This window comes from Chaetodon auriga, chromosome 6, assembly GCF_051107435.1.
Source record: "Chaetodon auriga isolate fChaAug3 chromosome 6, fChaAug3.hap1, whole genome shotgun sequence".
NCBI classification, from domain to species: Eukaryota; Metazoa; Chordata; class Actinopteri; order Chaetodontiformes; family Chaetodontidae; genus Chaetodon; species Chaetodon auriga.
In genome coordinates, this window is record NC_135079.1 from 17,722,220 (window position 1) to 17,844,115 (window position 121,896).

Sequence of the window (121,896 nt, forward strand, 5' to 3'; positions counted from 1 at the left end):
TTGTTTGGCATTTAAAATCTTGTTGTTTCAGGATTTTTCTTGAACTGCATGTTTCCATCATGTATCAATATGTTGCTTAGGTGATGTATTAAAATAAACTCAGCTAAATGAGTCATTTTTCTACACTTAATCTAACAATAAAAAATATATATATATAACTGACATGAAAAGTAACAATTGACCTTAAGGTGGACAGTTTTGCAGTTTTATCATTGTTCCTCCGTAGTAATAGATGTATGATGAAACTACATATAATTCTCATCATTATATGTACAAGCTAATTTAAGAAATTAAAGCGGGATAAGGATTACATCAGACAGGAGAGGGGTTATACTCTACTGGCCATTGTCTGTTAAACTGAGGTTGTTCCTGCCTTCAATTTTGCATTTTCAGTTAGAGTTCATACATGGCCTGAAGCTAGGCAGCAAGAGAAAGCTAAAAGGTCAGAGATGTAAAGAAGACGACACTGTTATCTGTCATATTTCCGCACTGATGCATATTTCACCTTGAGAAATGTTTGGTGGGAAAGTACAAGAACAACTGCCCACAGGGTCACCTAATTTCCCCCTAACGCTGTGCCCTTTGGATATTATCATAGAGATCTTACAATTAAAGCCTGTGTGATTTGATGTAAATCCAGTTTTTCTATAAAGCCTTTTGACACGTGGCTTCACAAAGGAAAACTGTGAGAGGCAAAAGAAAGAAATGTTTGCTTAATTATTAGCTGTGTTTCCATCTACGTCATTGTCGAGGGAATTTGCAGTGAACTGTTGAAATGACTCAAAAAGAAAAGAAAGAAAATGCAAATTAGACACATTTTCATCAGCTGGTTTGCAGTGAAAACACTATGCAAAGCTTTGTTTACCACCATCTCCAAGAGAGAAATGGAGGGAGGTCTTCAGGATTTTTTTCAGTTGGATAAGTTGTAATTATTCTTTCTTTCAGTCATATATGTAGTAGAATATATAATATAGCTGCTTCTTCTTCTTCTTCTTCTTCTTCTTTACTGGGAGCAGAAACAGCTGATCAGTCATGTGACTTAAATTTTCGTGAAATCAGAACTTACTTGGAAAAGGTGTTTACATCTCCCGTTATATTCAATGATTCTTAATGTGTGTGTGTGTGTGTGTGTGTGTGTGTGTGTGTGTGTGTGTGTGTGAGTGGGTGTGTGTGTTTGTCACTTTGTCTCTGCTTGACAGGTACAGGGAGAGAGAGCAACTCCTTCCCTCTTAACAGACTTCACAAATAAAAAAAAGCACATAGAAATGCACCATACTATGCATACAGGTTATACATACATATATATATATATGTATAGTGCGTACAATATGTATGCGTGTATGTGCATGTATACTATCAATATGAAATAGTGCATGCTTTGGGCTATCTTTTTCTATTGACTTAGACTGTTACTTGACTCCACCTGCCCACTGATTCATTTTAATATGTGTGGGAAAAAAAGAGAAAGAGAGAGAAATAAAGAGTTATTGAATTAATAATTACTAAAAGATTTTTGGATGATTTGGAAAAAAAAACTGCTTGCACTTACATATGTGCATAAACGATGCATGTGTGTGTCTACACTCTTTCCAGTGCGTGAACAAGCTGAGGGTACAAAGCAGCATCAGGGACACCCAGCAGCCATTTCTTGTGCTTGACGGAGCTGTCAGAATGCATCGGCTCGTCCCCTCTCTTTCAGGAGCGCAGGGCATGCATTCTTCCATCAGAGAATGGAAGGATGAGACCTGGGAGGTGTCTTCATCCATAAGGACAGACGGACTCACAAAGAAAGGTACGGTGGACTTGTAAACATACAGAAACTGACAGTGCGAGTCAGCGGAGTGGGACACGGTGTGAGGTCCCTGTGAGCCATCCCTCATGTTGGTCACGCTAAGGCACCTCAGCATCGGACACAAGGACAGAACTCGGTGTCCACAACCGGGCGTTTTCCTTTACAGAGCAAATGTAAACAGACTGAAGTCTGGACGAGCTCTGGGAGTCATCGTAAAAAAATGACAGTAAAAACATAGTTCATGCCTTATGTTCCCCCCTCAGCTTTCTGCTGACACTGACACACATGCTCACAGAGTCAAATCCATCCTTGCTCCAGGCCACTTTCATTCTCTGCTGTGTGCTGAGACGTGAGCAGACCTGCCCGCCACATCCCAAGCCAAATTATTGCAAGAGAATGCCCTTAACCACCAACTGACTTCTAATATGTTTTCATGTGTATGTGAACATATAGTACAGAATATGAGTGAATATTGTTGGCTAAGTTGACCAGTGTGTGTTTTATATAGCGTACATAAACAGCTTTTTATGGCCTTCACTCCTATAAGCTGCTAACACATTATATAACTGCACGTGAACCCATTGCCAAGGGTCAAGTTCATAAATCATGCCTCTACACTATCATAATACATTCCTTGAAGTTCAATCATTTTCCATAACTGTGACATATAAAACTCATAACTCATACCAATGACTGTGACACATTTGATTCAAAGCCAACAACAGAATTTGGAGATTTTGATCCCAAGAAAAGCAGCATTTGGTTCAATTTTGAGTTCCAGCAAGTTGAAGAGAGCTGATAAGAATCTCCCCTGTTCTCCTCAGTCTGGATGTTACGGAACAATAAACTAGAGTCGTTGCTGAAATCTAGTTTAGTCACCAGGCTGGAATCATCACAGCAACATCGCACCGGTATCTGAGTCCTTCTTCATGCTTTGTGTAAACATAAACACTGGCAGGGGCTGCCTTTACAGCTCCAGTATTGTGCGTGTGTGTGTGTGTGTGTGTGTGTGTGTGTGTGTGTGTGTGTGTTTGGAACCTTCACACACAGAGGGATGGAGCGGTTGGCCTCCACTTGGATTGTCTGCTGCCAACGCCTTGTCTGTTTGTTTACTGTACAGTGAGATAAGCGAAACCCAAAACATAGTAAATGCTCAGCTTGCTCCAACGCTCATCCTTTTCTCTGGAATGCCACTCGGCCTCTCCAAAGGCAGTCACTTCCCTGATGGGGGGAACAGCGCAGCATTGTTTGATATACTGTACATTTTGTCAAGATGATGTCATTGAAGCCAGATTTTCACTGGATGAGTGCTGAACATCAAATGGAAAAATCTTGATGTGATGTCCTTTGTTTTATCCACATTTGTCTGACATATTTCAGAGAAGCTATGTAACCTTGGCTAGAATATAAAGTAGAATAACTCTTTTCACGGAGCAGGTGCTTGCCAAAAGATCCATCTGAGAGTCTGTGGGGACTGAAGAGGTGAAAAGCTCTATCATACCATCATTTTAAATCCATTCATCTCAATGGAACTGCTGCAAGTTGATTCACTTGTGGGGCAAATTAAATCAATGCAAACATTTTGCATCTTGTCTGACTTTGGTGAACTTGTGTGTTAGCGCCATTAGCCACCTAGCTAAGTCAGGAATGACTGAGCTGTCAAGGTGCTGGTAGGTGGACTTTGTCAGTCGAGTGGTTTCCTGTTTCCCGTCTTTAAGAGAGGCTAAGCAGCTGCTAGTTATAGTGTAATGTTTAATGCAGTTTCACTGTCAAACTATTGCTCCAATAGCTATGTCACCACTTTAAAACCCTTCAAAAAAAATGTGTGACCGGCCTTTAAACTGTACAGGGATGTAGGCGACAGTTACAGAAAGGCACCTGAAATCATCTTTTGATTTAATATAGAATAACTACCAGCCTCAATTCAACCCTCCTTGGACCTGGATGACTGAGAATCTTCAGCGACACCGGCTATGTCAATTTACATCAGTGGTTATGATGATCACTGCTCAGGGGTAATAGATGAACAACTTTTTGATTTCCACATCAATCTCTATATGGAGCGACGAGAGGTGGAGAAGCCTCATCTAAATAATTCCACCGTAGGCTAAGCGCACATACACACACCCACATGTATCCAAATCCATACACACAAATACACATGTTTGAGCACATACTCTCACATAAATGCACAGCCCAATCCTGTATCTCTCTTCTTTTTTTTTTTTTTAAATTGTGCATTCCTGCATCTCGCCTGGTGTATTTACAGAAAGCGTAACAAGGCCATTGGAGCCAATTATACAAAGAACGGTCTCCAAACCCATCGTCCAGGCGGAGGAATCACAGAAATATTTATCCTGTTTAAAAGTTTAGGAAGGAGAGAAAGGGCCTTGGCACTAAACCCTTTAGTGAGGCAAGAGGAATGAAAACCTCCAGTGTAAAAGGACCTATTAGTCTCAGGACATGGACATTAGCATGATAGTAGACTTAGCCTTGAGGCTGAAGGAGAGGGACGCTGTCTCTACCCTTTCAGCTAGCGGGAGAAGGGGGGGTCCTATACATACACACACACACACACACACATACAAGCTCTCTGATAGGCAGGGAAATGCAAAGTGGGGCCCTATACAGAGCATGAGGCACACCAACGACCCAGTAAATAAGGAGGAGGAGGAGGCGGGTAGGAGAGAGGGCGGGGCGGGCAGTGAAGGAGGGTGATGAAGGGAGAGGAGAATTAAGCTCGCTCACAACAGACCAAGAAGAGGAGAACCATTACAAGATGTAAGGAGCAATTTGTAAAACTGCAAGTGACAACAATGCTTTGCAAGCATGGAAAAGGGAGTTTATACCTTCTTTTTGTACATAACAGTCACTCTATTAAAGCTGCTGTTCTGCTCTGCTCCAGTGTGCAGTGATGAGCAGGTGAACTGTATGCCAAGGCAGAATCCAACAATGTGTATCATAACAAAAACGCATACTTTGAGATGGTGAGTGAGTCCTGATGATTTCTACTTCTTCATGCACAGTTGAGAAAGCGGCAAGGAAGGATGCTTCAAAAGGATGGGCGGGGTTAACCTGTGCAGAACAAGTTGACCAACACTTCACGCCACGTTTGGAGAGAAAGAGTCCACACAGGAAACATCACGACGCCAAACAAACACCCAGTGTACATTCAATCGTAAATAAAAACACAGTCGTGTGGTTATAAGAACATGCAAATGTGTGTGTGTGTGTGTGTGTGTGTGTGTGTGTGTGTGTGTGTGTGTGTGTGGGTGGCAGATGAAGGGAGTAGCCTCAGTCTGGGGTCAGAGAGGGCAGTTATGTACAAAGCGTGTGTTGATGTAGTGTAAAGATGGAGGACACACAAGCAACTCATGGAGGGAGAGGGCAACAAGTGGAGAGAATGAACCTCATTGTATGTCCGTTTGGGAGATGCCGAGCATGGAGGGGCAGTGGTGGAGGTTTCAGTAGGAGGGGGTGTCTAAAACTAAACAACACAACTGAAAGTGCGCACTGGCATTGAACTGTGCATTGACAGAACAATCAGCAGGCGGCGGAAGGAAGGAGGGGAGGTTACACAGAGAAGACACCACCACTGAGACCCTGAAGATATGATAAATGGGCTGTTTAATGTCAGCATTCATACTTTGGAGACAGCGCAAGACGTTGAGGGATTAGGCTGTAAGAGTCAATATTAGTGTTGGTGGCATTAGGAAAGCCCTGTCTGGTTAAACAGAGCAGGGAATAAAGCGTTTCCAGCTGATGTCAATGTTTGAACAATGATTCTAATCATTAGCACAGAGATGAGGTCTGCCTTGGTTTATCTAATAGATCAGGAGCTGGTGTGGGACTGATAGAGAGACTTGGATAGTAAACGGAGGCAGAGTGGTCTTCTGAATAGAGCGATGGGGGTAGAAAGTGTTGAAAACAAACCGCTAATGGCAAGATATAAACTCCAGTGATTTAGCTGGAATTTTGCTCTAAGGTGTCATATTCATGCAGTTCTTCTCACAAAATAACCACAAGTGCAATGATCAGCAAGTGGAATTGATCAATGGTAGTCACTCCACTGTTGTGGTAAATGGCTGCTGAGTTTTAATTATCTTTACAGAGGAAGAACTGGCCCAGTTCTATGTATGAATCCTCCAAGCCTCCAACAGTCTTTGAACTACCCACAGTGCTAAGCTCTCGGTTTAATGTTCCAAAACCCGAATGAACATTGTGTGAGGAGCTTTGGACTTGTGGTGCATAGCCTGTTTTGTCAGCTTATACAGGGATCTAGTTATAAGATATAAGTATTAAATTTTATGTGTATGAGGTATCATTCGACCACATCTGAAGGCAAAAGTGTTTATACCTGTTCTGAACAGCCATCACACTGCCTCCCCGCTCTTTGTATCTTTTGCATGTCTTTGTAGATAGTCTCAATGCAATTAATACTACAAATGTGGATAACAGAGCACATGTTCAGACAGTATCTCCCCAAAGGCACTCACGATGCTGCACTGCACACTGAGGCTGAGAACCTGCTGCCTCCAGTGTGGAAAAATGACAGCAGTTCTGCAAGGAAAGATAGAGAGCGTGGCCACTGGCTCTCACAAAACTACACTAAAGAACACTACAGGGACCTGATTTCCAGGTAAATTATTTGCCAGCTCTTCACTAATCTAATAAGATATCAGTTTAGAAATAAGTGACAGTGAGTAAGTAAGTAACATCCACACCCACACCATTCCTTCAGTTTTAAGCAACATCTCAAAGGAAAAGATATAATGAAGAGATGATACAACAGAGTTCAAACCTGGAACACTAACAACACAGAGTCAGTCTGACAGAGTTAAGTTTATATTTATACCAAACATTGTTATGATATGCAACCTCAGGTCTTATTATCTGAAAGTAGTTATTTATTGTACTTTATATGCACTATAATTCTTATAAGGAAATGCTAATGTTTTTGTAAATCCCTGTAGCTATCAATGACTGCCACCAGACACAGCCATTGTTTACAGATAGCTGATATGGTAGATGTCTATATCTGTCATAATAGATATTTTATTTGGATATAGAGTACAACCAGTCACACAAGGTGCATGAGGTCGTTGGGTCAACACCCACACGTCTGACTGATTAGACCTCTGCTCAGCTGAACTTCACCATCAAATAAGAATGAAAAGGGTGTAAATTCCACTGCTACTACAAGGAAGATGAGAGAGCAGTTACAGCAGACATGTTGACTTTCATGGTAGGAAAAGAATAGGTATTATTGATAACATTAAAATAGCTGTATTCTATTCATGTGGCCCACTAAGCTGTGATAATGTTACTGTGAGCCAGCATGCACAATATCAGGAGAGTGAAACTGAAGCAGCTACATGGAATTCAGCCGTCATTCATTTTATTATTTACACATGTGCTTTTGCTACTGTGACATGAACACGTCTCGTATGAAAATGGCCTATAATTAGCTGAAATAAGTGATATATAATATAGATATAGGTGGGTCATTGACGCTGGGATGTGACTCTCACCTTCAACCCTGATTCCAAAAAAGTTAAGATGCCAACCGAACCAAAAATTAGATCATGGGTATGAAATGTTAAACAAACCAAAGAGGGGGTAACTGAATGAAGCAGGGAATAAACAATGACCTGTGTTCCATCTTGGAAATGGAAAATTATTTTGGTACTTGGAAATCTTGACTTGCCAGCACAACAACACAAAATCCCAAAATGCTCGAGGAAAGACAATACTCTGTGTGTGTGTGTGTGTGTGTGTGTGTGTGTGTGTGTGTGTGTGTGCGCGCGCGCGCTGTGTAAAATATAAATAAAACAATGTGAAAACTTGCTAATCCTTTTGACATATGCTCAACTGGAAACAGCACAAAGACAATACATTTAATGTTTGACCTCATCAAGTTCATTGATTTTTGTAAATATCTGCTTATTCTGAATTTGATGCAACATGTTTCAAACAAGTTGGGACAGGAGCAGCTAAAGACTGGGAAAGTTGTGGAATGATCCAAAAACACCTGTTTGGATCATTCCACAGGTAAACAGGTTGATTGGTAACAGGTGATAGCATCATGATTGGATATGAAAGGAGCATCCTGGAAAGGCTCAGTCGTTCACAAGCAAGGATGGAGCGAGGTTCACCGTTCTGTGGGCAGGAGCACTTTGTAAAACTCCTCTCAGTAAACACAATTTGTTTGCAAATGCCTGCATTCTGTTTTTATTGGAATCAGAGTTGTATGTAAATATGCAGTTATTCTTCACTTTGTATACTGTCTGTTGATGCTTCACATTTTGTGTGTCACTATCCAAAAATTAAAAGGTCACATGATGATTTAATCTGAGATTCGGGAAAAAGAAACGTGTTGGATTGAGCAACTTTTCGCTTGTTAACACAGCTGATTATGTATGAACCTGAGCTTTAACACCTCTGCATGCTTGCAAGGGTTTGTTCAAGTAATAGCAGGATTGGCCTCTTTGAGAGGAGCCAGTCTGTGTGTACAATTCTAAATGTGGCAAATACAACAGAACAATGACACCTCATAATTTAGTGTTACCCAAAACTCATGCGTGCATAAATTCTCCTTGTCTTGTAATTGTATCTTTGCAGTCCAGCATACAGCAGCTGTGAATTCAAGACTGTAACAAAAAAAAAAGAAGTGAAATCAAATAAAACAGGTGCAACAACATGCATGCTAAAACCCTCCTTTGTCAAAAAAAAAAAAAAAAGTCCTTGTTTTTCAGGGAATATTTTGCATCTCATGTTTCACCAGTTTGTACTGATCCAGATGATTTATATTCATCCAACAAGAGCCCAAGGTTGTAACTGGGAATTCAAACTGACTGGCAGTGCAGTTCCTGCTGCGCTGTGTCAGGTAAATGAGGCAGGATGGCGGCTCAGATATGACAGATAACATGCAAATGAAACCACGGTCAAGATTTCACTGATAATTCATCAGTATTTCATAGAGGTAACGCTGGTGACTCACATTCATGCCCCTTCGAATAACTGTTCTACATGTGTTCGCACACACACACCATTTACAGGAGCCATACTGTTATACATGGGGTTGGTCTGTGTGTGTGTGTGTGTGTGTGTTTGTGTGTGTGTGTGTGCGTTTGAGAGTATGTGTGGTGTGTGTAGAGGTATCCCTATAAGACAGGGGGAATATGCTTGGCCCGCCTACAGCTGTGATGAATGGGTCTGAGGCTTTGTACCACAATGCCCCTCACTTCATTACTGTCACATGGAACAGATGGTGCCTTTCACCGTAGCATCACATGTACACACACACGCACTCACACACACACACACACTCTCACTTTCTTTCCGGGGATGCCGTCGTTCTGTGATGTGCACACACACACACGCAGGGGACAAGGAGGCTTAATGAATTCTACACCACATGCAGCTTCTGCGCTCAGCTGAGGCATTAATTTACAGATCTGAAGAGCAACCAAACAAAAAATTAGATCACGGGTATGAAATGTTAAACAAACCAAAGAGGGGGTAATTGAATGAAGCAGGGAATAAACAAAGACCTGTGTTCCATCTTCCAAATGGAAAATTGTTTTGGTACTTGGGAATCTTGATTTGCCAGCACAGCAACACAAAATCCCAAGATGCTCGAGGAAAAACAATACTGTGTGTCTGTGTGTGCGTGTCTGTGTGTGCGCGTGTGTGTCGATGCCTTGGGGACAGCGGGTTTCACACTCTTCTGTGCACTTCAACTGGTGTTCAGCATATGACAAACACACAAAGTGCAAAGTTTGAGCAAGTGCTTTTCTTTATTATGCATGCAAACACATTTACTAGATCAAACACGAGATATGCCAAGAATCACAAACAGAATCAAACATTGCACTTGCTTTCACAGTGAAAGAGCATCAGATGTGCACAGATCAAATAAGAATAAAAATCTTTCTCCTCTTCTTCTCCTCTCAGGCCCCAAACTCCTGAGCCTGTGGGTGTGTGTCACATTTGTGAAGGCCCACTGCTCGAACAACTTTCTGCTCCCTGCAGCCTCAAACCAAATTTCCCCACCAAACCCGACCGTGATCTCTTGCCTTCCACATGGGTCACAAACTAACAAGTCCCCGCTCACTCAGCCGCACAGGAGAATCCCCAAAGCCAGAGTGCTGAAGCAAATGTGGAGGGTAAATGGAGCGCGAGCCGGGGGGGGGGGGCTGAGCTGTGGGGTGGAGAGGTGTGAGGAAGCGGGGTGGTGTGTGGGGAGGTCACCTCTGGAGAGATGTTGGCGCAGTAATCATGGCCAGAACGATTTTTTTTTTCCCAATTATTTAAATGTTTGATATCTCTCTCACAACGTGCTTTCACACTCTTCAGTATGATCGCCGTCGGTGTCTCCCTCCCTCTCTTTCTATTTCTCAGTCCACACTGTGTCTCACCTGCCCTGCAGAAAGAAAAAAGAAGTGACGAGCGCTTTTCAACAAACACTCGCGAGTCTAAGGAGCAAAGTTCACAGGGCGACACGCTTTGCTTTAAAGTTACACCTGCCAATAAGTGGGTGCTGTAAACACTATCTTTAACTTAGCATACACACACACACACACACACACACACACGCTTTGGTCCCACTATCTAACTGAAAATCAGAGCCACTGATACAGAGACCACACGCCAAACAGTGCCCAGTCCAGACTCTATCTCTGAATGGAGTGAGTCCAGACTCCACGGTCCCTGGACTATCTTATTGGTTTAACATTAAGCAAACTGTGGCAGCACACCAGACCCCCAGTTATTGGTTCCTCTTTGCTTTATCATGTTCTTATTTGCTCTCCTTTCCTTCAGCTATCTTGAAGGGAGCTATTAAAGGTGCATCTTTCTTATTTACAAGCAAGCCGAGACTGGGTGTGTGTGTGTGTGTGTGTGTGTGTGTGTCTGTGTGTGACCATGTGTGTTTTGGTACTTTTACTCAAATGAGATCAGAGAAGGAGAAACCCAGGGTAAATATTGAGATGAATTGTCTTTTATTATGTTTTTTTGTCATGTTCGCCATGGATATAAAGTGATGACAAGACACCAATGATATCATAAGTAAAAGGAAAAAAAGTCTCCCTCCATATACAGGTAAATAGCTTATTTAAAAATGTGTAAATAAGGTCACATATGAGCTATTACTTAACTTCAAATACAACTATACTCCCAGTTTCTGACTTTAGCAGCCAGAAACCGTCTCTTTATCTCATGACAAGAAACACCATGTGCATACTGTATGTTAACAGTGTGCCACAATATACAAACAATGACTGATTGGACTGACTTTTTTTTTAGACTATTAGTGGAGTAACTGGTCCCAGTGGGCAGCAGATGCAGGACAACCTCCCCACCATGTAACAATAGCTCCCAGTCCATGCTGTCCATCCATCTGTATTTGTCCAATACAGTAAAGAATCCCTGCAGGAAAACCAACTGGCATTCTTCTGTTGTCTATTGTGATGAAACTATCACAGGAATGGATCACTAGGAAGACAATCCAACCTAATTCTCTCATCCCACACCAAAAAGAAGGCCAGGGATGGGGCTTTGATTGATCAGGGAACAAATGGACCAGATTCTCCCTGCCTGCAGACTAGCATCTGAATAGCTAACTTAGTTAATTTCCTGTCAAAGGCTGACGGAGTAGCTGGTTTCAGTAGGTGGCTCGTAATGACTGGGGGTTCATACATACATGCCACTGCTGCTGCTGCTGCTGCTGTAGGTCCTCGCTGCTGTCTCTGAGGTGAGTGAATGTGGACCCCCCAGTAGATGTGAAAGCACGTCCAACATTCCTGCGTTTACAAGGAGATTGCTTATCACTGCAGTGACACTGGACGCCTGTGGGTCAAACTAAGCCATGTTTGCATCAACCTCATGAGTAGTACACCTGTCCCATGAAGTGACCTGCTGCATTGATTTTTATAAATCGCTTCAAAAAGACTTAAACTTCCTCAGCAGTCAGCCCTGAATAATGCACCACCTCAGCATTTAGTAGTTTAAAATAATAAAAGCCACGTGATTGTAGCTGAGTGATCTATAGCTTCTGAGTTGGAGCTTGTCACAGCATGAAGAACAGTATAGGTGCTTCTGAGCTACTGTGAGGTGTCAGCCTCGCTCAGCACTCAATGCCTCCACAAGTTTTATGAGCTCATCAGGAGGAAAATTGTATCAAATAGGTAGATTTTACAAGCATAGAGAGGCCGCAGTTAGAGGTAATGTATGGTTTCATAATTTATTTAATGACGTGTAGATATGGAGCAATACATCTGTATTGTATTATTAAGGTGTTTTTATGCGCATTTTGAAATGTCCCATTCAAAAAGCTTGATGGAAACAGCAAAATTCAAAAAAACACTCAATTGAGGTGATTTTTCCCTTTTTCAGAAAGGTGTTAATGTGATAAATGGGAGATGGAGATACCTTTGCCAAATAAGTCACAACGGAGCGAACATTACTCACATGACTGATCAGCTGTTTCTGCTACAAAACCCAAAGAAGAAGAAGCTGTTTTCACTGTTGTCATCTTCCAGGATATTCCCACAATGCTCTTAGTCTTCATAATCTTCATCTCCAGACAGCATGAAACATGGCCAATATTAGCTGACATGACAGGACAACTACAACTTGGCCAAACAAATGACTTCCTCCAGACCTCTCGCCATTTTTCTGTCAGGTGGCTAAGGCGACTCCTTCTTCTTCTTCTTCTACTACTACTCTGTGTTACGTAACTTACACTGCCAATTTCTGACAAAACCAAGCTTTGTGTAGCCTACTTTAATCGCTCCAAACCAGTTTTTGGAAATGTGTCAAATTCACATTTTTCTTTTCTGCAACATTTCAAACTTTCGCTTAAAATTGGCTCGACAATAGATGTGCCAGTGAGCCTTGGAGAGCGGATCTCTGCCCCGTTCAGAGCAGCTCGCACTGCTAGAGTTTGAGTATTGATGTTCTGTGTGTGTGCAGGGATTAGCTCACAGTTCTACCTGGTGTTGTCTTTCCACTAAGGAAAAAAGACAAACAAAACAACTACTTACTGATACACTTCAACATCTGCCAGAACTCCGACATGGACATATTTTGTTTTCTGCAGCCTACTGCACAAATACTGTAGAATAAGTAATACTACATATAATGGCCTGTGTATCCTTCACAGATAATAATTATATATCCAAGCAGCCAAACAGGTTGTGCAAGTTACCAAGAATCCTGCAAAAACAGAATTTTATCATAGTGTGGAGGCTGATTTGAATGCGTTAGTGAGTGTATCGACCACAGGCTGGTGTGCTCTCTGCCCCTCTGCAGGGTGGTAAAGCCCCAGCCTGGACGCAGCCCAGAGGAGAGGTTTGGCTGGAGGGATGAAGGGAAGAAGGGCTTCAACCTTTATTGCCCATAAAGACCCAGGAGTGGAGTCACCGGTGTGCAGTAAAAAGCGCTCGACACCTGCCGGGATGTTGACTCAAAATCTTTATCACCAATATCTAATCGCTCGCCTTCTCCCCCTGATAAATGGGCTCATGTCGGAATTTTCCCTCCCTAACTAAAAGACATGCTAAATGCAGGTCTGTGTGTGTTCAACAGTTAGAGAGGATATGCGAGGACCTGTGCATTTATTCACTTATGGTTGATGTGGTTAATGCTTAAGCAGGTGTAGGTGTGTGTATTGATGCCTGTGTGTTTACCTGTGGATCCTCTGTACCCGAGGAGGCCATGAACCTGGACAAGCCACAAAGGGGAGAGAGAGAATGGGGTTGTTACCTAAGAAACTGTGATTAATGGTGAACAGAGCCGACCTGCTGCCACACGCCATCGAAATTAACTGAAAGCCCAACACACACACACCAAAACTCAAAGAGAAATAGGCTGTTTATGCTTATTATGAGGCGGATAATTAAATTGAATGAATGTGATGAGTCACTGCTTTATTTTTCTTTCTGTCTTTCTTTCTTTGAAACTCTCCAAGAAATGCCCCTACATTCCTGTCAACGACTAAAAAAGGAGAAAAGAAAAACAAGTGGCGTTGAAAGCCAAAAGCAGGCTGACGGTTTCTTTAGATCAAAAACAATGATAGGTCTTTTCGGGTGCTCTGTGTGATGTGAGAGACTGAGATCTTACACACTTCAAAGTGTCAGGATTACGCTCTTTGCTTCTGTTAATCCCAGGAGTCATATGACAGGAGCTGCCTGTCCTGTTTGCATGGGACGGCACGGGCCAAAATCTGTTACCGCCGGCAACAGAAACACAGGGGGGAGAAAGTGAAGTGCTCCCTGCCTGAGTATGAATACTGGTCCTTTATAGTCTGTCACTGCGTCCAGTTTTTCTTGACAACAACAAGGCGATTCAAGATGAAAGCACTGTACTTCAGCCATTACAAAAGCACAAACCAGAAACGGTTCAATCTGTGAATGCTGTTAAAGCTCATTTTTTACTCACTGATGAATGTTCAGGGTGTCTAAAGCACCGTGCCATAGGACCAAACATCACCCAGGAACTCTTCAGAGACCTCCACGTGCAGATACAGGCCGTAAATTGGTCAGGTTTGACGACTGACAGTAATTGTGATGTGCTGTGTCGGTACCACAGGGACATGACAACACAGTGTGGTTCAAGGACTCCGGGGTGACCTGAAGGTCTGGCTTGTGTCTGTGTGTGTGTCTGTGTGTGTCATAGATCTGCACATGTAAAAAGTGACAATGTCAGTAGAACTAAAATCTCGCCACACCCAGAGGTGCATGTTATAATGGTCCAAATACAATGTGAACAGACTCTCTCTCTCTCTCTCTCTCTCTCTCTCTCTCTCTCTCTCTCACACACACACACACACACACACACACACATACACACACACACACACACACACACACACACACACACCTCAAAAGGCAAACTGCAAAGTCCCAGTTCAGTGGTTGAATAGGAAATTGTATTTACAGTATTTGTGTACTATTTCTGAAGCATGTGTACTTGAGTCCATTTTATGTTTCTTTCTTCATCACATTCAAGAGGAAAAACTGCACTTTCTACTCAGCTACATTCATTTGACAGCTGCACATAGGAGTTGCTTGTGAATTAACCCTTTACATACAAACATAAGATGACAGTATAAATGCAATGTATAGATTAAAATAGCCAATAGTATCTAAAGCACTTAAAATCAGCTAAGTCTCTGACTACATCAGCAAATTGGTACATGTACTGAATGCACACAAAACAATCAAATAGCAATGTATATTAATACCATATTTACATATTCACATTCTTCTTACCTTTCTGTCCATGCCCACTCAATCATTCATTTTATGACAGGCCTGCCTAAAACAAATCACTCTTTCTGAAAGTCTGGCAGAAATTACAGTTTTACAGTATTGGAATGAAATGTCTCTTTAACAGCTTTACATGGCCTCTGCCCCCAGAATGTACTTATTTACTTATCCACAAGTCATACAATGAAAGTGAGTCTACAAATGAAAGTGAAAAGTAAAATGTCTAAAATATGAGTCAGCCCACCTACAGTGCAGGTGAGTACACACACACACGCACACACATCTCAAAACGGTCAGCAGATAGGAGCCGTCGCTGAACAATAGAAGCAGCGCTGAGGCCCAGCCAGCGCTGCGACTGCAGGGGGACGCAGACACATACTGATAGCGGATGACCTGATAAAAAGAGCGAGTGAGAGAAGGAAGACCTCCTACCAACAAGGCCACACAGGATCAGCCCCATTTCACTAATTTATCTGACCCCCAGTCAGTTTGCATTTGTTTGTTTGCTGGGGAGGTAACGCAGCTAAATGCCAGCGATAGCGGTGAACTGGCACGCTGCGCTCTATTAGAACTTTGCCTGGTTTCATTTGTTTGACATCCTGGGCACATACATTGTTCAGTCCCCTGGCATCAGTGAATAAAGCTGAAATGGGATTACACAGTGACTTGTCTTCATCTCGGTCCTCACCCTTTTTTTGTGTGTGTTTTTTGAGTCCTTCTCTGGACCCAGCCCTTCTCTCAGGTCTATAAAGCCACGCTGATGAGCCTGACTGGCCCGAGCTCTTAGGGCCAGTAATAATCTCTCTTTAGGAGGCTGAGAGGGTGAAGTGAGCCATAAGAACCCTCTCTGTCAGCTTTAACCGGCCAACAGAAAGAAAAAGTCATAATTATAGTACTCTCCCTGGCTGGATTTAAATAAAGCTTCCTGGCTGGGCCCCTATAGACACACACTCTCTTACTCACACACATGCACACGCACTTCAATAAAGAGGCACTAATCAATCAGGGGTTCCCCTGCCACGGCTTCATTGGAGCCCCCGTCTGAAAGAAGGACTGACAGCCCTCAACCTCCCAGCATTGTCAGACGAGACTGATTAGGCTTCTGACTGGCTACCTCAGCCACCAGCTAGCAAAGCATGGAGGTTAAAGGGTCTCCATTTGAAATCGACGAGCGCTGAAAAGTTCTGGACACCTGCTTTTTAAAGTGATGCTTGTCTCTGCAGCTCTATCCTCCTTTTTTGTTATTTGCAATTTGAGGGCAGCACAGGGGGAGAGGGAGAGAGTTGTTTGAGAGACTAAAAAGGGGTGAGTGGTGTACTCTGTGTGTGTGTGTGTGTGTGTGTGTGTGTGTGTGTGTGTGTGTGTGGCTTAAGTTTTGAAGGGGGAGCTTGGCTATGGGCCCAAGGCTGGAACAAAGAGGGGACACTCTTTACATGCATAGCCAGACAGAGTAAACTGGCCAGCAGCGCTGCCAGCAAATACAAGGCACAAAAACAGACTTAGAGAGAACGGAAAGAAGGAGAAAAAAAAAAGGTGGAATATTAGACTAACTCAACCATCAGCTTGCTCCACCTCATTGACTTTTCGTCCTCCGCGTTTGGTTAAAACGAGAAATGTATTGGTGGCATGCTTATAAGGCATTAAATAGCACAAGCTGCTTAGATTTTATTGTGTTTGCGTTGAATATGGAGCTGCGTGGCCATGGGTAAACGGAAGCTATCCCTTCGCAAACACTCACAGGATGAACAAATACAGGCAATTAGTGCAGCACAGCAACAGAGAGACAGGTGGACTGAGAGGGGAGAGGGGATGAGAGGAGAGGAGAGGAGCTATTTTTGTATTACCTGCTACATGAATAAAAATAGAATTGTGTCTCCGTAGCTTTACTTTGAAATTGTCAAAAGAAAATGAACATAATGACAAGATGTGATCGTCATAAACTCACCTGAAAGTCTCTTATCAGGTAAATATGTGTTTTTATTGTCAACTTGTTTTGTACCATCAGTTGTGTGTCCGCTCTTTGGTATTGATGAAACACAACAACATTTGGACGTAACCGCCATCCCAAAACTGTATCTGTAACCTCTGAATGGCACTATAGCAACTGCACAATTCCTCAGTGCCATGACACTTCAGATGAATGATTTCTAAAGACCAGCTTTTTTTTTTCCATCACTGTTATTTTTAAGAATGAGGTGCAGTGGATTCTCTTTCCTTTATTCTCTCTCTTTTTGCCACTGGAATCAGCTTAAAGCTCTGCAACCATTTCGCCCTTAAAAAGGAGAGCCACTCCATCAATGAGGGACAATAGTATATTCTGACAAAAAGTCTGAGGGCGTTACGCCACCCTGCCGTCACCAGGTTCCCTTCCACACGGCCTCTGCCGGTGACTGGTAAATGCCACTTTCAATCTTTCTCTTTTCTCTCCTCCTTCCTTTTCACTCCTCTTATTCCTTGGCTTCAATGGGTGTGTTAAGTATTGTGCGTTCTGATGGGGGCGGTGAGTCAGTCAGGATCATTAAAAGCAGGCCGAGCCTTTGGCCAGATCAAAATAATTAACTGGAGAGGTCACAAGCTAATGAAATGAAATGGGGGCTGAAAGGAGCCCCTAAATGGTGCTCACTAATCCTCCCTTTACCTTGTTTTAGGGAGGGGGCAGGCCTGTGTAAGCCAGGGCATCTCTGCTGATAATAGGTTGTGGGGTGCAGGGGGACCTGGGACTATGGATTTGTGTGTGTATGTATATGTGTGTGTGTAAGAGAGAGAGAGAGAGAGAGAGGTAGAGAGAGTACTGCAAATAGCATCCATCCCAACATCTCATTTAATCACAAAAACCTATTTTTCTAAAATCAAGTGAAACAGTTGCAGGAAGGAGTGATATTTTCAGTTGCTCTAATGCAAATCATCTTATATAATCAGGGGTTATTTAGGAGTGGAGCACAGTGGGGAGTCCCCGTCTTAATACACTGACATTTATTTCTTTGAAATCCCCGACAGAGCACAAGTTCAGCAAAAAAGAGAATAATAAGAAGACGATGCCACATTGGAAAAAGTATGATGATGTTACTTAGTAAAAGTATTGAACTATTGTCAGCAAAACATATTTACTCTAGTATTCAAATAAAGTCATTTTGCATGCAGAATGGCCAGATCATTGTTACAGGTTATATCATACTGTTTCTTGTACTATTGGATTGCTGTTTCTGGTGCATAAGTAACATTTAAGGAGCTAATTTTAACTATCTTATGGGTAGTTTGATAGACAGAAATACATATTTTTATAAGTTGATCCTGTGATTTGTATACAGAAACTGAATCTGCAAAGTAACCAGGAGCTATAGCCGTCAAACAGAAGCTGTGCATGAACTGTAGCACTGCAGAGTAGAAGTCTCATGTAGAATATAATTGAAAAGTTATTATGTCAAAATTGTAATTAAGTACAGAACATAAATATCTGCCATTCTTAGTTATGTTCTTCCAAAAAGATACATATATGTACATATATTAATTGATTTTTTATTTAGTATTTTTTTATTCCCTTCTACATCTCCTTTTTATTCCTGCTTGCTGTCTGTAACACCCTTATCTCATCTTATCTTATCAAATGAGATCAAGGATAGCGATATTATAGGAATCAAAATATAAAAATATGCACATGTAGATCTATGAATAATATCAGACGAAACTTAACTGTGGTTTAACAGTACTGAGCCACTTTTACTTGATTTCTTTTTTATCCTAATCCTGCATGTGCTGTCATGTTCCCATTCAGACTCCTTAACCACAAACCTTTCATGAACAGAAGCAAGTGAACACTGAGCTTTGATATCACGAAGAAGGCACTTCTATTGTGTCATGCAGAGATATTCACAAGACATATAAAAGAAAATATCGAAGAGTGCTTGCTACTGTCTGTCTGAATGGAACAATGGAAGAATGAAGCATGTGATCTGAAGCTGAGGACGATGCGTGTCAGAGGCTGATGAGGCCATGGTGTGTCACAGCGAACAGGTTCTTCAGGGGCAGGCTCCAACCTGCTATGGACCCCAGGACATGACTCTGTGTGTGTGTGTGTGTGTGTGTGTGTGTGTGTGTGTGTGTGTGTGTGTGTGTGTGTGTGTGTGTACAGAGGGACAGGGCTTGTTTGAGTAAAAAAAAAAAAGAGAGTGGAAATGTGGTTTTCAGGGTTAGAGGTGTGACCTCTGACATGCAGACAATCATAAGATGTACACACCAGCCCACGCATACACAAACTTGAAGACATTACAACACATTGTTGAGTGAAGGAATGCACCTGACCTCAACAGAGGCACTGGCTGAAAGCTATTTAAACACACACACACAAAAAGACAAAAGCGCGCGCACACAAACAGCAAGCCCACACATAACATGTTTCTAGTAAGACAGTTGAAGGGAGTTACCGTTTTTTTCTTTGATGACTGAACATCTCATGTCAACACATACATACACACAAGTGAAGGCAGAACGAGACAGTGTGGGTGAGTTTTTAATACTGAAAGGAAAAACTGGCGTGACTCTTCTGCTGACAGCATAAAAGAAAAGATTCAAGCATACACAGAGTGTCATATGTTAGAGGCAGTTCTGTTGTTGTAGAGTTTGAGTCAAGCTGGAGATTAGCATTCAAGCTAATATGAAAGCGTCTTCAGATTCAGTTCCTATGATGGCCACAAAACGCTGGCCCAAAGAAAACTTGGATGGTGTTGGGAAAAAGCTGAAATCCTGTCTAGCAATGAAAAGACAACAAGTTTGGTCTCAACAAAGTCTTTGCCTCAATACTAAATGTCTTCTATAATGTGAGCCTGTGCTGATGTTATTAACTGTTGTCCCATTAAAGGTCTATTCTATAACGTTTCAGCTGTGATGGTTGCTCCTTGCTTATACCACCACAGCTCTGCCAAGGCTTCTCAAATTTGGGTTTTATGGCTCCCATGGCTGACAGACACCTGCAGTATGAATGACATCACAGAGGCTACATCTGCCGTCAAGAGATCTCTAAAAATATTCACTATTAATCAGTATGTGGAATCTGAATAATAGATATATTTGAAGATCAGCACAACATGAACCCTGCATTCTTCTCCAGCCCATCACGAACCATTGTTTCAATCACTTGGATTTTAATCACTCCACTTTGTGTCTTTCTCACCTGCCTGGGGTTACATTGCTCTAAGTCCAACATGCACTTGAAGGCATCGCTCTTTGCCACTGTTTTAGTAGCAGCTCCAGCTTATGGTGCAATCATTGTGCCCATCATCCTCTCTCCTACACCTAACCTTCAGACACCAGCTCCGGCTCTGCTCCTCTTCCTCCCCAGTCAGCCAACACAAGTTAAAAAAAAATAATAATAAAAACATCTCCCTCTCCAGCTCTGGACAAGCAGCCCACTCCAGGCTGCAGTCTCTCTGAACCATCATTACAGTCATTAGGCAAGAATAAGCTCTGTATCACAGGAGTCCACCAGCATCCAGTTTAACCCAGCACAATTAGCACATCCGTTGGAGTAGAATTACCCTGTAAAACGAGAATGCTCTGGACAAAAGAGGCAGGAGAGTTGGAGTTGAAAAAAGAGGGTAAGTGTGAAGGAAAGGGGGAGAGAGGAGGAATAAGGGAGGACAGGGAGAGATTAAAATTGTTTGAATTGAGTCCACGCTCGCCCCATTCATTTGGTATTCTGCTCAAATCAGGGCTTTTGTTCAGCCTGGCGTAAAGTAGTGTCAATCATCTCGACCCGGTTTTGTAGAATGGGGAAATTTATTATGAATTTGCTCCTGCAAATAATGAGGACTACCCCCTGCCTGCTCTCCCTTCTCCCTCCTCCTTCTCCCCCTCCGAGCCACCTCTCCTCTCCCCTCCCTTGCCACCACCCCCATATCAATGCTGCAAAATAGGCAATAGAGAGTGAAGTTAGCAATCTCAGGGCCACTCGCACTCTGGACCCACATCAAAGTGACAGAGACGTCCAATCAGATTTGTCTTACAGGCATTACATGATGAATATGGTGCGGCCGTAGCACAAAAGCGCCTTTGTGTCTCCTCCGAGCAGAGACTATTCACAGCCCGCCACAGCCAGCCAGAGTGGAAGTAAATGGCCAAAAGGGCCCAGGCCAAAAAAAAGCACCCAAACTTGTGCAGCACAATGGCCCATGCAAATCACAGCCCCCGCCACCTCCACCCCACCACACATCCCCACCTCTTCCATCCCTCCACCCGTCAGGCCTGAGCTCGGTTCCTCCTCTGCTGGGTCGTCTGAAGTTTAGGGCCTATTCACACACATACAGAGGTGTCAGTTAAAAGTGCTGAGCTGCACGCATTCAAACATTCATTTGAAAAGAGAAAGATTTCGTTTTTTAGAAAGATAGAAGAAAAACACGAGTAGAATGACTGACTTTTTTGTCAGAAAGTAAGAGTGACTTGGAGGCTGTGAGCAAGGCTCCTATTTAGTAAGACTTTTGGGGTGGGGAAGAGGATTTCCAGCACACTGGAGTCGCCCTTTAATATTTACTGGCATTGAAAGAAATTATAGAATGAAATGTGAAGGGCCCATTTGCACAAAGAAATTACTTATATTGATCCAGGTATCTATTTCTTCAATACAGATGAACGATATAACTCAGTGCATCACTCTAACTGTAGATTTCATTTCACTCTGGGAATGAACTCTGAATTTGAATCCCAGAAGCTAAACTATCGAGACTAAACTGAACTTAGTAAGTAGAAAAGAGACTTGAAGCTTTGCATCTAAAAGCACGTCAGTGAGGACATATGGCTCAGAGCCAATGTGACCTGTAGTGACTGACCATAACTTCTATCAGTACATAAAAAAAAGGAGTAGCTGCTGCATTGATTGGTGCCAACTACTAGCACATCCATAGTGCTTCTACACCCACGACCTTACTTAACGACTAGTCAAGGGGTCAACAGATTTGTCTCTGAACCAGCTGCACAGCCCTGTGTCTATGTGTGTTTTAATGAGTCTACTCCAACGTTTTTTCTATGTTAAATATAAACATGTCTGCGCCTCTGCTTAAACATTAACACCTCTGTAAGCATTGCTCAAGGTTGTGCACCAGCTCCCCACTCACCTGAATCACTGCGGTCTCAGGTCGTCACTCCCCTGTCTGAAGCTCATTTGTCATAGTTTCATCTTCAGAGCTGCGGCTCTGATGCAGAGTGTTTCACAGAGCACCTTTAGGTTTTCTGTGTTTTTTATATTACTTGCATCCATTGAAAATCTCTCCGAGCAACTGCAGTCAAGTTCACTGTTAATTTAAAGGATTCAGGTTGTTTTCTCTGTCAAAAGCTACTTGTTATGAGGTGCATGGCTTTAGATTGACTCTGTTAAGCATAGAAAAGAGATAAAATATTTGTTTGATTTGTGATAACTGTGAATTACTAAAGAATCAGAGACAGGTGATTGTGAGACAAAGTCTGGTCTCTCGGTGTTATAAGGACACCCTGATGCACCTGTTGCTCACTCTGCAGGCTGATGTGGCTCTGAGCTGTGATTGGAGGAGCCACTGACTCTTGGTGGGCTAAGTTTTTTTTTTTTCTTTTTACTATCATTTCAAAACAGTAAAGCATTATTATTAATTTAACAACTTACTTTTTAGTTTCAAATTATGTCAAGGTATACTGCTCTGTGGTTATCAGAATTAGAATCATTTCAGGGTTTATAATCGAGAATTTACAGCTTATGTGACTTGAAATGAGTCAAATGAATTTCCTGCTAAGCGTTCGTGAAACGCATCAAAGTTTATCAAGATATGTAAGCTTAGAGGGAGTCAAAACACAAAAGCAATGAGGTTTCTCACACCAAAACTAGTCCAGCGATGAGCGATTTAGGCGCACGCGAGAATGAGTGGCGTCCTGTTCATGCAAAATGGCTTAAAAATCCACCAAGCACACTGATGACTGAATTCACAGCAACAGATGACCCCGCACCACCCCACTCTCGGCCTATTCAGCCCTGCGTTATAGTCTAGATATGTGCGCATTTGGCGTTTCCATGGTTTACGCATACATCATGGCTTTGCGCAGGAAAACGCATGCATAAATGAGCTGCATGTGACTGATTATTCACCACTGGATTACGCCAAAATTAACATCGCCTTTACGTATTGTCAAAGTGAAAATGACCCACGGACAAAATGACATGAATAAATCTGTTCTCGCCCCTGCTCCTCCCCATATCGCCGTGGAGAAAATTGCATATCCATCTTAGAGGACAAGAGACAAGCGCTTATTTTCACTTTGTGCCCTGGCCTATGCCTCACACTGAAGGACATCAGAAGCACCGTTTCAACCATATAATAATGGAGCAGCGGGGTATTTGCGCCCAACATTGATTTGTCTTTTTGAGTGCTGCTGACGTAGGAGGTTATAAAGCAGAGCGTAATTAATGTCATTTATCACTTGTTTGATTTTGTCACTGCCGCCACCGACAGGGCTCACATACGCGAGCCATTAACCAATGGGAGCGCGAGAGCATTTGTCACCTAGTACAGGCACGTGGCTTACACCTGCAGGCTGCTCTTTGTGTGTGTGTGTGTGTGTGTGTGTGTGTGTGTGTGTGTGTGTGTGTGCGTGCGTGTGTGTGTGTGTGTGTGTGTGTGTGTGTGTGTGTGTGTGTGTGTGTGTGTGTGTGTGAAAGAGAAAGAGAAAGGGAGATGGAGCGTGCATATGCGTGGCACACTTTCAGGTCCAGGATGAAAACATCCCACACGTCTGTCAGTGTGTAACTATTTGGTGAGCTCTCACAAAGTTCAGAAGTGAAGGTTTTGCTGTTTTGATCCACCACTAGCGCTCACATTTACTTTCACCTTTTATTGAATTAATGTAGTCCTGGAGGTAAAATGTCTTTCGGTTTTTTCAATTTATTATAAAATACTGAAAGACCAGCTTCAATCAGCCTCTCTTGTTCCCAATTTTCCACTCCCACAGAGAGCACCAGGTGAAATTAAACTCGTTATTTCTCGTTCTGCCTCGCTGAATTTGGCATCAGTGTTTAATTACAATAGAAGATCTTTCATAATTGGCATAATGAGGCGCAAAGGCGCACACAATGGTGCTCACAATGTGGTGTTGCGCTCCCCATTTCGCAGGAGATGGGCTTTTTGATTGGGTTGTGTGCGCCATGAAAAACACAGTTGGGGATACAACTAGTCCACTACCCCAGGTTTTATTTAGATTGATCTCAATCGGGCAATAAGAATTTTGACCCGTCTCATTGTCTAGCTGACTTTCCCCAGGCCGTATTTCAAAGTGTCTATACCCTTTGAGAGGAGTGAATTACACCCCTCCTCCCCCTCCCTCTCTCCCTCCGCTGCAGGCCCTGTGGGCTACTGGGTAAAGGCAGAGTATGCAAAAGAAACAATGCAATGCATGAAACGTAATATTAATCTCCCCGTCCTGAATGCAGACAAAGCGCTGTAGAAGGTGCGCGTCTATAATGGTTATTGAGTGCTCAACAGCTGCGCGATTTTCCCCCGTGTGCCCAACCAAGTCGGGAAAAGGTCACACGGGGGCTTTGAATAGAAGAGAAGCTCCCTCGTTTGCTCAATTACCGTCACCAACACACGCACAAACAGACACACATCTGAGCAGGAAAGTGTGCGATATCAACTGAAGAACCAAACCACTGCAAAGGCATATAATATAAATAGATTCATCTTTATTTATAAAACTTGTTTTACACAAAATATATCTGTTAAAATCGAATATTTACATTTTAGGCTACGGGAAACGGAGAACAAGTGCATACATTGATAAAAGTCTCCTTACCACCTATTAAAAAATAACAGAACAACTACAATCTGTCACAGGTAGTAGCCTTGATATTGCTGTCCAGTCACACACCTCATACATGCCAACTCACGGCCTCACTGACAGCTGGTTCTCAAAACACTGTCAGGGAAAGTGGCAGTGACTCAAGTTCAGGAACATTGTTTGTTTGACTCAATGTACAAAAATATGTCTTCATGTTAAAACAATTCGTCGTATGATACAATTTTGTTATGAAATGGGGGGAGGGGTGTACATCACGAAAAAGTCTGTTGACGCATCATCTGTGTTGTGTTGTGTGTTCCAACAGACGTGGCGGCTGGGGATGGCAGCCCTGCTCGGATCACACACTCATCAAACAAGTCCTCCGGAACTGCAGCGCCGTCCCTGCAGAACCTGCCGTGTCACGTATTAATTGCACTTATTCAAACATAACATCAACAGTTCTTTACTTCCACGGCTCAACGTGACACCGAGTCCAACTCCCTCCTCCTGGTGGGGACTTCAGGGCGACTATTCATGCAACAAGAGGCTCCCTCTCTCACACACACTCTCTCTCTCTCTTTCTCACTATTGCTTTGCTCCTGCAGAAGCAGCCCGGGTGAGAGGGGGAGGCAACAGATCACTTTCCAAGCACGGAGGGCAAGACCGATCTGACGCCTTTATCAAGTCTTTGTCAGCATTTCAGCCGCTTTTACGCACAGACGCTGCTGTGTGCTTTGGATGCTGTCAGCCTCAGTACCTGTCGAACCAGGTTGTAAAGTCCAACAGCTCCTGTTCCTCGGAGCTCAGAGGCTCATAACCACCTTCATCTGATGAGTAGGTGGAGTGAGGCGACTCCGGGTCGGCGGAGTAGCTGTTGGAAAGTGTCGGGGATGGCAACCCGCACTGGAAAGCGGCCGACACGGCGTCATGTTCGTCCAGAAGTTGCTGTAAAGCCCTGATGTACTCCACCGCTGAGCGCAGGGTCTCCACTTTGCTCATCTTCTTGTTGGCGGCGCCGTTTGGCACATGCTGACGCAGCGTCTGGAAGCCCATGTTGACTTGTTTGACCCGGTTCCTCTCTCTTTCGTTCCGCCTGGCCACGGCCACGGGCTGCTGCTGAGGGATGGAGTAACCGAGGCCGTTGAAGCTCAGGCGCCGCTTGCAGCGCAGGAGCTCCGGCGAGCTGGAGCGCTGTCTCTTCAGCACCTTGGTTTTGCTCTGGAAGCCGGCAGCGCTGGCAGTGTTGGGGTGCGCGGCGGGGACCGTGCAGTCCTGCGCCGGGGCGTGCAGGCTGAGGCTGGCGCGTCTTTCAGTAAGTCCAAAGGTGAATGCAGTCTGCGTGGTGGTGATGGTCGTTGTTTCCATCTCGCTGACAGTTGGTCTGAAGTGATGGATGCAGGGGCGCGAGCGCAGTGGGACGAGGAAGAGGAATCAGAGCGTAAAGGGCTGGCAGTGTACAGCTCTCGTGTCCTTCGCGTGGGGACCGTGTGGCTAACTCTAGTCCAAGTCTCTCTTGACTGCTTACTCCACGAGCCGATCTGACCCAAACTTTGGCAGCACTCCTCTTTTTCAACACGCGCCCCAACACACACCCCACCCACCCCTTTCTGGAGACGCACGCTTCGTCGCGAGGCCCCGCCCCCGCTGTGTGATTCTTCTGCACGCCCTCCCCCGGGCCAGGCGCGTGGCTCCGGGAGCTCAATAAACAATCCCGAGCTTTCACTGCGCCGGGAGCACGCGCTGGGCTCATTTACATTCCAATGTCTCTAACTTGAAGGCCCATTGGTCGATTCAAACGGTCTGCAACCGTGCGAAAAGAAAGAAAGGAGGGGAAAAAAAGACAGCGAAAGAAGAAAAAAAAGACGAGAGAATAAAAAAGTGAATGGTTTGGTTCTTTGAAATGCCTTTTGAATTTGACAATGTACCCCTGGCAAGTCTTCAAATTATCAGTCTTCCCCCCTCGACCATCTTTCTCCTCCAGCTCTTTACAATCACAAATACCAAGGACTCTCTCTCCTGTATCCAGGCTACAGCTTTACAGAGCAAAATAAATTGAAAGCGTGTCTCTGAGCACAATAATTGGCAATTATAAAGCTCGCGCAGGGACGAGATTAATTTCAAAGTAAACATCATGTTTATGACACGCAGGCGTCCGAGAGAGCTTATTACAGTTACCTCTGAACCCAGTGATCCGCAGGTCCAGTTTGCTGGCGCCTGCCTGACAGATTATCAGGAAAGTCTTGTTCAGCTCCTACGTGAATGCAAACACTGTCTTTAGTGTTAGCTTTGAGCTCTTTTCCTCTCATGGGGACCGCACAGCCCAGTCAAAACCAAACCCAACTCAGTGTGCAGATGCATGGATGCAGCACTTCAGCACCACATCTGACTGGACAGTTGAACAGAACAGCGTCGTCATCCTCCACTTCTGCCCTTTTTTCCGACAGAAGTCGCACTAGGTTTTGTTTAATTCATGTGTAGTTCCATTGGGTATTGCCAAAAGGCCTTCCAAATATGTTTTGTTTCTGGAAAAGTCTTTCCGGCAACTTGTGGCTGTGAGACAATCTGTGCAGAAACGTGGACCATCGCCCAATAAAAATGGGACACTTGCGGCCTCTGGTGGCAATATATGGCAACTACCTCCCTCTACTCCACTTAGTTGGCCTGAATCATGGTGAGGGGGATTCCACGAGAGCTGGCAGTCAAACATCTCCTCCTCTGTGCGGAGGAAAAGAGGGGGACGAAAGGGACAGCAGGACAAAATGAGGGGAAAAGAAAGAGTGAGAGAGAGAGAGAGAGACGTGTAACTGTCAGTTACTTTTTACTTGACTTGTATTGTATTTTACTGGCTGAAATTGTTGTGTTTCTGTTGGATAAGGGACGATCGATGTGTGTCCAAAGGTCGTCAGTTCGATTCCCACATACACAGGATCTGAAGCTTACTGGTGAGTTTAGAGAGTTGTGTTTACGCCTCAGAAAGAAACATTGTCCACCGCCGTGTTTTTGTACGTAACGATGTTGTTTTCATTTACTTAGATATTTTTAAGAATATTTTTAGTAATCCTTAGTTAGTTTGGTATGTATTTAGCTGCCTATTAAGGCGAATATGTGATCAACAGTGTCTGACAGGTAAAGCCAAGCATTTTCTAAGGTTTTTCTGCTTCAGATGTACATACGAATGGTCACTAACACGGAAGCATAAAGGCAAGGTTAGGCTCAGCAGTTCAGGGTTTTATTTGTAGACTTGACTTTTTTGGATGATATTGAAATCAAAGACCTCCGAGGTTTGTAAAACTGAATTTAAGACAGTTACTTTTTCATCCTGCAGACATCCTTATTTTACTAGTGAACAACTAGTTTCTTTATAAAGTGTGCTGGGATAAACACGTATGTCATCTGTAACAAAACCAGACACCATATTCAAGTAAAAACGAATAAAGCAAAATACTTTCTGTGCTGGTAGAGAGTGTAGAAAGGTTTGATGGAGGTGCAGGGATAGGGAGACTTGTTGAAGAGGCCATAATAAACTGTCAGATGAGGGGGTACAGTGCTGGGCATTGTAAGAGAAGCATAAGGCAACAGCTCTGGACATGAGGAAGTGGTTGAATGCTGCTGCCGAGGGCCTGAGACACCACAAATTAATTTAAAAAAGTCCAAAAATAACACAGTCTGATCATCAGACCTTCATTGTTCACAGCAAAATCCACAAATCATTGGCAAAAACATTACTGTGGAGAAACCAGTGTAAATACCAATTCAACAGTCCCTCTTGAGATAATCTAACGTCACCACACAGTAACAGAATTTCTTTTTCAAGCTTCTCTCAGCGGTTGTGCTTTTTGTGGCAATTCCCACTTTCCACCTCGTAGATTTCCCCTTTCACGCCGACCTCTGCCGGGCTTTCCCCTACCAACAGCAGAGGGCGCTCAAGCAAATAAAAACCAGTTCATTCATCTGGTGTGCTTTTAAGGAGTATCTAGATCCTCAAACGGCATCTTCCTTAGTGCTACATCCAGACCAGTGTCTGAAAAAGCTGTAAATGCCACAACATGCACTATGATAAGGCTTACAGTACACACCGTGAGATACTACAGTGTTGTGCTTTTATATGACACAACATGGAGAAGTGTCAAACCACGAGTCACGCAGGAATTTTTGACTGTATCAGAGGAAAATGTTTCCATTCAAGCATTTGTTGGGACCCGCAGTGCACTTTATTTATTTATTTATTTATTTATTTTTGCGCTAAAGATTCACTTCCTGCTGTACCTGATGTAGTACTGATTAGGGATATCATGCATCCATCCATTATCTAGAACCACTTATCTTTTGGTGGTTGCATGATGCTGCAGCTGATCTCAGCTGACACTGGGCGAGAGGCATGTTCATCACAGGGCTGACACATAGAGCAAGTGTGTGTGTATGTATAATGTTAAACCATAATAACTATTAAAAAAATGTAAACATCATACCTTAAAGGTGAGATTACATTTGCCACTAAGGTCAAATTCTTATGACTAAAACATCACATCTTACATTTATTTACATTGTTTTTCTCTTAGTCTCGCCAACAAGCCGACATGAAAAACACAGACACATGCGTCAATAAGCCAACGCCTGCCAAAGTCTTGTTCATAGGTCAGGGTGTGGCTGTTTATGAGAATCATGTCAGGTTAATTTTACACTAAGTGAAACTCCAGTGCCACAACACCCAGCACTTCTAAAGTTTTTTAATACCATGCCTCAAGTCAACAGTGCTTCATATGTGATTTAAGGGAGTGAGAGCGAGGTGGGGGTGTCCTCTGTGTGCGGGTGTTGTGAAGATAGAGAGATTAAGAGGGAGATATGAATGAGGAAGGAGAGCCTGGAATCTGCCTAGAATTCCCAGTGAAAATCCCCTTTTAAAGACATCAAATGTTCAGCCGTAAGTGTTACAGTTCAATACAAGTTTGTCCTCCAGTGACTCGTGTATGTGTTTGTGCAGGCAGAGCTGAGGGCCCATTATCTCACCCGCAGTCCTTTGTTTTTCTGCAGGCAACACGTGGAGATTGGACAATGTACCCAGAGCACAACAGCGGACGTTTCTGTGTCACAAGTAAGAATGATCTGCTCCATCAACGTATTCTATATTACCACTTGGCTATACGCACAAGCTGACATGACTGATATTACCTTTGCATTGTGAATGAACGTGTGTATGAACAGGATGTGAACCTTCCATGTGGCCTTTTAATAACCATACTACATCCTTCACCAGTGGCTGTGATGGAGCATGTGTTGTCTGCAGGGGTCTACAAGGACTGCGCAGTACAGTGTGCAGGAAAAGGGAAGTGCTCCATTAGAGTGTGTATCGCTTCCCTATTCCTGACACATCCGTGCTGGGCTGTAGGCCTACATGAGCCATGTTTCTCCAATAGTGGCAGACTAATGCACAAGCCTTATGATGCTTTATCTTATTTGTAACGCAGTCTGTGGTGAGCACATGATCAGGCTGAGCATTCACCCAACGCAACAGAGTAGCTGAGCTTTTGTGTTGAGATTGAGAAAGAAGTTTGGATAAGACCTGGTGATGGTGAAAAGAGGAAGTAAAGCTACATTTGGAGGAAGCTGAGTGGTGGTATTTAGAAAGACAGACTAAAATTCAAGTCATGGAAAGAAGGGCATCCCCACTGCTTATAAATACACTGTGTCATTCAAACACATGACACAGCCGCACATCTGCTGGATTCTGACTCTGAAAGTCCCCGGACCACTGGAACACACTGCAAATGTACTACAAACTACGGTACATTCACTGGTGGATTCATTTTTCCAGATTCACTGGAACTGGGTGGTTTCATGGGACGCTATTTTGGTGAGCAAACCCTCTCCAAAAGTACATCAGCTAAAGGCCTCTGCCTCTTAACCCACAGAGACACCAGTTGTCATCAGATGGCCTCAAATCTTATCATCAGTGTAAGTGGGCTATTTCACAGTGGACATGCAGTCCCATGTTGTGATGAGACCCAGAATCTTAATGAGATAAAGCAGCTGTTTAAAAAATATTTTGACATTTTAAAGGAACATGATCAAGTTCTCCTGACTGCACCCCAACATGCACTTCATACGTTCAGTATTGTTGCCTGATGGCCTCCTTCACATCATATGTTCTATCATTTATGTTCAGCATCATATATAAGTATATGGTCTGCAAAAAAAAGATCAGATCCTTTGCACTCTGAATTTAAAGTTCTTTCATACTAATGTGGCTGGTTTGACTGGTTTTGACATGCAAACATACAGTAGGATCACGCTTGACAAAGTTAAGATTGATCCACAAGCAGCTTCATGTATGATAACGCAACACCATCATAAAATCGCCTACAGCAAGGCTCCTCTGAATACCGGTAAACTGTTTTATTGTGAAAGCACCAGCCAAAGGCTTGGCTTCACTTAGCGCAAACATCTGGGGATGAGTGACGTGCTGATGCAAGAAAACCGAGTACATGCAACCACCAAGCCGCTTTCAGTTTCTCAAGGTGATTTAACTGACGGAGAAATTCCAGTTCCAACATGCAACTCTGGGGGGGGTGTCTTCCATTTACGCAGCGCGAGCAGCTCGAGCGCACGTTTTGATGGCCCCGCGTGCGGCTGAAACGCCTCGCTTGTCTCCGCAAATCGAACTTACCCCTTCGTCGGAAATGCCTCAAGAAGCTGCACCCTCCCACCGCGGGGAGGGGAGATCGAGACCTCACATGATGTCACCGGTTCGTATAAATCCAGCTAAGGTGCCGCGAGGGTCCATATGCGAGAGCTCGTATGAAGGAAACGCCTCAGCCGAGACATGCAAAGGTAAATAAAAACACATCTGTATCTTTCTCTCCCTTCCTCATTTAGGGTTTTATCAGCATGCGCGTTTTGTTTTGTCTTGTTTTTCTTGTGAATGCATTACACCTACTGTGAACGGGTTAGTTCCACGTCAGACTTGCTGTGTATGCAGATTCCTTCAGATCTTTTGTTATAATGTGCTGAACAAGTCCAGTAAAGTGTGCATGCTGCTGGATGTCGTTTGGCCAAAGCATGTTTGGGTTTATACAGTATTTTCTGTCGTTCTGCATCTCAAAGCAAAAACTCTTTTGCTGGCTGTAGCTTTCACCACAGAACTGCATACTTGTCTCACTCTGCCCTTTAGATGTTCCATTGAAGAACAACACTGATCTGTCATGTTTCCTCTCAGCCCCCCCAAGCCTCAGTTTGCCAGCTGGCTCATAGAGCAGGTGGAGACGGGCCAGTACACGGGCCTGTGTTATGTGGGCCCAAACAAGTTCAGAGTCCCCTGGAAGCACAACTCCAGGAAGGACTGCAACGACGAGGACAGCAAAATATTCAGGGTAGGTGAATTTGTCACTGCAGTGCGAGTGTTATCTGACACCATGTGATTAGATAAAAATGCTGATGGCTTTGTTGACATCGGTCTGGCACAATTACAGTACTCCTGTATGATACTGTACCACAAACACTCCTCATAGCAGAGACTATGAACAATGACGCTGATGGCTCATTAGAGGTTCCTTCATTTCATAAGTGTCAGGGTGTAGATGCATGGCAGGTGTTGGCAGGTACAATTATAGCATACCAACACCAGCAGTGCATGCACTTCTGCTTTCCTTGAGTCAAAGCAAGCAATGCTGAAGTAGGTAGTACCCCAACTTTCCCTTATGTAACTGCAGGAAATACTTAAATACAGCTGTAAGTCATTTTGTTTGAACATACTGTCTATAACCTAGAAACTGGGGGTGCTTTCCTGTGTGTGAGTTATACATTTACAATGCAACATCATAATTTGTGTCTGTCAAGTGATCATAATTCACTTTATTGAAAGATTCACCATTCAGTTTGAGAATGATAGGTGCAAGCAGTGGTTCGTTGTTGTCCCGACGAAGCTGAATCTGACATCTTCATCATGTAAAATCTCTTTCTGCCTCTGGTTAATACAGCGGCTGTGATCAGGTTTAAATTTCTCTCGTGTGGTTGACAGGCGTGGGCAGTTGCAAGTGGTAAAATCAACGAGTTCCCCAATGACAAGGCCAGGTGGAAAACCAACTTCCGATGTGCTCTGAACAACCTCTCCGTGCGCTTCAAGATGACACAGGATAATTCCAAGAATTCAGACGACCCTCACAAAATCTATGAGATTATCAACACAGAGTGTAAGTGCAACTCAATCCAAGCCTTCCACTGTGGAACCGTTTAGAGTCTGCATGCAAATGAAAGTGGGGATGTTTTTTTGTTTTTTTTTTTATCTGCAGACACTGAAAGTCTGCCAACACAAGACTCCCATGAGGACTCTGACATGACTCCGGATATTTACAGCTGTCCCACAGAGTGCTTCCCCTCAGGCACTGAGGTGCAGTACTGCCTGGAGTGCACTTTCACTTCTCTCTGTTAAGAATTTCTTTGCAATATTTGCTTCCCTTCTGATACTTAGTAAATAACACGATGCCTTTTCCCTCCAAACAGCACAATCTGCTCTATGAAATGCAAAACAATTTCATGACCCTGGATCTTGGGAACCATCCACCAGGTACGAGACTCTTAATGGAAAGGGAAATACTAAGTCATATGAGTTAATAACATCCCATCCACCTGTTTATAAGGAAGGCTTAATCTGCTTTTTATTGTCTTTAATAGAGGAGCAGCCGTGGGCGGAGAACTATGGTCAGCACCATCCAGCTGTCCTTGGAAGCTATCCAGCCGAGGTCCACCCACAGATGCTACCAGAACAGCAGCCTTATTACGAGCGTATGTTCAGCTAAATAAATCACAGTTCCTTCATTCAGATGAAATACTATCTTAATACTTAATGTTCAATGTTTTCTTTTTTTCTTACAGCAAATCCTGCACCTGTCCCCAGTTCATCTCTGCAGCCAAGTATATACGACCTGGAGATCTCCATCCACTACAGGAGGAAAGAAATGATTAAGACCACGGTGACCACTGCCCGTCTCCAGCTCCACTATCACCACGAGGCCCCTGAGCTCAACGCCCATCATATCTGCTTCCCCTCCACTGACAGTCTGCTGGACCACAAGCAGGTACCTGACCACATCAGTTGTGACTTAATGAAGGAAAAATCCAGTAAGTGCTTTTTGATAAGCGTTGAAAGAGGGCTGTAAATTGTTTGGAGTTTGCGCCTCCACAAGAACTTTGATTTCACATTTTTCAAAAACAGTGACCGCTAGAGTGCAGTGGACATCCACAAATGTAAAGGTGGAGTTTCCCCTTCAGTTTATACACAATCAATCCTCAATTTGTGTCTTTCTAATCCTCTTTACACCAGATCGATTACACCAACCGCATCCTGAACAGCATCCAGAAGGGCCTGCTTCTGGAGGTGCGGGAGACTGGTATCTATGCCTGGAGGCAGGACAGGTGCCATGTGTTTGCCAGCACCAGTGACCCCAGTGTGGCTCACCCAGACCCAAGAAAGCTGCCCCAGAACACCATGGTGGAGCTCCTCAGCTTTGAGAAGTATGTGAATGGTAGGTGTTGATCTCTTGCTCATACAACTTATTACTTGTGTTGCATTTTCTATGAAGCCAGTTTGCACTGTGAAATAAATGGTTCCACCTGTGTGTGTTCAGAGCTCAAACAGTTTAAAGAGAACAACGGTGGCTCTCCGCAATACACCATCAACATGTGCTTCGGAGAGAAGTTTCCTGATGGGAAAGCTTTGGAGAAGAAGCTCATCGTCGTCAAGGTAACACTCCTCATCTCATTTCGTCTGAGCTTCACCTCGAAGATTTGAGTTTAGCTCCCTTCACTGATGCAGTTTTTGCCTCTGTGCCCCTGTAGGTGGTCCCCCTGATCTGTCGACACTTTCACGAGATAGCCCACATGGAGGGGGCTTCGTCTCTTCACAGCGCCAATGTCAGCCTACAGATCTCGCACAACAGCCTCTATGATCTCATCAGCTCTGTCTTTGGTCTGCCAACAGCTGAGCCAGAGCCAGCTCGGCCTGCTGAGCCTTTTCTACCTCAGATCTGAATTCTTTTTCTTACACTTGGCCCCAGTAGGGACCGCTTCAGCTACCCATGGGACCACGATGCACCACATCCTGCTCCGACCCAAAGCTTCGCTAAAAAAACATCAACAAACTGGTGATCTGTTGAATGTGTCACAGGAGATGAAACAGGAACAAGTGAAATTGCGTATAGCATAATGGGCCTTTATTAATCAACTGTAGCTCCATCCTGCTGCTTTGCATTATCTATTGTTCACTTCATGGTCACATTAAGTCACAAACTATCGCCAAAAACTGAGATTTGTATCACTACACAAGTAGAAATGGATTCCTCCACTGCCAGACTGTTATTTAACTCAGAGGCCAGTGGCCTCGCCTTGGAATAAACCTTCATATGAGTATTGTAAATGTTAAATTACAATACATCATTGATGGTTCCAAAAAAAGGTGGGACGTGTTTTTGATTTGTACTATTTGTACTGTAAGATTTAGTATTTAATGTTTTACCCCCTCAACTCCATTGATTTTTGTTTTTTAAGTTGGGACAGGAGCAACAACAGACTGGGAAAGTGGTGGAATGCTCCAAAATCTGAAGACTACCGTCGTCTGTAGAGGCTTCATTTACAAAAGACTTCATTCTGTTTTCATTCTGTCTTTTTTGGAATCAGGGTTGCATATGTATGGAGCAACCACACGATGCCTTACATGATGGTAAATCCCTTGTACCATGTAAATGTTTTTGATCATGTATTTATGAGCTTGTAAACCGGAGCTGAAGGTGAAGTTAAATCATGTATGTATAGTTTTTTTGAGTGTCATACAGCCAGTGAAGACAGTATATTTGTCTGTCTTTTGTGAATGTTTTGCACTTCAGAATTTTTTAACTGCTGGTCATCTTGCACTTTTGTACTACTTAAAGCTAACAGGCACTATATGGATTATAAATAAATGGTTAAACCTTGAATAAAGTCTCATTCATTTATTACCACTTATAATAGATCTGCTTTCTGAGAGGCCTTTCTCCAAAGAGAAGTTGGGCTTTGAAAACCTGGTGTAAGTCCCTGTAGGAGACTGAAACTTCAGGTTGGTCCATGATCAATCCTTAATATTGAAATATGACAACAGGACACAATAAAACCAAGTACTTAAATGAAACTGAGACAAAGTCCTTTTTATCATCAGTGATTTATTATCATGTGTTTTCTCTTAGAAACACCTGGCCTGTTCGATCAAGTAAATGCAGAAAGAAAAGTAAAATACATTCAGATAAACATGAGCACCTGTTTGATGAGATTCTTTCTAAACGTTGGCTTCACAAAGCCAAATTAAATGTGACAACAAAGCACAAGGCATGTCCAACCAACTACATCGTCAGTGTTTACAGGAGGCAGACCAAATATTATAGACAACAAAATGAACAAATATTTTCAAATACAAAACATAAACCAATCAAGTCTACAAACTACAACTCACTCTATTTGTCAATCATTCACAACAGGCAACACAGATGAAAGGAACAGATAAGTGGATATATCAAATCTATATTATTTACAACAAATCTAAAATTGTTTAATTACTCTACTGATAAATTTTCTACAAAAATTGCATAACAGTGTCTTTCCTTAATATGACAAAGGTCTTTAATATGCATATTCTGCATACTCATACGGGCTCATGACAAACAAAATGAGTGTTTCCTCTGATAAATACCCCCTCCCTCCCACAAAACCTAACAGAAAAAGAAAAAACTCAAGGCCCACGCTGCATCCTCCCAGTGACACGCCTGTGGGAGAAGCTACCTGACTTATCATTTCATGGAAGGGTTTTTTGAGATATGCCTCTTTAAGGCACAACCTCAAGGTCTCCTATTCAGTCTCTGAGCTGCTCTACACAAAAACACTGGCTCTTGGCAGTGACGGTCCAAGCACAAGACACCAACAGGTGCTGTTCAAGTGATCAACAAAGTAAGTTTGTCCTCTAAACTCAGTTAAGACAGAAAGCTCGATGTTAGAAAAAAATGTTCCATCTTGAAGCTGTGAACAAATCCTACTTAATCTTTTATGACAGAGAGATCAAACCCTGCAGTAGGCTACAAAGTAAAACAACCTGTTGCGTCATACATGAATGAGTGTTTGCAATGGGAGTGGCTATCCTCGCCTGTAGTTCACGCCTCCTCATGGGCTGTCGGAGGTTTTCATGGCCTCGGTCTGAACCTCCTGTGCCTTCCCTGAGTCATCTCCTTTCTTGTGTTTCCTAGCATGTTTGTATTTTTCCACGTACGCCTTTACCAGGTTGCCCACCTTCACTGGGTTGATCTCGCCGCTCTTGCTGTGGCACACCTGATGACCAGGAACACAAGATAACTACATGTACACTGTCAGGGAAAAACTACTTCAACTGATGACCCGAGTAACTGAGAAGTGAGTTTATAACTTAAAAGCTATTGGGGCTCTAAGTTGTTGGTCACTGACAAACTTTTGAGTATCTTGGAAAAATGCTGAACCCACCTTCTGGACGGCTTTGCGTAGAATCTCCTTGTATTCATCCTTGTTGATGTCTCTCCTCTGGTAGAAAGGCTTGATAGCGAGCTTCACCTCTTCTATAGCTCTCTCCTGCATGTGCAGCTTCTTCAAGTACTAGTGGCAGGAGTTAAAAAAAAAAAAAAAAAAAAAACATCACCAATGATGCTATTTCTATACAAATATCCTCAAAGTAGGGAGGAGTCATACTAATTATTCAAAAACCACTGACGACATGAGACTACTTGAGATGTTCTGTTCAAAGCTAAAAGATTCAGAAGCCAGACTCACCTTGTCTTTCCTGGACAAATCCCCATCCTCTGCCTCTCCTTGTCCAGTGGTTGATAAGCCCTCAGCATGTACACCATCAGATCGAGAGGAGCTACTGAGAAGACCAACAGCATCTTTCTTGGCGGGGTCACTGACAGCTGCAGCGATGTCCTGAGAAAGACCAGGGAGATCACAAACTGAAAGGTTAGACTAAGTCTAAAAGCAGATAGAAAGATAGATTCAATAAACCAGGACTGTCATGTATCTGATGTAGACTTTTAAATTACTGGTCTATGTCTGTAGAAGATAGTGATTTAGTTTGGAATTTCTGATCATATTAGATGTGTAGTCAACAGTTTTGATTTCCCGAGTATGGCTTTTAATTTCATTTCATCTGAAAATGCTTCAGTATCAGTTTCAGTTTCACCCACGTGACCTTACCCTGACAATACTTTTGTTCCATTTAGCTAAACACTGCCACCCTCTGGTCATTTAACCACATTAACTGCTTCATGCATTTCTTAACATTTGGTTACCTCCGCAGTGATAAATGACTCTGTCCTACCTGACTGGATGTCTGTCCTGTCGAAGACGGTCTGCGAGCTCCTTCCTGCTTCAGCCTCAATTTGTACAGAGCCAGCTCTGAAAGAGTGAGAAAGATTTCAGAAAACATGTAGCTGAGAGCCAGATGCAGAACAGCTTTGATCTTGGTTACAACCAAAACAGGTGACTGTGTGTCAAACTCCATCTAGATTCACTTTGTGCATCTTGATTCCCTTTTTTCCTTTTTGAATTAGCCACATCACACATCACACATTAGCACTGAATGTCTGCGAGCAACTAGTGTGGAACCATCTAGCAGCAACACTTACTGCTTGCTGATTTCTCTGGTTGAGGCCCCTCAGGCTCCTGTATATTCCAAGTAACCCTCTTGACTTGAGTCTTGGACTTGACTCCCACTGCAGTCGATTCATTCTTCCCCTCCTCTCCCTCCTTCTCTTGCTTTACCGATGCACCGCTTCCTTCTGTGTGCTCAGACTTCATGTAGTCCAGATTGTCTAGCATCACATCGACGTTGAAGTCATCATCAGAGTCTGAGGGGAGCTCAACCTCCTGCTTTACAGGGACAGTCAATCCAACAGCGTGTGACTGTTCAGCAGAAGACGCTGACACTGGGTGAGACTGAGAGACTGTATCCTGGAGGCTGTCTGCTGGAACAGGTGTGGTCAGCGTAGAAAACGAGGTGACAGGGGGGAAGTGGCATAATTCTGGGGAACTTGGCTCAGATTTAATTATGGGGATTTCATAAGTCTCCGTCTTGATGGGGTCTTCTTTGTTTCCCTCATTGAAGCCTTCAACTCCCACCAAAGCATCGACGACAGTTTCTTCTTTCTTAATTGGTTTAGTAATCGCAGAATCTTTAAATATATCAACAAACGGTTGTTTTTCTTCCTTAATTTCTTTCTTTGTCTCTCTGACTATTTCTGGTTTTGAGGTCTGTCTGTCTATCCTGAGGTCTTTGCTTTCCTGTTTAACTTTAGGGGCAGTGTAGGAGGGAGTGTCATGTTTATTCACCTTTTCTTCTTTCAGTGAGCTTTGAGTGGTGTCCTTCTCTTTTTTCTTGGCCTGTGATTGTTTTGTGTCTTTGGAGGAGGAAACACAGGAGGCTGAGGTTTTCTGTGATCTCCTGGAAGATGATCCCTCTTCTTTCCGTCTCTCTCTTGAGCTGGATCTGGACCTGCGTCTCCTATTGTCTTTTGACAGCGACTTCCCCTTCTCTCTGGAGGGGAGAGACGATTGTTGCGGTCGTGTGTGGTCTTTCCTCCTTTCCCTGGATCTGGATCTGGATCTGGACCGTGATTTCGAGCAAGACCGACCACGTTTACGGTCTTTCGATCTAGATCTGGACCTGGAACGAGATTTTGAGCGAGACCGACCCTGTCTCTTGTCCTTTGACACCCGTCTCCTCTCACAGTCCCCTTCTCTGCCATCATTTCTCTCCTTGCTCCTGTGTTCATGTGTCTTCTTACGCGAGCGCTCTCTGCTGCTGGAGCTGGAACCAGACCTGAATTCAGTAAAGACAGAAAAAACCCTGACCTGAAGAAAACCTGAACATGAAACATGAAACAGATGGTTGCTAAATAGTTGACACCAGGAAAATGGGACGAAGTATTACATTACCTTGATGGCCTCCTGTCTTTGGATCGTGACCGGGACCGCTGTCTCTTCCTGCGAGTCCTGTCAGGGGAAGTGGACTGAGAGCTATCTGAGGTTGAGCGTGGCCTCCTCCTCTCTCTTGACCTTGAGCGCCTGGAACTCCTTTCTCTGTCCTTGTCCTTGTCTTTCTGCCGGCCTCCCTGGCCTGAGGCATGATGGTCTCTCCTCCTGCCTCTGTCTGTCTCCGGACTGCTAGAGCGTCGCTCCTTCGAAGCTTGGAAGGTTTTCTTCCTCTGACCCAAATCTCTTGATGGGGACTCGGAGCAGGATTTGGATTCTGATTTAGTGTCTGCCTTTTGTTTCTTCTTGGTGGGAGCAGAGCTGGATGCTGATAAATCATTCTTACAGTTAGGGGGAGCCCTGCTGGGAGTTCCGGCACTCTCCTCTTCTAAAGCCTCTTTCTCAGCCTTTAAATGATCCAGGCTGTGATGAATAGGTGGTGTAGTGTCTGCTGTCCCTGAATTCACACTCTTTACACTGTCATGGAACCTTTTAGCATCCTCCATAACATCTGACCCTGGCTCTTCCTTGACTTTAGTGTCACGTAATGTTGTGCGTTTCTCAGCCTCAGTGTCTACTCGCCTTGATTCTTTTTCAACCTTGACATATTCCTCTGAACATCTGAGCTCCTGTGATATGGTTTCCTGAGTTCTAGCTCTCCTTGGTTGTTCCTCTGAGATCTCAAACTCCTGTGTTTCAGTTTTCACATGAACCTGCTTGCTTTGCACTAAACCCTCCTTTTTTCCTAAACTAGGAGCCTTCCCCTCATGTGTGGCACATCGCGAGCTGCCATCCAGGCTTGTGCTCTCAGCTTCATCGTCTGAGCTGCTCGAGTCTGACAGAGTGGGATTAAAGGGGTCGTAGATATTATTACTGTCTTGTTCTTTACTGACCGGCGGACGTGATGCCAGGAGCATCTGTTTATCCCTGTGCAGCTGTCTCCTTCTTGCTTCATCTTGCTTTTCTCTCTTGGGTTCCTGCACACTGCCTCCGCTGGCAGAGGATGACCCGCTGCTCATCCGCCTTGACTGCCACGAGTTCCCACTGGAGTTAATGCGGAAGCTCACTGCGGTTGAAGACGAGGAAGATGAGGAGTAACGTTGTTGGCTGGCAGAAGAGCCAGTGGAGGAGGAGGAAGAAGAGGAGAAGGAGTTGGAGAAGCCTGACCCGTCAGGCCTCTGCCTCTGCGTCTGACCGTCATTCCTGCCCTTTTGCCGGTCGACACTTTGCTGCCTTCCTTTGTCTCCAGAGAGGCTGTTCACGCCTGTTTCTGGCACGCTGTAACCATTACTACTGGTGGTAGAATTACTGCTATTTCCCCTACTGCTACTGCTTCTATTACTGCCATCATTTGTGATGCTACCACTCTCCCTTTTTATTTTTGGTATCCTAGGAAGCACTGACACGTCTACCCACACGGGCTTTGTAGGCGCTTTTTTAGGTTGGGAATGTGAAGGTGCTATTCCCTTGCTCTTGGAGCTGGAGTCTAGGGAAGGGTGGGCGGATGAGGAGGGGCTGGGGGCTCTGACTCCATTGGTTCCCCTGTGACCAGGAAGGTGGGTGGGTCTGACTGAACGAGGTGGCTGCAAACTCGGACGACCTCGGGGTAGTAAATCAGAACGTGCTGATGGCTGGACGTGGCTGGCTGCGGAGGGCATGTGGGCGGGTAAGCGAGAGGAGCTCTGGGAGAAAGGCCTGTTCATGGAACTATGGGAGGATCCTGGTAGGTCTCCGTTGTAGTGGGGAGACTGAGAACTGTCTCCTTGGTTGGGTGACATCACTGGGTTGATTTGGGTGCTGCCATCTCCAGAGCTACTGCTGCAACCTGGCTTTAATGCTGATGGCATCACTGTAACAGAAAAAAATGTACAAATGATCAGCACATATAAAGAGTGGAAAAATGATGTTATTTTGCTTCACTCTGCAGATAGCTCTGACTGGTAATTATTTTGAGTGGAACAGTGTTGAAGAAAACCATAAAACGGGAAATGGCTCAGTCAGTCACAATCAGCTGAGAATGAATGAGGAACAACTCACAGCCAGCTCAACTTTGATATTCCCCGACTGGACACGAATAAAACAGTTAAGCTGAAGTAAATTTTTAAGTTGTTTTATATTCAACAGCTGGACTTTATGAAAATAGCATTAGTTTTTTTTCCAACGACCAACCTCTAATCAAACAGCTACAACACATTTCATCAAATCTCACTGTTGAGATTTGGTGCTTGAGAATGCGCCACACACACTTACTTGGCTTTGCAGCTTTAAGGGAACCATCTCGATTAATAACAACATCAGAGCTGTCCATCAGGAGCATGCTCTGTCCCGATAAGATGCTGCCCAGCAGGTCGGGTACAGGAGCTGCCTCCACAACACCCCCTGATTGGGGAACATTCATACCCCTCCTGGTGTAGCAAAGCAAACTCTCATTTAGATCAACCACATTTCTAGATCTAGATCACGAAGACCGAGGCAACTCAACATCTCACAATTATGAGATATAACGTGTAAGCTACCATGATGTGTACAAAAGGGGATGTTACCTGGAAAGGCTTGCAGTGACTGGTCGAGCTACAGGCTGGTGTGAGCGAAGAGCAGAGCGAGAGATCCCTCGTCTCTTGGCCTCCAACAGCGATGTGACGTGGGCCTGCTGCTCTTCCTCCTCACTGGTCACATCAAAATTGTAAGGCACAATTTTCTTGATAATGAACATAGTATATGCTCAGACGCATACAATAACATACACACATTGAAACATACATCAACACTAACCAAGTATGTACTATATACTTTAACAGATGATAGCGATGGCCACGTAATAATGATTATGATTGTGTTATTTGTTTGTAAACTGGATTGGTAATAGTATGTTATTGATTGATTAAAAAAAACTATTTGCATCACACATCCATGCTGTGTAGCATCAAAGCAAAGCACAAACTGGGCTGAACGTATTCCAGGGGACAGAAAAAGAAAAAAAAAAGCTTGGGAGGCAGGACCACTCGACCAGCATGTGATGCCTTCTCTACATATCAAACTATATCAACAAATATGTGAAGTCTGTAAAATGGTATTTGGATCAGCACGACAATATGAACAAGTCTTCTTACCAATCCACAAATGGATCCAGGTCAAATGGATCTCCATAGATGGACAGGGAGGCGGCGCCTATGTCAGCACGCATGCCGCTTAGCGTGTGCTCCGATGGTCGATATACTGTAGGAAGTGAAGATCCCTTCTTGTCCTTGACAATTCCAAGATTATTAGCAATACGGCTTCGAGGAGTGGCTGTCTTTTTCAACATCTAATGACAAAACAGAGGTACAGAGTTCATCTAGAGAGAAAAGCATCTCACAAGTATCTGACTACAATAGAAATTAGTTATTCATTGTGTTTAGATACATCGAGTAAACCAAATGATGACACACTCACCAGCTTTTTTTTGGATTTACTCCTCCTCATTTTCCGTTTCCTCCTCCTGACTCCTGTACTTGCTGCTGTACCTTTTTTACCCACAGCAGAAGATGGCTTCTTCCTTTTGACCTTTCTACGCTTTCCTGTTCAATCATAAGAGTTATCCCTCATCAAAAAACACATCACTATTTACTGGCCATACTCTTCCTTTCACTACTTCTCTTCCACTACCATCTGTTCGCGTGTGTGCTTGTTATAATGCTAAACCTATGTGAAAATTCTGCATTTCTGTCTGTGTGCTTACTTACCGGTCCTGCGCCTGTGGCGAGATGGGACACGAGGTGTGAAGTCCCGTATGTACACAGACGTGTTGAGCCCAGCCACCACAGCATTAATGGTCTCATCAAGCCAGGTGGACTGAATCAGATAGGTGGGAGCCAACTAGTAAGAAAAAATATGCATTACTCCACTGTTTTCACCCACGATCACTGTCTAAAGACAACTTCAAAACCCATGCACTGTTTTTTAAGGATGCTGTATTATGGTTCTTGGGGGTTTTCCCCCTTCCTTTAGTGTTATATAGCTTTTTGGTGTTTGCAAAAAGTCTGCAAAGTTACAAAGCCCACACCAAAGGGGGTTACTCTCTCCTACAGAAAACACTGCTCCTGAAATGCCTCATCAATAATTCAGCCTTGTTGTATGAAGATGTGGAAGGTAGGAGCAAAGCATGACATGACTTCAAATCTTCATCCACTCCCACCATCTGAGGACTCCTCTTTCAGTGGATTCACTTCATTCTTGATGGAAATGTGAAACGATTGGAAAACTATCCAATTGTGTGTGTACATACTGCTTTGACAACGAAATACCGACCGTCCGTTACCCTAATTCAAACTTGGAGGCTGTACGTTTTGTCATGTTTATGCTGTTTTACTGTTGATTTAGTAGGTGAACGTGCTGAACTTGGCGTTAGCATGACGCGCAGCTAATGCTGCTGGAGCGATGTCGGACGGACGCTGTATATACTACGGGACAGTCAAAACAAACCACGTGAACAGGTAATTCTGCTATTTTAAAAACTGAACCCTGGCACACTCTATCCTGAACTGGCCGCGGTGCCCTGAAAAGAAAGTTGCGGTTTTCTTGATTCAAAACTACCTGCGACGGTGCAAACAAAGTCACGTTTCTCAACGCCTCCATCATCACGCTGGACATCAACAATAGCGCGAGATTTCACTCACTCCGTGAAGGTTATCAACTGCCCAATCAATTAACAATTAACGTTACGCGATAAGCAAACGTTAGTGAGAGTTTACAAGCATAATCCTGCACATTGTTAGCTAACAACAAACGTACATTGATGTTAGAAGTTGCTGTGAGATCTGACTTCTCACTTGTCTGTATTCAGTAATATTTAATTTCCAGTGATGTTGATGTGCATGCATCCTGTGTTAAAATCCGAAAGGACGGAATGAACTGACTCGAAGCGTTCAGCGAAGCTTTTTTATCCTGATGCTACACGGTGGATTAACAGTGTTATTAGTCGATGTTTAATTCGGCGTGTATCTGATACACCAACTACTCCGTATTTTAGTGAGAAATCGAGATTTTTGAAACGGTTCGCCCCTCATTCCCACGGTCATCTCCCACTAAAATAGCGCAGCTAACCAACGGAGGTTGGTGGGGAGTTGAGGCGACAAAATCTATAGTGTGTAAAGTTTGTACAGAAATAAAGTTTATCTTCATGGGTTACATTGGTGTCGAATTGACAAGAAGACTGTCCACATGTGACGCCTTTAATCTTGTGTTTCTAGAGCACTGTGTTTTTGCGGACACGTAAGCAATTTTTAGTATGTCGTATTTCTTAAAGAGAGTTTGGCGTAATGTTTTCCGTGTAGAGCGCAGGGAGCTTCCATGTAGTTCAAATACCGTACGTATTTTTTAACGTGTTGACACCGCCACAGATACACAGGGTAAAGTATAAGGTTGTCAGACATTCACTGACTGCGGTTAGTTATAGGTTTGTTTAATGGTTTACAGTCTAATAAAGCGTGTTTGTATTGATTACTGATGTTGGCAGATGAGGCCAATTGCCAGCTAATTGTACTCAGTGTCTAACAGCAATCATTCATCCAGGACCAGCTAATATTTTTCTGTCAACAGCTGAAGAGACTAACAGTCTGGCCTTGAACTTTCTCATCTGTGTGTTTAATGTTTAACAGTATTTTATGTCATTTTTGTGACACTCTTATGATCTCAGACTCAAATGCTAATAGCTGCATGAGAGTTGAAACTTATTCAGACTAATCTTGATCACCCTTACGCCATTTATAGACTTAATTTCATTATTTAAAAAAAAAACAAAAAAAAAAAACAATAAATTTGAGTTTAATTTAAACAAAATAAATGTGACAACATTTTGTGGAAAAGTCAAACTATATAGATACAGTCCATTTACTATTTCTCCATAGTATGTAATTATCACTTATTGTTATTGTACCAATGGTCTTGGCCTTGTGTCCTACACTTTGGCCGCAATGCCGTGATTCATTTGTATATGTCAAAGGACAGGGTGGCCTTTCCCTAAAAATGACTTGATTTCAGGCCTGCAAAACCACTAATTTTACCTCGCAGATCATCCTAAAACACACTTTAAACTAAACAGAAACAAAATAAAATTCACCAGAACTGTTTTTGTTAGTCTTTCTACTGTTCCAACAATCACCAGCTCTGGTTTGGTTGAAATAATCTCTTATGTACAGAGTTAGATATGAATGTATTCTGGCCTACATACTGTTTTCCACACAGCAGCTTTCTTGCAAAGACCATAAAGTTGAATGTTAGTGGCCCAAGGCTAGGGTTAGATTCCTGCTCGAACATGTGCAGTGGTGAAGTTTTTGGTTTAGAAGCAGTTATTGTGGTGATATTAATAGTAGAAGTGTAGCTAGACTGGATAGTGGCTGCAAACACTTGGAGGAGCTGAGTACACCCTCCCCAGATAAAAGTATGAAACTGAAAATGAGCATAATACGGCCTCTTTAACACAAGCATTTCAATCACCAATCAAATACAACAAATGTCAAAAACACATGCCATCATTTCTGCTGTCAGCTGCATTAAAGTACATCACCCTAATTTGCACAACAACAAACATTCAACATCAAGACATTTCTTTAAGATCCAGCCTCGCTGTTGAAGTGAGTTAGAAAATAAGTCAAAACGGAAGCATCACGCCTCATGCCAAACCTGCGATGTGCGTGCCTGTGTGATGCGATGTCGATTCACATTAGCTCGGACCCTCTCACTCTGTTGCGTCCGGGCAATAGCTCTGGTGGGACCTGCAGCATGTGACCCAGAGCGACTGGTGGCAGGACGGGCAGTAGAGGGTAAGCTCTCTGTATCACTAATTTCTTCAGCTGAACCCCCTGAGACAAGAAGATTTAAATGTCTGACTTGTGATGAGATGCTAATGAACGGTTCTTTGCCATCTTAAGCACAGCCACTTGTCATATAAGGAATGAAGCTATTGGTTGATATGTAGTTGTAGAAGTGAGTTACATAAATAAAGAGCAATTCCAAGAAATTAAATTAATACAAATAAACAAAAATGTAATATAGCAGCATTTTCAAGATCATAAATTCACTGAAATATGTAAAATACTGAATATAATGAGATGAAATATTCAGACTTAGTTGTCTAAGACCAAGTCCAAAATGTTGTTTGAGCATGTATGAGTTTAAGAAGGCCGATAAATGAAAGGCTTACTTGAGTGATGGTTGTTGGCTTCACACTCAGGGCAGAACCATTCCTCTACAGGAACAGAGTCAAGAGGGGGCGTAAGACACTCCATGTGATACCTGTAGAGGGGGGAAGGTTTAACATATTTCTTTGATGATAAGAATGCAGGCAAGACTTTCAGGCTGTAATCAAAGGCAAAAGTACAATATCTGTCTCACCCAGCATCACAGCCATCGCAGAGCAAGAGACGGTCCTCACGGTCACTGCCCCCACACACCTCACAGCTGGTCTGCTCAAGGTCCACATTTGCTCTTTCCTCTTGACCTTCCTTCACAGGCTTTTGTACTGTGATCTGAATGAAGCAGTCATCACACAAATGACACACAAGCAATTCGTCCACACTATAAGAACGAATGTAGTTTATAAATGCACCAGAAATAATGCTGCCGAAGACTGAACACACTCACCATTTTCTTGACTTTGCCTCCATAACATTTCCTTAGGTATATGCTGTTGAAGGCAATACGGTCTACAGGACATGAGTTTGCATTCTATGTAGAGGAAAACAAAAACACAGAAAATTGGTTATTCAGCTTCCTCTCCCACAGATGCTTTTTAAATGCAAAATATATAACAAAGTATTTTCTCCTTGGGCTAATACAACATGAAGTTAGACTCACCTTGGCCCATTCAAGGATGCAGTCGAGACAGAAGAAGTGCTCACAGCTCTCTGGTGTTGCAACAGGTTGGCTGTTGAATGAGTTAAGGCAGATGGGACACTTGTCTGTGTCCTCATCAGAGCTCAGCCCTTGCAGGTCAGCAGAGGTCCCCCCATAAGCTCCATCTTCAGCCTTAGCATCTTCCTCCTCTTCCTCATCTGACAAAAGAAAGAGTAGAAATCTGTTGTGCATGTACTCTCCAAGCTATATTTATAAAGGATATTGCAACATAACACAAAGTAGTGGGCACATAATGATACACTTCATACCATAAGAGTGTAGTGTATCACAGAGTCTCATTTTTCCTCTTTCAGCTATTAAGGAAAATTAGAGCTTGTTAAGTTGCTTGCTGTGTGATTTGACTCAGACCAACTAAAACTTAAAGACTACAGTGTATTTTGTCATTACATGATCTCAATCAGAAACTCAAGTTGAGCAAATAATAATTTTATGATAATCCAGTAAAGAAAAAGTAGACCACCACCACATTTGACAACAATATACATTGCATATTCAGTTCCTCCTACCATCCTCCTCTTCATTGCCTTCTCCATATTCCTCATCCTCATCATCCTCTCCATCTAGATGACCCTCCTCTTCTTCCTCACCACTGTCAGATTCTCCCTCCTCGGACTCCTCTTCAACATCGTCGGAGTCATCTAAGAGGAAAAATAATATACAAATACGCACAATAGGAATGAGGTTTAGGTACGTTAGATGTTGTACTCTCCTGAAAGTGAATGCAGCCTAATGAAAGAATTCATTCATTCAATCATCAGCCCATCACACATAACACAAACGTGTTCAACAAATTACCTGAGATGGCCCACAGCGCAGCCCTTTTCCCCTTGCTGTGGGACGTATTGCGGTTGATCAGCTCGTCTTGGCTGTCATCTTCATCCATGGCTGACCATTAGAAGAACGGCTGGACAACTTCTCTGACAGCTTCACACCACAATTGCAGATAGTGTATAAATGACCAGATAATGTCTGGATTTTACTTGTGCGCAGTTCTGACGATTGTGACATTGGGTCTGACCGAATCTTTAAGAAGTTTACTGGTAACATGTAGTCTACTCACTCGTTAAAGGATGGGTGATGCAGAGAAGAAATTCTCAATGAACTTTGTGGAATGACGACGTGATTTTCTGCCTGAGTGCTTGAGCAGAAAGAGAAAACAACCATCAAGCATGTGCTCTTCGTCTGTGGGATGTAGCAATAACTAGCTACACTGAACAGAAAACAGCAAGATCTTCATCCTATCCACGAGTGACATTTGAAACTATAAAACAGCCGTTTCAATGGGCCCACTTTGGTAACTTACTTTTACTGTTCGTTGACAAAGAAGAACAGGTTAACTAACACTGGCTAGCTAGCCAGCAGCAGCCTGCAGACTATGCTAACGTTACATTTGTAAACAAAGAAGAAAAGTGGGCACCAAACAGAGCGCTTCATCTATGTTCCATATAAAACATACATGCAGCGTATACGCAGATACACACACAATACATACATGCACTGACAAAAATATGGGACTAACCTGTAACGCTTTACTGAACAAATGACGGTAGCTAGTAATGTTAGCTTCAGTGCAGCGCGTTAGCTAGCCAGAGAATAGCTAAATTTAGCCAACGTCAATTGCAAAGCCGCTTCGGACTCTTTACTAAAAAACAATGAGTGTGTGGAGAAAATTTCACAGACTCCCCTATTAAGCATCATAACTACAACGTCCTATTCGTTAACTTAATATCAATTTGAAACCTACCCTATGAAGTACTGGGAGGTATGTCAGAGTGATCTGAAGTCCTCACGGCTGTTGAGTGACACCACCGGCTGGCGATAGACGGAAATGGCCGAGCGCAGACAGACGACTGTGACTCTTAAAGAGACAGTAACATATTTGAGACCGGTCAGACACTTAGAGTACACGTGAATAATATAATTACAGTATTTCTGTCTTAGTGTGACAATTAGTGTGCATTTATTTCTATTGTTGTGTGTACAATCACATTAATAGCATACCCTGTGATCCAAATGTAAACAACAGGGTGGTCGCCAAAACAAAAAATGGAAACTGAACTCACTATCACTACCATTACAGTTTAATGAGCAGGTATTTCAATACATGGGCCAACAGGAAATAACATCTTTTGTGTTATAAACTGTAGAGTAGTAAAATAGGCAAGCTCTTTTCAGTCAGCAAGTCACACAAGCGCAATCAAAAGAAAACCCAATGACAGCAAAAAAGCGGGGACTTCAATGATGGTAGTATGATAATGACAAACTATTACAATATTATATTTTACATTCGGTACCTAGCTCTTACTTGATATCAATAAATATTTTTGAAAAGTCTGATAGCTACTCTTGACACTACAACAGTGTATTACCAGAAACCAGAACAATTATCCGCTTGAAGGGCCAGAACTGTCACAAGCCACAGAGAAGCAACCCAGTGCCACTGTCGCCCTCTAGTGGTGACTCTACCTGGACAAAGGCAGCTGTTACATAATACAATGTAATCCTGATTTACTACTGTATGTCATGGGGTCATGTGTATCCTGGCTGTGAATAATCCGACAGGGCTTTGACAGTCAAAAACTGATCAGTAGTAGATTTAAGTAGACCTAAACCAAAAAAGTTGCTTGATAATGTGCTAGAAAAAAAGAGAGAACGCGATGTTCTAGTTGTCAGTGTTGATAGAGGGATTAATTACATTTTTTACGAATATCTACTAAAAGGTTGTGTGTTGAAGTTCTGAACTTTTTTATGAACTTTTTTATGTTCATGATGAAATTTAAAGGGTAAAAATATTAAAATTTCAATAGCAGTTCCTCACTCAGATGATGTTACGCAATTCTTTAATGATATCAGGGAGTCCTAAACTCTCACTCTGTAAATAATTGAGTGCTCATCATCTCGGTCCCCCTCCTCCTCCTCCTCCACCTCCTCATCGTCATCATCAGATCAGACTGTCGTGCTGCATCCTTGGTACGTGCGCAGCCACACTCCGCTCATGGCAACACTGTACACAAGTAAGCCGAGTTCAACCACTTTACACTGTAGGGGTAGGGGCGTCCTTTGTCCGAGCGGCTTAAACCACACTTATCCGACCTCCAGCGGCAGCTGTCGCATCATACGTCAATTTAAGGGCGAAGACACCTGTGTCGAATTGATATTTGCGATAAATAATCGGCCAGGGGCAGGACTCTCTTCACACGATAATGGTTCATTCCTAATGTACGACGTGCAGAACTGAACGCGCCGCACCCCAACTATAACTCTTGAATTCAACTGAACATGCTACCCTCGCGAAACCCACCCTCGCGAGATTTGTATTTGTCGACTCTCTACCATGGGTGGGTCGTTCAACTGCAGCGCGGCAGCCCATTGGCGGTGCGTGTTGCCAGTTTCTTTCTAATTTGCATAACCAGGTCGGGTTGCAGATGCAGGGGAGTGGGCAGGGAAGGGGTAGTGCAAGTGTACTGAACTTCTGCGTCGGTGTGGGCTCTACTATAGTCCTAAAATGCACCTAACTTTAATCATGCACTGTGATTTATTTTAGAGAAAAAACAATTTAGATGTCTGGATAGATGGCAGACGGGCTCCTATCGGCGAAAATGAAAGATTTCTTCTTTTAAAATTAACCCAAAAGAAAACTTGGGACTGGTAAGTAGCTCCCTTTTTCTGCCACTATTCTTTATTCTGTGTATAATGTGTTGACGAATAGGCCACATCCAGTGTGCCACTCCGTGTATTTTTTCCACATATTTCTTTACAGTTGTCGTTTGTACTTATTGATTATTTTTGAACTTTTTTCATCACAATTTAAATGGAAGACATTTCAATATATTTCGGAGGCCAAATACACAGAGCGTGGACTGGAGGCCAGCTGTAATGTAGTACAGTTTGATACAGTGTTGGGATTTCAGATATTTGTCGACTTCACTGAATTGGTATGTCATTTTGTGTTGTGTAGATTAATATGAATGCGGTTATTTTTCAAGCATAGCGTCAATGGAAGATAATACCTCTAATCTCTCTCCGTGTTGACTGTGTCTGTTTTATTACTGTTTTATTACACAGCCTTTGTCTGTGTTACTCTGCAGATTATGGCTGTCAGTGTAATATCTGAGATCTAAAAGCAGGTAAGCCACTGACTAACGCACATTGTGCCAGTTGTCAGTTCCACTGTGCGTGTGACAGCGGCTAACCTGGTTTTGGGAGTACTTCTCATCTTTGGCTGGTCTTGGACCAGCCACAGCCGGACCGGACAGACCCTGATCTGCCTCCTTGATCATTGCCGGGGCCTGTTCAACACGACTGCTCTCCCAGCGGTCTCCATGTGCACTGTAGCCTACTTCCTCCTATGTTCACATACTGTCCTCTTAGGCCAGTAGCTTTCGCATCGCCTCCTATGGAGCCCTCCTCTCTAATGGCACCTACTGTCAAGACCATTGGTGAGTGTTTTGTTTCTGTTTCTGTTTCATCTGTGCGGCTGAGACACGATAATCATCATCATACTAACTGCTTTCAAATTTGAGGTCAGGGGCCCTTCAGGGGTTCCTGAGGAGTTTCCTCTGGGACCTCCAGCATTATTATAAAGGCACTGGTTTTAGAGCAAAATGGATAATAATATAGTAATGTGTCACACTAGTTCAAGCAGTTTTCCAGTTATTTAAGCAAAATTTGAGCTCCAGCTAAGAACATCTGTGTCAGTTGTATTTTCTGTATTATGCCATGTCTGTTTGTAAAAAGTAAAGTGAGAAGTAAAGTTCCTACTCAAATCATTTGTGGCTTTATGTATCTTACTCTCTGTTTGATCATGTGATGCGTTTCTTGCTATCAGTGAGGGTGTTTTACTCCCATCGGTGCATAATGACTCATTGTGACACAGAGGAATAGATAAGTGCACTATGTCAGACTCATTAACTTGCGGCCACTCCATTCATCACCATGTGGACGTGCAGATGCTCACTCGTGTCCACATCGAGGAGGTTCTTTCCCAGACACCCACTTGCCTGTTATGAATACCTATCGACTGGTTTTGGTCCCAAAGCGGTCAAACGTTCAGCTTTCGCATTTTATCCGAAACCTTCTAAAGAAGATTTGGACGGGGGTTCATGCGGAGTGCCACTGTACGAGCAAAAAATAATTCCCTCGCCGTGGTGTCCTGAAGCATCATCATAATCTGTTAATGTCCCCTTGATGAGATTGGAGTCCTCTGGGTTTAGATATGAAGTGGGTGAGGTTGGATGTATTTCACTTTGCATGTAGAATGGCAGAAAAAACAGTGGCACTCAGGTCATCTGAAAAAAAAAAAAATAAAAAATAGAGTAGATCTGAAGGATCTTCAGCAAATGAAATTCAGCGTTTTTCTCTTTATCATTAGGGATCACATGACCTGGGATTGAACACTCAATGTGAATGCAACAGTGGGAAATACAAAGAGTAAGATTTTGTAGTTTGAGGTTAGGTGTATGTGCAGTATCCCTCGCGTCCACAGGTAGGCGTCAGCGTTGCACCATGCTGTGGGCTCGTCCAGACAGTGGGAACTAAACAAGGATTTGGGGCTTATCTAACCCCTGCCAAGCCAGACAGCTCTAAATCTTCTCAGTAAAATCCAATTCTACACAATTAATCATAATATCTATCTCCTTACTTCTAAACACATGGTCATGAGTTAACAGCATTGGAATAAAGTGGAAAAAACTGATTTTAAAAAAAAAGTGTATTTTTGATGCTTTGGGGAAGTTTCTGACATCCAATCATGTATATGTGGACATGGGAAAAAAAAAAAATGTGCGTGCTGGGGATTGTACCTGGCAAGTGTCAGCACATGAGAGTATTTATAGAAATCCGCAGGGTTTCAGTCAGGGGTTAGCCAGAGCACAAGGAAAGCTCAAGTCATTCAGCGTGTGTGACAGCCAGCATATTTACTCTCCAGGGTAAACAAACAGGAAAGGGGTGGAGGACAAGAGTGTTGCGCAGAAGCCCATAGTGGTGCAACTGTTTGTTTATCCTATCATGCCAGGGTGATTTTTATCACAAATGACAGAATGTAACAAAGCAACGAGCTGTTTTGTGTCAGTAATTTAAAGAGAGGCAGCACACACACACACACACACACACGGACTCCGGGGGTGAAATCCACAATTTCCTGCAATCAGATGTCCTCTGACGGTAAGAAGTCACTTTACTGATAGCATGAACACACAAGGAACTTTAAAAACGATCGACTGGGTACATTTGCAGAGCAGTGGATTGCTTGTCGGGCGTCTCAAATGCTCTCAAGTGTGCAGTGGCCTTGTGCCTTTATGGTCACGTCTTGTAGACATACCGCATGACATCATCCATAACAGCAGCCGCCCTGATGCCGGGATGTTTGCCACATTTCACTCTGCTCCCAAGGATGCACTTTGTGAACTTTCAATCAGCCACCTGTGAATAGCGGCTTTAAAATGCCCAGAAATGATGGTGCATCATAGGGCCCATTGTACCGCAAGCAGTGAAGGGAGCATGCATATTTCAGTGCCTATAATATATTCATAATACATTTCGCATAGGAGCTTCACGGCGCTGTAATTTTTAGAAAGTATACACTGGTGTATTAATTATTTACTGCAGGGTATGCCAGATGTGCTGCACCTCCACTCCTACTTACTGTAATTACAAGCATGATTATAATAAATGGGACTCCATAAAGAGGACATGAAGAAAAACAATCACTCAACAAAGGATTATCTAAAACACAATGCACATTTTTATTATATTTAAATACATCGGAATTGTAATAATTGCTCTAGGTAAAAGGTTTCTAAATTATTTAACATTTCATACAGATACTTTGCAGTGTTTACGATAGCAAAACTCTGTAAATATATTTGTCTTATGTATATACAGTATGTATATCATGGTAGATTAAATAGTGACAAAGAAAGGGGTTAAATAGGAGGTGACGGTGACAGAACAGTGAACAAGTTTCCCTTGGCCCTGCGGTCCTTGTTTTATCTCCATGACGACTCTCTGGATGTCAGGACTGCAAGACACACAAAAATAAGTGGGGATGATGATCCCTTTGTCTGGACAACATTTCTCAGCTAAGACAGAGACAGAGAGACCTGTATCAGTCAAGATATTCACACATGCCAATGAGAAGCCGACACAAGACCAGTTATTGGGTTCATTTTTTACCCGTACAGGCTGTGGACTATGACTGAAGTCAGAGTAGCATTTAGGGACAGAATTGGTTTCAAACACTGAGATGTGTGTAGTTTCCAAAGTAAGAAGCAGTTGTATAATCCCACAAAGGAAACACCACACAAGAGACGGTAAGGAGAGAGTGCACACTCAAAACACTTTGACCTGTCAGCATAACAGAGAGACGTGTGATAAAATGCTAAGTGCTAAAGTGATAAAGGAAAATTTGGTTTATGTGGGCTGGATGGTCATTTGTGGATAACAGCACTGAAGATGGCCAGAGCACTGAAAACAACAGCTTCCCCTGTTTGCATGATGTTTGTTATTAGGATTATTATGAGCAAGATCTGCAGTACACTGATGCAGATTGTGAGTTATGACAGGTCAAATGTTGGGTGTGATGACAGCAAAAGAACCAGGCCAAAGAAAAACATCTCAACAAACCGTGGCCCTGTGACCCTACTTCTGAAATGTATCCCTTCTTTTAGCGCGGAGCTTGACAAAAATAGACTGGCAAAAGGTAGAAGCTCCTAAAATAAGCTGCACTGACTTCAAGCAGAGCAGAAAGAGAAGAAGAAGATACATTTCTGTGTAGGCAAACAAGGGCCAAGGCTTCACACAGGAAGAGAATGGGACAGTGCAATACACTTTGCAGAGCCCTTCGTGAAAGGCTCTTGCTCTTTGGAAGTCAAGCATCACCAAAGTACAAGGCATTGTATAGATACACCCTGCTCACATATAAATAGTATCCATACATAAAAGGCAAACAGAAATGACATTGGTCTCATATCTTTCCATGTCACAGTATAAAAACAGCACTACAATCAGAATGTCTGCTAAAGTCATTCCCAGTGATCGACGTGTTATGTGGAGATACGGTGAAAAGCAGCTGTCGGCAGACGATTGTTGACTTGAGGGTGGGAAGGCCACTCTGTATTACAGAGGGGGGGATTAGGAGAAAGTTCCCAGATGCATTAAAGTATAATGAAAGCGGGTACTGTTAGTCCAGAAGCAAACAGTGAGATAGGAGCAGGGCGGGGAGTTGAGACAGCAAGAGAGGACCAAGAGAATTAAAGCACACGGGGACATGTGAGACAAAGGAAGTCAGCTGTAAAAAGTTAAGGACAGGAATCAGCAGAAGACTGAGAGGAGCTGAAGAGAAGTCTTTCAGCCTTGAAAGGCAGAGCACAGAGAAGAGCAGCTGGAAAGTAGCAAAGACCTCCATCATACAGATGCTTCCACTACCCAACACCAAAAACTGCAGCTGTCGCCTTAAACCCAATTAAGCTGGGGGCAGGGGGCTCTGGGGATCAGGGGCTGGGCAGGAGAGGAGCAGAGCGGGATGGACTTGGGAAGCAGCAGGGTCTCACACATACACACCCTCAGGGTTGAGACTGGACACGAGAGGGTTTTGCAGGTTGCGTGGATGTCCCAGGAACTGTTTGGCAGTGGGGCGAGGCGGCGATTCCACTGGAGTCACACTGTGGCCTGAGGAGGAGAAAGAAAAACATTAGCCATGTGACTTTACCGGCCAATCATATGATGCTGTGTTTTTGTTTCCATACCTCCATTACTGTATCCATCCTGCAGTAGGTGTGCCAGTTCTAGCTGCTCCAGTTGCTCCTGAAGCTCTGTGCGTGAGTGGGTCTGTGCTGGCAGGACACCTGTCTGTTGAATGAACTGCTGCAGGTTACACTGCCTCAGCTCCTTATTCAACTCCTCCAGCTCCTCCTGTTTGGCCTGAGAAGGAAAGGAACATGGATCAGTGAGGAAAACAAAAGGACAATAAACACTGACACCTTGTCTGTTAATGGAAGTGGGCTCAGCATAGGAAAAAGGGATGTGCTAAACATGCCTGCTAATTTATATATATATAATCCTGTTGCATGATTTCAGTGATAACATTAACATTAACAACAACAACAACAACAACAACAACAGCATAATCTATTAGTTAATCTATAAGGCAGGACAATTGTATTTTGCCTTTACTACTACTGTAAATGTCAAGCATCTTTTCGCCATTAGGAGGCAGCAGAGTCTACAAGTCCAGTCTCAAGTCACTGACGGTCACCATCACCTCATCCACCATCAGACTATTCAGCTACAATGAATCATCACAACTACTATACACATTTTATCTGACTGCATCAGGTTCTGGGTCATCAGGGTCTGACGCATACTTAGAGATGGATACACAGCTATGCTCATGTGCGGCTGCATTTCAAAGTCATCTTAACAGACCAGATGCCAGGAGGAAAGACATTCATTAGCTCCAATTATTGAAAACCTGGAGCTCAGAGACCCTCCATCGAGACAGTGGCACCACCTTTGCACCAACAGATTAAACTGTGATGCGCACAGACAGTCGATCAGTCTTAATCGACTATGCATTTGTGCTTAATCAATGTGTCTGCACGCAGTCCAGGAAGGAGCAGCAGCACGCTATGGCCCCAAACCCAACACATGTGTATGTGTGTGTGTGTGTGTGTGTGTGTGTGTGTGTGTGTGTATACGTATAATTGATGTTGGACTGAGGCAGCCTGCTGAGGCAGTTCACACCTGCAGGTCTGCCTCCATTAGCCTAATGACAGGAACGCTGTGCTCATCAGTGCCAGCACTTAAACACTCGGCTGGCAGCCTCAGCCAATCAGATGACTGACGACCGACACGTCCACACATATACACCTTCCCACCATGGACTGAGCTTTATTACACTGCATCATTTCCCCACTGTTAAGATGTTGGGATGCTGAGTAAAACATAAATAAAAACAGAAAGCGATCATGTGCAAACCAACCGTGTCAAGTTGGCTTTATGAAATGCTCCTGAGCCCAAAGTGGTGAACCTCATTCCTTTCAAGGATGCCCCTTTCATACCCAATTCATGATGCTTACCAATACCTGTTTACCTGTGGAATGTTCCAAACAGGTGTTTTTGGAGCATTCCACTACTTTCTCAGTCTTTTGTTGCTTCTGTCCCTTGTTTGAAACATGTTGCTGGATCAAATTCAGAATAAGCAGATATAAAAAGTTGATGAAGTATGTGAAATGTGAAATGTCTTGTCTTTGAACTGTTTTCAATTGAGTACATGTCAAAAAAGATTAGCAAATGATCACACTGTTTTATTTATGTTTTATACAGCGTCCCAAGTTTTTGGAATCAGGACTGTAATTGGCAAATTGATCATGGCACAGTCCCTCTGAGCTCCATTAATCAGGCACTAAATCTGTTGAGTTCAATCCCAGAATCACACACACGCTCACCACGAGGATGACTGACTGATGACTCCAATGAGTTTACTGTTGCGTTTTGTTTTTGCAGCCAGTTTGTTATTAATGACTTAGAGCCCAGCGGATTGGGAATGGGACACAACGGTCTTTGAGTCTAGACAGTCTTTGCCAATGAAGACACGGAAACACTAGACAACGACTGTTTGCAGTGTCCTCTATTTCCGTGTGATAAAACATTCAAAACATCATGATATTACAGTAAAAGAGAACTTTAATTTTCTTCACTTCCCTGGCTGGAGCATGAAGTGGATACCCATGGGTTTCTTGTGGATTATGAGGAAACTTGAGTTTCGCTTCAAACTGGGTTAGGCTTTTATTGATAGAGCCGCATCTATGACAACCACCAAAAGTAAATAAACAAAGACACCATGAACTAAGATAAGTTCAGGCTGAGGAGATTCAACAAAAGGGGTTGTTGTTCTACAAATCAGCGCTCTTTAATCTCTTTGTCCATAAACAAGGTACAAGAATGTGTAGATACCAGCAGTCTGATATAAACACCATTACCACCCACGTGTTCAAAGCATGCATACAAGATGATACCTGCCGAACTAGTTCAACTAGACTGTTAATAGGTCTTCAGACAATAAAACATTTCAGACAAGGTAGGATACGAGTATACAACATTCATGTCATCATAATTTCTTGTATAATTATTTAGATATCAAAATGCCACGGTAAATCATGTTTCCTTTTTACTCAGTACTCCTTTTTTATGAGTGTCTCTGCACTGTCGTTTTGTCTGCCGCAGTATGCAGGTAGGAGAGGGATACAGTTTTACATCATAGCTACAAGAGGGTCTGTGCAACTCCCCTCAAATGATCACATATGGGCTGATGTGGATTTACAGCCCTCTCTCCAGAACCGTGACCTCTCTCCTTACCTGCAGCAGAGACTCTGCCTTCCCCAGAGCCTTGTCAGTCTCAGATAGCTGCTCCTCCAGATCTGTGCTGTGATTCTCCTGGCTCTGGAGCTCTACCTTCACGGCATCGAGGGACTCCTCTGGTCTGTTGGGTTTCCCTTCTGCCCGGCTTTCCCTCTGGATCTCTTGCTCCAGTTGAGCAGAGCGAACAGAGAACTCGTGGAGCCGCCGCCCACAGTCGTCTAGCTTGGCATGGAGCTCCCCCAGCTTCCTCCTCATTCCTCGCTCCTTCTCCACCTCTGCTTGAAATTCCTCCTCCCAGTACTGCTCATGGGCAAGCTCGGCCTGGTTCCTCCGCACTGCTTGCTCCAGAGCGTCCATCTCTTCTTGCAAGCGAGCATCGGAGACTGGTGAAGGACATGGGGATGGGTAGGGACGCTCCCATGTATGTGACTCCCTCTCGAGGGCTTCCAGCTGGGCCTCAAAAGCCCTCAGTCTCTCCTGTTGCTGAAGAACCTTCCTGAAGACCTCCTCTTTGGAGGGGCCCATTGGCGGTGAGGGAGAGGGGGATGGCACATGAGCAGGTACAGGGCTGGGAGAAGTGGAGGGGGAGGCTCTTTGCTCTGGAGAGTCCCGAGGAGACCTCTTAAACTGTTTGGCTTTGGTTCTAGGAGAGGTGGATGGGCCCAAGTTAAAGGTGAGTGCTTTCTTAGGCTGGCCGCGTTTTGAAAGCTCTGGCTCAGGATGCTTGGGCACTGGGAGGGGAGTTGTTTTGTCTTGTTTTGAGCTGGGTCCGTCACTGCTACTAGGGCCTGTACGGCGTAGGAAGAACTGAACTTCACTGCCATGTTGGCCTAACTTAGCCAGGGACTCCAAAGGCCTCTCTGTGGCCAACAGCTGCCTCTCTGTGTCCCTAAGACGCTGGATCAGAACATAACGGCCAGTTTGACCTGGAGACAGAGACAAACAGAGAGTGAGTACAGAGAATCTACAATCTACAAACAGAAAAACAACACAGCCTACTTTGCCTAAAACACCACCATGTCAAACTGAAGTTTTTCCAAAAACTTGGACTACAGAAAGAGACTTGATGAGTTACTTGTAAAAGACCTTTCTTCTCCTTCAGTGTACTTAAAGCAGTCAGTTTGACTCCTCCCACTTCTTCTATGCAAGCCGCGCTAAGTGAACAAATGACATCAAACGTATTATGATGATGCCGATACCTCTAAATCTCTGCCTCTGAGGACTGAAATAAAAGGCTGCTGCGTAAGACTTGCACATCATGTAAAAAATGTTCAAATAAACTGAAGTTTCCACAAGGACCTTGAAATTAGGACAAACCCTCCCTAATGACTTGGCAGGCATCTCACTCATGGAAGGAGGAGAGTGCTAAATCTGGAGTTATGGTGTTCAACGCTGTTGAGGCGTATGACTTCAATGAAGCTGGAGGATACAGACACAGAGAGCCGGCTCGAATCCAAACTGACCCCCTTACAATCCAGGCGAGTATTTGATTTGGGTCGATGGAGAATGAAAAGGTGAGCGCAGCTTCGGGTTGCTTCAATCTAAGCCGAGTACCCTTGTTTTGTCTGCATCAAATTCAGTCTGCAGGCTGTCTTGAGGCCTTTTGATAAACTGTCAAGTAGATAACAAGGTGGCAAGTAACAACAGCGTCGGAGCCTGTGCCACGGTGACACAATGATTTCACAGTAGGAAAGAGCTGAGGAACTCACCGATGGCCTGGGCCAGAGCAATGACCACGTCCTGGCAGGACGTCTCCTCCGACAGGCCGCACACTACCCGCACCACTCCATCCACCCACACTTTGAGCTCCATCTGGGACAGGCAGGGCGGGGTGTACGGTAAGGCGGTCTTCAAAACAGATCACTTCAGCTTGGGTTGACTCAACTCAACACTGCATAGCATTGACTCTGAAAGACAAGAGCAGAGAGACACGTCAGAGGTGTGCTGATTTGTTTGTTTTGTTTGTTCATGATTACCCCAGAAATCCAACTTTCCAGTCGGAAGAACAGGCTTTTGTGGATGTGGAAACAATGGCGAGCTCTGGTGTGTAACAGAAAGACACCACACCTATTATCTAAAGGCTTCACCGAGTTGTGGTTCACAGTGTAATCGTACCAAACATAGGCCACAACTTGTTGCTAACCTAAACAAAACACAATGGAACACCAAACAATACTGACGTCAAAAATGTGCTGTGCCGAGTGAGAGTGTCATTGAATTGTAAATTTCTAGACCGGCAGCCGAGGGGTAGAGCAGTGTAGTATTTTGTTAAGTTCCTAGTGGTTAGTTAAGAACCCCGGCAGTATCTTGCGGACCTGGGAGCATAAATGCCAATCTGTAACCCAATTAAACGCTCTGCTGCCCTCCTTCAAAGCTGTTATGATAGCTTACTGCCGAGGGGAACGGACAGGGAAAGTGGAGCAACTCAAGTGTGTCTATGTTTGGGAGAGGGTGTTTGTGCGGGTAGAAATGCAGGAGAGACAGAACAATCGTGCGTGTCTGTGTGTGTTTGTGTCCCTCGGTCTGATCCCCCTCAGCAGGACCAGAACTGGGTCTCCTCATACTTCAGAGAGAGGATCAGCAGGTAGCCGAACACGCGTCTGGGCAGCAGGTTTAACCTAAATGAATATCGTTGTGTTCAGCCCTCACTCCGCCTGTCTGTACTTTTACAGCTCAGCTTCAAAACAAGGTAATAAAATACTGCAGTGCTCATAAAAAGTGAAACGCCTGAGGCAGCAGTAAGATTATCTATAGAGCTTGGCACAGTAAATGAAACTTTGTAGCCTTGGTGGGTAAAAAGACAACTCTTCACCCACAGTCAGACAGATGGTGCTCTCTTTCTGTCTGTCTCTCTGGTTCTCAATGGGTGGTGTTCAATACTGAGCCCCACCATTATCTTGCCCCTCATTCAGTGCCTGGCTCTGCTCCACTGGCTGCCTATAGGGAGCTGCTTTGGAGGAATGCACTGACTTCATCTGCCAGCCGGAAGAATTCCTGCTTTTCTTAACAAAGCCCTCACCCCGCCCTCCTCCTCCTCCTCCTCCTCCTCCTCCTCCACCTCCTCCTCCCCTGCTGCTGACCTGGCTGCCCCACACCACCATTACTTCTCCGCTGTTTCGATGCCAAACAAAAACAGCCCCTGATGTGGCAACAACATCACACAGATCAGCTCGACGTGACACACCACATACAGAGGGAGTGACAGCACAGCTCGGAGATTGAACCCAAAGAACGAGATCACAGGAAACAAGCGGGAGATAGAGACGGATGATCACATGAGGTAGAAATTCTTCTGAGCCATGCAAACGAGGTGATTTCATCTGGAAAGAAACTTGATACGAAAATGGAGCGCTATCGAAATCAAACGCCACAAATTTCAACACGGCCGAGATGTCAATGTTTTTCTTTGAGAGGACAGCATGTGCTGTGTTATTAGATTATAACTCACTGCTTGAGTCACAGAGTGAGTAGACAATCATTTAGCTGTGAAGTTATGTTGTTTTTTTTTGAAACATGCAGAGGTGGACAGGAAGAAACATTTTCAAATCTTCAAGCCTTGTGCAGAGGAATGCTACATTACAGGCCAAACGATCCTCGATGCAAAAGCATCTTCATACCTTGGAGTCACCTGTAAGAAAACCATTTACAAAGCTCAAACACAGGTTCAACCCTCAATATTATTGTCAAATACGTGGCTGCACGTATAGGGAAATTAGGTCATACCTGCCGGAAATAGATGCAATTTAAATGCAAACAAACTTGCAGACAGTACCTAACGGAAAGGTTTCTATATCTGTCCAGGATTTCTATGTACCGTAACAATCTCATTAAATGAGAACACAAACACACAAACATCTCCCAGCTAAGAATGTCACTCTCCCATGATGCTTAGTTCTTGTCCCTCCTGGCTGGTGAAATGTGATAATCTGCACTAACAGGAAACAAACGGGCCTGCAAGTCTCAGGTTGCTGTCTATTCTCTTTGTCACAGGCACAACAACACTGAGAACCAGACATCCGCCTGACCCAGCTCCTTTTCACAGCACAGCTCCGGAGTCCTGTGTCACTTCTAACTGAAATACAGATGGCGGAGAGGCACCTTTACGCCGTGTTGAGATGTAGTCTCAGAGCCATGAAGCGTCCCGTCGTTGATGATATCGACAACAATTACAGGAGCTGAAATAGTGTTCAAAATATTGCAGAACAGTCTGTAAATCTACACATCTGCTATCTGAAAAGTAGGGTGGCTTGAAGCTTAACATAGAATGTTTGGTTTTATACACATGACAACCACTCACACATCCAAACCCCACCCTTTAACCTCAGGTCACACCCCCAAAAGAGACAAGCACATCCCAACTCTCTCTTTAACTTTCACCCCCGCCCCACCCGCCCACCCACTCAACACAATACACAGTTTCAGCTGAAACTCGGAGCTCTGGCCTGTCACGTGTTGCCTCAGAGGAAAAATAAAATCAAGCAAATGTACCATCCCTTCGGAGGTAATCAGCAAACTAAGGCAATTAAAAACATTTCCCACTCGAGGATCTTAAGTTGAATAAAGAAAACAGACCACTCATACGAAATGATGAAAGGGAGAGAAAGAGAGAGACAGTGAGGAAGACAGACAGTGAGCAAATGAGAAAGGGGGAGAATAAATGTGGGAAGAAAATGTCTGACAGGTAGACAGATAAAAGAGGGGGAAGGAGTGGTAGAGAAAGGAGCAGAGATTTGGAGCCATGTGCCGTTCCCTCTCTCCCCTCTCATCATCAGTCACCCATCCAAAGCTAACCCGCTTTGCGTCTTTCATCACCCTGTCTGTGTCTTCTGTCTGTCTCTCTTCAGTAACAGCCTCCCTCCTCGCTGCATTCGACTCAGGGCAGAAGTGGTTAGCATCACAGGCCTGCAGACACAGGGGGCATGATTCGGCTTGTCTGTGTGCCACTCTGTGTGAGCAGCGGCGCCGGGCTGTGAACTGATGTTCCCTTTTGGACAAGCCGGGCAGAGAGAAGTGGCCGTACGCCTAAACTACAGCTGTTAACAGCTTTCAAGGCTTGAGAATGAACATCTGTCCATTTAGACTGTTTTTTCCTTATTGGACATCCTCTTTTTGATATGATTTTATTTCTTTACAGTTTAAAAATAAACACACAACATCTGGCTCAGCCAAGAATCTTGTGGGAAACACCCACTCTTCCACATGTTTTGTCCAAAAATGCACACAATGCATGCAGAAACTCTAATACACAAGAATTCAAACAGCTGGACAGACACACCCTTAGGCCTAAATGCTTTGCAAAGGCTTGAACAATTCATTTCTTTTAGTCATAAGCAGTATTGCCAAACAAGCGGAAAACTGTAAACGTTATCCAAAAAATTCCAAGGAAGGTTACTAAGGTACTGTAGCTTCTCTACACCTGAGCCCTCAGGCTACAAGAAGAGTAGTGAAGTGGGTGTGTAATGCGTAAGTATGCATGTGTGTGTGTGTGCGCAGGAAGTACAGAACACTGTCTCATGCTAGCGCAATGGTCAAAGGTTGGGTCGCACGTCTTCATGTACAAGCTTGTTCTGTGTTTGCACGCACACATGCCATTTAGGCCTATCTTTATGGGGGATGGCTCCAGCTCAGAGTGATTACTGCGCTATCTCTGCAGCAACACAAATCCAAAGAACAATGGCGGGAGTAAGGGGCAGGGAGCATACATCACACGCTGCCTCAGATCTGAAGCACGGGCAGATACAGGAACACAGAAAGACAACGACTGTAGACAAACTGTTATCAGCATCGACAGAGAAAACAGGACCCCGTCCCAGGCTGGTTTAAGTGTACATAACAGTTTAGACGTTGTTGTTGGAGGACAATGAACAGTGCTGGGAGAAGCTGTGCCTTCTGTGCCACTCTGGTCCAGGTTGGCAGAGACGCATAAACACTCAAAGAGCCAGTAACACGCTGGCACCGAGCAGCCTGGCCTCATCTGTACTGCAGAGACACTATTGTTGCTCTAGCTCCACACTCAGCAGACAGCGTTGCCTCTTTTGTGGCCCCTGGCATCGCTGGGTCGTCTGCCTCGCCTCACCCGCTTTGTGTCCACTTTACTACGGATAAAAGTAGTAAAAAGGAGAGCAGATACATTCCTTTGTCCTCCCTGGCCTCCTGTTTTGCATTCTGTCTTCCTCCTCCCCGATCTTCGTCATCCAGTGTTTCAGTCTACCGAGTAAGCACAGTTTATGTGCTTAAAGACACATAAGTCCAAAAACAAACAGAGAAGTCCACAACATGCTCGTGTTTGAGAGCAGCACAATAATTACTCCTTATGGTAGAAAATTATCCTTTTGCTTCAGCAATTAAAACCGGTTCTCTGTGGAAATCTGTGATGAATCACAAGGGTATTCTCACTCACTTCTTCATTACACGGCATGAAAAAATATGCTTTTGCCTGCTTCTGCCTACACTTGCTATATAAGTGTGGTACAACACACACACAAAATAACAATTTCTGGATGCAAACAAACAACGGATCTGGCTCAGAGTCCTACCTTTGCCTACGTGACAACTAAAATTTTGACAGAAGTATCCAGGTAGTGCTGGAAGCCACCAGCTGGGTGAAAAATACATTATCATTATTAACGATGAGCAAGCTCGTGCGGTCACAGCCTCAGGACTAAGGAGAGCTTTCCTTCATGACACTTTAATGAACAAGGCTTTTTAGAATTGCCACTTAACTTTAGATATATGCCACTCTCTTTTCTAACACCTGCACTGTTTCATTGCCATTTGCATGATTTTTGATTTTATAAGTTCACCTACATTTCCACAAAGCATTGCTCAACTCTTTAACATCTCATTTGGAAAGATCAGAAGGCCTGGAAGCAAAACCCGCCTGAAGGACTGAACTGTGCTAATCCAAAACATCTGCGCAAGCTACAGCCAACGTAGTCCTCAAATACAGAAGATATATGGGGAGATGCTTCACATTTCATAAGAACACTGACAATCCGAGTCTCGCCTTGTGTCTTTATCTGCTCATGACTGGATCTCTGATGGACAGATCGTCTTCCACATCAGTCGTGAGGAAAATTCTCCATCAGTAGCTCCCAAAACACCATAACTCCTATGCAGGGACCATGATCAGCAGGGCTCCAGCGCCTGCGGTCAGAGAGCAGGGAGTGGCCCACTGGGCATGTCAGGAAACGAGATCCAAGATCTGAGGGCTTTCATTGGGCGAATTAAAACTTAATAACTTTCCAATGAGGACACACCTCTCACACAGGGGATAATTGGCTTTTATAGTATGTGACAAGGCAGTAAAAAGTAGCAAAAATAATAGAGTTGCAGCTGGGTGATTTATTTTGTCTGGGAGGTGTTAACAAAACATCAAACAGCAGTCTATTCCCTTTATGGTACGTGCACCACTTCTGTAGCTCTGCTTTTGAAAAGAAAACTGGGTTATGTGTGTTTTTGTTTGCACTGCCAAGATAACATTTAATTTGTATGCCGGCATTAAGTGCACACATACGTGTAGAACTGTATATTTCACTGTGACTAATTGTGACTGTGTTGCTTCTACTTGGTCACAGTAGAGGGCCAGGCTGCAGCAGGCTCTTCAGACACGCTGCTTGTTAATTAGACTGAACGGTTGCCTGGTTCCGTGCTAACGGAGCTTCACTGATGCTTCAACACACCTGATGAATAATGCATTTTTTCACAGGACATTAATTTAGCAAATATTTCTCGGAACGCAATTCAAACGCTTGTGACCGGCCAGCTCTTTGAAAATGTCCCCTGTCCGCCTGTGTCTCTCCTCTATTGACATGCTAATGACTCGGCGCAAAGGAATCAGAAATAGCGCTAATAAGCTTTAGTCGTCATACTTGCATACAGGGATCTGTCGCTGCAGCCTTCAGCCTTCTCCATTATAATGATTGGCCTGTCCAACTGTGAAATACCAATGAGAGCAGATCAGTGGCTCATTAATACAAGGGACACCTTTGCCTCTAAATCAAGGGCAAATATGGGCAGTGGCGCCTGGTATTTACAAAAGTAGACCCAGTAAACGGTTGCAAGCTCAAATCCCAGATCAGCTGGACAAATGGGTTTCTTCAGCTCTGAGCTGCTCCACGTCATGTGCAGTCACTAAACACACAAGCTGCGTAATAGCTGTGCATGTAATTGATGACTAAGGAGGGTTTAAAGGTTGCGGTCAATTACTCCAGTTGATCTGAAGCAGGCCTTGACATGGACAGAGTCTGGCCATCACCTGTGGCTGTCACTACCACTCCAGTCACACTGTGTAAAACAGCACTTAGTGTGAAATCCCAGTCATCATGAATCACCAGCAGCACTAACACAGACAGATGGTAACCTGGCCTGAACCAAAAGAGAGACGGACAGGAGGAAGGTGTGAGAGAGAGAATCATTATTTCATTGAAACTCTTGAAAATGCTTGGAGAGCAGATTTTGTTTTGGTGGTTCTACTGTGGAAATATAAAGAAACCTTTGCGCACTTTTGATTTTCATTGAAAGGCAATAAGGTACACTCCTAAGAGCATGTGGCCACAGTAGTTTATACAGTCCTGGCCACAATAAAACACTACTACATTATTCATCTCTCCAAGTGAAAGACTTACTCACACCTGGTTTGGCAGTAGTCATTCACTTGTTCGCTTCAACCCCGGAAACTGAGTGGAGGCGAGTACATTAGAGACCAGGAATTTGTTTGCGCTGACTCATGGATCCGCCCACAGAGCCGGCAGCTAATGGAGAGAATGATAATGCAGGATTGCACATAGCCCGTGGAAGGCCGGGCAGAGCTGGCCTCCGCTGAGAGCTCGGCTCAGGACGAGTGGTTTGGCTGCCTGCAGGCTGATCCCTGTGAGCACAGGAGTTTGTATTGTTGGGTGAGCCAGGGAAGAAGGCTCTCAGACTGCTGATGGGCACCCATGTGTAATTATATACTCCCGACCTGACTCAGCAGTGCTTGCCAGGGAAGGAGGACATCGCTCTGTTCCCAGCCAAACTCATACACAACACACACACACACTCGATAATGCATACAAGTACACAGGCATACAGTCCTACATACATTCAGTCACTGCATGGCCAAAATAATATGTTACATAGCTAAACAACAGACGGCAGACAGGCTGACTCAAACGTAATGATGATGCTTAACTTAGGACTAAAGCAACATGTAACTGTGAAAGTGTACCCAGGAATTTAAAAGCATGCAATTCACACAGTGCATGACTACAAATTAGACGCCTTAAATTTACCATCACATGCTATCTATAGGTGAGCTTTTGGCAGTGCTCCACTCTCACTTCCTGCGTGCGTGCCTGCGTGCATGCGTCATTGAGGAGTCAGGAATGCCACGGCCTCCAGTGTCACAGGTTTGAAGCTAAACTCATTAGTAATTTAAAGGTCGCTTCCATGTCTGCTCATATCAATTATTTACTCAACTTTTTTCATTTTCGTCTTTTTTTTGGGCCAACTTATACTCTTGAAGTACAATCCAAAATGAGGCCTCAAATTACATATATATGTATATACATAAAATGTCAGCTGTTCAATCAAAGCAACTGAATGTAACTGTGGAGGTACTGAAGGGAGTGAGACTGGTGTGGGTCTTTCATCATACTTTAATTCCATGCAAACCATGATGCAATGCACACTTGCCAGTCCTTATCTGAGCTGAAGTGAACTGCCATTAGCACGCCCAAGGAAAAAATTATCAATGTGTTGCTGCAAAGAAAACGGCACACAAGAAAGCTCAAAGCCACAGACCTACATAATCTGACAGCTCAGTCTGTCACATCATGTGCTGTGATGTGATATACAAGACGTAAAGTCAGTCTTAGGTAAGGCAGTTATCAATCCAGGGTAGACATTCTTGTGCAGGGTTGGAACGGTAATATATATACAACAAAAATATATGACTCCAGCATAAAGAAAACACAGAGCCGCCTGCTGAATGAATGTTTTCACAGATGAAGGTGAAGACTTCCAGCCAGTTTCCTCCCAAGACATCAGTCTGAGGTCACAGTCATTACACGGGCAGTTCACAAACTATTACTATGGCTAATGCAATCCACTCACCGCTGCTTTTGATTAGATCCTCTTTGAAACCGAAAGCCAGAGTTCCTGCCTGTGACATTCTTTGAACAACTGCCAGGAAGTTTTTAGAGAAAGCCACAGGCTGTCCCGATAAACATGTTACTCCATTGCTAAAGGACACTCTGCCGTGCAAAACATCTCTCCTCACACCCTCTCAGTATTTACCCAGGGAGTTCCCACATACCTGGCCCTTGGAGAGAGGGATACAGGTAAACACAGCCATGCAGCGACAGAGACGGCAAGTCAGCGTGTGTGTGTGTGTGTGTGTGTGGACCTTCAGGTAACAGGACCAGGTACAATCTTGTTGTAACAGATAAGATGTTGTCGTTTCATTGCTGTAAAGGAGGGTCATTCCACAAAAATGCCGCTCCAACTGACAAGTACTGTGGAATGGAATGTACACTACATCATGTATAAACAATGTTTTGACTTCAGTTAATCATGAAACCTTTGTATTGCCAACACACTTCTCAAATCACACTGTTCACCCGCAGGTAAGGTTTTATCATCATATTCTAACTAAACAACTTCTTATAAGTGCCACATATTGTTGGAGCTGAGCTAAAAGGCTAGTTGACGCAAAAAGAAAGAAATAACTCGTAGACACAAGGAGGAAAAAGACAGAAAAAAATTGGAATGAACATCTATAAGGCGACACACAGGGACTATCAATAACATTCGATTGTGAAAATTTGGAAAGAAAGATGAACCGAGAAGGTTTTGGTGAGTCTGATCTTGTTTCTGTTGCGTTTGTATGAACAGTGATGCAACAGTTGTTTCTGGTTATGCTAAACCGATCATTCTCTTTAACAGAAAGGTCTCTCTCTGTAGGGATCCTCTGCGTAATGTTCTCAGACACTTAGAATAACAATCTGAGCCTGTCAGTGGCAAAACAAGCATTGTTAGTAGACGTACATTGACGATGCAGCCCGTTTTGTGGTTGCCGGCTGCAGCGCTCTCACTAAATACTGACACAAAAAATGCTAGAATAGGTTCCATAGTCAGATAATAAATGACATTTCTCCTGTTCGTTTGGGGCATTAAAATCTTTCAGAACTGATGGACCAGAACTAATTGGAAACTCTGAACATATGTCATCACATTGATAGACTAAAAATGAAAGCAAATAATTCAACAACAACATATAAAACATACTTTATTGATTATGTTGTAATGTGTAAGTATGTATATCTTTCAAAATATATGTCATTAAATAATATACAAGTAGTATGTCTCTCTATGTCCTCTTATGGACATTTACACTTATTTTTAGGAGGAATAATCGAAAGTCATTTTGGCAAATTTTGACAGCCCAACTGGGCAGAGTGCATTTTTTCTCCACAGGCATCACAAGATATTTTAAACTATTTTATTCTATAAGTGGAGGAGTGTACCAACACTAATTAATTATAGTATCAGTGCCAAACACTGAATGTTGTGATGTTGGTTGGGGGGTGTTTAATGTGTTGGAATGAAGAATAAATCAAGTTAAGGATGATGTTAACTACAGCTGGAGATCCTATACATTCATTTTTGTCCACACTCATGCCAACACCATACCATGCCATGAGTTTTGCTGATGATAACAAAGATATGAACATGTTTTTCTGCAAAGCCCTTTTTTCATTTGGCAAAAGACGGCAAACATCTTTAATGTTGAATACTGTCGCAAGCAGCCATACTCAACAACATAGCTTAATATTGGTTAACATTGGATTTAAACCACAAATTACATGACCAACAAATGAGTAAACATCATTGCAAACCTGATCAGACAAGCTTTAAGAGCTAGACAGTGTTTGAAATGCAGCGGTTAGTCAGTACCACAGAAGTACTGCTGGCTGACACGGAGTCCTAAATGTACCCATTTAAAGAAGTAAAGGGTGGAATCTGTTCGTGTTGCATGGGGATCACAAGGCTTAGGGTGGGCCTCTCAATAAGCCAGATTTATAGTTTGATGGGGAGGTGTCACACATGACTCTCTCTCCCTGTCATTACTCTGAGGAGGAGCTACGATCACGCCTATCAGAGCAGTGGGGGGAAGATGTGTGGGCAGTCAAGACGAGTAAGGAAAAGGTAGGAGGTCAGGATGCAGATTTATGGCGGATTCCCAGTATCCTAGGAGCACCTTTGGGATTAAGACGGTATATCTGCCAATGGTGCCCCTTCACTTCTGGAAAGCTTCCTTTCACCCCTCTGACTCAAGATCACCAGGGTGATCTTCGGCATGGATACACATGCATATGCACACAGCTTAATGCTGTCAAGGCTGCTGTTGCGAAGTTTACATATGAGAGATAAGTCGGCTACCCCTCGGGAATGAAAAAAGAGAGGAGGGGGAGGAATGACGAGGGGCAGGCTTGACAAGACAGCATAATGAATGTTTGTTAAAGGGGGGAATATTCAATAGCAGGCAGACAGGCATAAACACCAAGTCTGAGATACGGCAAAATGAAACGGACTGAACAGTCAGTGGGATCAGTTGCATAGAGACGGCAGCAAAGGCCTTTCATAAAGGAACTGTTTCATGAAGCAAGTTTACCGCATTATCTGGATAACTTTGCTGTGTAAAACCTGGAGCAGTCCACGCTCCACATTTGAGGGGGATCCAGGTTTCGCTCTGCCAGGGTACCCAGGTAACTGAGTAAAGCTGCGTTTTGGCCCAGGGCCCAGGTCTGAGTCAAACATCTCACCTGAAACCGCAGACATGAAGGTAACACGACACTGAAAATATGGCTTGTCTCTTCATCTCTATGCATGAAAAAGTGTTTGCTTTGGTGCGTTGGCACAGTTTCACCTGTGCTTTGAGAATATTCCTATTACATACTGAAGAACTGACAGAACAAAGATGCATGTGCATGTGACAGCTCACTGGGGCTTGGTGAAAAATTTATTAATACCTAGATTTGTCACAGGCTCACCTAATTTTGCTCACCTTGGGATATTCGGTAAGAGCTTTTCCCGGTGCTTTTGAGACGTGTCTTTCATGTTCTCACATGCTTCCACCTCATCATGCCTTGGCTCTACATCCTCATTCAAAACAAAACAGCATCTACAGTACCATAAGAATCGATTTTGCTTTGAGGTTTTCTATTTTGGACCTGTTCTTCTGGACTTCTGGACTGGTAGCTGCCATCTACCCACGAGCAGCATTTGCTTCCTGTGCTTGATCAAACACATCTACGTACATTGAATGACAGGTCAAACGTAAAGCCTCTCAGCGTGAGGGACGAGTCTGTCAAATCCACCTGCCTCTCTCATCTCCTGTCTGTTGATTTAGTATCTCTGGGTCCTGAGGCAGACATTTTCTCTTTCTTGCTGGCGTCTTGACCCCCCTTCTGGCCCCGTCCGGGCCCTTGGCTGAGGCACCATGTTATTTACTACCCAGAGAGCTCTGTGTGCAGAGAGTCAACACAGCATGGCTGGCTGAGCAAGGGAGCAACCTGCTGCTCGCTCTCACACGCATCCACAGATGTGCACAAACACACACACACACACAAAGTCACATGACCATCCCAGGGGGCTGGTGGAGATGTTTACTGCGTTACGATCTCTACACCCGGAAGAATTGAGAGCCATGGACAGAGAGACAAACAGACACAGACGTCCACAACCCTGGCAACTCTATCCTGCCAGTGGTTTCAAACTGCTACAACAGAAAGGGAAATGTGAAGCTCTGGGTTTGATGACGTGATGGAGCAAACATCCATGAAAGCTCCAAGAAGTTCACCCTGACAGGACATGACAGCATTCACTCGGGTGAACTTTAAAGTCAGCTGGACGCACCTGAAAACATGTCCTTAGGTGCATGGAGCTCTGTGAGGACATTGTGAGAGTAGGCGGCTTAATCTAACCTCTGACCTGCACAGGTTGAATGAATGAAGAGACATTCAGGCTAAGGAAGTATATGACGCTCAAAGACCTAAAACTATTTCAACAGCATTCACTGAAAAGGTTGACTGAAGACAAAAACCACTATAACGGTTTGCAGTTGCCAACAAAGCATTCCCTTGTTCCCATGTCTCCACCTGGAATCAAAGGACTTAGACACTTGTTTATGATCAGTCCAGACATTTCTGCAGTTTTACAACACAAAAAATGTGTTTTCAGGTGCTCTTGAATGGCTCATGTCTTAAGATATAAAAGCCAAACCACAGTGAAATTCCTTCTCCAAATCCCGTCCTTCCTCTCAGTAATTATAGCCTCCCAGCTGACAAACTGTTGTGTTTGTCTTTGCCTCCTCGGATACAACAGGTGAAGTACGACCTGTGTGTGCTGGGCTGGATGCCAGTCTCTTACTGGTTCTGCTAGCCAAGTGCATATTGCCCTTCCTGGTACTACAAAGGAGGAAGTGTCCTATTTTTTTTTCTCAATGTACTCCCCAGAAAATTTCAGAAGAAGGAAGATATTTTCTTTGCATCACCGAGAACTTGTAACCTTGTACAACAGGCTGAGTACAGCATCCTGCACGAGAAAAACAGAATGTTCCCCTTTATGAAATCCTGTGGGAAAAGTTTGCCATAGTAAACTTGGTGAGGATGATTTATTTAGAGGACTACAGATGATTTGATAAATTGAAAACTGGGTTGACTTTGGATTGGAGTGGAGGATGAGGGAGCAGGGTGTGAGGGATGTGAATGTGATGCAAGGAGGACTGGATCAATCTTTTATCACTGCAGTGTGCTTTCATCCCTAATGGATCCGACATGAGCAGAGCACAGCACTACCTTCCGTCACATTGCACAGGCAGGGGAAGGACGCACAGAAAGAAAGAACAAGAGGGAGTGAGCGAGCTAGACGGAGCAACACATGAGAAAGACAGCTACAGAGAGAGAGAGGGAGGGAGAAAGTGGTTCAAACCGCCATCCCAAAAATAATCACAACCCGAAACATGCAAACATATTATTTCACCGTCATGCTGTCATAGCGTTTCCAATTACCCCTGGCCCTGAGTGCATCTGCAGGAGTTGGGAAACACTCCTGATAAGGACGGCGAGAAATTAAGTCACTTCGCAGCATGAAGAATGGCTTTGAAAATTCCCATCAAGAGTCCCGAGAGATATCTCGGTGTACATGGGTGGACTTGCTTTCCCCCATCAGGCGAGCTGAGTGACGGACAGACAAGCTGACAGACAGAGAGACAGACAGATAGACTATTCTGGAAGAAGAGGGGAGTCCATCTGGGTATTCAAGCAGTGAAAGAGCAGTAAAAATAACATTGCGGTGAACAAGGCACGACGACTCTCAGAGGACGCTCTGCTCTCTCCATGCTGAACAGGCTCATTCATGTGATAGAAAATAAGAAATATCTCGGCAGTGAGGGGGGTACAAAGGGAAGGAGAGAGAAAAGAAGTGCTAACTAAACAAGGCTGGGAAGAAAGTTGAAAGTTTCATAATGCATTCAGACTGCTGGCATGCTTTAGGTATAATATCTTCAGCGCTTCAAAGAGAAAGGGGACATTTAGCAGTGCCTTATATCATCGCTTCTCTGCTCCGTCCATCAAGTCGCTGAAGCAAATGTGGTAAACTTTCTACGTTTTACTGGTTCCTGGTAATAACATCCTACACTCAGGGGTTTTCTCAAGGAACTTGTGGCATGCAGAGTCAGTGTCAGCACCTGACACAGTTAATTTGGCAAAGGTCAACTGGGATAAATATGTTTAAACAAGTGTTACCAAGTGCAGGCACACGTGACCGCCGAGGAATAAAAAGCAGCAAGAATGAAGCAGGATAAGGAATGAATACATTAATGATAGCCAAGTTAAAGCTTTCATATATGCTTGAGTCAGAGACGTCCATTTGGCTCTTTCCTCCTACAACCATCTGTTATGATGACATTATCTCTCTGGAACCAAGTTCACTGTGTGAAACACTCAAACAGAGATAACGCATGAGGTATAACTGTGTTACTCCCACAGTCAGTCAGGAAAAAGAATAATCACCTCCCGGAGGAGTTGGTTGGGGTGAGGGTGTGGGGGGTGGGGTTTCCAATCGATTTCTCTGATTGGATAACAAATAGAGGCAGCTAATGAGCCCCAAGTTCCACTATCTGGCATGTACCATGCTGGGAAATGTTAAATAAGATGCTAGCCATGCATAATGATGAGTCCATGTTTAAACAGGCTAAGAGCGGTTCGGTACATCAGACTCGCAAAGTGTTGGCATTTCAGATGTGTAGCACGTTAACAGTTAAATGTGGCAGGAGCATGCAGTGAGTGAGCTGAACTCTGCCCAGGCCCTGCATGAATTAATCTTTAATCCTACAGTGGTAAAAGGAGCAGCAGCCTGTGTGACAGGAGACCTGTGTAAGAGATAGCCTGCACTTGTTTCACAGTCCCAACACATGCAAACTAAAACATGCACACAGAGGCCGGCTCTCTGACTCACACTGAGAGCAGTCCAAACACACACACTCACAAAAAAAAAAAGGTGAAAAAACAGGAGTGAAGTTTCACCCAAACAGGCCTGAGCTCTTTTTTTTTTTTTTTCATACAGGAACACTTGGGTGGCGGGTCGAGTGTCAACAGGTACATGTGAAGACACAGCTCAGCTCCCCAAAGACACAACACGAGATTCTCTTTGTGTCTCTGCCGCTCACAACAAATAGACACACACAAGCTGACACTTATTATTAATAACGGCTCTCTTTACATGCATGTTGGAACATACGGCAGAGCCACAGACGGACCAGCTGACCTCAGAGGAACTTCCCGACACTGACATTCAAACAGGCAAGGACACATTCAAACAGTCGGTGAAAGAAGCGGCGACACTCACCGAGTGAGAGGATCTTATCCTTCTCTTCAGTGTCTGTATCTCCTCCCTCTGTTTGTATTGTCTCCGTCTCTTTTGCTCACTTGGTCAAATCCTTTACTTCTGACGGAGCGGCAGAGCCGGTTGTGCCGCTGCTGTCTGTGCAAGGCAGCAAGTGAGTGAGTGCGTGCGTGTGCGCGTGTGTGTGAGAGGAGCATGCGAGTCCAGCGGAGGTCAGGAGCAGTCGGACGTGGTCACGGGGAGATTCAAAGGATGCCGTGACTTGTCCTCTGTATCTTGCTGCCTTCTCCTCGCTTGCTGCCTCAGGAATGCACTTCTCCTGGGTGTCCTCACCACAGCCAAGATCTGACTGCTGGAGTTCTCTCTCTCTCTCTGTCGACACCCCTCCTCCCCCTCTCTGTTCTCTCACCCACACAGAAACACACCCTCTCAGTCACTCCTCTCTCTCTCTCTCTCTCTCTCTCTCTCTCTCTCTCTCTCTCTCCCTCTTACTCTCTTTCTCCCCACCCTTTCTTGCTGTGCTGACAGATCAGGTACCTCCCCCTTTTCAGGTAGTTGAAACTGTGTGTTCCACTTTGTCGTTCTCTCTCTACATCAATTTTCTCCCGTTATTGTCTTTCTCTTCCACATTCCCCAGTGATACAGAGGACTGCTTGGAAGAAGACTCAGAGATAAGGGCATGATGAAGGCGAAGCCCTTTGCATGCCTGTGTATTTACATATGAGCCTCTACTGTTTGTACGATCTATAACCTGAGGCTTTAGACATCCAACCTCTGCTCTCCTGTCACGAGAACAGCCCTGTCAGGTGATTTTCTCTTCCTTTTCCTGGAATGAGGTCATAGTCCGGCAGACCAGGTGCAATTTGAGAGACCGCGTGTGTGTGTGTGTGTGCGTGTGCATACTTGTACAGCTATCTTTGTGAGAACCGATTTAAGTTTTAGACCTTGGGGAGTGAGGACATGTTTGGATTTTGGCCAGCCCTTCAAAGGGCTGTTTGAGGGTTAAGACTTGCTCCTAAGGGTTAGGTTAGAATAAGGTTTCGGTGAGGGTTCGTGCAAGGGTTTGGGCTGGGCATTTAGTTGTGATGGTTAAGGTTAGGACAGAGCAAAGAGACTGCTTTGTGTCAATGAGTGTCCTCACAAGGATAGAAGTAAAAATGTGCACGTGTGTGCATGAGTGTGTGTGTGTGTGTGTGTGTGTGTGTGTGTGTGTGTGTGTGTGTGTGTTTGAGTTTGGCAACGCCCTGTGGGAAAATGAGAGGATAAAGCAACCTAGATCTGACCACTCTGGTCCAGAGAGCAACACGTGCAAAACAAAAGCCTAATCGACTGTAGAAACTACTCGACATTCATTTAAGTAACAATACCACTGCCACTATCAGGAAGTGTCTGATCGCCACGGCCCTCCTCCCACACACGAGCACAGAGCTGAGCTGTGTTTGACCACCAGGTCAGGCAGGCAGAATATATATTTAATGTGTATATATTAAAGGTCCAGCGAGGAGGATTTAGTGGTATCTAGCAGGGAGGCTGCAGATTGCAACCAACTGAATACCCCTCGTCTCACCCTCCCTCCCTCCCTCCCTCCACTATGGCAGCCACGAAAAATTCTTATTTTCAGGTGAAAACATAACTGTGAATATTATATTACATTTCTGCCAATAGTTGCCCCTAAATCCCTCACAGCAGATCTTTAAAGTAGATTAGCCTGCAGACTATTTCCATATGATGATGAAGAATAAAATCATATGAATAATCATACAGTAAGTGGCTGCTGTTATCAGCTATTACTGTAAGATTACAGTGCACACAAAATAAATACGCTCAGAGATAACACAAGCCTTTAGAGGGTGCAGGCATGTTTAACTATTACTACTCAGTTTTAATTCTAATTATAACTAGTTATCACAGCACTAAAATCCAAACAACCCTGGATTTATAAAGGCAGCACTAAGGTCAGTATGAGAGAGTTTCAAAATCTGATAACTGATATATATTATGTTGATATTCCTTTTTCAGATTAGCACATAACAAGAACAAATGTCTTTGATAAGAACGTCCTAAATATGTTTTGGAAAGAACACGAGATATGTTCTGAGCAAGACATTTTACGTCTAAAAATGAAACCTGGCCGTGTTCTCTGATGGATAAAGTATGACGTCACTTCTAAACCTCATCTGAAATATCTGTGGCATTCCTGAGCTGCTGTTTCTAGCCCCTAAATGGCCAATATATACACGTCGATACCATCATAAACCTGTGATAAGCTAGTATCGGTCATCAGTCCGGATCTTGTTTTAAACCAAATTTTACACCTTTTCCTGTTCAATTTATTATTTGTTCTGCAACAACTGTGTCTTAATTTCTCTTAAGTTTGGACGATGTTTCCTTTTTGCCTTTTTTTAGTCATTATTATTGTTAGTTAATTAAAATACATTTATTTTTTGGCCAATGACATTGGATAATAAATACTGAAACAAATGCTTGTGACAAAATGTGACATGACGCCAGTTTCAAAATCCACGGCGGTATCACAAAACATTGAAAGAGAACTTTTGCTTCCTGCTGCACAAAAAAACATGGTAGTTATGGACCTCAGACTCTATGATTCAGCAGCAGGTCATCAACAATACCTACTTCATCCCTGTGTTTACTTTGCCTTTATCTGACGTCACATTGTTATCTGAACAGACTAATGAGGACATGCAGTCACAGAGCCTAATAACCAGTGTGCACATTGTATAAAGCAGATGTTCCAAAAATAGATGTCTTGGATTAATTGCATTAATTTGATGAATTAAATCATGCAAACAAAAGACCACAGTGAAGAATGCTGTAGCTTTTAGCCAGGCTGAGTCACAGCGGCCCGCAGAGAGTCAGCTCACATCTATGGGAGCTGTTTCACCGTTCTGTCTATAAAGCAAAGCTTTTGGCACATCTAAGAGCTGTGTTGTCTGACAAATCACTTAGACCACATTCTAGAAAAAAAAAAAGTGGGGGAACTGCCTCCTGAGGCATTGCTTAGGTACTAAAGGCCACAGTGAGAAAAGGCTGAGGTGCCAAGGAGGAGTGACATTTTAAAAGCAGCAGAGAAGTAAGTACACTTTATGGATCCTGACAGGCCATTACCCCTCAGTTGGTCATGTGCTTGTCCATCGTCAGACCCACACCAAGTTCATTTAAGGACTTTTTTTTTTTTTTTTTGTAACACATGACTAAGCAAAGGTTAACAGGCGGTGAGTCGTCCTCACTGGTCTGAGAGACTGAAGACAGACAGACAGACAGCAGGGCTGAAATCAGAGCAGTGGGTGAGGGTATTGTAATGCTATGTGGAGGATTATCAGTCCAAAGTCTCCCAGACCTCTCTGACACCTTCCAGGCATTCCTCAGGGCACCTCCCATTGCTGTGCCTCCCTCATCCCACCCTCCCCTGTCAAACCCCACATATCATCCCTCTTTTTCTGTGTGACTCAAGCATTCTTGCAACCACCATTTCTCCCCCTCCTCCTACACCCACCCTCTGCATTCAGCAAAGACGCTAAAGAAAACAAAGACGCGGCCTGAAAACCTTTAAAACCTGCACTTTAAGAAGAAACCCTTCCCTGGTTTGCACAAAGGCCGAAAACACACTCAACTCCATACTCTACATAGCTATTTGACTGCTTTCAATCATCACCTACTACTAAGTTCATACCTCAACAAGTGATAGTAGGTATTAATCTGTCCAGAGACTGGTGAGCCAGCCGTAACTCAGCTCAGAGGAGACAGGAAGATGGCTCTCTGGCTGAGAAATAGACTGGTTGGGTCTGGCAGCAGTTCAATAGGTTCTGTGGAGGGGAGAAGAGTGAGGGGGATACATGCTGATAGTGTCTTTGTTGGCCATTATTCACCAAGAATGAATAGCATTAAGTTGCTGCTATGGCTCACCCCTTTCCCGTCTTCCCTGTCGAAACCCCCACCCCTTCTCCTCTCTCTATTTATTCAGCCTTTCACTAAAAACAGCCTTCAACAGGTGGACAACAGATCGGTCGAGACTAAAGCTTGGACGGTGAATGGAATGGGAGCAGAGTACGTTAGCTCTATTTTCAGAAGTTACAAAATCCTGAACTTTTGTTGACATCGGATTTTGTACTCATGGCAAGCAGGGCAAGGTAGTAATGCTCTGTTTGCGCCAAACATGCCTAAGTATAGCGCAGATGTCTCATTATGGTCAGACCAACGTTGTTGCTTAAGTAGTGTAGCTATGTCTTGTGTATCATTATGACAGGCGAGATGGCTTTCACCAGCAAAGGTAATTGCACTGTTGAGATGTAAATATAGCACATTGCACACCAAGAACAGACAAAGACTTTTGTTTTCTTCCCAGAAAGTTGGCTCAGAGGATGATTCATGTTTTGGAAGCAAATGCATGTCACTGTGTCATCTCTAGAAATAACAATGGCTATATTGAAAATACATTGCAAAGGTGAACCTGAGTACAACGAGTCCGACCTGGAAATGACAGGAAGAGAGGGTGAATTGGACCAACATATACGCTGCTGGTAAACAAACGCTGCATTCCTCCAAACACAGGATTGAAAAGAAGGCCAAAAAAAATACAGCCTTATTTTTTTCCTCTGTGAACACTCTTCAAATCGCGCTAATGAAGCACATAAGAGAATCTCGGTTGGCTTTTAGCGGCTTCCAAGTTGTCAGAACTTTGGCTGCACTTCGGCACCCTTTCTCCATCATCTCCTTTTCTCCCTTGTTACTCAGAACCAGTCCAGACTGGCTCAGGACTAAATGGCCACCGTTCAAAAACACTGCTACCTCTCACATGGCCTTGTGCTGCGTTTTTGAAGGGCTACGTGACAAAACTTATTTTTTAAGGGGAAATAAATTTGGACCCATATCATAATCTGCAGCATTGTCGCTCCGTGCTTTCATGTTGCACATAGCTAATAGTGCCTCGGTGTCTGAGCTCCTTACTTCACTCCTTCTAGTCAGTTTGTTTTCATCCTACTTCTACATGTATAGTCATTATCTGTCTCTTGAGATAAAGCTGCACCATGAGTACCACACTGTGCTGCTCCGTGCCGCTGCTGTCAGTAAAATAAAATTGGCTACAGCCTGCCCGATTGCGACTGGGAGAAAGTTGTGAGTGTCGCAGGACCCTCAAGTTTTCACTCATGCACAAAGTTGGATGGGATGTCGGCGGTGGGTCTGGTAGCCTATATCACCTTTCCATTTCTCTTTGTACCTCACCCATACAAGAGGGCAACTAAGACAGAGAACAAAAGAGAGGCAAAGTCAACAAAACACTACTGCCAGTGTAGGGTTGGGCAGATGTAAAAATGTTCAAACCGGTTTGATATTAAGCCAAATACCAGACCATTAATGCCAAATCTGTGACTCAGCCACTCCTGTGTCGAACATAATGAGGGTCCATGAATGAAAGCGTGCCGGCACCACAGTCAGAGTCACTGGGTGACACACTGTGTTCTCATTTCTCATAATAACTGTTCAACTTAACTTTTCGACTTGTGAAGCTTAACATCCTATTTGTCTATAAACAGGCCTCAGTAATTATGTTATTCTGTGACACAATGTGTTTGAGATCAGAGCTGCCACACACGTGCCCAGAAACGCCGCCTCTGACTGGCTGACAGACTCAGCCAAAGGCATCATGGGACTGCCAGTGAGTGGCTCAAAACAATGCCAATAGCAACAATAACTGTTTTCAACATGGGAAACTGGATAAATAATCACAGAAGACATTCAGTGTTGGACTCTTCCAAACGACACCGCAGTTCAAGGCTGGACTCCAACGCTTCTGAAATGATACAACCACACCAGATCCCTCATTGGAACAGCACAACTGTGTCCCTCTGGACCAAAAAGTAAGTCTCTAGCATGCTGCATTCCAGAAATATTTGTACATGACATTACTTTGATGTTGTATACGACACTGTCGACCCACAGAGTTTCATCACATTGTCATATTGCTTATTACTAACGCAAGACAAGTTGGATTTAGCACCATCAGTACAGGCTGCTGATGCAGGCTGCTTTTAATTTGCCAGAAAGTCTCAGGATGACAAACGGTAGTTCAGTCCATTCACATAAAATCAAATTGGTTCAAGCTCACGCACCGGACCAACAAAACCATAAACAAACCCAACCCAATACAACACCAGTGACTACCTCTGTCCATGCCCCAGGTCCTGGCTGTGGATCTGTCAGGACAGAAGGGGGACCAAGTCCACAGGCTACAACGCTGGTAAAGACCATGTTAGCTGAGAGAGCAAGGAGCGAAAAACAAAGAGTGGGCAAGATGAGATATTAGTCTGCATTGTGGGGCAGAACTGCTGATTTAATGATGATCTCAGTAAAAACAAAAGCCAGCAGAGGGGAGGCGCTGGGTGCACAGGAAATGCGAGTTAGTGACAGGGGCGCTATCAGGTGGGAGCAGGTCAGGGGTCAGAGGTGAACAAAAGCTTTGTAAGCCCCACACAGAGCGAGAGAGAGGCCCCCGGACGCACTCACTGACGCCAAGTCTGTCTACACCTTTCTCTGCACACCTCCGCCTGTGATTTGTTTGTCTGACAAACGTTGTGTTACATCTGCTTGTTGAGTCTAAATGCTTTTCAATTTGTCCTCCATATAGACCAAGATGTCACCCTCACTTTTCTGTCCATTGACTCAAAACAATGTTTACAATGCCGCTCTATTCCACAAAGCGTCTGGGGGAAAGGACTATCCAAACACCTGCAGCTCGAACAGCACAAACAGCACTTAAAAGCTTTCGGTGCACCGGGCCTGTCATCTCTTTCCTTCAGTGGCTTTACTGGATCAAAGGAAGGCTGTAGCTGTGTTATAGTAAGAAAGTCTTTTGTAGCTACAATCATGCGCTGTAAGCACACAAAAACAGAGAAATGTACGCAGGCATGCGCACACACAGAAAGACATGATGATACCAGTACATAATGGAGTTGGATCTCTCTAATCACACCATTCTAACAACAGACATTTCAGTTTGAAGCAGAGGATATATGCAAAACAGATTCGCCAGAACTTCAAGTACAGACACTTAAAAGACCTGTTGAATTTTAACGAGGCCGGTGAGACTGTCATCGCCATCTTCGCTGCAGTGGTGGAGGGTCTAAGTGTGTGCTGGAGTGGGCATGTGCATGAGGCCGAATTAATGACGTACGCGTGTGTGTGTGTGTGTGTGTGTCAGTGGATATGCCAGATTACTAATCAGCGCTTAGACAAAGGCCATATGTGTGCAAGTCTGTGCATCTCTCCCACACATCTCCCACATATTCCCCTCCACGTCTGCATAAAACCCTATCAGCAGGAATGTTAGGATTGTCGGGTCAGCAGCGGTGACATCATGACAGGCTGTCAGAAGCAACAACAAGGCCTCAGCGTCAGTTTCCTCCTGGTTGCATCAGCTACGCGATGCCAGGCTGTGGATCAATGACACCCACTCCAGCCCTTCTCACTTAATGAGTCTTCAAACATTCAACAGACAAGCAACTGATAAGTTCAAAACATCGTACTTGAAAAAAAAAAAAAAAAAAAAAAACAGTTTGATTTCCACACCATCTGACCATGCAGCCTCAAATCTGTTCTATTTGCCTGCAGGTAACAAGAGGCTTGGAATGATGAACGGTCCAATTTGTGGCCTCAAACATGAGTTGGCTCAATCATTTTAACAAGCCCTGAAGAATGACCTTACACAAAGCACGAGACTCCACACTCTACACCTGCTTGAGGTGGTCTAAGGTCAACAGCCAGACATAAATGGCTAAGTTGTTTACAAAGAGGCAAGCGTACAGCCTGAGGGGAGGCTGACTTGGTGAAGAAAAGTATTCATAGGGACTAATTAGGCTCATGCTGCTAGCCTTAAAGGAAACCAAAAAAATATAAGAAGTTGCTCATCGCTGTAGTCATAGCATTTATTCATGGCTGCACTGAGTCTTTCCTTTCTATGGTTTAGTGCTTACTAGTGTGTGTGTGTAGTTTGTCGTTTAATAAGCCTTTCATTCAAGAGAACTTGATCACGTGGTTTGTGTGTATGAAGAACTCTGAGATTTAGGATCACTGTTGACTCTTTCTGACTCTTTCACAGATGAGCGCAACCACTCTGCTTCGTCTTTTGGACCGATGAATGTGTTTGATGCATGTCCTTGGACCCGTGTGAGGCCTTTTACCTCACATTCACTACACATAAGCTGGCGGCCCACATTCTGCAGTGATAAAAGCAACAAAAATCAGTCACATCTGCCAGCGGCAAACTCCTCTTTCATGTGTCCCCTGTCTCTCTGTGAGGGGTCAAGTGTCAACAAACAGATGCTGGTGTGTGTTTGTGTATGGGAGAGTGAGCGTGTGTGTGCTGAGGATCCATCAGGTCATCAGATAAAGTGCACCTGAGGGAGGGGCGGGGAGCCTGTTTCAGCGTTACCATGGTGACCAAATAGACGCGACCACCTGCTCGGTGGAGCCCGACAAGAGAAGCGGAGAGGGCGCCACTTCAGGACGGTAACCATGCCAGAAAATCCTCCCACGGCGGCCCGATTCCCAAACACAACCCATATTGTGTTTGTGCCATGACGGGCAGAGCAGAGCAGAGCGCACAGCTGTTGAATCTTTCATGGGACATAAAAAGGGACTAAGCCCACTGTACAGCTCTCATTACAGCAGAGGAATAACTTTGGCCCATCTTGACCCTGTCATCCACACATGGTTTTAGTCTGTCCTGTTGGACATTTAGAAAGCCGAGCCAGCCGTGGTGCTGCATGTTATGTGCCGTACCAAACACTTTAGTTGGGAGGAGAAATGCAATATAGGATCATAGCGGTGCTGACAAAGATTTCTGAATGATTCATCATCGGTTAATATCACTTAATCTTACATATTGTCGCAGTGCTAAGCGTGCGTTTTCCTAAACATGTCAAACAGTGTTACCGTGCTGACTAATGCAACCGATAAAAAATACAAGGACTAACTTTAAAACGGCAAGAAATTGTTTTATCAACGACTAATCTGTCCTGGTTTTTGTGTTTACTTTGCATGCAGCATTGGAAAAACCAGTTCAGCCATGTGTTGTTCAACTAGCAAAGAAACAAACTCAGTGGGAAAAAAAACAAAAAAGGCCATTTGTTTCACTCACCTCCTGCAGTCTAGTGGTCTCTGTGACTGCCTGCCTGACGAAAAAGGAGAAGAAGGAGAGGAGGAGGAAGGAGGAAGAGCCACACAATCCCGTCACTGTCTGTGTGTGTGTGTGTCGTGCTCACGGCTACCTGATCTACCACAGCCTGCAGAAGAGACAGAGAGACCGGCTCAGAGCAGTGCGGGGAGGGGGGGGGGGGGGCAGCTGCAGAGAAAAGTGAAGTGGTGCCGCCATTCCCCGTCACCCGGGAAACCAACGCTCTTTCAAAGAAAAATCGGCCAATGGCAAACACCGGCAATTGTGTTCAGACAAAAAGTCACATGACTGCTAAAACACCACTCCCTATGCACAGACTGAGGAGGGAAGAGAAAAATAAGTTAGGGGGTTGAGGGTGATAGAGAGGGGGGAAGAGGGGACAGAAAGGAGAAAAATGGGGGGAAAGGAGTGAGGCAGATAGCGGTGGAGAAGTGACAGAGGCTGGGAACAGGTCAGCAGGCGTGACTCCGTCCTGTAAGCGTCTGCGTGAGGGAACAAACTATTTCCCCATCATCTTCCTCACCGTCCCATCGTCACGGCAGCTTTCCACCACACAGGTTGGCTGCAGCCTCGTTCTGTTTGCTAAGAGGAACAATGCTGAGCAGCACAGTGTGACACTAATGGTACGGCTCTATCTCCAGCCGGCACACTCAAACATTACCTGTCTACTTCCACATTAGGCTATTCATCGACTAGTTCCTCCCTAAACTGTGCTCACGCCATATAGTGCTGACCATCAATACATGACCAAAATCACTTTGAAAGGCTGCCTCACCTTTCAGTCCCTCTTTAATCACTCAGGTGAATCTATTAGGTTAGGTTTGTATCTATCTGTAGGAAGGTTGTTTCATATGTTTGGGGTTAGGAATTTGGGGATCATTCGGTTTAATGCTGCACACATGAAGTGCAGGAAACACAACGGAAATCTGAATTCGCACCATTTGCATTTAAAATCTCCCCAAAATTCAGTATTTTCATCAAGCGTGGTGACAATTCTTTGATGATGGGCGCCTGATGATTAGCTGTGGCAACGCTGGCTCATGTGGTCTAACAAGTTTTACAGCGGTGACTGTCAAACTGTCAGCGTGCGAGTAATTACAAAGGGGACGCTCCTGTCAACTGATCAGCAGCAGGCAGAATTCATTAGGAATACTTTGATCAGCAGTCTTTAAATTCAACAGGCAGAAAAAAAACAACAGTGAAAGAGTTGAAGCCAAGAAATAAATGACAGCGAAACTGTTTTCACCACCCAGTCTTTAATGTGCTGTCATGTCCAGTCCGAAGGCCACATTTTGGGGGTGTTACATGCTAGCAAATTCTAGAGGGATTCAGGGAGTGTCCCTGAGTCCATGTAGTAATATCCTTTATCCAATCATGTGTTCACAAAGTGGTGAACCTCGCTCCATCCTCGCTTGTGAATGACTGAGTCTTTCCAGGATTCCCCTTTCATACCAAACAGCTGTTTCTGGAGCATTCCCCAAGTTGTTTGAAAGAATACTGCTGCATCAAATCTGAATAAGCAGATATTTACAAAAATCAATGAAGTAGATGAGGTCAAACATGAAATATTTTGTCTTTGTACTGTTTTCTATACTGTATGTCAAAAATGAGCACATTCTGTTTTATGTTTTACAAAGTGTATTGGAGTCAGGGTTGTACAACAAAGCAAGGCGGGACTGAAGTTGACACAAAAGAGGGGCTACATTACAGTTAAAAACCCAAATGGATTGATAGGGACGATGTTAAATGCAGTGTTGTCCCAGGATTGGCAATTTTATCAGGTGTATAAAGAGAGGAGAGGTAAAAATGGCACATGTATTATCACTGCAATCCTTCGTGCTGCACTGTAATCATTCAGAGGATTGCTGGGGTGGGAGACCTGTCCAGAGTTCTGTCCAGCCTGTCCATTTGTTCTTTCAGTTTTCTATTTCTTGCTCATTCGGACACAGTTTCTATTATCATTAACGGTATCTTGCTGCCACACTCAGCTATATGCCACCATTCACTTTGTGCACAGATCTATCTTAAAGGAGCAAGTGTAAAGACCAGTGCAAACTACTAAGTCATGAGAGGTCAATGAGGGCATACCCGAGCACTCTTGCTAGATTTATCCATGTTTACACAGGAACTCACAAAATGTTGAAGATGAACATAAGATGCAAGGGAGAAAAAAACCTTTAACCAACTGTGCCAGTCACAGGAGTAAAGTGATGAAAATGGCTAAACACATCCTACCATCACTCATGACAGGACCCAGAGACACTTGAACTCCTTCATTAAGGGCAGCATCTTGCTTATAAACGCAAAGGGAACAATCCACTTCTTTCCAAAAGAGTACAAGGCTTTAGATTAACAAGCGCTGACCCTCGTCTCAAACGCTGCGCACCTGCCTTCAAACAAGCCCTTTGCACAGTGGAGGCCAGAGCCCAATGAAGCCAGGAAAGCTATGTCATCTGGAAAAAGCAGCGATGCACAAATCCCTTTTCAGGTTGATTGATTTGATTCAATATTAGCAGATGGCTGAAGACCGACATGAAAATGCATTTGTACAGTAGAAGTTATCGTCTCATCCTGTCCACCATTAATCTCACCACCACAAAAATCACCCCTCAAGGCGGCCTGACTCAGTTTGAGAAGCACTGGTATGCAGGTTAGTGCTATCTGAAAGCATACATGGCAGACAGTTCTTTGTCCTACCTTGATTCAGTTGGTATACCCTGAATCCTGAACGAGAGGACAAAAGCTTTTTGTTTTTGCTGTGTGTAAAAGTAGACAGCTTCACTCATTTTCCCCGAGTCTCGGGGTTACTTTCATTTGAGTTTACAGCAGTGCTGTAAACTGCACTAAACATAGACTCCAAAATCAAAATCCTGATGAATGTGCAGTGAATCGTGTTTTTACAATGCACCCTGGCATCTGCCAACGGTAGTAAACTAAATTACAGTGAGGCTCTCCAGCGTACATTCCCTACAGAACAGAGACAATACAGTCTACGAATGTTAGGCGGCGGGTTTATTACTCAGACTGAAATCACACATCTATCACTTTCTCGGCAATGTGCTGTACACTTGAACACAATCATCAGCCTTGTAATGTATCGCCTCAGCACCAGTAAATTACCCTACTTCAGCTGTGGCAGACAGGTCTCGTTCTCAGAATAGCATTTACCAAGTGAAAAGGGGCCCAATTACCTTTCTACGGCGTGAGTGTGACAGGATAGCAGATGAGCCACTGCGAGAGAAGGTGACAAAGCCGACAGTATCCACATGGACAGCAATGACAAGTCTAGGCCTCCACCATTGATTTCTTCTTTTTTAAACGTAACGGAGAGGACTATGTGAGGATTAGCTATCATGTATCAGCTTGTCAGTACATAATAGGCACATTCTTTTGCCAGGGATTACTGCAGATTCTTGGGATATCCTTGCGGATGGAACATGCAGCATTGAGACGGGACTTAATCATGAAATGACACCGAAAGCAGTTCAACTTCACAAGTTTGAAAAGAATAATTTAGAGAGTGCAACTAAACTGCACCTTCCTATCTATTCTCCTATAACAGAGAGGAAAAATCAAAACAGAGCCTATATGGGGCTATATTTACGCTCACATGAGACTAAGTCAAATATATGATTCAATACTTGGTAGCACATTACAGTTTGCTCTACAGTGGACCTAAAGTATCCCAGTGTTCCTGAAACTCAATACATTAGCATTAAGGGCTGTGATTTAGTGTCTATGGGATGAAGACTGAGTATGAGTGCATGTGCGTGCACGATTCTCAGCTGGTGGAGAAGCCTTTATATTGTCCAGTGTTGAGCAGCTGGACAGATGAGTCACCGTGGAGTGATTTCATAGTGTGGAAGGGACAAAGAGGTCAAGCAACTGAACGCTTAACTGTCAACGTTTTGTCAAACTTTTAACTTTAGTCCAGCAGACAAGAGTGGGCTGCTGTTTCAGTATGGGAAAACACCAGAGGAAAACGCTGAATAAATTTCCACTGCAGCACTGAGCCTAAATCCATCCCCATTATCACACATACTTGCCTGTTTAAATATTATTTTTCCTTGGTATCATCAGGCTTAATTCCACTGAGAGCTTTGCATTAATTATCAATTTAAAAAAAAAAAGGCCTGAAGGAGATTTTGGTGAAGATGACCAAAACAAAAATACATCAGTCTCGCTCTATAACAGTTACTCATTCCGGCATTATTTGAGAAAATCTGTCAAAGGATTGTTCCACATGCTCATCAGATTGGAATAAAAACACCACACACTAATGCAAAAAAAAACATTATGATGTCAATGAAATATGTATGAAATGCTTATGGCAAAGACATGAAGAGGCCACAACAACCATTTACAAAGCTATTCACTTGTGGTCAATCAGCAAAGTGGGAAAGCTGAAGAAAAGGGAAGAAAACAACGTGATGCAAAACACGATAAATAAAATAGGATGTAAGAGTGAAGAAGTACAAACAGAGGAGGAAGCGCAAACAACTGACAGACAATTAGACCTGCAGCGACAATGGAGAAAAGGAAGGACAAATACATGATGTTACACTAAAAACTGAACAGAGCAGCTAGACAGACAGGTAAACAAGGCTAGATATAAGGTAAACAAATGGAGAAAGATAAAGAGTTTCCATGCATGTGCCTTCAGAACATGTGTGGCGAACACATGACTGCAGCCCACAGGATGCTGCTGAGGGGATGGCGCTGGTGTTTTCGGGCAGAGCAGTAAATCTTCACGTTAGTCGGGGTTTGTTTAGGGAAACAAAGTGGTTTGAGCTCATCTGTCCATTTGACAGAAAATTAATCCGTAATGAGAAATTAATCCTTGTAAGAATTTTTCAAGCAAACATCAAATGGACGAATCATGAGTGTGATGAAACGTCATTATTATAAAAAGTTGTCTGAACTGGTCAACTCAGAATGGTTATCAGATGATGAATGCTGATATTCTGCAACGATCTGACAAGCAGATGATGATGATTAATAGGATTTGAGATGTTGATGATGTTGTTGTTGACGTATTGTTTAAATGGCACTGACATTTTAGTGCAGCTTAACTTTGGTTTGACGTTTTTAGAAACGAACCAAAGCAACAACAGGGTTAACGGGTGACGTTAGCGCAACTTTGACTGAATTTTGAGCAGAATTTTTTTGGTAAAGTGACTTAGCTTAAGTCAACTAGCTAAAGGCAAACACTATTTGATAACATATGCATTCACACAACATAGCGAGCGTGCAGGAAAATTAAACTTAACGTCACTGGGAGCAGGTTCGTCGACTAACACAAGCGTTAAGTTGTTTAAGTTACACAACAGAGTCAGTGAGAAAAGTTTTGTCATCACCCTGCAGGTGCAACGCTATGAGCGCACTTGCCAGCACTTGTTGCATACTTTATCAATGTTCAAAAGCATTTCCGTTTCACATTAATCTGACACGAAATAAAACACAAGCTGGGAAAAAAAAAAAAAAACTTACAAGAGATTCAGGGGTCGAGCTTCGTGCGACGGACTACCGAGCGCTTCATCCTCTGGCGTAGACTCGTCAAAACACCGCTATTGTCAAACTACCCCGGAAACAGAAATCATACGATTTCCTGTCAGCTGTTTCATATTAAAAGCATTAATCGAGGATATTGTGTTAAAATAAGTGAAGTAACGAGGGTGAAAACGAAACAATATCGAATGATAAACGCTCAGTAATTTCTTTGAAGAACACGAAATTCAAATTTGTGCTTCTACAAAATGCCATATAAAAAAATGAACCACAGGTGATTACTGTCAGTCTCAGGGGAACAGTAAGGCATTTAAGACATTTAGGGACTTGGTCCTGAGCAGTCGAGAAAATCCCAGACACACAGCATGGTGGCAGCAGTAGATTTCATCACATTCAAACTGTGAGAACAGTGAAGCTTTCTTGGCAGGCTTACAGGTAACTGAGATGGCAGCAGATAAATTACACTCGGCTACAGTGTTGGATTATATGTGGGATATGTCACTAATTACAGGAGATTACTCTGAAAATACCCGCCTTGCAAGTTTCCAGACTAAAGCTGATATTATCTGAGATGGGGGTGTCATTCATAGAGGCTGTGAGGAGATGAAATCTGACAAAATGCTAGAATGTCTTCTTCAAAATATACATGTCAAGGCATGTGGTTCAGCCATGATGAGGCGGAAGAGTGATAAGCGGAAGGTTGTAATTGCCTCCGTACTATCCTTTTAATCGTACAAAATTGTCTCTAATAAAGTGTATGTTTATACCTAAACAAAAGGAAAAGAAACCAGATTTAACACAAAACTAACAGTGGCCTCAGTGCTTACTTTGATATGTACTGGAATGCCATAAAAACCTGTTTGTTTTGTTTTGTCTTTTGATTGAATAATGTGTTGGACTAAACATGTTTACATGCCAAAAGCTACATGATTCATGAAATAATCTATAGCAAAAAACGTTTCAAACATAAACACACACAGAAAACCTAAAATGCTAAAATGAACGCTGCCTGAATCCTGGTGGAAGACATTCTTAAACACTTCATTAAGCGCTCATCTTCTTTTCTAAAAGCATGCCAAGATACTGTAATATAACACTGGTGTATGCAATATCAGTGGGCCAGAAAACAGGTTTCTCTTCTAGTCCCACAGCATTTCTTCACGTCCTCTTGAACAACAGGTAATCCCTACTGCCTCTTGCAACTCGCAGTGTCTGAACACATGACCTTGAAACAGAATTAGCAGAAAATGCAATATTAGCTGCGGTTATCAATTCAGCATTGCAAAACGATGAGTCAGATGGCTGCTTTATATTGTTATTGCTGAAATAACATCTCCATCCAACGTGATGTTTTCTTTTTAAACCTCCGTTATCTCGGATTGTTTTATTTAAAGACATCACAGAAGCACAGAAGTTCAATTTTATGGGGCTTTCAGCTATGACAAAAACAATCATCTGACATGTATTTGAACCTGTTGAGGGCCTCCACCACACAAACTAGCATGTATATTAACACAAAGACAATACCTTACCTGTATACATTACATAACATTAGACGTATTGTCTTTGCATAGAAACTTCTCAGTAAGCATGGCCTCATGCCCATTGTGGACTGCATATGCAAGGAGTCAACAGAAAATTGCTTATGTAACTCAAATATCTTCCGGGGATTTGAATGTTCCTTCAGGCAGGATCCTGTAGCCTCACGTGTACTGTAAAAACAGCTTCACCTGGGCCTGTCTGAACTCATACTGTAGGTATTGCCAGTTACAGCACCTGATAGTGAAATGTAACTCGCCTCATCTCAAAACAAAATGGACATTCTTCCACACCAGTGAAACTAAATTTGCATTCCCTTTCAGTCGCAACATTGCTTTGGTGTGTGTGTGTGTGTGTGTGTGTGTGTGTGTGTGTGTGTGTGTGTGTGTGTGTGTGTGTGTGTGTGTGTTTTCACGACCCGTTTCCCTGTAATTTGTTCACACCCATCTCGTTGGCTGCAGTCACAACATGAAGGTACAGCAGTGTTGTGTGCAGATAGATTATTACATGAACCTCCGGTCTCTGCAGCTTTGATGGAGTCTTTTGGGGAATGCAACCGCAACCTTCCTGACATGATCATGGATTTAACTGAATCACATCTACCTCATCTGATATTTGTTTTTGTGGTGTTCGCAGCATGTATCGACACATTTTTCACTCACAGAAATGTATGCTTCTGTTGCTCTTGTATGTGTGTGTGTGTGTGTGTGTGTGTGTGTGTTTGTGACAGAGAGGGACTTATTTTGCTGTCGTATACTCTGTTGTCCATTATGTTTACCTTAATAACATTATCCTCCTCCTGTGTTTTATAATCATCTCTGGGGTAAAGGTTTCACAAAGCAAATTTATGATGCGGTGGAACTGCAGTGCTATAATTGTCTTTTTAATTTGATTTTTGATTGAAAAGACCATCTCCGTGGACCCTGGCTTTGCTAACCACGGTGGTCGTTATTAGATATACAGTAAGAGAGACAGATGCATGCTTTTAAGAAGCAACCATTTCCTTTTTTCAGTGGTGTGAATGGTGAAAGTTAATCCTTACTAAAAAATAATGACTGTACTGACATTGTTGTTTCAGACATATTAAAGGAAACTGTTTGTCTTTTCAATTTGATTTTCAGCTTTTCTACAGTATTAACCATCCCAGAGCCACTGATAAAGAAACAGGCCCTTCTGGTGTGTCACATCGTCTGGTAATAGCTGGGGAGTGAAAGAAAGCATCTCACAGGCCAGATTAGGTCCAGAGTCCTGACCAGCTGTGACAATGGTCCCTTTCAGAGTAATTACAAGACTCTCCAGAGACAGTAGGTGGGCACGGTCCCACTTTCCTACCATAAAAGGCCTCTCCTTTCATTCTGGGCTCCTCTGTCTGTGTCTTGAGACGTAAGGAGCTCCAGTGAGTGAGTGACAGGGAACGAGGGATGATCAAAGGTGCTACAGTTATGTGATGGAAGAGTTGCTCGAAGATAAGAAATGCAAGTTACATAAGCGCTGTCTCATGGATGAGTTGATATGCAACCGTTCGTGTTTACACACATCTTGCATTCCTTTGTATGACACATGTGTACATCTCTTAATCCAACACTGTGGTGAGGAGTGTTGGGGTTTTATGGTTTAATAACTGCCTACGCTTTGTTACTTTGACTCTTTTATTTACATCCTGTTTCTGTGGACAAAACTGAAGTAGGGATGACAGACATATGGGAGGGGCTCTCTGATGTGTGTGCACTCACATCAGGTATTCACACAAAAGACAGGGGCAAGTTTGGAAGCATCTGCATGCTGGTTGTAGCGGTTCCCCTGAGATGGAATTTCATGTTAAGATTGGCCTGACAAACTGTGACTCTCACCAGTGTATGCCCTTAAGAACTACTAAGGCATTAGATGTGGCTGCCTGTCTGGTTCTCAAAATCAGTCTGAGATTGTTCTGCACAGTCCAACGGATGGGTAATTTCTCACAGCTCTTGGAAAAAAAAGCATATGGCACAATTAGAACACTTAAACTCTAAATAGACTTGACTCGTTCCAGTCCATTACTTGTGTATCAGCCGATCCATCATGAAACATTCTCTCCTGCATTAGCAGTGTGCAGGGCCAAATCTTGCATGTTGAACACTTGTATTTGCGCTGCATATTATAAATCACACTCTCTTTGATGTAAATGCCACCTTCGATGAGGACAGACGGGCAGCAAAAGGAATGACTCTTGTGTTTCAAGGTGGTGGATTTGAAGGATTGTCTGCTCAAGGTGATTTAAGCAACGAATCAAGCTTTTGATTGAATGTTTACAGATGGTGCCCTCAAGTGGCAACATTGGACTATTACACCATGAGTATCAAAACAACCATTGTGTCAGTAGGAAACCTTACCTGGAATGAATCTTTGCATTTTATTAAACGCACAGCTCAGTTTTAATGAAAGAGAATCTAAAATCAAATTAAGATTTTTTTTTATTTGAGCACTTGAATTTTAATAATTCAGTATTTCAACTTGAGAAATGCAAATGTGAGGTATTAGTCCCATCCCCTTTCATTTTCATTCACATAATACAGCCATTAGAAAACCAGCAACTGCGTCACATTAAAGGGATAATCTCTGCATATAAGTCCTCTAACTGGAGACTGTACACTGTTCCTTTTGTTCGCACACTACGAGTTCACTGGATGTTGACATGGGAATGCTTTCAATATCTTGAAAAACATCTAATCCCAGTGCACCTCAAAGCATGGTGCCCCCAAACGTCCTCCGTGCTACCAGACCAGACCTGGCCAGGCAACCAAACATCAGCCCATTCTGGTGTCAATCTGGGTGTGAGCTCCCTCTGCAGGGTTGGAGTATGCGGTGCGGGTGATGTTTCTGCAGAGCTGCCCTGGCTGTGTGAGGGCGAGTAATCGTCACTCTGTCCAGGAGCTTGGATGTCTGATGACTTTGAAAATGCTTGTTGCCAGACTGTAAACTAGATAAGTCCATCTCTGCACTGAAAGACAGAGAACTTTTCTTTAGTACCACTTATTTGTCAAGTTAAGTTGCACAGTGCTAACTAACAACTAGTCACAATCATATGAAGAGTTTCATTTTAAGGTCTTGTTTTTTTAAATATCATCAGCTCAAAGTTCAATTCATTATTTTTTCTGAAATGCAGAGCACAGGAGCTGTTAAGAGCAAAAATGGAGAAAAAGCCTACTGTATGAACGCATGCATATAAAAGTATCTTAATGCCATACCATGAATCCATGAGCCTTTCTCCGGGGGCACTTGAAGCGGGTGGGCGGGGTATGTGTGCTGCCAGGGGCAACAGAGGCACATCAGTCCTGGTCAACTGCTTGACCCTCTGGTGTGTCAGGTCTGTGTCTCCTGCTGTGGCACCTGTCCCAAGGAAGCGTCCTACTCTGCTGAAATCAGGTAAATGTTCTGAATTGTTCTGGCTGAGTCGAAGCCTCCGTGCACGGATCCCCAATGACCTGCAACTGGCAGTAACTGCTGTGGAGCCGAGAGGGCGAGAAGGGGACAGCGAGGTGTCTGGGGACAAGGACAGTCGAGCCACGTCAGGGAATAAGGCTTCTCTGTGACACAGGTCTGAAAACAAAAGAAAATCATTGCAAAGTAGCTTTCATTACTCTTTGTAATCTACTGATATATCATATGTTATGTCTTTGTTTTCAACTTAGATATTATCGTGGATAGATGATCGTCATCATTTTTAAGTTCTCTCCATTTTCACCTGCAACATCACTCCTTATTTAGTGAGTATTCACCTGGGGAAAGAGACTGGACAGAGGAATCTGGTGAGACAGTAGCTTTGCTGTCACCATGCTTCTCCACTCCATGGTCTTCATCACTACTGTCGTTCCTCATTCCACAAAAACCTTCTTCTTCATCATCATCATCGTCTTCTCCCTCTTCTGCATCACTATGCTGAATAGTCAGGACTTGTGGTAGTCTGTCTGTCTCTATGGCCTGAAGACGCCTGAAAGACAATGTAGAGAGGTATTTAGTTTCATCTTCTGAGGAGGACATCAGGCTGACAGCTGAAGTGAGGAACAAACTATAAGACTTCTGAGCCCAACTGTCTGAGTGATCCATGTAACTGAGTGTGCACGGTCTGTCATCACAAACCAAATGTTAAAAAATAGCCTTCATATCATTTAGTGTGATTTCAGCTCATGAAAAAGGGCAAGTAGTTGGTACAGTACCTGCTGTGCTGTTCCCTCCAAGCTCTAAGCTCAGCAAAAACATCAACACGTTCTCTAACATCAGCCTCCTCAAGGTCATACGTATGTTCGGGCACATGCATGGGCAGATCACGAAGCGTGGATGGAGACCTGGTGGGTGCTGTCTATGAGACGGAAGAGACAGCAAATGAGTGGGATGGATAGGAGACAGTAGACAATAGTAAAGATTTTTTTTAATTGAAGGAATTTTTGCTTCTTCTTCCAAAACACACCACCTACCCTCAACTTTTCTCGCCTGGATCGAATAGCCTGGACTGAGTTTCCACAGAACAGGATCTTGCCAGCTCCTTCATGAATCCACAGGTGAGAGACGGATATCAGTGAACTGAACCGTTTTCAGACACAAACAAGTCCTCTTGGTGGCAGTGTGGAGTAAAGATTGCTGTTGACAGTGTTAATCTGTGCAGAGTGACGCTAAGGAGAAGAGAATTGGCACCAAAACTAAATAAAATGTACAGGTGGAAATGGTCCTGATGGGTCAGTTTCTGGTGGTTTGTTTACTGTGACAGACATAGTTAATCAATGCACTACAGCAGCGACACATATGTTTACAACACTGGAGAAGTTATGACAGTGTGGCTGGATGGAGAAGATCTCACAGTGGAACCATGAGCACAGGAGAGCCTAACCATGCGTCAGGATGTCGGTTTCTGTTGCTCCAGCGGAGTCTGCAGAAGCAGGTCTGGATCCAGGAGGGGAGAGAGCTCCAGGCCTGGTCGATGACATGGGTCTGGAGCCAGTATGGGGTCTGGAGCCTGCTGATGAGGGGGGCCAGACACCAGAGTGGCTGGAAGCAGGGCGCCTGGCTGAGGTGGGTCTGCTGTATGGACATGCACCGTCCGCTGTTTCCTCTACAAAGACAAAAGTGAGTGGGCCATTGTAATTAACTGGTTCGCATCGAATGACGCAAAACAACATACAGACACACACACCGTCTCCAGTGGCCGTCTGAGAGGAGTTGCATTCTCTGATGGCGTTTCGGAGAATGGCCCAGTCTTCTCCCATGATGGTGCTGCAGCTACGCCTGTCCTCCTCCACCTTTAAATCGTCTAGGTAACGCAGCTGAGGGACCAAGTCTCTCACTGCAGCCCGATAGCTATAGTCTGCCGTCTGGGTAGAAGGGGGGAAAGACCAGGAAAGAGCATGATCGAGTTGCAAAGTGTGACTTAAATGTATGTGCAGTAGTGTAGACTGCTACACTTTAGTGGGCTTACTCTTCCTCAACACAGGCAAGTGAAATTGTCTGTTTCAGATACCTGGTATTTTAAAGGACATGCACTTTGTGAGGAAAAATGTGTAGAGACTGTAGCATTCTGGAAAATGCAGAATTGTAACTTGTGCCAGATTCAGGCGTCTCATGAGTAGCCTGTGAAGTATCAAACCTAACATGAAACATTGTGCAGTTCACACAGGGAAACACACTGTTTAAACAGGTTGTGATGTTAATTTATATTCTGTGATTTCATTCTGTTTAAAAAGGAAGATGCTGCATGCACTGTTTTATTTCACTTAAATTACTTTCAGCAGTACATCAAATGAGCTGATCCATTGTTTTGTGCAGATATAATTATTTCAGTTTAACGGCATGTGGCCTTTTGTGTACATAACAATGATTTTTAGGATTGTCTTCTATATGAAAAACATACCGATGCACATATTCCTGCCATGGCCATGCACTGGTTTCAGTGTATGTGCCAGTGGTGATGATACAAAAAACTAATTTAATGAAAAGACTGCTCAGACCTGTGCTGGACTGATCCATTTAACATATAGTTCAAGCCCGCTTCCAAAAAAAGTTGCAACGCTGTCAATACAGTCAATCAAATCAGTGCCGCATTAGCAGTCCAAATATATGACAGTCTAAAATTGTCAGCAGTTAGCATCACATTAAGATAATGCATATTAGCCAGCCTTAATTATATCTTTTTGCACTCAGCTTTGACTATTATGATGCTTTAATGAGCTCTATGGACCTTAACTTCTAACGAGGAAGCAAAAGACATACAGCTATGCAGGTTAATAAGTAGTGCAACTAAAGTCTATAATGGGCAGTTTGCACTGAGGTTCGGTCTTTAATCAGTACACAGAGAGAGAGAGAGAGAGAGAGAGAGAGAGAGAGAGAGAGAGAGAGAGAGAGAGAGAAGAGACAGTGCAGTGAATCACTGAGCTCCTGAGCGATCAAATTAGAGCTCGGCACTTCTGCCCTTCACCAAACCACACAGATGTAATGAATGAAAAAGAGAGTGAAAGGCTGGCAGGGAGGAAACGAAAGAGAAAAGAGGAGGAGAATGAGGACTGGGTGAAAGGAAGTGAGCGGATGTGTGCATGTGTGTGTGTGCATGTGTGTGTGTGTGTGTGTGTGTGTGTGTGTGTGTGTGTGTGTGATGGGAAGAGAGCGGGACCAAGAAGACTGATAGTTTGGCAAGACAGCAAACCCAAGAACCCTTCAGTCACTACAAAGCACAGGCCTAATGCATATTCAGCTCAGCATCTCCCCTCATTGCCCTAGTTTCCTAATTAATGCTCTGCTGGTGGGTGTAAATAAACACATTCACAGTGGCCCAAAAAACTCACAGCACACTGTGTCTTGAATCAGCAGAGGGTGGAAATGCAGCTTCTACCCTGTATATCCAGCTACACTCAGTATCGCTGAATATGCGCATGGTGAGCTGCCTTATGCACAGGCCATTTATTTTCAAATAAAAATGTACTGGCTAATAATGAAACAATATGTCTGTGTTATGGTGTCTCCACAGAAGAGTGTGCCAGCTATGTGGCTGTTATGTTTGATTATGCCGATGCCTCCCGCTCTCCCTGTATCCTATCTGGTGTGTTGAAGACCCAGCTACAGAGTGGTGAGATCACACAGATACTTTCATGTCTCAGCACATGCTAATTACATTTCAGTCATTATCTGACAAAGGGCTGAAAGCCTGCAAGCACAGGAGAGACAACTAACTGAATGATACCTACATCAAAGCCACATGTTGCATTTGCAAGTTGGATTTTACCACATCAACATCGGCCCAGCTCCTTGCTCAAGCTTTTATTCGGGTCCACCCATTCTCTATTTTTTCCATATATCTTTTGCCACATTTCTCCTACTTGGCTCTACTTGGTACTGGCTGCATCAGGTGACAGTGATGCGGGATTTTAAGTGCATTCTTCTGCTGTACTAATCCGCATAAGAATATCAGATAAATGTATATTACACAACTGCATAGAAAACATCCCAACACACACAACTCCATCAAAAGTTCTCCCTGCATCGTTGTCAGTGCATTATCATTCTTGGATGGTGACATGACAGCTGTTGGTCTTAAATACAGGACAGGCAGATACGTGACTATTGTTGCTAATATTGGCTCTCCCTGCTGTCTCCAATTCCACTACACTTCCTTTGGAAAAATGCTTGTTTGTCAAATATCTGTGTCTGCTGAATCACAAAGGACAAACATGGAGTCTGACAAGGACAGGCGGATAAGTCCAGGGAAGGAAAAGCCAGCATTTGGAGTTCAATCTGATCTGTTACCTTATTCAAGTGCCATCTCCTTTCACTGGAGGTGACAAATGCATAATATTTAGTTTTATGGTCTAAACAACATCAGCAGAACATGACCCTACCTGGATGGCAGTCAGGTTTGGGCGCACACACACAGGGTTGCCCTCCAGGGTGAGTTTCTGGAGTTTGCCACACAACCCCAGATACTGAACCTGGACTAGGTCATCCACATTGTTCCCCTCCAGATCCAACAGCTGCAGGTTCTCCAGCATGCCAACCTGACTCAGGTCTGACACACTGTTGTAGGCCATGTACAACTCCTGAAACGGAAAAAGGGACTGTGATCACTAATCAACATTATATCATTATATCATTACTCACAGATATATGGAAATAACCCACAGCACTGTTCAAGTCATGACTCATGTTAAGATAAGAAACACATTTTAAACCAATTATAGACATGTGTACAAGAAGTCCTTGTTTTTTTCCTTTGATTAAGTATATACAGATTTTAAACATTTTAATAAAATAAGAAAAGCATAGCACTTGTGATTTTTACCCCAAAACAGTTTTCTGCTTTGTTGAACTGTCTCAATCTGAAACCTAGAAACTCTACCTTGAGGGAAGAGAAAGAAGAAATGCCATCTAGGTCTTGCAGGGAGCAGCAAGGCATCCACAGCACCTGCAGGTGGGAGAGGGTGGTTCCCAGGTCTCTAAGGAGACAAAATAGCACAGACTTGATTTAGAGGCAGGGAGGGGAGTTACACAACCCTGTGAAAGGCTATCCAGTCCCTTTGGCCACTGAAGCTCGAAGCTCTTTTCTCTTCACTCTTGCAGGCCTCTACTCTGCCGCCCATTTGTCTCTGCTGCACACCCCTGCTCTGACCCTTCCAGCAGAGTCTCAGTCAGTGTATCTACATCCCTGTAACACCCTCTTCACTACAGCTCCCACAGCCCAGAGCAGGAAATGCTATCAGAGGTAGTGCACGTCCGGCTGGCTCTGCTCTGCTACTCTCAGGGTGGAGCAGACAGCTCCCTATCTTTCTGCTTGTATTTTCTTATCCCTCACATTTCTCCACCTGTCCTGTTATAAGGACAGCTTACTCTGTGTGTGTGTGTGTGTGTGTGTGTGTGTGTGTGTGTGTGTGTGTTTGTGTGTCTGTCTGTCTGTCTGTCTATCTGTCTGTCACTCTGGAGGTTTATTGCTTTTCTTCTATCCGATTTGATGACACCGCTGTGGCTGCAATCAAACTGCTAGGACAATCCAGGAGAAACTGCATATTTCCTTTCTTTTTTTCCTTTTTTTCCTGTCTTTGTCCAAATGCACAAATCTGAAAGGTGATATGCCACTAACCTCTCTGTGTCCTATTGTGAGACAGGTGAGTGAACCTGTTCTCCATGGGTATCCATCCCTAAGACTGAACCCAACACCACAGATGTGGGTGTCTGCTGATCACAAGCAACAACATGCACCTTCCAAATAAAAGCATTGTATTGCAAGTCCCTGTTGGAAAACCTTGGCAGAGCTGAGTCCTCCTCCTGCGCTGCAACCAAATTACACTTTGTTTTCTCCCATAAGGTACACATCTGTGTGACTTCAGATCTTCTGCAGTGCTTCCAAGCACTGTGTTTCATTAAAAAGTGTCCTCTAGGACACATGACCAGTGTGAAGCATGACAGTAATCCCCATTGGTCCATCACTACTCTAGGTCAAATCATAGTTTTCCTCATGGAAAGACCCAGACCTGCTTACTTTGTTTCTAAACAAAAGCTAAATGTGAAAAGTGACAAGTAGCGTATCCCAGTAGCATAAATTCTGGTTTGTTTCACACCATATTTCATTTTTGTTTTGGGGATTTGCAGCTTCTTGAGTATTTGTAGTATTCCATGACGTGCTGTCAACATGAGTATGACTGTGTGTTCTCCTCGGAACAGGTTGCAAATCAGGACAAAAACAAGAAGTTAGTATTCGTGTTATGTAACTTCACGCTTACCTTACTGACATGATCATGCTGTTGTTCATTCTGAGCTGCACCAGCCTGGGCAAGTACACACCTAAAAGATGATCAAATAAACAAAGCCACATCTGTCACTTTCATGTAACAGTGGCGTGATTATTTATTAAGTTTTAAACTAGCCTCCTGGCACAATTCCAAATTCACCTCATCAGGTGTTCAATTAGCTAAAAGGATGAGCACCAACTGTGGCAGGTTAGGCATGACTCAAACATGCTCTGTCATGCCTGCACTCATTGTGAAATCTATTTACTGAGGACAAAGGTGAGCGTAATGAAGACGCTCCTCCACCATTATCAACTCCTTCATCCTGCACTGAGGTTGGCACACCTGACAGGAAATCTATCACGGATACATTGTGTGAGTCATAGCAATGTCTTTGAATGTGTCTTATCTAGTTCTGGTTTGTAACTGTCTATTTAGTCATTATAAGGAACATCTGTTATGATTCATTACTGTACAAGGTGTCAAAAACTCTGTCAGTTTTATAAAAATGAACTGAAATGTAAAAGGAGTTACTGAGTGTGTGACCATGTTTGCATAAGGAACTCCAGATATAAACAATAAAACCAATACCACCAACAAATAGAGGGCTCTCATTTGTACCTTTGCCAAATGGTTTGAAATAGTAAGCCATGATTTACATGTGTAAATGCTCTGATGTTCTGTATGTCTTACCAATGTTACCCAGTGAGTATTCTTGTGTGTCTACGCAGATCTCCAGCGAGGTCACACGAGAGAGGTCCCCAGTTCCACAAAGCGATTCCTGAGAGGAACGGAAATTACCAGTACAGCAGCTGACCAGTACTGGCATGCTGAACTGGGTTTAGTCTTCACTTGACATATTTTCATCATCCAGTATTTACCTTAGACATACGCCTGTGTTGATGTGATAAGTTTTGTGAAGGCTGTGATGTGAAATAATTCTGTCTGCCCATCTCTCTTTGAAAATTCAACCTGCACAGCACGTGCAGCCTTTTCTCTAGTTACTGTTCATAAAGCAGTTCATCGGGCATAGGGAAGGGCAATAACAGAATCGTTTCACCATAATACACTGCAGGCAGGACACATACTAGGTGATAATCTGATCTCCAGTAATAGAGATTTTCTTAAGGCCGGCATTTTATGCACATTGATTAACCATGTGAATGAGACAAAGACAAGGGAGAACAGGGTGAATCAGTTGGGTAAATACTGACCGTATCCTTAGGCACTTCTGCAAACTTACCAGCTTCTCTGGAGAGAAGTAAGGCTCCACTGCCGTTTGAGAGTCCTCGCGGGGTTTTGTGGCAGGGGTTGGGTTGCTGTGGCTCGATCCTTTCAGCTCAGTCACTCGGAGCAGTGCTGTACCAGGCCGAACCTCCTGGGGTACAAACCCATGACAGTAACTCATCTTTCACGGCTACCTGAAATGACCTGCAATGAAAGCGTCCGGACAACATTGGTTCTAAAAAAGTGAAAATGCTGAGAAATAATCTATCTAGCAGCGTTAAATGAGTTAGCTAACAAGCTAGCATCAGCTAACGTTACTACTGAATGGTTAAACGATGATAACACCTGAGGCAAATGAATCAATATTCCACTCTAATCTAATACCAACAATATGCACTTTATAAATTAGTGTTATCTGGTGTCTTTTCTAACAATATGTATTTACCTGGTGCAGGAAACTGCATGCTAAAAAGCTCTACGGTGTGCCATTTACAGACTAAGAGCACTTTTCTCACAAGCAAAAGTTTGCTTGACAACCATAGACGACTTCCTGGATACGGCACTGAGAGACCCGTGGCTCTCTGGGATATGTAGTGCATGCGTAACAGTTAGCTCTTCAGAACAGCTCGAGGGGATACATTGCCACTATTAAGCTTGGTTTAGGCTTCGGCGTCGCGGCGACGCCGTACCTACGGCGTACACCCTACGCCGTCACTGAGCATTCGTAGTTCTGCGTCGAGGGAACGCGTTGCTCCGCAATTCACCGCCAAGCCGCTAGGGGGGTGCGGCTGTGTCTTTGTATGGTTTCGGGGGGCTCTTGCTGCCGCGAAGAGGAGTTGTAGAGGTGGTCGTACTTGCGTACCTCTTCGATAATTCTTTCTTCGGCTTGGTCCAGTTTTTCTTGTAGCTCTCACCACAGAAACTTTGAAAATGGCGGTGTTGTTGTGCTGCGACCATAGGGCTGCGACTGAACCGAAAATTACGTTCTGAACGGACCAATCACAGTCCTCGACGTTCACGTCACTACGCGTCGACGCGACGCGTAGTCAGGATTTTTTGGAGGCGCGCGTCAGGCTACGGCGTAGGGTCCGCGTAGGGGTCTGCGTCGACGGCGTAGGTACGGCGTCGCCGCGACGCAGAAGCCTAAACCAAGCTTTAGCAACCTCTGTAACCCGCCAACGCTGGTGCAGTGCTGCCTTCAAATGCTGATTGTAAGCTCTGGCTTCGGACAAGTGATCTCCCAAATTCATGTGTCCGCAATTGTAATACCGCTCGTTTAAATTAAGGGCGATATTTTTCTCGATGCCTGTTAATCTGAATTACATACCATGTTGCATAGACCTACTTTTTGATATGGTGTCATAATGAACAGCAAAAAGAGGAGCCTTGTCGGAACAATTAATGTTTTCTTTTAATGAAGCATACTGTAATAACGGTAAAACATACCACTGAATCTGACTCCAGGTTCCCTAATCCAGAAGTACACCACCTTTAAAACAAAACAAAACATAACAAAAACATTTACCCCCCATTACTCAAAATTAAACGAATAGTTCAAATGTGAAATTGCGTGATTCATTTGTTGTTAACAAAATTTTCAGAGTTTGGTTGGTTGGTAGTCAGTTTCCCACAAGGGTGGGGTCCTGCTGGGGTAATTTGGACGCATGACCTTTGTATTTTGTAAATCCAGTCTACTGCTGTCTCTATAGCCTAACAATACAACAGGCCTTCATTACGACATTCAAATGTTTGCAGGGATTTCTTGTCTATTTTAAAGTGGCAAATGAACTTTGAAAACTTGGATTGAGTAGTAAACACTAGATATAAGATGGCCTTCACGGAGGAGTTCCCATATTTCCGATAGCGTTTGAATGCAGCAGTAACATGCATGGTAACCGGGGCGGTTCTATGTTTGATAGAGCTGGGCGTGGGCTCCACACACTCCTCATCCCCTCTTCTCTCTGTGGAAGCACATTGTTCAACGCGGGCTCATTTTGGCCACAACCAATGAATGCCTCGGTGCATTTTTAGCTACTGAAAATTAAACAGTTTCTCGGACAGAATAAGGTGCAGATATCTGACGGCGGCGGGAAGCAGAGCAAGAACATTTTGTTGCCTTCGGTTTACTGCTGAGAGGCAACAGAGTTGAAAGATTTTCTTCTTCTTCTCCGGCAGACGAAACGTCGCTCTTGTCGCTAATTAGACCTCTGCTTGTTGTAAGTATGCAGTGCACATTCCTCTGTCCGAAATATGTCGGCAGTGGCTGTTTTTGTCTAATGATACCGCTTTGAAATGCTTTCAGTGCTTTGGGCACCGCTGGAGATTGCGGTCCACAGTTAAAACATGTTAGCTAGCTATCATAACACTTAAATTCACGAGCTTCTGTCTCTCGAGCTCAAAAACTCGTGCCTGCTTTGTAGCCCTTGCTGCACGTATGTGGATTTACAAATGTTATGGATTTTGTTGTTGTTGTTATTAAATAATGATCTGTGTTGATAAACAGCCTCCCTTCTGTTCGGCTGTTGTAACTTGGTTTTGGTGGACATTAGACCGCCGTGGATCCCCCCCGTCATCTCACTTTGAAAAAGAAACCGAATGCATTTAAATGAATTAAGCCATACAGGGGGATTTACTGTCTGTGGCCTGTATTTTTGTGTAATGTTAAGACAATCTTCAGTGTGAGGTTGCCGCTACCGAGAGTGGCCATACAGACAAGTAGGGTGACGCCCCGTCACACTGAGTAAAAACTGAACGTATCACTGCGGAAGTTAGATTCCATTACAAGGCATGTAGAAAGCTGACTGTCTTGGAATTATTTCTGGTCTGGAGGCTGTTTGTTAAAGCGGTTTAGTAAGTTTAAAAGGGAAAAGATGGCAAAGACAGTGCTGCTGTTAATCGTCCCTCGCTCAGAAAAAATGTCCACAGGGGCTGTTAGACATAAGAGGGACCAATGTCCCCATCCCAAGCTGGCACAAGTCCTCGTCACAGTTCATTGGATTCATCATACAAAGTAGCCTCAAACATTTAAGTTAGTGCCCCATTTGAAACCAGCAAAATAAAGTGTTTGAGTTTTGTGTTTATTCTTGGCTTTTTGGCGTATGACAGACTGACGCCTCTTCACATCTCGTCTTTCCATCCACCACAACATCACCGCTGCAAGCTGCATCACATAGAGTAACAAGTCAGCCACATAGTTTTTTTTTTTTTTTCTTAAATAGACAGGAGGACATTGTGAACCGCACGGGCTCCGTTAAGAAGATCGAGTGTTAGTCATGTGAATTTCACATCAGTGTCTGTAGAGTTCGGAGTGAAGGCAAGAATTCAGGCAGCTGGAAAACAGCTGGAGGTAGTCCGGCCAGTGGTAGAGGTGTGATGTTAATCTCCTGTCCCTTTCTCTGAACAGCTGTAGCCTGGGTGGTGCCCAGCTGCATGCCAAAATCAATACTAAGATTTAACAAATGACAACAGCTTTTTTCTTTTGCTGCTTTCACGCATGGGGGTTCTGATTTGTTAAATATGCTTGTGTGAGGCTCAAAGATGGTTCATGCCATCCTCCTGAGTTGTTATTGTTGTCTGTTTCTAATTTGTTTTCCATGTTTGGGTGGAATCTTCTACAGGTTGGCATAGTGACCCACCATGTGCTTTCTGTGTTTGTGTGTGTGTGTGTGTGTGTGTGTGTGTGTGTGTGTGTGTGTGTGTCTTCACGTGCACTCACAAACTGGAGACAAATGAACAAGCCTCACTCATTCCTGTGATTGCAAAAAAAAAGGACCACTGATGAGTTTTGGGGTGTTTGGTGTCTGATGATAAGCCTCATGGCTCCTCTAACTGGCAGGCCTTTGTGTGGAGGTCACCTGGTCTTTTCATCTCTGCTGCTGCCTCCACTGTCTCACCCTACCCGACAAGCTGAAAGGATGACCCAGTGGGGAAAAGGTCACTTGTCCTCCATTGCCTTTAAGAGCAGCTTGTTTAAGCATGCATGTATATACACAGATGCACGCACAAACTCTTTATGTAAATGTTTGTGAGGGGGGGAAAATGTTGGGAGGAGAAATTGTTTATTGAAGGATTCTGTTTGAGCGAAATAATGGTTTCATTCAAGTTTTGGTAAATTCTCTGGTTTCCTGCCCTAGAGGAGGACTGAAATGGATAGTCCTTCTTTAACAGGTTGTAATCTAACGACTGAATTACTAGGCTTCATAAGAATTGCTCAAAGTCCTCACTTGTGTTTCATTGGCCTCAGAGAGCAGAGTAGTGATTCCTCAGCTGCCGGTCAACACTTATGTTTGGATGCCATTTAGGAGGATGATGTCATTGGAGAGCAGTGGGAGGGTGCGGTGGGCTATCAAGACTCTAGGATTGGTCTTGGAGTCTCAGTATTCGACCATGATACCTCCCTAGAGAGGGTCTCCTTACCATCATCTCTCCATTAAAAATCAATTATCTCTGCAGTGGGATTGTGGCAGTATGGATTCTTTAACCAATTAAGCACTTTAATGGAGAGCAGAATGCATGTGGAGGAAGACGGCCATTCGTGTGTCCTGTCTCTAGCATCATGTGTTTGGAAGTGATGGAACTGTTTTCCAGGTAATGAGGAATCATAGAAGAAGTAAAGAGGTGCTTGTCAACTGCAGCGATCGGAGCCATACAGCTGTGTTAGCCGGGGAAAAAAAAGCCAGAGAATGTTGATCATTTTCATTATTGATTTCTGTCTACATTTTTCAGTTTCCAGGTCGACCCCTCCCTCCTGTGGTTTTCTATGCCCTTGGCACATAGTAAGAGTAGCCCTCTCCCCCCCTCACCCCCAGTCACTCTCCTCCCATCACCCCTCGCTCTGCTCAGTACTCGCACCCTCCGTAAGCTGTCATGTAAGATTATCCTCTTGGTCCAGGCGGCGCTCTAGGGTTTCAAAACGAACTGTTAATTTCCCAGGCTGGAGGTGACCAGCTATAAATAACCCTAAACACAGACATACTGTAGTGCTCCTTGATCAAAAAGGGGACAGCTGTGTAGAGATTTGGGCGACTTTGGAGTGGAATAGGTCCCCAACTTGCAGATGACGGTGCAGCTTTGGCCGTTCTCAGGAAGCTTACTCTGTTCACCTTTGATGAGCTGGTTTTGTTGGTAACATTCTTGTCTGATGTGAACATTGAATGAAACAAAGATTGCATGACCTCATCATGGTGGTGTGCATAGTTTTTACAGGTACACTTGTGTGTTTGTTTGTGCACGTGCAAATGTGGCCAGCTGTTGCACGTCTAGGGCAAATGAGGACTTTATCCAGCAGGTTAGCACATAGCATAGCACACTATGACAATCAGGACTGCGGTGGAGGGCACAACACTGCTATAGGCACATGAAATATGTAAAGAGATTGATGATGCACCCATGATTGTGATCTCCCATGGCTGTGTCTTCATCCCTCCTCTCAATCCTCACAAAGACCAGCTCTGTATGAACCCCTACTGACAACAAGTGGCTCTGAGAAAGAGACAACAATCTCTAAGCAATCTCTATCAATGATTAATTTTGCTATTCGTCTCCATACGTACGTGTGGATTATTAATCAGCCGCTGTCGTGGCCTAGTTTGAGAGAGGGGGAGATGGCATGGCTGTCTGTTTTCCTTCCTCCAGTCTCCCAGTAGCAGGCGCGGGTGTGTTGAATTTGCATTTCAGCCTGTAAATTTTAATCGTCTGGCAGGTGTGCACTTGAGATCTGGTTATGTAGAAGAAATGCAGCAACCAGCCATGTCGGAGTCGGGAGAGCTGTGGGCGTGTGAGCGAGTGCAGGTGTCAATCTCGTTTGGTTTTTATTTGTGTGTGTGTGTGCCCTACATTTTCATCTGCTTCTATTTAGGATTGAAGTTGTGATACATAGCAATCCGTATTAGTTATTGAAATGCTTTTCGTGCACAAGTTTGTGTGCATGAATATGTCATGATGAGCGGAGTAACGTTTGGGTACGTGTGTACGCTGGAAGCATTGGGACGATCTGATTAGCCAGTAAATATTTATAATAGAATATAACAGAACTGTTATTCCAAGACAAACCTGAACGTGTGGGGCATTCAAGGTCGCTGAGTGAGGGTATGGTTCAGAATTGGGTTGCGGTCGGTTACAGTAGAGTGAATCAGAAGGCAGCAGAAGTTGGTCTTCACCATCCTGCCTGTTTGGTCAGTATCTGTCGCTGCTCTGCCACCTTCATCTGCCCGACTGGACTGAGGATGGTATTGTCTGGATTAATCTGTCAAATCTATATGTAATCCATGCCAGTGTTAAAACCATTACTTGACACATCACTCAGATGATCGACTGAATATTAATTGACAACAGTATTTCAAAATTTTAAAAAGAATATTGATATTTGTCGCTCAAACATTGTTGATAAGGTTATGCATCTACTGAGTGGGACATTTTACAGTTTAAAATGTACTCTAATCTGTTTGTTTTTAATCCTGTGAAATATCTGCCAGTGTTAATGTGTCCATGCTAAACATTGTCTGTCGCTATCTTCACTAATTTGAGGACGTGTTTTTGATAGACCAAGTAATTTATGATCGATTAATCAGGAAAATAATGCGGCAGGGTAAATCAATAATGAAAACAGCTCTTAGTTGTAGCCCTGATGGCACACCCGTCCTCCTCTGCTGTAGTGAATTAATCAGTCTCTACTTCAACATGTTATTTTGCTTCCATGCTGTTTCCTTCACACTAAACTCGATTCGTTTCTGACTTGTCCTCATATGAATCCTTCCCATGTTCTGATTTTGTAGCCTACAGTGACCAAAGGTGTTCCAGCGTCTGTCTGCCCTGCAAGGCTCTCCTCTTCGCACAGCTGCTGTTTGTTTGGTTAAAGGAGGCTGCGAGGAGCTGGGCTGGCTCTGCTATGGTCTCTGTACTCCAGCCAGGGCAGGCTGCACTGTGTACCAGGTTGATTTATATACAGTGAGGGAAAAAGGAAGCTAAATGTTTGGCCACAAGATTGAGGGGTCAGGATAATTCCCTTCCTGTTGCGCTTGAGAATTATAGCGGTGAGGGTGTTTTTACAAGGTGGCTGTTGTTGATATTGGTGATGGTGCTCAGAGCTACCTGTTCCATTAAGGCAAGCGATGGATTGCTGGATTACTGGTGTGTGTGTGATTGAATGAGAGCCGCTAAATGGCTATGTCGTCAGTTAGCAAGTCTGCTTTTCTGTCAATCATTAACATCAGTGAGCCAGTCTTAGTCTTGGCTAATCTTAGTCTGCACACGCATTTGCACAGTCACTCACACACACATCTCAGACACCAGTAACACAAGCACAGATTCTGTTAATACAACGCCACACTCAGTGACAAATGTACAGTAAGTACATGTCTGTTACCTTTGACTCCCCACGACTGAATTAGCTTTGAAATTTTGAGTTTTCTTTGGATGTCTTGACCGTTAAAATTTCCACCTGTTACTCTTCTCTTTCTACAAGTCGAGTTTAAGATTCGCTTCAGCTGTATGTGTATGTTTGTGTGTGCTCCTTTGGGAGATAAAACACCAGAGAGAGGGTGTGTATGTGTTCTGCTCAGCCAGTCTAAAGCGCTGATGTTCACCCGTCTGTAGTAAGCAAGAGGTTTGCATAACAGATCTACACAGAGTGCATTTTATACTAGGGATGGCGGTTGGATAAGGTAAAGCAGAACATGGGACCTGGGGTGCTCATGAAATGCTGACAGATTGATTGGACACTCCAGCAAGTGGTGCAGGTTCGTGACTTTCTTCAGCTCACTTAAGAAACGTTCAGCAAAATGAGACACTGTCAGTGAGCAGGCCAAGATGTTTAACCCCACATGACCTTATTTTACTCTGAGCTGCTTCATCTGAACTGCTAGACAGAACACTTTTGAGGAAGAGAAACAAGGCTGCTTTGGCTGTTAGGGTGGTGCAGATGTAGACAAGAGTATGTACAACCCAGAGTCCAAAAAAGTTAGGACGCTGTGTGAAACAGAAATAAAACAGAAAGTGATAACTCGCTAGTCCTTTTTGACATAAACTCAGTCGAAAACAGTACAAAGAGAGTCTTTTTAATGTTTTACCTCATCAGCTTCATTGGTTTTTGTAACTATGTGCTTATTCTGGATTTGATGCAGCAACAGGCTGTAAAACTGTTGACGGTAAACTCAGCTCGTTTGCAAATGATTGAATCGTGTTTTTATTGACATTTTACAGAATGTTACATTACAACTTTATTTATTTATTTTATTTACATATTTTTTTTCACAATCTTGGCTGTACCAGGGCATGGTGTGACTCTTATGTCATTGGCACTGTTCAGTTAAATGAATGAATTAATTAATGAATGAAATCAAAAAGTATTAATATGTAAAAATGGCTGGAGTTTAGTTTTTGGTCACTACGGTCAAACAGAAAGTGAAACTGAACTGCCACTCGAGTTCCATTGCATCCTATGGCGGTACTGGAATTCCCAGTGATTTTCCTCTGAACTCTGACATGAGAGATGACATCGCTGTGATGATGTCACCTGGCCACTCATTGTTATCTGCATGTTGTCAAGCTTAAGCTGTAACCACGGGAGGCTGCTGCGGTTGTTACTGGCCTCCAGCAGACTTGACTTGTGGTTTGCCATAGGTTTGGTCACACTAGCCTGGGCTTGCATTTGATTTAGCCTTGTAAAATCTCCACTAGGGCTTCGTGTCCTTCTAATTCTGACTCATCATGTGCCATCATGTCTTACTGAAGGGCTGGGATTGGGTCATTTTTAGGTCATGGATTTGGTAATTTTGTGGTAACTTTGAAACAAGCTGACTCACACTTTGCCACTGTATGTAATGGAAACACCCACATGACTACTCTCTCTGCCCACTGACTCCACACAGCTGGAATTTCACTGGCCAGCAGTGTAGTGCAGGTCATGGTGATGTCAGGGGATCCATGTCTGTCTGTCTGTCTGTCTGTGTACTGCCTTGTGTCTGTGCATGTATATACATGTGTGGTTCCAGCTGACTTGATAGTTATGACTGCGGTATTTTCTGCAAATTTTCCACATTTTTTGTGCGCGCCTGGTCTTTCAGATTAAATCTGGATTAGTAGTTTTTTGCTGATAACTCAGAATTGTCCTTGAAATCTTACCTGTCACTTCTGTCAAGTCTGTTCTGCTTCCAAATGCCCTCTAGGTCTATAAGTTCTTGTATAGGTTCACCTGTGACTTTTAGCCAACAGAAAACAGATATCACTTATGTTCTCTCTAGACGGACATGTTTCTTTAATAACATGCCTTGATTTATAGTGAGGGCAGCCCTGTTGCGTCCACTAGACCTATTAAGTGGGTTCAGTGAGTCCATAGGGGACAACTGCAGGCACACCTGGAGTCATAAAAGTCTCTTTTAGGCCTCTGATTCTGTTGCTATGACTGATCACAATGGAAAAAGCAAGGCAAACCAGCAAAAACCAGGATGTTGCAATAGCTTACATTTGTTAGCAGTAGCATTTAGCTCATTGTTGAAAGGACCATTTGGTGCAGATTGTTTTGAAAGATCTCAAACTTTTTACACATTTTACCCTCTAAAATCTTTTGTTCAGTGTATTTTTGTTATTGCTCTATTTTTTTGTTGTATTCATTTATTTCTTTTTATTTCACCCATGATAACTGGCTGTGGCGTCTGTCGCTGTGGGTTCACAGGTAGGCATCAGTAAAGTGAAGCCTGAGTGTTGAGGGTCAGCCTGTCAGTGTCGCTCTCTGTCTCCCTTGCTGCCTCCCCAGCTCTCCCTCTCATACACAGTCTCTGCTGCTCATGCTGAGCGAGAGAGGATTGGAACATTGAGTACCTTCAGCACATTTTTCACATTCCCCTTTGAGGGTCTCAACCTCAACCCCCACTATACTCACACACACACACAAACCACTAATGTTTCTCACCACTGGACAGTAATAGTAATAACTGTTTGCTTTGTCTGTGCCACTGGTTGTGGACCACATCATGGACAGTTCAGTGTCAGACAATAGCTCGTCAAAGCTCTTTGTATGTCTGTCAGAGTGTAACCCGCACCTTTCTGTGCTCCCTTTCTTCTCTCCAGCAGTGGTGTGTGTGGTGAGCAGCAGCGGCAAAGATGACGGAGTACAAGCTGGTGGTGGTGGGAGCTGGAGGCGTGGGCAAGAGTGCACTCACCATCCAGCTCATCCAGAACCACTTTGTGGATGAATATGACCCCACCATAGAGGTATGACTCTCTTCTGCACGTTCTGCACGTTATTGTTGTGGGAGGCATCTTGGGATCTGCGGTGAGACGATGGTGAAGGGTTGGTCACATAGAGAATACATTTTTTCTTTTTTTCCAGGTCCTCCTTCAGTAGTTTTGGTAGAGCTGCATGCATTAATCTGCAAATATACAGTGTATATATCAAACGTCCACTCCCACAGTCACGGCTGAAGAATATTTCCTGTGAGATGACAGCTCAGTCCAAATCAATGTAATTTAATTAATGAAATGCTGTGGCAGTTCTCCAAATAGTCAGGCTTGCAAGAAATGTCAAGTTTTCTTTTTAAGAAGAAATGTTTACCCCACCCCCCCGTAATTCTTATATTTTCATGAAAATAAGACACTGAACGACATTGCAGACATTGCTAAGAGCAGAGGGAAGCCAGTGAGAATGTTTTCTCCTCTCTTTTCTCTCTTTTTCTCCCTCTCTGTCTCCACTCTCTCCCTCTCTTTCTCACCACGCCTGCCTCTGGCCAGACAATGTTCTTTTTGTGTGTTTGCATTCCTGGCCCCTATGCTCTAACAAACAAAGGGACGGCACTCCATGTTTTTGTGGCGTGCATGTTGGGAGGCTAAACACTGGCTCCGATACCCTGCTCCTCTGACCTCTTGATGTTCATTTGACCTGGAAGTGGACTGGGATTTGATAACAGATACCAGTTAATACACAGTATATGTACATGATGGTTAACACTGAGCAACCAAAGCCAAGGATGTGATAGCTTCAGTGACAGGCCCACAGTTTCCTCAAATCTCTCCTGAACATCTCTTTTGGGTGTGCTAACGCACACATTTGACTGATGTCTTTACCGCCTCTCTAACTGTTGGAGTTTCTCCCATTTTCTGCAGGACTCGTACAGGAAACAGGTTGTGATTGACGGTGAGACCTGCCTGCTGGACATCCTGGACACTGCAGGTCAGGAGGAGTACAGCGCCATGAGGGATCAGTACATGAGGACAGGGGAGGGTTTCCTCTGTGTGTTCGCCATCAACAACACAAAGTCTTTTGAGGACATTCACCAGTACAGGTGTGTGTGTGTGTGTGTGTGTGTGTGTGTGTGTGTGTGTATGCATGCATGCATGTGTCTAAGAGTGAGGCAAAGAAAGAGGGCCAGATCATAGATCAGTCGGGGTGGAGCTCTGACATCAGTATGTTCTCTTCTAATGTTGTGTGTGTGTGTATTTGGAAATGCAGTGTGTTGCAGGGACTCCCATGGGGTCTGGGTGGAGAGGGGTGTGCATATGCATGTGTGCCAGCTCTCTGCAGTAGTGGGGTGATGTCATGCTGTAGCGTTTAACACGGCTAAAGAAAGCTTAGCCCCCAACAGGAGGATTACAGCATGATGCCAATGAAATCGATCCTGACTCAATTAGAGGAGCGCAGAGAGGTAGCACTTTCAAGGACAGGGAAGGAGACAGGGAGGCGGGGTGGGAATTCAGCTGGAGATGACTGTGTTCTCTCTCTTTCCCACATTTTGTCTTTCTAATCACATTAGAAGCGCACTTGCCAGTCTTGCACGTGGCAAGTAAAAGAGGCTGCGTATTAACTTTGCCACTTCCTCTTAGAGATTTGCAGGGTTTTTGAGTGTATTACACACACATTTCTTTGGCTTGCTGCCATTGCAGCCCAGCCTTTTTTGTGCCTGGCTTTAACACAACTACTGGTATCACTATCAAACCTTTGTGGAACTTGTGAAAAGCACACATGGATCTTTGGCTGGATGCTAGATGAGGTGATGGACCAGTGAGAGCCACTGAGTTATTGAAAGATCTGTCGTCTGTTCTACAGGCAAACAGAGTCAGAGGCATTCTTTGCAAACTTCTTCCTGAACTGTTAACACATACTCATGTCACCTGCTTGAAACTGAGCACTGCATTTTGATTATGTTTTTCTTTGTAGTTGAAACTGCCAGCAGTAATGTACCATACTCAAGAATGCTCCAGGCTGATAAAAACATATTTATACCTTAGACTATTTGACTTGAAATACCTGCTTCACCAGGATATAACTAGCCAGTAGTCTAAACAGAGTAGCATGTCTGCTGTGACATCAAGACTCAGAACCGCTGTGCTCATGAACGCCACCAGCAGTGTTGACTGCAGATGGGCAGGGCTGACTGTAGTGGATGCATCCTGCTGTACTGTGGCTCAGGGAAAAGAGAGGCTGAACTGATGGATTGATCTGACCCACTCCTCTCACTCAGTTCCCCTGGCTGCTTGGCGTTTGGCGCTTGCTGCTGTAGTGATGAGGTAATGCTGTTCACCGCCTGCCTGTTGTCCACCCCCCACCCCCACCTCCCTCCTTCAGCAGTGCAGCACGGCCCAGCACCGGAGGGCCCTGGCTCTTCCTCAGGGTCCTAGAGCTCCCTGGGTGGTTGGCTCTCCAGTGGTGGAGCTGCTGTTGTTTATGAAGCGGGGAGGATCCCAGACAGGAGATGTGTCACTGTGATTAAACAGGGGTGGGTTCAGGAAGAGTTTTGCAAATTAAATGTCAACTGTTGCAATTTTCTTGTTTCACATTTCACAGAGAACAGATTAAACGTGTGAAGGACTCAGACGATGTTCCCATGGTGCTTGTGGGGAACAAATGTGACCTCCCGGCACGCACAGTGGACACAAGGCAAGCCCAGGAACTCGCCCGCTCCTACGGAATTCCTTACATCGAGACCTCTGCCAAGACACGACAGGTAGGCAGTGAGCACACACGCACATACCATATGTGCACTTTCATGGAATAACCCTTTTCTTTCTCTCTGGTATTCAAAATCACCTTTAAATTTCACTGATATCCTAATTTTTGTCCTCATCTCTGTGAGCCATGAAACTAAATGTGCTGAATCTTAGTTCTCATAGTGTTCCAGTACGGGCTCTGCGATTAAACATTTTGCACGTGTATTCGTGCACATGAAGAGCAGTGAATGGCCTGCGGCATGATGTGATTTGTGTTGCTGAGAGCATTTTATTATGCTGCAGGCAGTGACTCATAGCCAGGTTACCTTGGCTTGAGAGCAGAGCTCCAGTATTTGAAAGGCCTCCGTGAGGACAAGTCACCGCACTGACTCACTGTCACACATTATTCAGCCGCATACAGTCTGTCAAATTTATCACTGAACCTGCACGAAGTCTGTCATATGTGAAGAACTAAGCCATAACTTCTTCTTAATCATTATGATTTCTTGATTAACGGTGTCTGAAATTATCTGGGTTGCCATGGTGATGTTGCCAAGCCTCTCAATGGTGAGTACACCTGAGAGGTTTGCTGTCTGTGTACTGTACTGTACTAAAACGTGACCATTGTAAGTACCTAGATTGTTCTGTAACCTTTGTCTGTCTGTCTGTCTGTCTGTCTGTCTGTGTGTGTGTGTGTGTGTGTGTGTGTGTGTGTGTGTGTGTGTGTGTGTGTGTGTGTGTGTTTGTGCACGCGTGTACAGGGAGTAGAGGATGCCTTTTACACACTGGTTAGGGAGATCAGACAGCATAAGCTGAGGAAGCTGAATCCACCTGACGAGAGCGGTCAGGACTGTATGAGCTGTCGCTGTGTGGTATCGTGATGCAGGTGAGACATTTTCTCCAGAAACACGTTTTTCTCCTTGAACAGCAGATATGGGAAGTCTCCAAGTTGGTGTGTTGTGCTGGGACATGTATTTATGACTGCTCATTGTAAGTGAAAACAAATGTGAAACCATATCTGTGTCTGTTTTCATAGGAACAATAAAATGGCACTGACATCTGTGTCCCCCTCTTGTGTCATTTCATTCCCCAGCTGACCATTGCACGTCGAGGAGAAACGCTACAGCGCGTAGTGGCAGCATGGACTTAAAAATAGAACGATAAAACACGTCAATGATGAAATCTAAACTTTTTTCAAAAAGAGGACGATTGCAGCAAAAGCTCTCAAGGAAACCACCAGAGCTGACTGAACCATAGACCTTCATGGAAAGGAGGATCTGGACTGTTGCCTATGCGGCTACCCGAGTTAGCCTCGTCCGGCCCTTTTTTTGGTCCACACGTCGACCTGTGAGCAACACCACTATTGACTGTTTGCCACCTCCAGTGTGGTCTCGCTGGGTAGCTCCATAAGTTTCCTACTAACTTATTGTTTTCAGTCTCAACACTGGTCTTAAAGGGGGTGTCTCTGACCTCCGCCCACCTTGAAAGCCTAATTCCATCGCCACCCCCCCACCCCCCCCGCCTGCCCACTGGAAGGACTGACTGACTTAAATGGAAAGGACATTTAGTTACCCAAACACCTCTCACACAAATTACCCCCTATCCCTCTCTACCTGCCTTTGGTTTCCCTCGAATGGCTGCGTAGTCCCGTCATCATACTGGATGCAGAGGGTGGGGGCTGACTTGGGAACGAGTATAATTTCTTGTTGTTTAACAGTTAGCCTAGCTGTAAAAAATCTTTTGATTTTGTTTTTGATATGGAACATTTATTTTGTGATTATAGAATTTGAAAGTCACTGAGCAATATGTGAGCAAGGGTGTTTATTTCAGACGGCACCTGGTTTGACATTTTTTTCATGACCTGCCTGACGTAGTTTGGAATTCCTTTTGGGACAGAAATGTTGAGCAGAGAATATAAAGGTAGATGGATTTCCAGAGTGCGGCGGCCTTCTCTCCTTACAGATGTTTCTTTGCTGACAGTTGTCCTTGTGGAATAATAATAGTAATGGCTAGTGTACTTAGGTTCTGGTGCAATAGGATTCTTTACTGTACACAAAGTATTGGGAATAAACCACCTCTCATGGCTACTTATTTTCCTGTTGTACTTTGGTTTAGGAAGGAGAGGTACCATGCATGAAAATGTAGTTGTCATTTTTCCAGTTGCTGACGCTGGAGAAGGTTGCCTGTAGAATAGGAGGAAAACCCGACACTTGTACAGTTACACAATGACAGGCTACGGTTTTAGACAAAATGACAACCAGTTGATGTTTCTTGCATTTCATTTAAGTGACTGTATGGTGCACAACTCTTGTTTACTACACGGTAATAACAGCTGTTTTTAGGTGGCAAGAGTCGCTCCTTGTGGATTATAAGGCTCAGGAATCGGGGTCCAGGAAGGTCTCACCTACCGTTCCTGGAAACCAGGCTTAAAGGATGTCACCAGTTAGCTTTGCAGAGTGTAACGCACAAGTCCTGCCTCAGAGTCAGTTTGTTTGTTTGTTTTTTCCCACACACCATACTATCCTCAAACTGCTCCTCTTTCTCTGCCACCTCAACTCTACAGTGGAACAATAACCGGTCAGGTGCTACTCATGTCACAACTATATTTACTGTGTATGTGGGACTATTGTGTGTAATAGGTGATGGATAATGGAGTGCATTGCTTGTTTCTTAATACAGACTAGCTTGTGCTCTCCATGACTGCATTAATTTGCTGCCTACATGAAAAAGACTGCTCTGTGTTTACTTTGCCTTATCTGTTAGCTAGTTTGTACCTCATACAGTATATGCAGCAAGCTCTACCTGAGAAGAGTATGTGTTCTGTTGGCTGAGTCGTTTATGTTTGATTATGTGTGCAACTAAAAAAAAAAACGAAACATAGAAGTGTGCTGAGTTTAGACATGCGCTGTATAGAATTTGAAAGATGAGTCCCTAAAAAAGAAAAAACACTACACTGATTGTTTAGAGAAAAACTTTTTTTTTTCTTTTTTCTGTGATGGCACGTGTGTCTGAATGTGATTCTGTTTAACCAGAATGAGTTTAAGAGAATTCATTTGATAAAGCCCAGTGTAAGCCAAGCTGTCTAGCTCCCATGTTCATATGATGCTTTGTTCACATTACACTGGAACATGTGATGGAGATTCAGAGGAATTGCTGCTTTTAGTGCAGTTTCAGCTTTTAGCAGTTCTGAGGATTGGTCATGTATGATAATAACGGAGTTCCAGACACTACAGGCAGGTTTTGGCAACAGACTTCAGATGCAAACCTCAGACGTCTCAGACCTCTTCCATCAAAGACGTCAAATGTTCTTTTGCCATTGTCTCCTTTTTAAGGGAAACAGAATTTTTATTTTCTGATTTTGTACAGTTTAAAGTGACTCTTTTTCACTCACAACATGGCTTCAAGAAATGTGACCAGTCTAGTCGCTGTGTGGATGGTAGCAGTCAAGTTTTTATCAGTTACCTGTTCATTTCTCTGCTTGGAGGAAGGATACGAACTGTGAATGTGTTTGAGTCCTTAGATGTTGTTTGAGAGAAGCCTCGTGTTTAAAATTTACAATATTGAAATAATGCAGGATTTTGATCCCTTGTCCCAGTTTTGGCTGTGTTGTTCCTAACATTTGTTTTTCACCCATTTTACTCAAACTTTTTAATGGGGAAAAAAAGTGTGGCGTTTGTAACATGTAATAACAGTCCTGATGGTATGCTTGTCCTCTCCCTGTCGATCTATTACATCCATGATAATAATCCCATAGAATTCCACAAATCTATGTATTTAAATTCCCATTGCATTAGAATATCAGCGTCATGTTGCTGCAGGGACACTCCAGCCAGCAAACCACAAGTATACTGTACATGTCAGCAAACCTGGCAAGCATGACAAAGACTGTACTTACCACTGGGAGTTTTGCACAAGGATACAGTGGAGTCAAGGGCTTGTTTCTCCCTTGCAAACTGTGGAATGGAGGCGTGGAAGAAATTTGTGAAAATGTCAACTGTTTAGCTATTTAAGATGTATTTACTCTTTGAAAATGTGGCAAATGTATTGCAGGACAGGAATAAAGATGTCAAGATGAAACCGTGTCTGTGGTCTGGCAACCATCTAAGTTTCTCATCACGCTCCTCTCAAATTTGAGATTTGCTGCCACCTACAGGCGGCTTTGTGCAACATACTTGAGAGTGTGACGAGCAGAGACGGGGACAGATATTTGCACAAAAACACCAAACAAACTGTTTCTCGTCAAGCATAAACACATCTGAACTATATAAACGTTCTTGACCAATGTTTTGTTTGGCCGGCAGGATCATAAGGCACAATATGGTGTAGTTTACACGATTCGGCCAAGTCCAGCTGTGACTAAAGCTCAAAGAACAGCCATAAATCCTGTTTACACAAGAGTTTTACCATCAGCAGCGGCATTTATGAGATGTTTTTGGTTCTGCTTTGTTAAAGTTCAGTCCATCTTTTCCTGGTAAACTGGTGTGTTGATATCAGGTCTGACATAAATGTGGTAAATATTTGCCTCTCTATCCAACCGATGCATGACTGTTTAAAGGAAACGACTGCATTGCACAGAAAATAAGGAAATTGTGTAGTTTTTCTGGTCACCTCCAGTAACTCAAAAGGAAGGAGGAAGTATGTGAGAAGTACTGTTTTGAGGAGTGAATGAAAGCAGCTGGATGAGACATGGCGTAAGAACATGACTGTATTGTAATGTTACATATTCTCCAATGAGATATATATAATGAATACATGTTAAATCAAATGTCAAATCTGTTGGACGCAGACTGACCTAATTGTAAAGATACAGCCCATCTCTACTGATAATGTAAAAGCATAGTAAGCAGGCATCAAAACAGCATTTGGAAGGTCTCTTTTTAATTACTGCTGGGTATTTATGTTACTATGTTTCTTACATGTGAATATGATTATCATTATTGGTAGCACTTTGAAAAATGATTCTAATTGCTAAATAGCTGTAAAATAGTGATAAGCAAGCCATTTATTAGAATCCTGTTATGGATCAACCAGTCTCATCATTGGCAATAATACTAATCTATACATATATTGGTTTATTGGGTCACTGTTATTTTCCTGTCTTGTTCGTTCAAGCCATGTAGCCTGGTTGCTGCTTTTTAGGGCAGATGATTTGCATAATTGTCAGGCTGTTCTGTTACTGGCTTCCAAGGGTCATAAAAGACTGGAGATTACCTATAAACCCCGGACAGACAAGAGGTCGAGGATTGTTGAGTGTTGTTGACCAGAAAGACACACAGAAAAAGTGATATTTTCCCTCTGGAAAGACCGTCATCATGTCGTACCGTGGAGACAAGATTAAGAGAATGCTTCCCAAGGTGAGAATAATCATCAGCGATTGAAAGAATTCATTCTGTCTCAATCAAACCAATCAATCGACACGTTATGTGTGCAGCACAGATGTTTTTTTCAGTGTTTGTTTTTCATCTTTTTCTTTTCAAGACATATTGTCGCAAGCATGTGGCCCATGAAATAAACGTTGTATTGACTCACTTCAAAAACCTTGTGCCCATGATGGATAAATACGGTAAGAAGCAAAATGACAGCTAGCAGTCTGTTGTTGAACTTGTGGAAAATTTCAACAAGTGCTCTCAGCGATGTGGTCATTGTTTGATTTATTTCATTTTTCCTTCCAGTTTACAATGATGGAACCACAAAGGACTTGATGAGCCTAACTGGAACCATTCCTGTCACTTTTAGAGGTAACAATGACTTTGCATTTTTTACTGTGTGAGCTTCAGAAAC

The 121,896-nt window shown here is 43.7% G+C and overlaps 6 protein-coding genes across 10 annotated transcripts; 2 read left to right on the forward strand and 4 right to left on the reverse strand.

Annotated features, from left to right (window-relative positions):
• Positions 1 to 24,796: 24,796 nt before the first annotated feature.
• ascl1b (achaete-scute family bHLH transcription factor 1b) lies at positions 24,797 to 26,369 on the reverse strand. The gene has a single exon (XM_076733573.1). It carries the CDS (start codon positions 26,212 to 26,214, stop codon positions 25,600 to 25,602), a length of 615 nt encoding a protein of 204 aa, XP_076589688.1. The 5' UTR covers positions 26,215 to 26,369; the 3' UTR covers positions 24,797 to 25,599.
• A 5,246-nt stretch (positions 26,370 to 31,615) lies between these two features.
• Positions 31,616 to 35,811, forward strand: irf7 (interferon regulatory factor 7). Of its 2 annotated transcripts, XM_076734107.1 has the most exons (10): positions 31,616 to 31,677; positions 32,063 to 32,216; positions 32,864 to 33,035; positions 33,135 to 33,232; positions 33,346 to 33,409; positions 33,517 to 33,627; positions 33,718 to 33,920; positions 34,166 to 34,367; positions 34,470 to 34,585; positions 34,681 to 35,811. In XM_076734107.1, exons 1-10 carry the CDS (start codon positions 31,670 to 31,672, stop codon positions 34,870 to 34,872), a joined length of 1,320 nt encoding a protein of 439 aa, XP_076590222.1. In that variant the 5' UTR covers positions 31,616 to 31,669; the 3' UTR covers positions 34,873 to 35,811. The 2 variants fall into 2 exon arrangements, with proteins under 2 accessions (XP_076590222.1, XP_076590221.1); XM_076734106.1 differs by lacking the exon at positions 31,616 to 31,677 and having other exon boundaries at positions 32,018 to 32,216.
• Positions 35,812 to 36,022: 211 nt separating this feature from the next.
• On the reverse strand, positions 36,023 to 49,582 carry phrf1 (PHD and ring finger domains 1). Of its 2 annotated transcripts, none has more exons than XM_076733189.1 (20): positions 49,493 to 49,582; positions 48,809 to 48,886; positions 48,544 to 48,672; positions 48,255 to 48,386; positions 47,689 to 47,885; positions 47,476 to 47,559; positions 47,227 to 47,360; positions 47,036 to 47,127; positions 46,516 to 46,694; positions 43,578 to 43,710; positions 43,288 to 43,412; positions 42,966 to 43,159; positions 42,399 to 42,521; positions 42,106 to 42,260; positions 39,820 to 41,704; positions 38,511 to 39,703; positions 38,204 to 38,280; positions 37,660 to 37,809; positions 37,357 to 37,485; positions 36,023 to 37,188 (listed from the first exon to the last, which is right to left on the reverse strand). In XM_076733189.1, the coding sequence occupies exons 3-20, from the start codon at positions 48,629 to 48,631 to the stop codon at positions 37,024 to 37,026; spliced, it is 5,235 nt and encodes a 1,744-aa protein (XP_076589304.1). In that variant the 5' UTR covers positions 48,632 to 48,672; positions 48,809 to 48,886; positions 49,493 to 49,582; the 3' UTR covers positions 36,023 to 37,023. The 2 variants fall into 2 exon arrangements, with proteins under 2 accessions (XP_076589304.1, XP_076589305.1); XM_076733190.1 differs by lacking the exon at positions 49,493 to 49,582 and adding an exon at positions 49,268 to 49,374.
• Positions 49,583 to 54,469: 4,887 nt separating this feature from the next.
• On the reverse strand, positions 54,470 to 90,765 carry rassf7a (Ras association domain family member 7a). 2 transcript variants are annotated; one of them, XM_076734024.1, is made up of 7 exons: positions 90,677 to 90,765; positions 85,151 to 85,295; positions 60,816 to 61,013; positions 59,104 to 60,032; positions 56,493 to 56,667; positions 56,308 to 56,415; positions 54,470 to 54,766 (listed from the first exon to the last, which is right to left on the reverse strand). In XM_076734024.1, the coding sequence occupies exons 3-7, from the start codon at positions 60,916 to 60,918 to the stop codon at positions 54,735 to 54,737; spliced, it is 1,347 nt and encodes a 448-aa protein (XP_076590139.1). In that variant the 5' UTR covers positions 60,919 to 61,013; positions 85,151 to 85,295; positions 90,677 to 90,765; the 3' UTR covers positions 54,470 to 54,734. The 2 variants fall into 2 exon arrangements, with proteins under 2 accessions (XP_076590139.1, XP_076590140.1); XM_076734025.1 differs by lacking the exons at positions 85,151 to 85,295; positions 90,677 to 90,765 and adding an exon at positions 75,997 to 76,367.
• A 4,006-nt stretch (positions 90,766 to 94,771) lies between these two features.
• On the reverse strand, positions 94,772 to 103,378 carry lrrc56 (leucine rich repeat containing 56). The gene is made up of 12 exons (XM_076733968.1): positions 103,214 to 103,378; positions 102,664 to 102,751; positions 101,965 to 102,025; positions 100,587 to 100,683; positions 100,090 to 100,287; positions 97,398 to 97,575; positions 97,095 to 97,316; positions 96,685 to 96,752; positions 96,427 to 96,569; positions 95,989 to 96,200; positions 95,496 to 95,809; positions 94,772 to 95,230 (listed from the first exon to the last, which is right to left on the reverse strand). The coding sequence occupies exons 1-12, from the start codon at positions 103,376 to 103,378 to the stop codon at positions 95,033 to 95,035; spliced, it is 1,944 nt and encodes a 647-aa protein (XP_076590083.1). The 3' UTR covers positions 94,772 to 95,032.
• A 1,757-nt stretch (positions 103,379 to 105,135) lies between these two features.
• On the forward strand, positions 105,136 to 120,192 carry LOC143322122 (GTPase HRas). 2 transcript variants are annotated; one of them, XM_076733053.1, is made up of 6 exons: positions 105,136 to 105,413; positions 113,263 to 113,406; positions 114,295 to 114,473; positions 115,973 to 116,132; positions 116,877 to 117,001; positions 117,209 to 120,192. In XM_076733053.1, the coding sequence occupies exons 2-5, from the start codon at positions 113,296 to 113,298 to the stop codon at positions 116,994 to 116,996; spliced, it is 570 nt and encodes a 189-aa protein (XP_076589168.1). In that variant the 5' UTR covers positions 105,136 to 105,413; positions 113,263 to 113,295; the 3' UTR covers positions 116,997 to 117,001; positions 117,209 to 120,192. The 2 variants fall into 2 exon arrangements, with proteins under 2 accessions (XP_076589168.1, XP_076589169.1); XM_076733054.1 differs by having other exon boundaries at positions 105,174 to 105,413; positions 113,266 to 113,406.
• The last annotated feature ends 1,704 nt before the right edge of the window (positions 120,193 to 121,896 follow it).

Coding starts and splice junctions, on each gene's coding strand:
- rassf7a (XM_076734024.1), bottom strand. CDS start 60,918: ATGGAGCTCAAAGTGTGGGTGGATGGAGTGGTGCGGGTAGTGTGCGGC. Junction 60,033..60,815: donor TGCTCTGGCCCAGGCCATCG/GTGAGTTCCTCA, acceptor CTCTGTCTCCAG/GTCAAACTGGCCGTTATGTT. Junction 54,767..56,307: donor GTCCAGTCTCAACCCTGAGG/GTGTGTATGTGT, acceptor TGTGTCTTGCAG/TCCTGACATCCAGAGAGTCG.
- lrrc56 (XM_076733968.1), bottom strand. CDS start 103,378: ATGAGTTACTGTCATGGGTTTGTACCCCAGGAGGTTCGGCCTGGTACA. Junction 100,288..100,586: donor CTTCTTTCTCTTCCCTCAAG/GTAGAGTTTCTA, acceptor TTTCCGTTTCAG/GAGTTGTACATGGCCTACAA. Junction 96,201..96,426: donor TGGAGGGAACAGCACAGCAG/GTACTGTACCAA, acceptor ATTGTCTTTCAG/GCGTCTTCAGGCCATAGAGA.
- irf7 (XM_076734106.1), top strand. CDS start 32,049: ATGTTTCCTCTCAGCCCCCCCAAGCCTCAGTTTGCCAGCTGGCTCATA. Junction 34,368..34,469: donor CTTTGAGAAGTATGTGAATG/GTAGGTGTTGAT, acceptor GTGTGTGTTCAG/AGCTCAAACAGTTTAAAGAG. Junction 34,586..34,680: donor AGAAGCTCATCGTCGTCAAG/GTAACACTCCTC, acceptor GTGCCCCTGTAG/GTGGTCCCCCTGATCTGTCG.
- ascl1b (XM_076733573.1), bottom strand. CDS start 26,214: ATGGAAACAACGACCATCACCACCACGCAGACTGCATTCACCTTTGGA.
- phrf1 (XM_076733189.1), bottom strand. CDS start 48,631: ATGGATGAAGATGACAGCCAAGACGAGCTGATCAACCGCAATACGTCC. Junction 39,704..39,819: donor AAAGACAGGAGGCCATCAAG/GTAATGTAATAC, acceptor TACTGAATTCAG/GTCTGGTTCCAGCTCCAGCA. Junction 37,486..37,659: donor ATTTGTCCAGGAAAGACAAG/GTGAGTCTGGCT, acceptor TCCTGCCACTAG/TACTTGAAGAAGCTGCACAT.
- LOC143322122 (XM_076733053.1), top strand. CDS start 113,296: ATGACGGAGTACAAGCTGGTGGTGGTGGGAGCTGGAGGCGTGGGCAAG. Junction 114,474..115,972: donor GAGGACATTCACCAGTACAG/GTGTGTGTGTGT, acceptor CACATTTCACAG/AGAACAGATTAAACGTGTGA. Junction 116,133..116,876: donor CCTCTGCCAAGACACGACAG/GTAGGCAGTGAG, acceptor ACGCGTGTACAG/GGAGTAGAGGATGCCTTTTA.